Consider the following 117,274-nt stretch of genomic DNA (forward strand, 5'->3'; position numbering starts at 1 on the left):
CACAGCCCCAGAGACTAAACTTACCTGATGTTTCCACAGGACTAGGCTCCTGGTCACATGCTTCTCTTCAGACATACACTGTAGGATCACATCCCTCCAAACATGTTGACCAGGACCATGCTCTGCAAGGCCCACTCCTGTCTGCGGAGGACATACCCCTACCAGTGTTGCCACGCATCTGGCCAGGCTCCACTGCCCATGTTCTGCTGGCTGCTGAACAGAGCAGAACAGAGTACCTGCCAGGGCAAGTGAGTTGGCCTGGTGCAGTGTCACTCCTGGCTGAGCAGAAGTAAGGGACTGACAATCGGGGGGACAGACCACGTACTTGAGCCAGTGTGTATGACTTAAAAGCAGCACAGAATCTTCAGCAATATAACAGTAGAAATATACGTGCACAAACATCATTACAGTTCTTTCAACAAGACACTGCTATGTTCTGTAGCCAGCAAACGCAGTGTACCTTTCTTTATCCTTAGGATATCTTCAACATGGGGATTTCTTCTCACTGCGAGAGCAGTATCTTCACTGCATAACTTCATCCCAGACACAACCGCACAGCATTTACACTGCACTCCTTTTTTTCCACTCTCAATACACCACTGTAAGCTGCTCTGCCATTCTCTCTCCTGGCAGGATAAGCAATATACAGTACCAGTGTATAAGATGACATAGGAACATGGTGCAACCTAGTTCAGATTCTCTTATAAACAAGGATGCTTGTGCTAGAATCAATGATGGACAGAAGAAGCAGAAACAAAAGTATCCCAGCAGTGCAAAATGCAAGAGCTCTGTGAACTTCAATCCTACTATGCTCAAAACCACTGTTGTCATTTGGTACCACACAAATTTAGAACTGCAATATTAAGTGTCTTGTTTGCTGGCTTGGACTGTCAGTGTTGGCACTTCCTCACTAGGCGGCACTGTTTGCAATACATAACTTTTTTTTAAAAAAAGAGAACAAGTGTTTGAAAGTGCCACCTGCTGGTATTTTAATTACTTACAGGTAGCGAATGCAGGGTAACAAATACTGCAGGCATCTGCACAATTGTCTGGTAAGAACAGTTAATAGATCACAATAAGAGATTGATGGGTGCAACCAGGAGCACCGAAGGAAAACCGCTAGCAAAGACTCTTAGGAAAAGCTGTTGCTACACTAATAGGATCTGACGACTGTTTATATTGCAACCTGTGTAAGGTTCCTTATGCTCAAATTCTCTAAGAGCTGCCCTTCTGCTTTCTTCTAGTGGAAAAAGATGCTCTGTGGATTAACAGCTCTGCCTCTTTCATTTCTAAAACACTGAAGCAAAAGGCCACATTACTAAGAACTTGACTGAAAATTTATGAACTTGAGGGTTTTGGTTTTTGGACATGTTGGCCATTCTGATTAAGAGACAGAAAGAAAAAGCTTAACTCATATTGCCTTGTCAGCTGCCAACAGAGGTAAAGCAGCTTTTCAACTCACCACTTTCTTGTTACTCGTGAAATAAGAGCATGTATTTTGACAGCTCACAGAAGCTGGTAATCTCAGATCCAGGTAGATACAGAGTTCAGTCAGAGTGCAGAGCTTTTCTTTAGAACTGTCTTAATCCCAAATGCTGTATTTAGCATCATGATCAGGGCAAAGGAAATGTCTTTCTGCAAAATTGGATACAGAAAGTACCAGTTTAATCATTATGATTTAGCAGGCAGCTGCTACAACTTACAAAAATGTAGGTCTAATTTAGTCTAATTTATATTTACTTAAGTGCTTTTTAATATGGCAAAGACAAGTAGTGCACCAAGATTTAGAAGCAACAACTACAACAGTTCATTAAAACCTCCACTTACAGCTTCATCCTAGAAGAGGCAAAAGCTGTCAGCCTACTCTCTACATTTCAGCAGAAAGATGACTCTTCTGGTCACAGCTATTTAGAATTTGGAGGCACAGCTTTAGTAATGTGACTGCACAACAGCCGCTGCCCTTTGGGTTTAGGTGAACTACCTCAGTGAAGACTTAACACTGAGGAACACTAAATCGTTCTATTTACACAAACCTCAATGATGATCCCTAAAATTACCTACAAGTGACAGCAACAGTTACTCAGACCATCCTCTCAGTTACGAGAAGTACAACTACAGAGACCTGAAATGGTCTGCATAGGTCCTCCACAAGAGGAATGGATCCACATTAACCTACAATGATCCATACACCTCTCCAGTTCTGGTTCCCTTCTCCCTCCCCTCTTCTCTTGCCAAATCCTTTCCTCACCACCTTTTCTAAGTTTCCAATTCTTCCTCCTAGACTTGTTTTCTTGCAGGACATACACAAGCATAGCCCCATATTTACTAAATAAACACACTGAATGACTACATCACTCTTCTAAAATTGAGGCTATGTGACTAAAAATCAAGCTTAAGCAGACAAACCACACAAGTGATATAGAACAGTGAGAGTCACTGCCCAGATCTGCAACGACAGGACAGCAATATGGAAGACACTGCCACACTCATGGTCCAGTCTGAGAGCTGTCCATTTACAGGCAGCTTCCTGAAAAGGGCAAATGTTTGTAAGACACCAACCACTTAGAGACAACACAAACAAAGTTAATCAAAATTTATTCTTTTTCAGTAAGTCATAGTCAGCTCTTATGCGACCAGGGCAGAAGCTGTCGATGATTCACTAAAAACAGAGAGAAAAGAGAGAAACATTAATTGCAGGGGCGGTTTTTACAAGCTAATTCCCAGAAACACCACTTCAGATCTAAGCACCATCAGCCCTGAGCTTAATCACAACCTCTATACAATTCTGTATGAGACAAAGAAAGATTTAATTCTTCCTTTTAGAACAGAAATATGATAACAGAACTAAACTATTTTTAAAAACCTGGCTAGCTGCACTTGAGCCTTTTCAGAAAGAGAAGCTTCCTACACTCCAACTGGAGCATTCTCCAATGCTGGCTAGTTTTTCCTAAAGAAGGGACAGCTACTAATGACTACTTTTTCAAGAGCCACTTGAAAAAAAGTATTTTCAAAATATTCAACATTTCAACATTTCTCAAAACATTTTTTACACAGCTGTTAGTTCAACAGGTTTATCAGTTCATATTTATGAAAGTAACTGTTCTTTGCTGCCTGGTTCACCTATATATCTGATCATAATGCGCTCCTGATGCTCTTGCTAACAAGGCCAGGCACAGCATTTGCCAGCCCTACAACACCTCAGTAAAACAGCAACATCAAACAGAAGACTTACTACTTCCAGTTGGGTGGCAGTACTCTCTTGGTTTTGTAGTAGCGAGCCAGCCTATGGATTCTGCTTTCAATCAGAATCAAACGGAACTTGGCATCTTTATCCTTTAAAAGAAAGTTGTAGTACAGTCAGGCACTGCTTTTGTTTCTAGATGACATACATCTCACACGAGCATTGGTGAAGTCAAATATCCAACACTACTGCTACAAACCCACATCCCCACCACCAAACTGTGATGAGGTTGGCACCTTCAGAGCAGGACAAGAAATACGTGGCTTAAGCAATGCTTTTAATCTCCTTCACACAAGGATTACAAAGTCCTTCATTAAAATACGTCCCCAAACTATTAAATTCACTCAGAGGAGGCAGTGAACAGGAGTACAATTAACTTTTTGGTTTGTCAGGAGTGGCTCCTCACACTCCTCTTTTCCCCAGCTACAAAACAGACCACCAACAAATTCCTCTATAAAATGGAGACCTTCAATTAAATGGCACCATAACCCTCTACCCAGCATTACACCACAAGATCACAAAATATTTAAGCTGAAAGTGATCTCACACAAGGCAGATAAAATACATTTAAAGGGCGGTGGAGGAGCGCTCCCCAGATGCCTAGGATCAGCTGCAAAAAGTTTCAGAATTTAATATAAGAAGTTATAAAGAAGCTACTGTATTATTTGTGAAAACAAAGTGGAATTTCCACTTAAGATCAGCACTCACCTTCCTGTTCCTCTCAAGATGTTTGCGAACAGCAACAGCCTTCTTGATCAAGTGATAAAGATCCTCTGGCAGGTCTGGGGCCAGACCCTTTGATTTAAGGATTCTCAAAATTTTGTTGCCTGTTACAAAGCGAACCTGGGCAACACCATGAGAATCCCTCAGGATGACACCTGAAACAAACATTCACACCTTCATCAAACCTTACATAAATACATTTTGCTATTTTATCCAACAAAGGTTCTCTCTAAATATTGGTTAAACTTTTCCAGTAGGAACTGTTAATAGCAGCAGATGATAAGAAAAATTCAACTAGCAGAAGCAGAAAGCATGTAACAGACAACTGACCCACACACCACATATGTGAAGACAGCACAATAAGTGCTACAATACTGTTTGGAAGTTTGCAGCACGACTTAATCAAGCCAAATACTCAATCATTCTTTCTTCTGTGGGTAGCAAAGATTTCATGGATTACTGAGGAGTTAAATCTCTGAAAGCCAGTAAGCATGCATGCTTACCAAATCTTAATACAATAATACATCGTTCTTAAAAGTTCCTTAATAAAATAGAAAATAAAAAATAGCCCAAACAGTTCTTACATCATAAACATCATTAATACTCTCAAGACTATCATTAAAAAAAACATACAATAATTCACATAACACATCATTGCACTGCAGAACTTATGACCAAAGCTGCAGCACATGCACCTGTAAGCAGAGCTTTAGAGGGAGCCCCAGTACTGAGCAATGTTCTACCAGGCAGATACAGCATCTCCTTAACATAGGGTTGCTGCTACTTGAGGAATGCATAGGTACAGCACAAAGTCTGTGTTTTTCTGACATGTTATTTAACACAGGTTGAGTGGAAAATTATATTATCACAGTCAGAAAAAGGTGTTTCACTTCCATTTAGGTGTTATTTATAAACCTTACCTATTTGTGAGGGAGTCAGGCCTTTCTTAGCAAGCTTGTAGATCTGTTCCTTTACATCATCAGAAGTAAGTTTCAGCCACTGAAGAAAAACAGAACAAATGTACTTAATACAGAAGTACAGGCTACCTATGAAAGTCTTCTATACACGATACAAACAGCTGCTTTGTATTGCTTAAGAAAACAACTGAGAAACCATACTTCTACTGATACAGAAACATACTTAAGTCCTATAAACCAAACCCATCGTCCTTGTGAAAATAGTGGGGGCAGGCAGAAGTGAGGGAAAAAAGACCTTATTTAATTGAATGCACACAGCCTCCAAACCGCTGCTTTACCATTATTTTATTTTAACTCCCAGACTTGGCACGTGAATGCAAATTTAGAGAAAAAAATCACTACTGCTGAGCCTTGGTGAGAAACCCAAAGCTGAGAACCATCTGGCCTTACAAAAAATCTTGCAAAAATCTGACCTCAAGTACACAAAGTAATTTTAAATACACAAATTGATCCTTACTCTGATAGCACTGTGCTTTTTCTGTCCTACTGTACTTTAAGCCGTTGCTAGAACCATTGTTTCTGTGCTTATTATGGGATAAACAATACCAACAAGCTCAGTAATCCAGCTCTCTCTACAAGCTACAAAAGCTCCAGAGCTTTTCCCACCTCTCACCTCCCTTTTAATACAATCAAATCGTGAAATAGAAACACACAGTAAAGCACACATTTGGAAATGCTGCGTACATTATAATTCAGAACAGCAACACCTAAAAACAAATGCAAAGCATGCTCAAAACAAGCATAACATTTGAGCATCCCAATCATTGAGATGATGAAAACGTAATTAGTGCTTCAAGTAGCTCTACGTTACATTTGTTTCATCTTTAAGCCTTAATTCCATCTTCCTGTTTTACCCCTTGTTCAGTATGCACAGCCCCACGCATGCTCATCACAAATTACTCTTTTTTCACGCAGATCCTCCAAGCCACAGCCTGACAAATCAAGCTAAATGAAGCAGCCACCGGCTTAGCTCACTGGCAAACGTTAAGTTTAAGTTAAGAGGACCCTGAACAAACTAAAGGTACGCTGGGATTACTTGAAGTTATTGCCCCGATTACAGTGGTATACACGCTGAAAATAAACCAGCAGCACCTCAATCATTTGAGCTGCACGGCGGAACCATTTTTTTGCCCTAAGAATCAGCTGGCCAGCAAAGGATCCTCGTTTTCGGAGTACCCCAAAGGCCGCAGATACGACATTTTGTCACCGTACAGCCTAACAGCGCGTTCCGGGGCAGCTACTCACCGTGGGCACGCTGCGGCGGTAGGGCAGTGCGGACTGGGACAGGCCCTTCCTGCGGGGAGAAAGGCGGCACGCTGAGCGAGGCGGGCCCGGCTGCGCTCCCCCAGCTCCCGGACACCCCGCTACGAACCCCGCGGCCCGTCGTCCCGCCGACAGGAGCCCGGCGCTCCCCGCACGGCGCCATCGCGGAGCCCATGCGCCTCAGCGCCAGCCCCGACCGCTCCCTCCTTCCCGCCACGTTCCCCTCTACCGTCCCGCTCCGTCCCCGTGCGCCGCACCGCGCTGCCCGGCAGCTTCCCCGTCCCCCCCCCCCCGGCACCCCGGCAATCCCCCGCCGGGTCCCCCCGCCGCTCACCCAGGAGCGTGCATGCGACCCATGATGGCGGCGGTGGAAAAGAAGGAGCGGCGCGAGGGAGAGGCCCTTCTTCCGCCGGAAAGGACGTGAGCGCCGCCAGCCCCGCCCCCCGTCCGCACTCCAGCCAATCATGGGCGACGAGACAGCGCTCTGCATGTCAGCCAATCAGGGGCGGCGAGACAGAAATACTTTTTTTCCCCCAGAGCCCAGACAAACCGTTAAAACTGCAAAATAACTTTAAACGATTCTGGTTTATTCGTATTCTGTGCTGTAAGACACTGTGCTTTAATAGCAAACTGCAAATAAGGCAGTACGTATTGCTTTCCTTTTATTTCACAATGGAACGTTTCACAAAAACAGTAGACTACTTTCCTGTGTTTAAGTGACTTGTGATTCTAATGATGGAATGGAGTAAGTCTCAAAAGCATCAAGTGAGCAGGAAACACAGAGTTAGTTACACGGAACGTTATGTACAGGCTCTACGCTAAGTGAAAAATATGCAGAAGGTACTCATGAAAACTGGGGTTTGGGACTCGTTAGCGCCCATCAGCATCAACCCAGTTTCTAACATTCACGACATTCTTAGCTTTTTAATTGCAATAATTCCTACGAGGTTGGACCATTGAATATTTTAGGCACCAGGAGATTCAAGTTTACTTCTCGCTTCTGTGTCGAAGGGAGATTGGTCAGCAGTGGGGGAAGGAAAACCAGATTCGGAAAAAGCTTTTTAGTGTTGGGCAGGCAGAAGGCTCTCCCGCATTGTGTCTTCATTCACCACCACATGTTTTGCATTAAAAATCCATTCTCATCATAACCAGTGCTGATAATCGCTGACCCTTTCTCAAAATATGCATCAATATTTTACTACTGAAGTGTGCAACTTAACTCTATTGCTTTGTCTAGGCAAAATACGACCACTCCACACTGAGTAAAGGTGAACAAGGATTCTATACCTCCAGTGCCTACTTAAGTAACCCAGGGTATTAACAGGAGACAATATCTGTACCCCGCTATCACAATATATTTCAATGCTGCTTGGAATGAAGTTTGTTTTGTTTCTAAAGCAGAATTAGAATTTAGAATCAGTGCTGCTGTCAACTAAAGAAAGAAAAGTGCAATGAAATTCATCTTTCAAAAAGTTCTGTTAATGCAGCTGGTCTGCAATTTATCCAGCAATTGTGCTTTTTTCCTAGTGGCCACCGTTATCCTGGAGGTACAGGTAAGTAAATTAGGGGTAAGTGCCACTTTAATTTACTGTCTGAATCTGTTCTACATTTAATCCACTGCACTGCTGTCATTCTAGAAATTTGACAGTGTTTCAAAACACTGAAAAGCTGGATGCATTTCTTATGGTATCACATTTAGCCGGTCTTAATTCACCTTCTGGAGATCGTGGATAGAAGAGGAGTTACAAGTATTTATGATAAGTTGCACTGATTATGAAGATCAGCATAAGCAATGTCATTTGTAATGCGCACATCTCAGAAGAAGCCTCCCAGTAGGACCTGCAGGTTATCAAATATGAGAACGTTTTCCTTCTTTGAGGAGCAGAAAGTTAACACGTATACATATTTAAATACCAGAAGTGAGGTAAAGAGAAGCATTTGAATTAAGGCACCATTATTTACAAATTCCATTATTGGCACTCACTCCAGTAAGTCACAGAGATGCACTCATCTGGGAGTAAATGCAATGCTAAGGATTTTTTCCAGCCCTTCAACCTTCATTTCTACAGGCGTGTGTAAAGCCACCAAAACTTTTACCCATCACAGCCTCTGTGATATCTAGTATCTGGATACTAGCGTGAGAGTAGTCCTAAAAATATGTAGTTTCTTTAATATCCTCCAGCATCACGCCATGGATGACATAAAGCAAAAATTATAAAGCAAAAATGTGTTATATCCACAGGCCTAATGATTAAGTTATGGTTTAAGCAACCAGTATAGTCAAACTGTTCATCTTATTGTCATGGATGGTTTTAAATCCCCTTCCTTTACCTGCAGCTCTTAAGAAAGGTTCAAAATAATGCTTTGATAACATTGCATAAGAATAATCCAGCGATTTTTTCTAGAAATCCTCCAAAATTAGGCTACACGAAGGTTGGTCCAATTTATCTGTTGAAATGCAGAGTCTCTTATTTTTAAGATGCACAAGTTATTTTCAAGTCAGAAGATGCGCAAAGCACAAGTGAATGCAACTGTTCCATTCTTACTCAGGTGTAGAAATGAGTTCATAGATAGGGTACAGCAGTTAGTCGATACCAATTAACAGTCTCCTTGCTCAAGTTGAAGTCCTTCAGAGAGAGTGTAATTCCACCCAGGAAGAAGTTCTCACGTAATGATTCCGCACTGAGCACACTCAACTGAAGTTCTCTCTGTTTCAGAGTTTCCACGCTATATCCACTGTACACAAGCTGGAAGGTAAGAAGTCAGGAATTTTGGTTATTCAAATGAAGTGACACAGATGGTTCCTTTTTCTGACTGCCTCGTCACTGACGTTTGAATTGCAGATCGTGACCATTCCATACGTCTGCTTTTCTGAGGCTAGGCTGAGACACATGCATATTTTATTACGTGCTCTTAACTGTTGAAAAGAACCAATGTTTTTAGATGAAAGTACTGTTTACCTGCAGTAAGTATGTTCTGAATTTATTCTTTCCCACATTCTGAATCAACGAATAGAGGGAAGAATCTTTAGTTTTTAAGACTCCTTCACTTCTCACCATCACTCCTCAAAGTCAGTCTAAGAATTTTCTGCTTATTTGTAACAATACATTTACATACTCCCATTTTATTATTATTTTTTTTAATAGGGCACAAAGTTTTGGAAACAAGTTAGTTTTGAATTTATATATATATTTGCAGGGTGTTTTTAGACAAGATTTCTGCTTATTGTTACTTAGAATCAAAGATGATAGCAAACTATACAGAGTTGCTACAAAAAATTTAACTTGCCATTTCATTGAAAGTTGGATTTCTTGTCTTCCGGGAGATTTTGGTTTTGCGTTTGGATGTTTTGTGCGTGTCTGGCAATAAGTATGTTTTTACATAGGGATTTGGATCTGCACCATCTTCTGTAACCTGGAATCCAAAACCAACACATGTTAGAAGATGAGTCGGAAAACTAGTTATGGCATGCCTACATGACAATTTTCAAATTGCTAATCTTAACCATCAAGCAGATCAAAACTAGCAGTTGAGGTAAGTTCTCAGTGGGAGAGTTTGGAGGAAGAGAGGTATATCCCATCATTCCTACATAGATTGCAAGTCAAGAAGGCAACTGACAAAGTAGTTTTTGGCAGGGAGCTTCTCTCTTCTCTTACTTACCAGATCTTTGATGTGCATCACCATGATAAACAGAGTGCTATTTCTATAAGATATGGATAGCTTCACTTCTCCACCCACTTTGCCTGAGGTAGGACTTGATGGACTTGCATCTGAAAAAATACACAATTATTTCCTCTGTGAATATTTGTACGTTTTCATCAGTACTGTACTGACTTATTATATACAGGTTAAAAAAAAAGCAAGGTTTAGACTAAGTTCAGTTTCTGATTTACATTTTTAATTCCCCAATAAGATGGCAAGGCCATAGGTTTTAAAGATTTTTGCATTCTCTTGTTAAGATAATTGGAAAATCAGAGCCAAAACTTGAATAATTTACTTAAGCCATAAACAAGCCCAGTGATCACATATTTTGTTGTAATTCTTGGCATGTTTTTTACTTCCTTTGGACTGTACACAACCACATTTGGAAAGGAAGATGTGCACACTACCCAAAGAGGAAAACTTCCAGTTAATTTCAAAAGATTATTTATAAATCACATTTTAAAAGTGCCATACTACAGCCACCCAGTTTATAAATACTCCACTCCTGCCCCACAGACACGACTAACCTGTAGACCTGGCTATTCCATCTATTCCTTCCACTTTGTCATCACGAAGCAATGGATGGAAAAACGTATAGACAAGATCACACTAAATTTGGAAGAAATTTCATATATTAGATGAAATGTTAATGAGCACTAAGATCCAAAAGCCTTCCCTGGATTTGCTCAAGTTACTTAAACTCACTTCTGCCACCTCTGGAGAACTGTTCATCAGACTCTGTATGTAGCTGTTCAGCTCCACTTTTCTTTTAGCAGCTACGTCTTTTATGTGTGTTCTTCCCAAAACCATCTTATTAGGAAAGCTATAAGAGGAGAACAAGATGAAGTTTTTAGTTAATTTTTCTGTAGTACAGTTAAATTTCATTCTAATTTCCATCCTGAAGTGCTGACATCTATTTATGACATCAATCATAAATGGAGACACAGGCATCCTAATATATAATGATATTAGAGAAAGGCAAGGAAACTTTTATGGGTGATAGTTACAAATGATAAATCACAAATTGAAGACAGAGTAGCTCCTCTAGTTCTCCTCCTTCAAAATTAAAGATCATATTTTTCTTCCTTAATTGCCACCTTTGAGGTCTAATTCACTGCTCAGCAGTTTTGTCTCAGCTATCTTTAACTCCACCCTAACTAGGATCATTCTTTACTGAATTCACTATAATAGTGATGAATGAGTGAGAAACGTACCCTGGTAATTTCCAAAGTGGAAAAAGAATGCCAAGTTTGTTGTGGAGCTCCTGGAACTCATCAAACGTTCGGAAAACAAAAGTTGGCTCAGCTTGTCCTTCTCTCAAAACTCTCACCACATATATCTGCCATAAATGCACATAAGAAAGATAGAAAGTAGTAGCAATGTCACAGAACTGACTTAAATACTGTTCTTTTCTAACATTCAACTTTTTCTACCGTGGTAATCTTTCTCCCACATAAATTTCCCAGTGTTTGCATTTTATATTGAAGTTTGAATTATGAATCGCCCTACTGAAATGTTGCTGCAAAGTAACATTTTGTGATTTTCCCATAAAGCAGATCTACATCTGACAGTGTGATAAAAGTAGCTAAGGCTGAGATGTCTGCATTCTCCATTTTAAACCTCATTATAAAGTTCATACTCTGCATCAGGTGTACAGAATTGTAATACATCTAGACACAGCAGGAACTACTGTGAAAATGCACAGGTCCAGACTCTTAAAGGAACATTTTGCAAGACAAATGTAGATACACTGCATTATATAAAAGGAAATTTTTCAAATGCTTGAGATACATCTCCAGGACTCAGTTATTAAGAAAGGAAAAATGAAAACTGAGAAACTGCACAGAAAATTAAGTTCAGTGAACTAATAAATGAGTCAAATGTGTATTTTAATAAAGTGTGCAACTAAACAGAAGGACGTTACATTACCTCAACAGTTTTCTGGAAGATCAAACACTGCTTTGGCTTAGAACTGGACTACTCAAATACATTCATATAATGCAGTGATTCAATATAAAGCTTTTTTTCAGTTCTGTAAGCTTTATCTTACCTAAGCGGTGTCTGCCAGTTTAAGTCACTTGCAGCAAATACAGATTGGAGTTAGATATACATTAGCTCACTTTTTAAGGCAACTTGAGGAAAATTTAGCTTGGGCTGACCAGTCCAAAACAACAAACAGCAACAGAAAAAAAAAAAAGGGACAGAATATAGTTGCACAGAGTGGAAACAGACTCCACATACTTACATAATGCTTATCTGGATTATATCTCTTCTGATATGTAAATACAGACACTTGTTTGATGCGGCCATCTTGTTTAAGAGAATATGTTTTAGCAGAAAATGAGAGGATGGGTTCATCATTAGAAGGCAGTCCTGAAAAACGCAGCTGAGCCAAATTATGAATAAAGAAGTTAAACTTCGTGGCAACACTTCCCAGACTGGATTCAATCAACCTAGAGTAGAAAAAATAACTTCAAATTCTAGAACAAATAAAACCCTCATCACTCCACTCCAGCCCCACATAAAGCAGGATAGAATAGTACAGTTTGTAACACACAGCAACAAGTCACTTACACTGTACGCACACGCAGATTTGCTCTTATTGGAAGTGGCATCCCTCCCTCCCCAGTGGGCAAAAGCATTTTTGGGAAAGCTTCTTTATATTGTGTGCATTTCAAGGATATCAACACATACACCACTATTAAGCAATCTGGGATGCATTCAAAAATGCAACTCTCAAACAGCAGAACAGAATTACTCTATTTTCAAGAAATTCTTTTGCGCAAGTTAATTCTTAAAGGCAAAATATTTTAGCACAGGTATTAATCATACATGAAACTGATCTTATCTTTGCAGTTCACTGGTTATGTGATGGTATTTTTTGGTTGCATAACCTAACTACTCAACTTCTACAGCCACCTTTGCAACATCTTCAGCATGTTCATCCAAAGCAGAGAGCTTCCACTAAAAGGATGATGCTGGAGGATGTTTTTGCTCCCTCACTTAGCCAGTACCTTGTAAAGAAAATGGTAGCTTCTGCATCTGTTGTTTGAGGCTGGAGAGCATCCTGGACATACTTCAAGTCCTGCACCCCACTTAGTTCTGGTAACCCAGAAGAAAGCATCTGCACAAAAATTAATTTGCAGTTTTAACAAATAAAATGTGATTTTACATTGAAATAATTAAACTCTTACATATTCAAAGTCATTTGAAGCTGCGATAAATTGCTTAATGCTAACAGAGGTAGTCAACAATTACTTTCAATCAGCAGCTATTCCCTTGTGTATTTCTGCTGAGTTAAAAGCAGCTAACAAAGCTTTCATAGAATCACAGAATTGCTCAGGTTGGAAAAGAATTTAAAGATCATCAAGTCCAACTGCAACCTGACCATATTACCCTAACAAACCCTCCACTAAATCATGTCCCGTATGCAGAGTAATTTATAGTATCTTCTTAATTTTAAACTCTCAGGAGGTAGTAAAAAGAAAAAAGAAAAGAAAAGAAGCCTAAAAAAATCACCATACAAAACCTTCCTAAAAACATACATCTGATATTTCTGGCTTTTAAAGGAATACATCTAGAGTTCCTGCAGCATAAAGAACTTAGGATTTAATAACAAGCCTGCATTACAAATAAAGTTTCAACTAACTTTAATAAAAATGCTTACCAGGGAAAGTAGGTTAAGGAAAAGGTTTGCATGTTTCCTTATCAAATTGTAAGCTTGACAACAGAGATCCACAAACAACTGAAAGCGAATAGTGGGTTTTTCACCACCATTAATGACATAAGCCATATCGGATGTCAGCACAAAAGGAGCCCGATCCCTGTTCAAAAAGCACATAATTCATATGTGACTTATAAGCTCTATTCACTTTGTCATGTTCTTCCCTCCATTCCCATTCCCATCCCCAGGTACTGATATCAAACAACCTGTTAATACCACTTTACTTTTCTAGGTTGGGTTCAGCTGCTCAGGTTTCCTGCACATTCACATGGACCTACTTCAGAATCTCCTGGAGCAACACTTGGAGGGCAGGTTAAATTACAATGCCTTTCATCCCTCATTTCTAGAAGCCATAACACACAAACGCAAGATGTCTGGCTTTCATAAGTGTTTTAAGAAAATCGCCACTAAGATTTAAGCATGTTTAGTACAGAAATTTTTAAAGAATTAGTGCAGTTTTGAAAAGTGTAAGTTAAATATTGATCCTTACTTCAACCTAGCAGAGGCTAGGACACTAACTTTATTTAAAAGCTATGCCTAGGTGCTTTGAATTAAAAAAAAATTCTAGAGAATCAGATTCTGAACACAGAAAACTGGAAACTTCCCAGAATTAATTCTATACAAGATTGAGAGCATTCTGCAAACTCAGTGATTAGATTGGAAGATATTAGCTTCATACTAAAAACAGCACGTAACAGGAATTTAAATGCTAATGCTTTTTAAAATACACCAAAAAAAAAAAAAATCACTTCATTCTCTGCTTAGCAATGGAAAATACCTTTTAAAGCTACCAAACATTTGCGCGTGACCCAAAAACTTTCCAAAGTCAATGTGAAACATATGCCCTGTGTTTCGAAGCATTATGTTATCATTGTGACGGTCACAAATTCCCAGTACGTAGGTCGCGACACAGCATCCTGCACAAGAATAAATGAAGTTTTCTGAAGCCTGGGAAGGAAAGAAAAAAAAGAAAGTGAATTGAGAATAAACATCCATGAAGAAACAGCATTCATACATTCAACAGGGGTAAAAATTGAAACCAGACAAAACAGGTCCTAAGATTTACCTTTCTCTGCACAGTGTTCTCTGGATAGCTTTGCAAAAATCTTTAGAAATCATAACCTCCAGGAAAAAACATGCTTCGTTTTTTCTTTTACATAAATGCAAGATAAAGGAGGATTTGAAGGCAAATGACAAAGTGTAAGTAGCGTGTGGGAAGGGAGGGGTACATGAGATTTATTCTCTAGTGCATATTAATAGCACTGTAATGAGTAGGAAAAATTTTATTCTTGGCATCCTATGTCCCACGAGACCACTGCTCCTAAAACACAATGAAGAGCAGCTATCATTCCTTCTTCCTATCTTCAACAGAATGTAGTGGAATATTGGCAGGAAGGTTCAACCTCTACTGCCATACCACCAACATCTGCCTCTGAGCCAACATAACACAGCAGAAGGCATTACTTTTGGAGCAGACCTCATAAGGGATTTCATTATCTCTTCCTGAAGAATAGGAAAAAAATTAAGTTTCCTAAAGATTTAAAACAAGAATTTCAATGTAAGACTGGGAACAAGAATTGCTCTCTCAAGAGCAATCCTTATTTATCCCATTTTAAAGGGCCTTCAAAAGAAGAATACTGACTTACCTTTTCGTATTCCTCCTCTGTAGGATTATACTTTCGCAACCATTCTGCCAGAGGCTTGTCTTTAAAAGAACCTGTCACTCCATATTCCACTTGAATTTTCCTAAGCGTTTCCGAAGCAGGAACAAGTTCTACCATACCTTTACATAAAACATAACAAAATATCATCTCCATAAGTTATATTGCATTTTCACTATTTGGTATAAAGTTTATTGACAGTGATTGATTTCATAATTTAAGATTATCTTATTTCAAAATTCAGCTAGATGTAAAAAATACTGTTAATCTAGTAAGCATTTCCACAGACTACATTCTAATGCTTTGCCATGAAGCACATAGAGATTCAATTTAGGTTTACTTTATTACAATTAGTTATGGTTGACAAAATACACATATATATCATGCTTTTATTCACAGCATTACTGCTAATTACTCTCTAGTACATAAACTAGCATTGGTCTATAACCAATAACTGTAAAATGTTTTGATAGTGTCATTTCTCAAAGACACTGCCTAGCAGCCTAGTAACTTTTAATGGTCGGTGAGCATTGAAATAGACCAGCCTGCCTTCATAAGTAAGGCAAAGTGGGATTTACATGTGGCCTTATTTTGGAGACATCATTTACTAGAAATATTTGTAGAGCCAGATCATAAAAATAAAACACTTTATTAAAAGAGCTTGAATTCTATCTTGGCAAGAGCTACTATGAGAAAACCTGCTATTTACATCTATTTTTACTTTTCACTTTAATCCTTCAAGTACTTTAGGGATACTAATACTAGTATCAACAAAAAATGCAACATGCTATGCAGTCAAGTCATCGCTCCAAGTAGGAAAAAAATGTCATTTGCTTCTTTAAGAAGCAAAAGCTTTCCATAAATTGAAGCTTTTGGTATAGTTTCACCAACACGAATTTTCAACTCCTTCATGTATATTTGGGAGTTTTCATCACGCTGTTCTGACTGAAGAGATAAGTTTCTGTTGACCCTCTTTAAAGATCCCGTGTTTCCTACTGGCTATCTGTAGAGAATTAGTGACTTGCATAAAGCACATCCAAGGTGTGAGGCAGTATTTACACTCAGAGTTGTGTAACGTTGAAGTTTCTAACTTAAAAACCTCATAATCCGAAGGAATTCTGAGTAGCACAAGACAGTAATTCTGTGAGGGGTGTGGGAAAGGGATTAAGGTTAGTTTTCCTTCTTTTTGCACATTTCTATGCTCCCTGACTCAACTGCAGCAGATTCTAAATATGGAATTTCAGTTTTGACATGAATGTTTTCTTACTCCATAAATAACTTTCATAATCAAAACTGCTCTTGTACCACTGATTTCCTGTGTTGCAGTAATGATACCAGGAAAAATCTTATACTTTTATTGTGACATTTGTGCCACTATTCGGCTATGGTAGAATGCATAAGAATCTCAGGACTCAAGAAAAAACATTTAAATGCAACTCTGCCATGTGAAAATTCCAAACAGTTCAACTTGCTAGACTTCTGAGTACTGAAGTTCCTTGTAAGGAAGACTTTGTCCTTCCAGTGTTTCCTGAGCCTGCCTTTGAGTAGAAATTTCCTCTGTGAGCGTGATAAAAATTTGGGCAGTATGAAAGACAAGCACAAAAATTATAGGCAGCATCTGGTGTTGCACCTCGATCCTTTCCAGTTGAGAGACACTTGAAGATAACCATCCGTAGATCCAGTCCCTCCTGCAGCCAGATCTTATCCATGATCTTAATCATCTGTAAAGCCAACATATCTTGTCGCAGATCTTCTCCAACCTTAATGGAAATACAGAAGTTAAATAGAAACATGATATGCTTTCAGCAGAACTGCACTGGAGATCTTAACTGCTTTACATTTTAAGGGATACATTACCCTGCTTATTTCCTTACAGCTACACACATAGATGGAGAGACTACAAGCTAAGGTTTCACATGCAGTATGCTGACTTTCACATTTTACAACCTGTTCAGATGTTAGTTAGTTTCTGAAATTGTAATGTTTAAAGATATCTTATGAAAATGCTACATCTCTTCTTATCCCTTTTTATAATTAAAGCCTTATGACTTCACTCTGAGAAGATACGAGAGTACAATTTTCCCTGGAATATCTGTCCTTAAAAGAGAGCAGCAGTAACTCCTACCACTACCAGTCCTCCTACACAGCTTTAAAGAAGTATTAAGCAGTTATGATAGATGCATCATGTGTAAGATATATTATTTCCCACCCAAAAAGGAAATTCTGTGGATACTTTCAAGATTCTGAAAAGTTCATTTTACGTGGTATCATGCCAGCACTAAGGTGGAAGTTTCTTGTACAGTTATGAAATTGAGCTCCTTACTGAAAAACCTAGCCATTTTCAGATCTCTCTTCCTAATTGTGGAACTGATGAGATGGTTTTAGATATACAAGAGCAAGCTTACGAAGTATCTAAGCTTACTGATCTATGCTGAAGTTAATCGTTCTTTCATTGGTATCAACTACCATTTAACATTTTTCCAATACACGTGTAAGGCCTACCTTAAACATCACATTAATTTCTTCTCCCAGAGGGTCTGCATTTATCAGTGCAATTTTCAGAGGTACTGCATTGGAGCTGAAGAAGGAACACGCCTACAAGTAGATTTAGTGTTACTATTCAAAAAGGACTACTACAGCCAGTTCAGGAAACATGACATTCTGACAACAAGCACTTATGACACAATGTGCATATTCAGACTAAAAACATTGTAATTGTGGCAAATGTGTTTCCTTTGAACAAAGGGCCCTTTGGCTGGTATTTGTTCAATTCCTGTACAAAAGCCAACAGTTCAGCACAGTAACGTTTTGTACTAAATAGAAGAATGAGTAAAACATGGATAAATATTTTACCAGCAATTTTTTAAAACTTAAGACTATAAAAACTGGATATTTGTGCCTTTCACTATGTTCTCATTTATCTGTTTTCAAGTACGTATTCATGATTTAATTAACACTTATAATAGAGAAGGAAAGCAAAAGGAATTCTGTATCTACACTGGATTAAATCCCATGCTCATGGACCTTTAGGTTCTCAGTTATGCACAATGATATAATCAAGACTGTCAAAGAAAACAGTTAAACTTTGCAGAGTTCAGCAAAAAATAATTTATCAACTTCTACAATATCATTCGTTGGATTTTTATAATGAAATAAAGCTACTGTCTGCTTCCCTGCCACAAGCAGTAAAAGGCACATTCACTGATTTCCACAGTATTTACTCATTGTTTTATCTTTATAGCATTATTCACTTTTCTCTTTTGATTACTCTGAAAACAAGACCTTCTCACACACTTTTGAGTATTCCTCTCCTACAGCCACAATTACTGGTCTCAAAGCAGAAAAAGTCAGAAGAAATGATCACTTTTTAATTATTTACTAACAGTACCTTTCCTTGGTATAAGTATTTATATATTTTTTCTTAATTAATTTTACTCCCTCTTTCAATCAGAATTTTTTTTAATTAAAACTCTCCAACTAGTGTAAAGACCTTTCAAGAAAGTAAATGAATTTTGCTATTTGTAAAAGCTTTGCCTACGTGTAACTTTGACAAAAAAACCCTATACCTTAATATTTAGTTCTTTTGCCACAAGACTGGGATTGAGAGGCAAACGGCATTTGTTCTTCAAGAAGAACGACTGCACACGTTCCATTCCACTTTGTAAGGCAGTCTGCAAACAAAAAAATTCAGCTGATAATTCCTAACTGGAACATCTATGAGAAACTTCTGGGCAAAGTTATCCTGAAACGCATCACAGTCAATATTTTAGCTTCTCAGCATCAAAGGAATCAAAAGATGTTACAACTGCTATTTTACCTATTAAAGTAACTGTATAAGTAACTTACTGTATAAACTTAGCAATACAATACTAATACCACACTTTTTTTCTTTAACTAAAACAAATCCACTCTATCAAAATGTTAAATTGTTATTAGCATGTAAGTAGGTATTCCATTCTTTCACATAACTGGATCATTCTTCAGCAGTAATAGCTTTAAATCTAAATCCAGCTTATACACAGAAATCGTCCTTCTTTCTTACCCCATCACCTCACACAATCTTATGTTTCAATTGACAAGAAATTTGACAGTCATTGACTTATTTAACCCATTAGCTTGCTAAAAGGCAGAGTGACAGACTCACAGATCTTCCTACATATTTTATATATATAATTTTATCAAATTTAGACTAAAAAGCTAATTAAGTGAATTTGAGAGTATAATCAGTTTTATCTTCTTCAACAATACTAAAACTTATTATACATACCTGTCGACCTGATACACTTGTTTGCTTTACTTTTTCTGCTACCATTCCAAAAAGCAGCACTAGCCTGGTCTGCTTCTCCAGCTCTTCTCTCAGCCCTTTCCCACAGACTGAAAGAAAGGCTCCAAGAATTTGCTCATATCTTATGCCAAACTTTGGATCATATAATGTATCCTTAAGAAGCCTAAAATAAAAGATTTGAATTAAATTTTCACATAGAAGATATTGTGAACAATGCAGTACTAAAACAGTAATTTATTTTAATGAATATGTATTATATGCATACAAATATATGATATAAAAGTTAAGAAGTTTGTACCGTGTAGGGGCACAGCCTGTTTCTTCACAAAAAAAACCAACCAGGATCTGTATTTTCTCTACTTTCCATTTGATGTAACGTGCATTATTATGAACCTTCATATTAAGACAGTATTTTTTTCTGAAAATACTATTTGAAAATACTATTCTTAAAACAAACATTACACATAATGGAACAGAGAATATCTTACCAGTAAAGGTAGTGTGCTATGCGAATATTTCCCAATGCCCGAGCCAAAAGAAATTTGACAAGAGCACTGTCCAGGTAGGTTTCATACTTCAATGCCTATATGTAAAGAAAATGAAATAAATTGGGTCTAAATTTAATTCCAGATGAAAACAGATTTTATGACTAGGGCATTGATAGAACCATAATGAATTGAGGGGACAGTCATAGAGCAGCCATCTACTTACACTGTTTTCCACCCAGTGCATTAGTTAAGGTTATTGAGTATAGTGTTATGCAATTGCACTTCCATGACTAGTAGCTAGGGACTCCTTTGGATTTTCAAGAGCAAAAAATTACAACTATGGTGTCAACAGTAAATCTTACCTGCACAAACTGAGGGAGGAAATCTGTCAATTCGTCATCACTTAATGTTTCTATCCAGTTCACAGCTGTATTTCGCACCTCCTGATCAGCAAACCTAGAAAGTCACCACAAATCCACATTAAGTTATTGTGTTTGTGTGACACATAAACAAAACTTTACTCTGTTTTCTTACTTTGAATCAAGTAGTTCCAGTGCAGCTAAGGGTGATAAAGGAGGCCACTGCTGAAGTAATGAATATATTTCTGGAAGACTTGCCCAGTCCCAGTGTGGGGCACTAGCCAGTATTTTTGGTAAGCAATTAGTATGACTATGACAATAATGTCTCCTCTCCCACAAAAATTCTTTATCTTCTTTTGATAGCCTGCAAACAAAAGTATTTCAGTTTTAGTGCAAGTTAAAGAACATCACACACATAACCCCCAATGCATCACTGTGTACAATTTTACACACTAAATTACATGACTGGTAAAATGGCGACTTCCTCTAAAGTCTAAAGAGGAGCCAAAGCAAATCTTAAACATCACAGAAACAGTTGTTCAAAGCTGTGATTTGCACGAAGCCAGAATAGATTTTAGTGAAGTCAGAAAAAAAAAAAAACAGCAGGCAGTTAACATTAGGTTGGTGTAGATGACTAGGAAAACTTGTTAGAAATGTTTTCATGGACTATGAACAGCCTCCACTGAAACCGCCAACTCTTCTTATAACTGAAGAAATACCAAGTGGGAACAGGTGTAAACAACAGGCAGTCAGAGTAGTAGGAGAATATTACAGCACTAGCTGCAGAAAATACAAATAAATTTATGAAGTCAGCAGCATTATTTTACAGGTTTTGTTCAATCTCTTGATTAAATCTCCACAGATCTTCAAAAATATAATGTAAGCATAATAAAGAATCTCAAGAATAAATGAGCATTCTACACTCTAGCTGCACACTGTCACTGTGCAGACAGACCAGAGCTACATACCCAATAGTGTTATCCCTTGAGAGAATGGCAAGGAGACGGTCTCTCAGTGGTTTTTCTAATGCTTCTATGGAATGATGCACAGTAGTCTTTGCAGCTTGAGGAATTTTATATTCAATATCAAAAGCATGGGATGGAAAATCAACCTAAAAAAAAAAAAAACCCAACAACCTCCTAAGAAAAGTGCAGAGAGCTTCCCCTTCCAGCAGCATCAGGTTTTTGGGAATCTCAGCTCCTTAGTTCTGTGCATATAATAGTTTTCAGGTATGGTTACTGATTTTTTTTTCCCCAGTCTTAATTCTCCTACATAACTACTGTCCATAACTGTATGACAACTGCATTGTTTTACAATCTAATACTTGGAGTTGAGATTAATCTAAGAACTACTAAAAAAAACCCCACACCAAGTGGTTTTAATCTAACCATCACCTCTAATGACATGTTGGGATTGTGAAGCCAGGCCTAAAAAGGTACCTTCTCTTAGGGAAATTTGGACACTGAATTGAGGATGAGAGGTACTTGCATTCTGTAAAGAAACTGGAATTGCTACCATTTGTCCCAAGAAATTCCTCTTTCACACACATCTCTATGGACTGTGTTTCAAAAGATATTTTCTGTCAGTACTGATAAATAGATATCTAAGACCACGGCACTTCCAATTTTTTTCAACTTCAACAGAGTGATTGTAAATGCATACGTCTACATATACATACAACAGCAGCTTTCCATTCTTTGTCCTTAAAGTTTAATAACTGCTATTCTATGCTGGCAAACAAATATGACTTAATATTTACACTTTCCCCAAAACAACAGATCTATTACCATTCCTGTAAAAATTAGTCACAATATTCACAAAAATGCAGTCAGGACAAATCAGAATCATATATAACCTGCAGTACTATTCTTCCCATATTTTCTTTCTTACTGGCCGTCCCTGAAGCATGACTCGGATGTAATGAGGTCCAGAGTTGCAGGAGCTTTGTCCCACAAGATAGCAATCTGAGAGAAAAAGCATATACAGGTATTATGTCACAATCTGTTTGCTTCAACAGAGTACTAGTTATTAAAATACCATCTGACAAAGCCCAGTGGTTGCTTTGAGGAAAACAAGTCGGACATATTAAAGCCTATCTATGACTTTTTATTCTTCCCATGGTTTAGTTAGCTACAGTTTTTAGCTCCTGCCTACTAGCAACACTACCTCCAACTGCAACTAGAATATTTGCCTCATATCTTTAATTACACAAATCTGGATTTAATTTCTGCAGACTGTAAGTATATTAAACTCTAGCAACTCCATAGCTGCCCTATACAGGCCATTCAGCATTCTCTTGTGCAACACACCCTGCACAGTCTACATAAACAGAAATTACAGTTCTCTCCCCAAGCTAACTATTATGACAATATGGTGCAGCATGAAGTACGACTAATTCTGCAATTTAAACTAGAATAAAAATGATGTATGTAATCACATACTATGAAATGTGGCATTTAGGAGACCAAAGTGCAATATTTAGATTGAAGACTGAAATAAAGGTCATTTGTGAAAATAGATTGAGTTCTCAGTGGAGACAGAAAGCAACTGCAAGCTATCTTTGCAGTGCAGGAAAGCCTAAACTGCTACCATAGCTGCAGCCTTTTGGAATGATCAGCATACAAAAGCAGAAATAGAACAAGCAGAGCTCTGTGTAAAGCAAAAGAGATGCAAAACACATGGAAAGTCATAAGCAATACAGAGCAGGAGACCGAGAAAGATCAGGGGTCTTCACTGACAATTAGATAATATGAGCTTCTAGTAGGATCTGGAACTCAGAATCACTTACAAAAATGAAATTCCAAGCATAATTCCCAAAGCTATTTTGCAATGATGTGATCTTTTCTGTCACATTATGCCTAATAAATAAGCTTTGAACCATGGATACCAAAATTAAAGTTTCATACACCAGCTACCAGAACAATTAGCATTTTGGAATAAACCCAGTAATGGAAGTTTCAAAAAGAAGGAAAAATCCAGGAACATTTAATTGAGGAAAATTATAGAAAACTTTCCATTTTAAGTGATAAAAGAACACAAGAGGATCTGCAACTGCACTTGAAAAAAGACCAGAGAGATCTCTGTTACTTATACAGGTTAATAGCAGGAATGGTTCATTTTGCCTATTTGTGAAAGTGCATATATATTTTAAAATATACGTATGTTCTAAAATACACATATATTTTAAAATTTTGAAATACAGTATTTTGATTTTCTTTCTTGCTGGATTATATAGTACCATTCTATTATCAGACTAGAAAAATTAATCTTTCCAAAAGGTAAGATATATTTAATCAAACTTAATCCTTTGGTAGTTTGGTTCCTACATATATAAACTTACTGAAACATACAGCATCAAATATTTTACAGCCAAGATAAAGATGCAGCTAAAAAAAAATAGTACTTATAAATACTGCAGACCTTAGATTAGAAGTATTTTATCTATAGAAGTTTGAGCCATCGCCATATCTAGAGCTACAAACAGAAGTGAGTGAAGAAGAGTTAATTTTCGTATCTCGGAACGGTTTCTGGCAGACTTCTTATCCAGTGACAGGGAAGGAAAGTACATTTACCTGCTGTCAGGATTCTGCTCTGTTTTGTATTGCACTCAACACTATTCCTACTGAATCCATTGCTTGCTGTAAGCACTTTCTTTTGCATTCTCTATCCATGTACTGGCTGTCTGTACTTTATCTGCTAAAATATATACGAATAGCAACTGAACTGTCTCTGGCCAATATAACATACTTTTAAAACTCATGAAATGCCACACTCATCAAGACTATACTATTTCAATGAAGAAAGAAAGCTATCAATTCAGCAGGCAGTGATGTCCATTGATACTTAAACCACAGATGATTTAGAAGGAACAGATCGTGATCCGAATGTAAGTGGATTCCTTGAAGGACTGTTCATGTTGTGATTACATCTTCAGCATGCTTACAAACTTGGTGCTAAGATGACCTCTTTTGGTCTACGTTATCTTGGGTCAGCAGTAGTAATACTAAAATTTTAATTCAAACATTCAACATACCCTTGAAGGTAAGTTTTTCACCAATTAAAAGAAAATACCATAACATATTTAACTGATGGTGTTATTTCTATATGAATACAGTTTAAGATTGCTACCTTTGTCACTTTCTAATACATTCAGCAGAAAAGAAACAGTTTCTATAATTACGGGAGCAGATTAAACTTTATACAAGATAAATCATATTAATAAGCTTACCCATATTTTGGATACCTACCGTCTAAAATCAAAAAGAGGTAGAGAAACCTGACCCAACATTTCAGGGCCCTTTCTCTGCTTATTTGAATCAGGAGAACTTCCACTACTTTGATTTAGGATTCCAAACAAAGTCAGACATAAGACTGATTCCAAAGGCAGTTGTGAAATCTGGATGGGGAAAATTATTCTATAAAATAAAAGCATTGAAATAAATCAGTCGTAGAAGGAAAACCAATTATTAGTAAATTACAGGCTTGTTATTCATATAATCTGTCAATGCCTTTTGCTTTCAAATTACTGAAGGACAAATGCTAAACTTCTGTGCAATTACATTGCACTCCAGTATCTTCTGCACCAATAGTTCATGAAATCTGCTACATTTTGATTCTGTATGGTAGCTAGATTTAGAACAACCCTTTTTAATAGGTAGTAGAACAAGCCTCTTTAATCTTCTATCATATTGCTTGCACAGAGCTGCACAGTCTAGCATAACCTGTCTTCCTCATACAATTCTGTGTTAGCCACCTCCTCAACTCTCAGATCTGACTGGAGAGTCAGCTGACAACAGTTTCCCATCTCAGTGAAACAATCCCTTAAGAACTACTGTAAGCTAAATTCACCAAACAGTACAAAGCTGGCAACCATAAAGGTTGCAGCTGAGGAGTATACATTTCACTGCACAATTCCAACCCAGAGTTTTGTTGACACTTCTCATTGCTTGAAGTGTTCTTTCTTTAATTTTCTGTAACTTACAGACTGATTTTTTGGTATGTACTCACAGCATATTACTAAACCAGTTAGACTAAAACACCCAAACTATATTAAGCAGCTTACAAGCAATCTGTCCAACATCTTTCACTGCAACACACTATCACTTGTCAGCAAAAGACCTGGCAAGTAATTCATTGCATCATCAAAAAAAAGGTAGTCCAAGCAGTCCAAGGTGGCAGGTATTTCAGAACCTGAAGCTTTCATTTCTGGTCTACAATAATTTGTCCCTGCAGGCTTTTAGAGTATTCTTCAGAGTCCATCTCTGAGCTTTAAAAATTGTGAGGAAACAAGGTATAAGGCAACATGGAACTCACCTGACTCTTGACAGGTGCCTGATACTACAAAGTCAAAAAGAGTAAGTTGTTTGTATAATGAAAAATATTTTCCCCTCTCAGATATCAACTGTCGTTCTCTCTGTTTCTTCTCTGCATGCCCTTCCTTCTACCTTTCTACTCTCTTTCCCTGCTCCAAAAAGAGAAATCCAGCTTATGTAGCTCAAAACATTCTCATATGTTATAGACAGATTAAGCACTTACGCATCTGATCTCTTTTTAGAAATACTTTAAATTAGATTATAAATTAGATACAAAATTGCTGTGATATATTTGGAACAAAAAACTATTCAACATCAACGTCAATAGAAGTCAGCTTCTTTTCTTCCCTATTTAGAAATCTGAGAACTGCTTAAAAAACAAGCTTTAATCATCATTCCTTTAAGCAGTGCAAGCCACTCCCATTACAAGGAATCCTACAATCTTCCCAATTCATCATAGTTGTACTCTATAAATACATTGGCACAGGGCAATTGTCCAGCATTTCTATTCCCACTTTTAAAATGAGAGGTCAAATACCATTCAGAATAATATTTCTGATTTTGGTCACAAGCCTCACATGCTGTTCTTTCAACACTTTGGGTAGAAGTAGGAGCAAGAGTTGACTGAATGAGTGCATTCAGCAGTTAGGTAGGCATAGCTAAGAAAACCAACCTATTTTGCAGGGGCAGTTAGTATTCTAAAGTCACTTACAGTTCATCCCATTTAATCAAGTAGAAGAAGTTCTTGTATGCGCCAGCCTTCTTGGACTGAACAGGTTTGAAGAGATCTTTTCCATTATGGGTCAAAGAACAAATCAAGTAGTATTTTTCAAAACTGGACAAAGAACAAAATAAAGTAAACAAAAAAGAACTCCATAAAGGGATGATTTTCTACAACTGGAAAAGTACTTACTTGGATACCCAATCAGGAAAAATTCTATGTGCAGCAAATATTGTGAATTGGAGATGTTCTGTGGCAGTCCATGCTTCCTTTGTAGTCTTATCATTTGGAGAAACTGCTGCAGAACTGCTGCTACATGAATTCATGTGTAGTCGCAGAAGGGCCTCAACTGCTCTTGTCAGCAGGTCTATACTCACTTTCAGAGGACTTTCAGGCTGCAGCGAGCCTAAATTGTAAGTGATCTTTAATGCATATCTTCCTTAAAATAGCCACCTTGAAGTCACTTTTAATAAAACTGAAGAACTCTACTCACCAGACGAGCTCTTGCTAGAATCATCGCCACATTTCAGGGATACCTACACAGTAAGTCAGAGTAAATTTCAATACCAAGAAACCTATACTCATTTTCCATTGCCCTTAAGAATCAACTTGATCAGAAGTCATTAAACATCTGAATTAGGATCATGTTTGTGATCATTTAATACATCTTTTTATTCAATTGAAGTTCCTCATGATAACTGATAGCGTGACAAGTTCTACGTCATGCAGAAATTATTCACCAAGTTCAAAACCTTTTGTCAAGTCACAACTATCTTGACATATCTTACAACGCTCAGTACATTGGAATATTGCTCAGAGTACTCAAGCTTCTCTCCATAGAGAGAAAACTCGGGGCTGTTAGAGATGAGAGCAGAAGCTAGTAGCTTAATTATCTATCAATTTAAGCTCAAATAGCTGTTTTGGAAAGGCATCTTTTTGTAGGAATAGTTAAGATAACAAAAAGCCAAACTGAGGAAGCTGAGTGATAGGTATTGCCAATATCTGTTGTTTTTTGCTCCTTGGTCTGCTAAAATGGGAGTCTAAACATGATACAGTATTACTGCAATGTCTGGTCTCATCAAGGACGCTGCTGAAGTCTGCAGGCGTCAAACTAATCATGGGAATTTACTCCCTTCAAGTAAGGAAGGACTGCATGCCAAATTCAACTTCTGATAAAAACTAAAACTTCTAATGAAAACTGAATTGGTAATTAAAAAGCAAAACTTTTTGAATTCCTAAAAGTTGAGAAAAGTGCTAAGACATCTGTCACAACTGCAGAAGAACGAAAACTCTACCCACATCTTTCATGCATTAACTGAACATCTTGTCAACATAAAGTTATGTCAAAAACTTAAAACTCTCATTTTTAAAAGAAAAAAAAAGGCAGAAACTTTATATATCTTGAATTTCCCTAATCTTTTACATTAATGTTCTGCATTTCTCTGCAAGAGAACAGTTGGTAACAGCCTGTATTTATTCCGTCTATGATTTTGCAAGATTTCAGCTTAGTGTTACAAATACATAACTAAAATGTAGACAACAACAAAAAAGCAAAAAAAAAAAAAAAAAAAAACAAAGAAAACAGCACAGGAATCACAATTCCATCTAATACGGCCTGAAATAGCATTATAGGACTATTTAGCTGTTTTCCCTTTAATGACTTTTTGAGTAAGTGGTATGAGACCAGCTGTGCTCAAGTTAACTGTTCACTGTAAGCCAATTCTGTCATCAAAATCTGCACTGCTGGTAAGATTTTATTTTTGTCCATATGCTCAGAAATCCAGGAATGGGACTGATAGTGTTTTAACACGATACTGCTTTTTACATAAGTACTGCAACAACAAAAAAAAAAACATTATGTTAATTCTTCATCTAAGCATTACTGCACTGACTTTAGAGGACAACTGGATTTCCTTTGGTAATACTGAACAGCAGTTGCTGTGACCCAGATCTGTAGTTACAAAACTAGAAAGAGTATTTTAAAAATACCTTCAAGTTAGATTCCAAGTGATCAATACATTAACAGCAAATGACTGTTATTAAAAAACACTGAAATCAGGTAAAATAACAATAAATATTAAAAAAAGAAAGAAAAAATATAATTCTAAATTGTTGCTAGCATTTGCAACTACTAAGGACTATGAAATGTTATCCTTTGGTTTTAAAAAGCACACCTCAGAATGCAATTTATAGTGTGCAAGTTCACCTCTGTGTCTTTAATCCTTGGAAGATTAACAGCTCTCCGCAGCTTCTTTACAGATTCTGTTATTGCAGGAGTTTCTACACCATCCAATGTTGAACAGATTTTTCTGACAGTCTTAATCAAGTGATCCACTGCTTTATGTTGGTTCTAATAAGAAATGTAAGAAAGAACAGATTGAGATGGTCACTACTGCAAAACACAACGTTGCTTTTTTTTATTTTAAGAAAGAATTGCCAAGAAGATTTTATGATAGTGTGCATATCTCAATTACTATTACCTGTAGTTCAACAATGTGATTAAACAAAAAGCTGCCACATTGAAAACTTCCTTATAGCTCAGTTAGCAATGTCTTAAAAACAGGGCTAGTACAGAGTGCAGCATGGTGCCCTAAGAAATACTAAGAGATTTCCAATCATTTGTTCCTTTAGCTCAAGGCAGATATTGTCTAATGAGATATTAAGCTCAAATTGCCATGTGATTTTTTTCAAAAAGCAGATTTAAAAAAAGGATATTCAAGGAGTGTGAGGAAAGAATCACACTAAAGAAAACGCTTTTCAATTTCAGTTCGTTTAAACACACAGATTCAAACTACATTTACACTACCTTATAGTTTCTGTAACAGAACACATTTATCTTTTTGATTTCACTTCAACCTACTGTTGAAAAACATTGCTTGCAACTGTTTGCTGTGCATACTATTCAACCTAAATGGTTATTCGAGATCAAACAACTGCAAACTGCCATCCTCAGGGTAAAAAGGAAGAGGAATTGTACACTTAAACAAAACCTCCCAATATTCTCTTCAGATTGAAATAAAAAAACAACCCTTCATTTAAATTCAAAGAATTATAGATTTTCTCTTAATATTAGCAGTCTTCATCTAAAATACATACAAATAATAAAAATATTTGCTTCAAAATCATGTCTCTGTTTATTTTCTGAAGGCTTAAAGTATAGCTTCTGTTCACCATCGCTTATGACCACTTAGAATAGGAGGAACTGGTGTAATATTCTTTTGCTAAGATATAAAGCGATTCCCTTCACACGTACACGCTCTCATGTGACCTTCATGCAAATGGATAACAAAGCAGCCATTTGAATAATAAAGTTTTTGAATTGGGAGTTACCTGGCAACAATTAACTTTGCACTGGTAAGAAAATAACCCTAGAAATTGGAAGACACTGTAAATGTTTAAGCCTGCTTTCCAAGCTAACGACTTAAAGACAACAGCTGTTTGGCATATGAAAAGCAAAATCTCCACTGCTATTTTCCTCATCAAATTATTACAAGGACACTAGCTTACATTTTAATGTGTCCACAGATGCAAATTCAAAGGCTACATATGAGTTATTAACTGAAGACCTCACCCTGCTTTGCTTTGATTAACGAACTTCAGCTACTGAATGTATACTGAAAGTCACTTCAGGAAGTAAAAAAAATTAAACGCAGTAACTGTTGATATTGAACTTAGCTGTCACCTCTCTCTCATCTTAAAAAAAACTCTGTGGACAGAGCAGAACATAAGTCTGAAGTGCAACGTCTTATATTTCTCACCTCAACATGTGAAATCACAGTTAAATAAGCAATCTGAGGCAGCTGCAAGAGCAAAGCAACAAAAACATCATCATATTAAGGGGCAGTTAGCATCTCACTCTTCTCTAATATTGCCTTTGAAACTATCCTTGAGAATGTGGTTAAACATCAAGAGAACTGAAAAATCTTACGAACTAATGGTATTAAGGGAATATGTAAATAGTGGAGAGCAGCTTGTTGAGACTCGCATTCCTACAAATAAAACAGACTTAATTATAATACTTTTTATTTCCACCAAGTCTTTCATTTCAGGACTGCTCCTTATAGAAACTTTAAGAAACGTCCTTCTTAAAGAAGCTATTTGAGGTTTTAGTCTCCAAGTTAAATTACCATCAGGAGTTAACCTAAGCTGGTTACTGTGGTTTAACCTGGCAGGCAGCTCAGCATCACACTCCCATCACTCAGAGCATCAGTGTGCTATTAACACTGTTTCAGGGGAAACCAGGACACTAGTCCTTTTAAAAAGGAGCAAAGTAGGTTATCTTCAGCTAGACTTTTGCGTTTGGGAAATTACTTTATTTTACATAAAGCTGTTTCAAGTTAGAAATTATTTTGACTGTGTTTTTTAAAAATTAATCCAGTAGTGCAGAGTGAGATGTTATTATACTTTCTGTACAACTAATTTTTGTGTTCCAAACATGCAAATTCCACTATACATGTTACTGCTTAATTGTATCTGTTGGCAATGTATCACGAATAACAACAACTGACATAGTCAAGATACAGACCTTTTCCCCTAAATTCACCTCTTCCAGCATTTTTGAGGAAAAGAATATTTTGCACTTGGAAGGCACACTGCTATTGTAATGATTAGGTAATTATAAAATCACAGTAAAAGCAAAAAAAAAAAAATCTTAAAAAGCAATCTAAAAACCAATTATTCCAAATTCCCGTTTGACTTCTTGTTCAGATCTTAGTTTTCCCAAGAACACCTGCATTTTTTTTTTCCCTCCAACTACCTTATCAGTAAACATTCCCATGATACTTTTGATTCAGTAATAATTTGCAATGACCTTACCTCATTTTTCAGTGCTGTTTCAGTTTGCTTATGATAGATATCAAGAAGCTCTTCAATAGAAGACCTGCAAGATACAGTAATTTTTAAGCATATTTGCAAGAGCATAACAATCTTGGTCAGAAATTCAGTATTGACTTGATAATGAAAAAACCTACACAATATTACCTTATATTAGGTTCTCTGAAAGGCTTTTCTACTTTGTAAAGGTGTTTGGTTAGGTCTATGGGTGTTCTGTCATCTTCTTCCTGCAATAAAATATTATATATTTAGTTCCCAACTTCCTATCATCTATAATAATGTCATTTTAGACATCTCATTGCTAATGGAATAAAAGTGGAAAGATATGAAATTATTATTATTTCTTCAAAACTGAAAAGAAATAACTGATAGCCTCCAAAAAACACTCACATTGAGACACTGGAAAAGAAGAGAAACAGCTACTGAGTCCAACTCTGTTCCTCCCTCCCTTTCTCTTCAGTTGTCAGATATATATCTAATTAAACTCAAAAACAGTCCTCAGTTTATCTTCAACTCTGAAATCTGCTGCTTCTCTTTAAGGCCTTAAGTTTAGATAAAAAACTTGTGCACTTTTTCCAGCTGCAGTAATTGGTCTTACAACACGTTATCCATGTTTCACATGCTCTTAGGAGAGGAGAACACAATTCCCAACATCATACAGATTTACTGATTTGTTAATTACAAAAGATTTCACCTCAGATCCATTATCTCTGATGCAAACTCTCAAACTCTTTAAGATTAAATTGCTACTGCGGTTTAGGAGGTACTTACTGTTCGTGCCAGACCTCTGCAAATTTCAGTATGGGTCACAAGCTGCAGTTTAATTTCTGTATCCCATTTCCGACAGTTCTGAATGTATTCATGGCTTCCTACGCAGTGCTTACTGTTAAACAAATGAAAGCTATAGTTATTTACACCAAAAACATTCAGTGCTTTTCAGAGAACTCGTGGAATATTTAAAGCAACCTACTGAGCTCAAAATAAGGAAGTGGTAAATCAGTCTCCACATCATACTGCTCAATCGGGTTTTTACTTCAGTGGAAGTTTTAGCATACTACTACAGGTACCAACATTTTTGCTAAAGTTCTTAACTGCTATGGTTAACATTGAAAACAAACATTCTAACCCAGAAAACAAATGGGGATTTGCCAGTCATTCACTTTAGAAAAAAATCAGATTATTAGAAGTTATCAGTAGATTTTTTCCTGGTTATTGACATTTAAAGGACCTGAAAACTAAACCATCCATCTACAGAAATGCTTTAGAAGTCTGCATCTGAAAAAATTGTGTTCCACACAACAGATGGCAGTTTAGAACAGATTTCTAGGAAGCTGTTGAGAATCTGCTGTATCCCACAAGAGCTCTAAAGACTTCTGATCTTTGTGCAAAACGTGCATCTACATTTTGAAGATTTCTACTTTCACGCATTTAATCATTAAAAATACATTTGCCAGTAACTGTGCCATTAAAAAGTATGAAGTTAAACATCAACGAAAAAGACTTTGCTTACTTCTGTAAAACTTCTTCTTGGCCACAGACTTTCAGGAAATAGCTGCCAATGTCCACTTCATTCAAGTCGTCGTGCACCCAACAAAGTGCCTGCATTATTATAAGCTCAACAGGAGAACTCACTGTTTAAAGAAATGACATCTAGAAGTTAAATATAGGTGTATTGCAAATGATACTAAACATATTTAGGGTACAGTGTAGCCACTTGACAAGAACAAAAAACCACTTAACTCGCTATATATTTTGCAGGAGTTTCTACACAAGAAAAGCATTTTAATTTATTTTTTAATAACATTGTCTTAAACAGCAAAGATGACAAATGATTAAATGACTCTAGAGCATTCTGAAGTTTGAAAGCCATTATCTTAAAAGTTGATGACAGAACTTCTGTATTTGTGCTGCTTTTGAGGAAATTAAAAGCAGCTGTTACAGAGAGAAATTGTACTGGAAATCTTTTCCCTTTTAATTTATCTACAGCAGCTTTCACATTGTGTAGATCAGATCTTAGTAAGCATCACCAAGCTTTTGCAAAACACAACTCTTAACTACCTAAGCTTTTTTACCAGGTCTCAAATGTTTTGAAAGTAGATTTTCCTTTCTAACCAGCAAACACACAGCAAAAGAAATAACCCCAGTCAAGCCTCACATTCACTCTCCTACAGGCACCAGCTGTTGCTGCAGAGAGAGAAGACTGATGCTTTAACACAAAGTTTATTAAAAATATATTCCTTATGCCTCCCTACCTACTTTCTGATCACCTTTGAATCATCTGCCGATGATGTCAAAGTTTCTCAAAGTTCCCTAAAAAGCACTACACAGAAGCATTTATTTTTTTTCCAGCAGTACCCTCAGCCTTTTCTTTTTTTCCCATTGACCTAATCTTCTTAATTTTCTTACTCATAATATAAGAGATGCTACTACTATGGTGGATACACAGGTAAATCCAAACCATATTTTCTGTAAGAACACAAGTGCTTCATCTCATTAACAGATGACTTACTATAAGCACAGTGGTATTTGGTGACCCATGAAGAATGAGTATAACTTAACAAGTAACAGTTAGTACAAACTCAGAACAGCAGAAAATATGGTGGATGATGGAACAAAAAGGTGCAGCAACAGCTTACATGCTGTAGTCATAGCACGTTTAAGGTCTCTGCTTAAGGTCTGTCAGTCTTGTGAAGCATTACAAACTAACATGGAGACGTTACCACCTTTTCACCCCCTCTGTCTTACTGAAAGAGGCTCATTTCTTTCTGACATGTGACTGCTTAAGTAGACTTGTACTTCCCTGTAAAGTGTAATAAACAGAACCAATAGGTATATCCAAATGAACTCTGAAGTTGACCTGTTTCTCTCCCTCTACACACTGAGCCATAAGAACAGTGAAAAGCTACAGTTCCATCTGAGTGGGACTTAACGCCACAAATGAAGCTGCTCCAGCATTAGGAAGCTAAAATATGCAAGAATTTACCAAGAAAAGATGGACTTAAAGGAAGAGGGCAACCGTAAACACACCTATGTCTAATTGCAATATATGCTACAGGTGCTTGTAGACGTACGTCCACAAACGCTAGGGATGAAAGATCCAAAATTTAATGGTGATGTCTCAGCATGAGAAAAAAGGATGTGAGCAGACAGTACAAAGAATGAAGCATGTGTGAGGCTAGGAACAATCCACATTCCAAGGTTTCACGTGGTTTCTAGAAACAAAGGGCCAAAGCTATAACATCTCTTTACATTACTAAAACCTTGGTAGGAAAGGATTAAGCCTGTAATATTAGAGAAGTGCAAACTTACAGATAAACAGCATAAGCCCTTCCTAGACTACACTTAACAGAGGAGCGTTAAATCAAAGCAGAATAATTGTAAGGTTCAGCAGATTAACATTAAATGCAAATATTTATGTGTTAGGAGCTTGTTTTCCAGTAGAGCTTCTAGGTCAAGGGAATAGCAGAGCAATTTCATATATTCTGAGAACAACCAGTTCTAAGGGGTCTACGCTTCCAGAGAGAGGTGACTGATAAGAAGGGCTGCAGCACAGACCTACTGCCAGGTGACCTGGCCTGGGAATGGGAGCTCTCACCAAGCCTAAGAGATTACAGCAATGTACAGACTAAGCTGTAAGCTGTTCCTGAGGTAATTTATTATCAGCAGCAGTTATTTAATCACCAAGAACTGACATAAGTTGATGGCATCCAAAGTTACAGCCTTAATACAGACAGGCTGTGCAGTGTTGACTGCACAGAGAATATGTATTTATGTCCAAGGACAAGATAAGCCTGTAAATTCCATCCCAAACTAATACGCTTCACTACCCACGAACTAGCCTGGCTAGCTGAAGTACAGCAAGCCAGCATCATTTTGATACATGTAGACAAGCATACATTGATCTCATGATAGCTAGAATAATTCCAGCATTTACTCTTATTTCCCAACAGCAATTTATCTGAATTTTCAGGTAATCTGAAATAGCTTTAAGTATTCTAGCAAAAGTTTGAATAAAAAACTGATGAAAGTTCAGAATCTGTTTCCCCTCCCTTCTCTCCCAAATTATCATAAAGTAGGTCAAACTCTTGAAAAGTTGTATGAACATTCCCAGCAGTGGATATAACAGTGTTTCTAGTTTGTTTGGTTTTCTTTTTTGAAAACTGTTCCAATTTGTCAGCTTATAAGTATTTTCTGATGGAGTTAGTGACCCACATCTAGGTTCTTCCTTCAAGTACCTTTCCCACATCCCCTGCAAGCAATCCCTGTAACCGAAAGCCAGGGATTACAAGACCTTAAAAAGCCACTGGCCTAGACCAAGTATGCAGTCTCAATCCACCATTCTAAGCCTTACAAGCAAATTCCAGTTTAAAAAGTAGAAACATACCATCACATGTAAAAGTTACTGGCTGCTGGAATCCTTTGATTTCTATAGAAACCTTGATACTGGCACTCTCCCCTGTTATATTTCTTTGCAGCATGATTGGACTCAGCACAAAGCCTGGATTTGATTGCTGATTGGTGTAAGGAAACTTGGTCCTCAATCTGTAAACAGAAAAAGTTTATGAAGCATTGCAATGGATAAGTTTATGACTGAAGCAAAAGAGCACAGTAATAACCACAAGCCAGAGCAGTAAAAAACACTTATTGCTCTTACCTAAATCATGTATACAAAAGCATTCTATTTTTTCTACTCTCAACAGAACACTGCCCACAATAATTATACAATAGTAGTTAGAAGGGGGAAAAGAACTAGATTATAGTTATACACATTTTCCATGTAGCTTACAGGATAAAAGCTAATCCACAACATTTGCCTACAACTGAGTTAGAACACAAAGCAAATTCTTTCATGTACAACAGACTACCAAACTCCTCGCGCGTTTGAACTTGTGGATGTCTAATCTGAACTTCTGAGCAGCATCTAAACTCTGGAAGTTGAGAGAGGCTTGAATTAAGGTAAAGCTTTTCTTTAGGACATAAACATTATTAAACACGTTCACCTAGTAAGAAATACAGTCCTCTGATACCTGCTTTTTACTTTCTACTACTTAATCTGGACAAAAGAATTTAACTATCCATTAATGTTAAAGCAGCATTATAGGAGATTATGAGCAGAAGTCATCTACAACAATCATCTATTTCATTATCTTGTCTCCTGACAAGGGTATGAGTGAGGGGGAAAAAAAGGATCCCTTTATTTATGCAGACATAATTTTAGAAGCATTTTAAGTGCTGGGTCTTGAGAGAAAGGGGAGCAATTAAATGTAACTAGAAACCGTTCTAATAAGCCTATTTTATTTTGAAAGATTTGTCAATGTTGTCAGCAAATTGTATGTGACTTCTCATTGGTTTTATGGAGTTTGCATTTCACTTCATAAACTCCTGTTCTACAGAGTAGTTATTAACCAACAGATTCAAAGACCTTTAATTTCCCTTTTTTTTTAAATTGGATTTTGAATGGGTGAAGCCAGACTCCTGGTTTGTCTTTCTCTAGGAAGAAAACAGAGATGTGACTCGTTAAATTGCAGCAGTAAGTAAAAATAACAAGGAACATCAGGTTATCAAGTTCCATCTCCTTTGGTTCCATGTATAAGAAATTTCACCACCCGATCAAAGCAGGAAAAACATAGGGGATTTTGTTTGTTCTTGTAAGCTTTTTTCTACAGAGTTCCAGTGGTAGAAGTGATATGAAAGAGCATTTAAGATTTAGAAAGATACATAAGTGATGGAATTTGCCAAAGCCTATCAGTAAAGAAAAAGACTGAGTTACTTCAAAAGAATTTGTACTGAAAAACAGAAGGAGATAAAGATATAATGAAGATACAGAAAATACTGTAAGGTTAAAAATAAAAAGCTTTACAAAATCAGGGAAAAAACAGTGAGAGGAAAGTGACTAAGGAAAGTCACAGGATCAGAAGAATAAAAAGGAGACTTCATACTAAGGAACACCCTCAGCATTTTGTTGCATTTTTGAAAATCATGATAAAAACAAGTAAAACTGGGATAACCAAAGGGAAAAGAATACATACAAAAAGTCTACTTCATCAAGTAAAAAAAAACAAACTAGCAGTAGTCCTGACTATATACGTTTCCAATATAAAAGCTGTAATGAGTTTTTAGCTTTTTTTCTTCTTCTGAATGCTACTTTCAGTAATTTCTTACTTTGTAACTGCTTGAGAAAAAGCTGACAGTTCTCGATTCTGCCCTTCAATTTCTTGGAGAAGCACATTTTCTGTCAGCGTGCCAGTGGTCCCATTGTCTTTCTGCAACTCAAAGATAATACAGTATTTAAATAGCTGCAAACACATTCCTGGAGCTAAAAAGCCACATGCAGTACACAGAATTTCAGACAACTGAGTTTTATTATCAGTTTTATGTCTATTTATATGAGGGAAAACATGTGCATCACTACTGAGTTGAAAAATAAAGATTCACTGAACCAAAGACTTCTTTAAAGAAAGTAATTTATTTATCTGACAGTATCAGTGTTAGTTAAGAATAAGCTACAAGTATAACAGCTCCTGGGCTCTCAGCAGTGAGCAATGACATTGGGCATTTGGCCAGATTCTGCTGAACGTGATGAGAACAAATTCTCCTCCACTTCTGCCATTCAACCTTCAGTATGGAGCCCCACAAAGAACCATCACACATCAAATCTAACCATGACTACCTTTCACCTACAAAGCAGGACAAGATAAACTGTTCGCTTAAAGCAGCATTCAGAATGCAAGCTCAGAAGTATTCTCACAGTAACAAATTTGTGCTGCTTTGATCTCTTCTGTCCCCAGAACTCCCCACACACCCACTAATGCAAACCACTTTCCCTTAAAGTATCCAGCCTAAAAACAATTGCTAAAAGTGTTCTGCATTTTGAGAAAAATAAACCCTGTAGCAAACAGAGCTTTCTGGTTGTTTTTACAAGTGCAATAGTTTTGAATACAACCTTGTTTCTGATCCAATTCACATACATACAACACACAAAATAGCCATACAGATGTCAGTGTGAGCTGGAACAGGCTGCAGGGTTGAGGTAGAGCTAACCACTCACAGCCCAGCAGTCAGCAGCAGCTTGAAGCACTCGTGGAACTCCAGGCAACTGCTCCACTGAATAAGCTGATCCCTGAGGAACCCGGCCTAGGAGCATGGCACATTTAGAGGATGATGCCTTCCAACCAATTCTTCTGCACGCAGAGCTTTTGCAACGCTTACAGGAACATTACAGAAATCCAACCAGAAGTCCAGAAAGAAAGCAGATCATGCTATTGTTTTTCTGAAAATCGTCGTAATCGTTTCTTCATAAAGATGAAAGAAATAGAGAAGAACTGCTTAACCAGTATGTGGGTTGTTTGTTATGAGCTGACAAAATGAGCTGAGCATCCCATTTCATTAGACTGTGTCAGGTACAACCTGACAACGTGGGCAAATCAGACTCCTTTGAAGGAGTCAAATGCGAAACAAACACAGAGTTAAGATCTTTTTTCTTTCAGAGCTCATTTTAATTAAATGAGAATGATTAAGTATTATAGCATTAACTTTGAAGGGAAAATATATACACACCCAGTGTTTGTAATCTGAACTGCATCTAAATCTACTTATTGCAGCTAAAATGTCAGTTTTATGAACACTGATCAGTTCAAAGGGATAAATCCTTTGCAGCTGGGGATTACGGGGATTAGCCAAAGGAAGCTGGGAAGCAACAAGACCCAGAAAGAGATTCATGAACAGGTATGATACCTTAAGTTCAGAAAGCTTCATTCTAACCTCTCAGACAAGCTCTAGCACACAAAAACACTTCTGACCAATTGCAGAAAACCTGCTGCGTTATTGTTCCTACAGCATGAATTCTTTAAACAGTTACACAATAGCAACAAGGAAAGGGGAAGCTAACAAACAAAGCCAAAGGTAAACACCTTGGATAAGGAGTCAACCAACTGCTGGTCAGAACTCAGCACAAAACTCCCTTGTTACACTGTGTGACAAGTTACAAATAACAAGATTTGCAGGTTAGTTGGCTGTTGAACTCAGACAAGTATAGGGAACTACAAGCCAGTTGTTCACCCTGGCTAAGCTTGCCTATGTACAATGTGTTCTAACACAACCAGCCAAGAAAAAAAGGTTTATTTGGTTATCCATAGTTGATCTGAGAGTCACATTTGAATGAGAAGAAAAATTGGAGGCTATTACAGCTTTGTTTTGCTGGGAATTACCTCCTAGCATGACATCAAGAATATGAAATACCTACTTGTTTTTTTAGTTAAATTTCAGTACTTGGATTTGATCATTTTTCAGAAGATAATTTCAAGAGGACAAGCTCTGATGAACTAAGAATTTGTTTAACACACACTGGACTAATTAGGTGATCGACTAGATCCTTAGGCTACAAGTGAGATTTGAATTTCTTTACCTTCTAGATGAGCCAATTTAAGAGGTGTAAGAACTTGCTGTCACAGGAAATAACTTGTAAGGAAGGGCACTTCAGGCCAAAACAAATAAACAGCTGTCTGAGAAAAATGCCTCATATTCAACACAGCCTACAAAAATAGAAGTGGCCTGCAAATACAACCTCTACCAACATTTGATCAGTGCACTACCAAAAGTCAAACTGAATTGGACCCCACAAGAATATAAAGTGAAAAGATTTCAACTTCCAGAGAAGACAGCATCTAAAATAGGACATAATGATGATTTTGCCTCCATCTTTAGAAAGGAGAGATGAACACTGAAGCATTTAAAGGGGATGCATGGATACTTTACTGAATATGAAACAGAGCTCAAATCCTTCTATTGATTCAAGGGATTAAAAATAACATTACAGAATCAAAATCATCACTGGAAACTCTTACTAATAGTTTTGGCTGAAGGACTAGTGAACTATGAGGTGATTCAGAAAAAAAAGTGATTCATACTAGTAAGGTGCAAGACTTCAGGAAATACTCTGAAGGAAATGTATTGCTGGAGGTCATTGGGATAAAGTACAAGAAAATCACCAAAAGTAAGGGCAAAATAGCTCAGATTCGTACTATACATGCTGAAATGTTATTTATACAAGAAAAAGTAAGTATGCACAGGACAAGAAAAAGCAACATGTTAAGTGGAAGTATATCAATCTGAGAGATTTGTGCTTAGACAAGCAGAAACATCCCAGCTTTGGAACATCAGGTAACCTTATAATAGAGGCTAGAACTGGAATATTAGACCAAAAGCAGGAACACAGGTAGGAAGGAAATCACAAGCTTGCAGTTGGGCATCCACTGCCATAAACCAAGAACCTGTCTGAAAAAGATGGTGAAAAAGATTCAAATACATTAACTGATCACAGGATCAACATTTGCTGACGTGATGTCATCATGAATAAAGCAAATACAATAAAGATAGATGAAGCAAAACGCCTCTCCTTGTCAGGAGTTTATTCTCGTCCCTGCATAAGGCATGTGGTATACATGCTCTCATACACAGAATTAAAATTTTCATAAGTCATCTTCAGCATCAAAATCATTCTTATTCTTTAATAGCTGCTGTTTCAGCCTGTTAAGAAAACTGGCCAAGAACTGGTTAGGAATGCACTTCCAGTGAAAATCAGATGACTAACAACGACAGCAAGGGGCTGGAATAGTGTTTAAATAGGAGGTAGCAAGAGTTAAAAAATAAAGCACTGAAGGCAGAGTCTGAGCATTTTATGAGCTGGGTAAAGTTTTCTGCAAATAGCATGGGAATGGACCTATCAGCAAGAAAGACCCTTCTAAATTCTGATTCTTGAGAGAATCCTGGAATTCATAGAAAAAAGAGATTGCAGTCAGCAACAATGAGTCTCCACACACAGTACATCAGAAGCACCAACCAGTACAAACTGTCAGTAGTAACACTGCAACCAACTAAATGTCACTGGAAGACAGACAATGCACACCACTGGATAAAATGACAAAGTGAAGAAGCAAACTGCTGAAGAGCCCAAATTTACCTGCCTCTCCAGACAAACACTAGCGAATAACTGAGCTCAGATTTCACAGCTTAACACTGGAAAGAGGAACAGGAAAAAAAAGAAGTTAGATCCAAGATCTTCACATACTATTTTAAAAATAATGATGCAGAAGAAAAAAAGTAAAGGATTTTTTTTTTCCCTCTAAGGTTTTTTTTTGTTTGTTTCTTCTTCCTAGGCCTTGGAGTAGATGTGTGCCAGAACACTGACAACTAGCCTAGAAAAACAGGAAATACTCCAAATTAGTGGCCAGAAATTCTACCTTAATGGAAATTCAGACAAAGAATCAGCCTCACACATATTCCTTTTCTTGGGGGGTGGGGATGAAATGGCCCAATTTAGGGTAAGGGCTGAGGAATTAAGGAGCAATTTGGAAAGCACCCTTGACAGGTAACAGTTTTATAGCTTGTTCCTTTTCTGTTAAAAACACCTAGAAAGACAATACATCAGATTTGAAACAGCCACTATTCTAAGTCTCTAAGGTGAACAAATCTTTTAATCCCTGCCTCCAGGCAGTCTCTACAAATGAGATTTTCCTGTCACCACCATCCTCGCCAGGGTGTAGATCTTTCCACTGAAAACTCCTCCAGTCTCTGTCTACTAAAAAAAAAAATTTTTTTAATTCTTCATATTTACTTCATAGTGAAGTGACTGATGTTTTATAAAGATACACCTTTAAGGAATATCATGAAAAGAGAAATTTAAAAATATAGGAAAAGCAAAATAATCAACACTCACTCCCCAGATTTCTACTGGGCAAGGGCAAGGTGTAGTTCTGGAGGCATAACTACCCAGACGATACAGCCAATAAAGTCATGATCACATGCTGTACAGTTTAGTTTCCATAGAAACTGCATATGCTTTGTGTCCAAAAGGATGAGCATCATAACTTAAGGGTCCGTTGATACTTTTGTCTTGAACTTTTATTGAAAGAGATCATGGTCCTAGAGCAGAGATGAGCCTTTTGCACTGCACCTGAGGCAACTAACATCCCACAAATATGGTTTTCTAGCACACAAATACAGAGTTTCTGACCTAACAACATCCACAAAGAATCCCACCTTCAAGAACTGCATGTTTATCTACAAGTTTTGGTTACCGTATTTTTAGCATTCCTCCATTAAACAGGGGTGGAGGAATGGTCTATAAAAGAGAATTAACAGTGATCCTGTGAAAGACTGCAAGTCAGAGCAGAAAATAGTTTTGACTGCAGCACCTTTTTTTCCTTTAAGATAAATAAAAGGCAGACAGGTTGAAATATAAGGTGAAAGCACCACTTTTCAGAGTCTGAGATAGAGCCTGCTCAAGATGAAAGCTGTCAACATCTACCTCACCACCTTTACTTTGCAGCCTTGTTTGATTTTCTCAGGAGTTTAACTATTTATCAATATGGTTTAAATACTTCATTGCTGTAAAGGTTATTTTCATTTCTCTTCTGTAACGTGTAGGAAAACTGCAGTTTCCTTGGTAAATTTGGAAAGACAACAGAGTAGCATTTACCTTTGGATTTCATTTAGTACTAATGTTCAAGTTTTTAAAACGTCACTGAAGCATGCATATGTCAGTAACATCACATTGTCTGGACAAGTCAGGTAGTATTTCACAAATAGATGTTAAAGCGCCCTTAAATACTGTGACTAATCATTATCCTTATTGCACTACTTAAAAATATTGATTTACACACCTGTGATGTTTGGCCTTGTAACTTCCCAAGCTGAGCTGTGCGCATGTTTAAGGACTGGCTCCTCGTAACAGTTGCTCCAGAAGATTTCCCATTTATTTTTCTTTCCAGATGACAAGTTACTAACAGCTTCTCTTCTAACAGCACAGCATCCCACGGATCTTCAGCTGTTATACCTGATGCCAGCTCTCCGTGATCCTCTGCCTTATACAAAGTCTCCACACTATCCACTTTTGGTTTACTGAGGGGATCCAAATCTAACCAGTCAAATTTACTGATGTCTCTGCATTTTTCTGAGGCTGGTAGGCTGGAAACTGCAGACTTTATAGCAGTCATCTCTAAGTCTGTGCTTGACTTCCCATTTCTCAGAAATTCTGAGGTGCTTGCAATTTTGTCAAATACTTTTGCCAATTCTGGTGTAAGTACTGGAGGACATATAGGTAGGCTTCCTTGTGGATGGAAAGGTGTAGTAGCTGCCAGTGGATATGAAATGTATTGCGACTGCCTTGGAAGACCAAAATAAATAGGTTCTCTAGAGTGATAAGAGGACATACTTGGATGGAATCCATTCTGAAATACACCAGTCTGTTTTATATAAGAAGCTGAGGGGTAAATAGGAGGTAAAGTGCATGTCACAGGTGCTGGTATCCCAGGTGTCCACTGTCCTCTCTGACCAGAAGGCCCAATATAAAATTGTGAAGACGGAGATGGGCTCAAAATAGGAGTTACTGGTAACGCAGGTACTTTACTAGATTCAAAACTGTCATCCAGCAGCAGTTTCTCCAGTTCAGCATGAGTAAGCTTCTCTATGTCAATGGTACTTAGTTTATCTTCCATTCTCTTGGCATCAGACTCAGGAAACACCATGAGATCATGGTCCTGTTTGCTATGTGTCTGTGTTTTTTGCCCAGTGCTGCTTGAAGAATGAGAAGTTTGTTTATTACCAGCTATACCTCTTTCTTTCTGCATCTTAGCTAACGCCTCAGCTTCCATCTGCAATGCCTCCTCTTTGTCCACGTCTTTTGACCTTGCAGTTGCCAAAGAAGGTGATGAGCGCTGTTTAAATCCATCGCTACTGGATAACTGGGCCATACCGCGAGGGCAAACGTCTGTTTAACGAAGCAACAAGCCCCTCGTACTGCTAGGTTACCCTTGGCTTCAGAATTGGTTCAGCAGCTCTGGAAAGGAAATGAAACATTAGAAAAAGCATAAAAGAAATCATATACAGAGAAGTACTAAGCCGCATACCACCAAATTACAAGGTTGCACACATCCTTCAGAAACTTAGAGCATAAATGTTTAAAGACATCACATTTTTTTTTTTTTAACACAACTTAAGAGAAGCCACAGAATTACATTCACAGGCTAAGCATTCCACAAGACCCATTTACTTTTCTTATTGGTACTTACAGGTAGTTAGAGTAAGTTCTTTTTTTTACTTTTGTGCCTCTAAACCTCAGACTGAAAAAGATGCATTGGGTACCTAATGAACTTCAGATTTGAAGCAATTCCGCACACTTAACCAGTTTCAATTTCAGGGGAAAAAAAAAAAAAAAAGATGTTCTGATTTTTTTTTTCCTGAATATTGTAAATTCCAGCATTGGTAAAGCACACGATCTAGAGGCCTTTCTGTTTACTTCAACATATTTTAGAGAAATGACAGGCCTAGCAAATTGACAACGATAACGACAGCCATAAAGAAAAGAATAAAAAAAGAAGGAATGGCTGAAGAACCTCACTTCCTTTGGATTTTACTTTACCCACCTAAGCACAAAATTAGCACTTAGGAAATGTTATTTTTTGGACGAGCAAGACCGATTATTCAAGTACAGCTGTCATTATTTCTTTTAACAGCTCCTTAAAAGAAGTGTCATTCACTTATGTAAAGGAAGAAACTCTGGAAGGTTACTTTTGCACAAGGCCATTGCCAAGAAAATGACATCTTGCATTCCTTCAATTCCAATCTTGCGCTTGGTACTATTATGCTGCTTCCTGCATTCACCACAATATCTATGCCTCTGTATTAAGATAATTTTCCAACAGGTCACCAGAAGAACCATGCTGGTTTTCTATTATTTCTACAGCTTTTAAACGCAGTTGGGATAGAGTTGACTCCAGAAGATAAGCTGTCTTCCAGCAACAGCTAGCTGCATATCAAGTAGCAAGATAAAAATCGTGAATAATGAGTTTCTGCTAGGAGGGTTATATAAACAGCAATCCTCATTTAAACACTGAACTAAATGTGCCCTTTGGAGGTAAATCGTCATGGGTTTAAGTCATGCAATAATCTACAAATAACAAAAAAGTATCTGCATGAAATAATATATAATAAATGTTATAATTATTAGATATATAGATATTGTCTTCTATTCACACCAATTAGACATTCTTTTCCTCCTTGAATCAGACCAGAGATATGTGGCTTCAGACAAACTGACTGTACTTCTGTCGACTGGCCACAGACAGCAAAATTCTTAACAGATTTCTAACAGATTCTTTAAATTCCTGAAGTCTCTGGCCAACTTTTTGTTTGATCTACTTCATTTCAATGTCTATACTATGAAGGATAGACATCTTTATAAAAGATTCTATATTTCAGCTAAGACTGAAAACAAATTCAGGTCAAATCACTCAAAAATCAAGATTAAACCAGAACTGATGTTGTAGGTACCGAAAGACTTCAAGGAAAATTAGCTCTTTTTTTTCTTTTTTTTTTCTACCATATCTTCCCCCTTCTTCAAATTTAAGCAAAGCCTGTTTCAGTTAGAAGTCAAACAATTTTTATAACATCTCAACCTGTATCAAAAAATAGACTAACAAACAAAATGGCATTTATATCTGTAATGTCTACAACATGCCCCTACGTCAAGAAAAGTGATTTCCCTTAGGAAATAGGAAATTTTAGTGCAAAGCACTGAAAGGCATACCTCAAACTGAACAGATGACCTGGCAGCTCAAGAATACAATGTTTTTCTGACCTTAACTGGACTAAATCCCAAAGTACTATCAGACAACTCAGTTGCTTATCATCTACTTAATTAAAAGCTACCATAATCCTTCCACATCAATGCGTTATACCCCTTAGATATAAGCTAGGGGAGGAAAAGTTGATTCTAGCTTTAAAAAGAACCCTCCACTGTTTTAAACAAGAGAATTCCTAAACACAGAGCTACCGTCTAGTTTAAGAAAAAAAGAAAACCAAAACAAAGCAGCATGCAAGTTAGCTAAAGAATTAAATTTACTTAGATCACGAATGCTTTTCAAGTTTCTGCTCTCTTTTGTACATTTCAAAAAGGTGCTGATTAACAAAGACTGAAACAGTGACAGACCAACATAGTTAAGAAAAAAACAAAAACTGAAAACCACTCAACTGAAGTCCTGGATAATAAAATCTTGAAGAGGAGTTTTGGTGGTGACTCATACGAATCCACTCCACGAAACAGAATTAATTCCTTGCAAGTGCAGGGGAAATCTATGGTAAAAAGCAGACACCAAATCCATTCCCTCACTAAATTAGGCTGCACAGTTAAAATCATAGAATGGCCTGGGTTGCAAAGGACCACAATGATCAACAAGTTTCAACCCCCCTGCTATGTGCAGGGTCACCAACCTCCAGACCAGGCTGCCCAGAGCAACATGCAGCCGACTCATCACAGCCAGGACTATTGCCTCTAAAAAGAAGTCTTGTCCCACCTGCTGCCCATTGGTACATGAATGAACCAGGGAACTCATGAGGAACACAGTGCTGCTGAGCTACTCTACCATAAGGGCATCTCCCAGCCCATATTACAGCACAGCTGCAGCCTTCAGCAACGTTCATTTAGTTACTATCCTCCTGCTAACACAAGTCTCTCTTCTCCTCAAGATGTATTTTGTAGATGGTCTAAGCCCACTAGCCACAGACAACATTCTAATGAGAAGCCTAACATGCTTTGCACCAGCTACGCAGACTGCCCGGATACCTAAGCAGGATTTAATCTCTTCATTAGCTTCCAGCTGGTTAAGATTCCTATGTCAAATTTTCAGAAGCAAGAACCCTGTTCTTCCCAGTTTATGAAGTTCCCTCAGTAATTCCTACCTGGCTTTTCCAAGGAGCAGCAGCACGGAGTGCCTAAGGATTCTCTAATAGCAGCTGGATCCTTTCCCTCAATTTTATTCAAACAAATGGAAATAGGATCACACTCGCTAAGACAGCTGAGAACTATTTGGACAACAACTTTGAAGGTTATCAGTGCATTCTGGTGCTAGCTGATAACAACAGCAGTGAGAACAAGTGATTTTTCTGAAGGAGAAGAGACATAGAGATTATGTGGCCTTCAAAGTAACCATATATAAACCAAAGAACAATAACTTGGGCTCCTTAAGAACCAGGAAACCTTGTTTTTCTACTGAAATGAACAGCTTTGATCTCTGTGCTCACCAAGTAGCCTCCCCCTCTCAAGAAGCTTCTGTTTCAGCGAGCCATGCCCACAGGTAAAGGTTCACTGCTCTGTGTTCAAACATGGTTTGTATTTAAGTCCTGTCCTCCAACACTTCTAAAACATGTACAAATTTGCCTGCAGTTTTTCCAACAGTTGAAAATTAAAAACATCTGATAACTTTACAATAGCTTTCGCAAAACCTCATCCTGCATGGCAGTTTCAAACAGTACGTTCACATGAGAAAGGATCAGAAGCTCCCTAGACATAAAGATCATTAAAGAAAAGGCAAGCCTGCCTTCTAATGTTAACTACATTGCAGCAGCCAACATTTTCACTTAAAAAGACAAGCTCCACTTTGAACTTTTGAAGTTGCAGCCACCTAAGCTCAAAGGCAGACTGCTAACAAAATTTAAACTTCTTCACCACCTACGAAGAGAAGGGACAAAGTAAGGAACTACCCAAGCACTCAGAAGGTTTCAGTTCTAACCACGGATGCAGGAAAGAGCAACCAGAACCATTAGGGGCCATACCTCGGGAAATCAGCAGACCTCTGCAACAGCTGAAGGCATATACAGAACTAAAAGGAATATCTTGAAGTCAAGATCATTCTCTTTATCTACCACGCACTAATCTAAGCAACAACTCAAAAACAAACTTTTCAGCAGTTGATCTGATCACCTTCAAAGGCTCATTTCTCTTTCCAATACGTAAAGAATCAGACAAACACTTGAAATACAATATTTTCTGAGAGTATTTGATCGGATGCGGTAGGGCAGAAACCCACAGACCTCTTCCTCTGACTCCAGTCATGCAGTTTCCATAAGCGAAGCATTTCCTTGGTGGTGTTTTAGAACACACACGTTTAAATGTATTCAAATGCATTCAGACGTTTAGAGTGTGAAGTTCACTTACTCGGTCAAGTATCTGTGTATTGCCATGTCGTTTTATTTAATAGAGCAATGCTCATTACTCAGAATTTCAAAGGAGCCAAGTGCTCCTTTTAAGAGATAGGCGGGAAGATGTCTGGCAATCTCCTTCAGATCAAAGCCTCTACACAGGATTGAAATTAATTTCAAGAACATCTTCATTTTCAGAGGCTTACATAAAAACGAAATGTATCTACATATGCACTGCTCCAGCATTCGTACAAAACTGAACCATGAAGCTGTTTTTCCTAACGAGAAATGTACAGACTTTTGCTAAGAACAAACACACAGGACATTGCATCTCTGCCATGACAGAGACTAATCTCAATAGGTTTCCTATCTAAATGAACAGGGAATGTCTTTATCAGAAAGAAATCCCGCCACCTCAAGCAGAGGTAATCTCACCATCAGCTCATGGACACGTTACTCCTCCACTTAAGCTGACCTGCACAAGCATTTTCTTCTCCAAAAAGCAAAAGCACAACAATAAGGCTTTTAGCATTCTATTTATAGTTTGTTCTAGTGCTAACCAAGCACAGAGTTCATACTATTTGTACTCCATTCTTCAGAAACACGTTACAGCTATTGCACATGGGTGCACAAATTCCTTGGAGTTCCAGCACTAAATACAGAAGCAATGATAACATGTCAGACCGCTTCCTGCCTTCCTTATAAAGCCTTCAAGCAGAGCTTCCTCAAAACAAGAGCAGTATCCACAAAAACTCCCTGTGGCTATTTTGCCATTAACTAAAACAGATTTAAAGCATCTTTCTGCCACTGAATGTCAGCAAACTTAAGAATTAGCAGAGTAGCAGAAACAGCAGCAGTTCTACAGAATAGCAGGAAAAACTTCAGCAAAATAAGAAGGCAGTAATATACTACGGAAAGTACTAATCGCCTGGAAAGGAATTCATAGCAACACATTTGCCACAGCAGGAAAACTCCTTACCAAAAAAAAACACAGGAACTTTGATGTTCAAAAGCCCTCTATTCTAGCCAGATGCATTCACAGATTGCTAGGAAGTGAGAAAACGGAACAGATATTTCATCAAATTAAGTAAATCAGATGAGTTTCTTACAGACTTGTAGTGTGGGCAATTTGGAAGGGGTGGGGGAAGGACTGGGAAGGAAGTATGACAAAATGTTAACTGAGAAGAGATTCTGACAGTATGATCACTATGCTTGAAGTGGCTGAAAACAGAAGATACAGCAAAAAGCAGAGAAACCAGCCCAGCAATGCTTGAGAGAACACAGGCTTTATTCTGCTTCATGTACACACAGCAGCTAACATACCAGATATTTTAATTCTTGAATATGCATTAAGCTGGGTTTCCAATGCTTATCCCTCCCATGCATCTAATAGCATAACGGTCACCAGGAACATTAAAAATTAGGGAAAAAAAACAGATTCTTTACTTGTGTGACAGGCTGCACATCAAGCATGCCTTTGGTATTAAGTGGTTTTCCATGCTTCTCCTCAGATTGAACTATTCCCTTTTCCATGGTCATTCTCCACAAAGTATGTGAACTGTTTATTTGTTAGAAAGACTTTCAAAGTCAAATAAACAGCCTAAACAATAAGTATAAAATTAGATTGATAGCTTTGTCTCTTAAAAAAAATCAACAACCGACAAGAAAAAAGCCACCTCTTTCTACTGCTTTAATTTGGAAGAACTTATGTGCTGCAGATACACCTGATACAAAATGTAAATTATTGGAAATAAACTGTAAAGAAACATTCTTTAATTTACGGACAAATGTGCAAGTTCTGGAACAAACAAGATGTCCACCTTCTAAAAATACCATTAGTTCCCAGTGTTTCAATAAAGGTGTACATAAGTAGCCTGAAAGATCAATGTTTGCACCACAGTTCTACAGTGTTGTACCTCCACCAAAAGTCAGCAGCTCCTTGAAGTAACTCATTGTAGCAAAACTGGAAGATTCCTCCTTGGAGATGAGGTTAACCGTTGGCTGAAAAGGTTGAATCCATTTCACCTCAGATCCTGTCCAGAGAATCTTCAAAGATAGTTTCAGCAATTTAAACAAGGGTGAGATTTTTAATTGGGCACAAAGTTTGGATCAGTGTTCCCTTCTGTTTTGCTCCAGTCATTCAGCCTCTAAATACCCAAACAGCTGTAATGAGACCAACAACTACACCTCTTCATTTAGATTTTAAAAATTCACTTCCATCCAGAAAGTACAATTTCATCACAAAACTTCTGATTTTAACAGCTAAGTAAGAATAGGGTGTTTCTAATACCAGAAGAGGAAGCCTCCAGGAATGCTTTGAAGTCTTTCAACATTGGCAACAAATCTCGGAAAACAAACAAAAAACAGCATCAGCTGTTTCAGTGCATATGAGAACGCTTCGGAACTCGCTTACTTTGGTCAGCTATCATCCATAGCATTATGCAGAAGATTCTAGACATGGCATCCTTTGTCAGATTGTTCAATCAGGATTTTTGACCAATGTTCCCAGACAACATTTCCAAGAAAGCACCCACCACAGTGTTCCAGCCAAATGCCAACATAGGCGGCTGTAGCTACCTACAGATGTTTTTGATGGCTACAACACATTCTTCCCCTTCCTGAACCAGCAGCTCGCACCCTCAGCCACTGCAAGCCACTCCAGCAGTGGATGTAGATACACACTGATTAGGTACAGCAAGCCTGTGAGCTTCTTTGGCATATCTGTGCTGTTACACTCCCCCTTCCAAATTCTGGACCCAATTACCATTTCAGTTGTCTGCTAAAGAGATAGAGATCTTAATTAAATTCCACTAGGCTGTGTAAAATCAAGCAATTGAAGGCAGCCAATAGCAGACTGAAAAAAAAACAGTAGCATGAGCTTACATTATTGGACATTGCAGATTTATTATTGGAAGAATCTTTATAAATACTTGAATCATTCCATGATGTCCTTAAGGCTGAGGACACAGATCAACAGGAAACTTAATATCAATTCTGTCAGCTGTAAAACTACTCACTGACATTTATATCTCTGTATTTCACTCCATTTTGTCACTCTCTGACACTACACCTGCAATTCTGTTCCTGCACAGTACTTCATGGATGCAGATACAAGAAAAAGCAATCACGAAACTGATGGCATCTCAGGCTGTTTCACTCCACTGCACTCAGTCAAGACTTTTTCCATCCCTTACAGCCAAGCCTATTACCAGCATTGTTAGACAAAGGCAAAGAATTTTGGTTCTGTTGCAATGTCTCTTCTTACAGAATAATGTTTTCATATCCACTCCTGTTTATTTTAAGAACTTTTAAATGGTTTCTTCTGCTTTTCAACCACTTCTGAAGTTGTGCATTTCTCCAGATCAGCCATACGATTCATGCACTTTTCCCATCAATCTCTCCTTTCAAATGCACTTGAAAACCCACGTATGATGAGAAATACACCACACAGAATCAATATTAGCTACTGCTTTAGGGCATGGCTTCTTTTTAAGCAACGTCAATGCCCCAAATAACTCGATTCCCATCTGAATAATTCACTCAGTAATCCACAATATGCAAAATAATTTCTCTTTTAAAATGTCACATATACACAACCACAGAAAACAACAGAATGGACAGGACCTCAGAGGATGTCTAGCTCAACCTCTTGCTCAAAGCAGAGTTAATTCTAATAATTAATTACACATGCACAGCTACAGTAGAAGAATATATTTACTGACGTGCTGCTGTGAAGCCAGTACTTCACATCTGTACCACTTTTAATTTTGTTGTGTTAGTCAAAAAATAAACAAATCCATCCTAGAGTAACTTCTGCACTAACTGTGGGCACTAACTGCAGACATAGAGTTCCTGCACTATTCCAACTCTGAACAGCATGCACAGTAGAACATGGAGAAGACCTTGCCATCAGAGTTCTAGTGTGGGTTTACCTCTGCAGCATCGTATTGGTACCAGGCTACCAGTCTAACTAAATGCAGCTCTGCTGCAGGAGCCAAATTACTTCTGCCACTTGCTTCAGCAGACAAGCTTCCCTGCAGGCAGGGAACTTGCACAGTTTCAGTTACAACTGGTTGATGCTTCTCAGTCACCAACCTGGTACGTCTGAAAGTATTAAACAGTTGTTGATTACTGACCAAGCCAAGGCACTGTTTACACAGACCTCTTAGCTGTACATACTAAAATGCTTCTAAGATGTATTATTTTTAAAAACAAACAAAAAAAGCACAAAAACAAAACACTACATTGGTAGATAGAAAGGTGACAGGATGGTTATATCACGTCAGACCACAAGTTTATTTTGTCCTTGTCTCTATGGGTAGCTTCAGAAGTGCACAGGAACAAGACAAGCACTAACCAACTTTTCCTCAAAATACTCTTCCAGTTTCCACTGGAATCCTGAGATAACTTCTCTAATATTTAACACCTGAGTTGGATTTTTCCTCCAGGAATCTGTCAAGTTGTTCACTGGCCTCAGGTAAACCTGGCAGCACCTTGTATTTTGCTGCTGCAATGACAGCCTAAGCAAAGAGTGTATCAATCAGCACTCAGCTGTTCTTGATATGTCTGCTAAAACTACCAACATCAATAGCAACACCGCAGCAACCAGCTACCAACTTGTGCACGCCGAGTTAGTTCATCGAGGTCAGCATGCAGCAATCAGTTTCTAGATCTGAGCTGGCAAAGTCTCAACACAGATAGCTAAAGGTCCATGTGCTACAGACTGCAGGCTTCCCAGCGTTTTCTTTTTTTAAACAGATCGATGTGACATTATAATTTTAATGCTAAGCACCTGAAAAGTACGAGCTACATGAAATGTGCAGACACACTTCCTCTCTCTATTCCAAATTCTCCATGAAAGCATTCCCAAGTGACTACATTTGGAACAAACTGAACTTACTTTGCAGTACATAAGTGCAGATTGCATTTCTGCTAAAAAGTAGAGATAAAAGCAATGTTTCCCATGACTTTTCTTTAATGTGAGCTTTGAGGGAGATATTTTACTCTGAATCACTTATAGAACAAATGAGATTTATATAGCACTGGCATGCTTAGAAACATTTCCTTTGCTGACTTGCCCAGTCTGGAAACAACTTCTGCATTCTTCTGAAGAAACTGACACTGCTGCAGCCTTCCCATGTACAAAGGGGCTGGATGAATGCTGTATGAGATGGATGATTGATGTTATTGGTCACTGCTGATAAAAACTGAACTCTGGTTCTGGTAAGTAATTACACATCCACAGCTACGGTAAAGGAATAATTTACAGATATACTGCTGTGAAGCCAGCGCTTCACATTTGTGCTACTTTCACTCATTTTTAATTTTGTTGTGTTAGTCAAAAAATAAATCCATCCTAGAGTAACTTCTGCACTAACTGAACACTAAGAGGCAATCATTACTCGCAGTCTCAAAAGCAGAATATCTTTATCTCAGTGTCATGACCTCAAAACAACACAGGATATGTTATGCTTACAGCATGCTACCGATCAATGTTACTTCATTGGTTTGTTTTTTTTTTAAAGCTCTCACAGGATAACTTTCAGATTGATCAGGACCAAAAAGACACAATATGCAACCCTTCTCTAATTACATTCAAACTCTTGGTAGCATTAATTTTTTTAACAAGTTCTATACTGGTCTAGTTTTAGTCCCATCCCAAAACCTCACATGACAAAAACTCCTCAACATCACCCCAGCATTTTTGTAAGTAAGCTCTGAATTCAAATTTCTTCAGCTAGAGAGCAGGAACAAATTTATAATAGCAGTATATCATTAAAGAATACCACAGGTTGCAATTTCACTCAGTTTGAGAAGCAAGAAACAGAAGAGCACATATTCAGAAAATAATTATTTACTTGGCATTTTGAAAGGTGTCATTTTCTACTTAAGGCATTCAATTTCCCTTCTTGCTGTACAGAGCTAGTCAAAAAAAAGATAAAAAAACAAAAAAAAACCAACACCAAAACTAAATCACCAGTGTATACTTATGTACACTGGTTAACTGTATGGATGAGCCTTTATGTTTGTGACTGTAACAATATCCCAAAAGAGGAACCTTCAGGAGTACCAGTATGCTGTGATTAAGTAGGTCACGTTTATTTTATGAAACTACCAGGAAAAAAGTAGAGTGTTTTTTTTTTTCCTCTTCTTGAGACTTGTGTATATATATATATATATATATATATTTAAATACTATTGCTCTTATATAAAAGATTTCCAAACACAACACAACATCAAAGAGGGCCAGGCTCTAATTTATTCAGAGGCTGCAACGTCAAACGTTTGTTACTTGGCTTCTTCTCCCTGCACTTTCTCCGGCTGCCTTTACCTTCTATGCAACTTCCTTTTATTGTCCACCTATTCTCGGTAGTTTCGCCACAACTTCTTTCTGACTTCTTTTTACGAACCCGCTGGACGCCGCATCCTCTGCCCCCAGCTGCAGCCCATCAGCCCGTGCCGGGCAGCACAAAGGAAGTTTTCCCAGGCCCGCTGGCAGCGCTGAGGCGCTGGGCCAGGCCCCAGGAGCCCCAAACCCCGCGGGCAGAGCGCTGCTGGCGGTTACTTCACCCCCCCCCCCCTCCCCGCCCGTCTCTTCCCTTCGGGATACTTCGCAGACCATCCATCCCCACCGCCCGCGCACCGCACAGCGAACTCTCACAAACAGCACCGAGCGTCTCTTCCACCCTCCGCTCCGTCCCAAAGCAACACCGCGCAGGCAGCCAACAACGAGAGCTGCTACCTGGGGGCTCCGCACCCGCGCTCCCGGGACCGGCCGCAGCCCCCGACCGCCGCCGCGGGAAGCCCCGCGCTCACGGGAACGCCGGCTGCGCCCGCACCGCTCCGCCGCGCAACCGGAGCGGCGCAGGCCCCTATGGACGGGGCAGCGCCGCCAGCCGCGTTCGGACCCGCCGGGACGGCGGGCGGCGCCGCGTCGTGGCCGAGGGTCGCGGCGCCGCGACCCCCGAGGAGCGAGAAGCGAGAGGACGCCGGCGGGAGGGCGCGGAGCGGAGCCGCGTCCCGCCACCCACCTCGCAGCAGCGCCGCCGCCCCGCGGCCGCGGCCATTCCGCTTCCTGCCCCCGCCGCCAGGCTGCAGGCTGCACGCTCCCCGCTCGTCGCCCCCCTCTCGCCGCGCCGCCGCCACCGCGCGCCCACTTCCGGCCCCGGCCCCCACCGCTGGCGCGCAGCAGGGGCGGGAAGAGGGGCGGGGCTTCGCTGTAAGGAGATGGGCGGGGCGCGTCCCGACACCGCCTCACCTGCGCCCCTCTGGATTGCAGCTGGTGCCACAGCGCTCCGCACGGAACGCTCCTACGTGCCACGCGGTAGCTTCCAGTCAGAGGGTGCTGCCTCAAATAATCCAGTACGGTTACTAAGGGTACTCCATACACTAAGTTCCAGACAATACAAAACACCTGATTAAACACAAAAGTGAAAAGCATCCACTCAGCAGCTACAACATCAATGAATCCATCAGGAAGGAAACGTGCATTAATCTGCTCAGCATGAGTACAAGGCAGCTGTCTTACCTGGCAATTTCAAGCAGACCATGACTATTCGATGGATGAATAACACCAGTTCTTAGCGCACCATAGCATCAGTCAGTGCCTGGCAGTGCCACTGGGGCAAACAGGAACCACAGAAGCAGCAAAAAGGAGGATGTTTGGCCCCTTCTGTTGGCTACAGCAGACTTTCAGACCATCTCCATGCCTGTTTACCAGAGAATCTTCTGAGTGTTCCTTGGAAAATTCTTAGGAATTTTTCCATATGTACTTAGCACGTATTTTAAAACTTCAGCTCACCCTTCTTAGTGATCCTTTTTTCAATATGTTTACATATTCTTAGGGTACTTCTCGTTAAGTAGGCACTAATTTTCTACAGGCAAACTGAATACACCATTCCCTTGCTCACACTCAGCATTGTTGGCCCCGCTTCCATGGCTCCAATGACAGCCACACCACACGCACAGGTGTGCTCCAGAAGCAGCACCAGCCAGCCCTCAGAAACAGCAGTCCTACATCAGATGGCAAGCAGCATTCCCCACAGCTTAGCTTTAGTGATGGGGAGGGAAAACTGTTCTGCTTCCAGAGAGAGAACTGCCCGGCCCTGGGAGCCCGGCTTCTAGGAAGAAGGACGCTACCCCCAGCTGAGTCAATAAAGGGAACAATGGCATAGCCTGCAGACTGCCTTCTCAGTGGGTAATTACAGACTACACACCACCGCATGAGAACACGACGTCAGCTTGAAAGTATTTCTTACACAGGAAGTTACTAATATGCGGCTGTAAACCCAACGCACAAGGTGCACGTCCCAGCAGTCTCACTATCTTGTTACTATATATGTTGTCTGATACACTGTTCCAGTGTCACAGCTGCCCTGGGAGTTTTCAGGAAACACTTAGTGATCATAACATCTCGCACAGAAGAAAGAATAAGGTACTGCAAGTAGACAAGCAGTAAAAAAAATCCATATAATGTTACCGACATTCTTACTAATATTTAAATGATATACTACAGGCAGAATAAACATGAGGGCATTTGTTCAAATGTTTGGAGAAAATAAGTGCTGTGCTTGCTGCCCTTAATACTCAGACCTCACAAAAGAACTCCAACGTAACATATGCAAAAAGCAAATCACTTCGTGTAAATAACCAGACTAATGCTGGGATTAACTGGAAATCTCATAAACTGCAGCTGGCAGATGCCTTTTAAAACAATTTTTAGGATAAAGAAGTTTTATGTATATCCAGATCAAAAGGCCAACTACATGCAATGAAAACATAAACAAATGCATTGGCAGAGACAACATATGGAAGTACAGACATCTTTCAAAAGAAAGTTGCCTTCGTTTTCATCTCAGCCTGAAACACATTTACGTAAGCCTTCCAAATTTAACAGATGAATGCCTCAATATAACTACTGGAATTCCTACTTGCCCTTCATTAATTGGAAGCAATAAAGTCGGTGTCTATTGTTAGAGCATCCTTTCTGAGAATGAGGAATTGTTAGTAGAAACAACGGGAATTTTAAAAGGACAAATGTGCTTCCTCTGCAAATAGGAAGAACATATCCCAACGAAGAAAAAATCTCTTAACAGATTGCATTTTGCATACCAGAACGTGGTGCTTACTTTATGCACATCTATTCCAAGGAAATTCCCAGATGTTCGTTCATCAGGGTGGGAATGCAACATGAAGTTCACCCGCATCCTGTTGCACACTCTCGTTAGCACTGACCACATCACTGCTTCTCACTGCCTCCCAGAGCAGCCTAGAGCAATGGCCCACAGCTGCATTTCAGCCCTACACTTCATCCCAAAGCACTCAGCTTCAACACAACAGTCCCCATGTGAGTCAAGGAAACCCTGGGCACTTGTCACAGGTGGCAAACTGTAGCTTTTCTTGAGTCTGTGGTCATGAAAAGCCTCATGGCTTGTGATTTATATGGACAGAGTAGCTTAGGAACTTAGGTTTGAAAGAAAAAGGCATGTTCATGAAATACCCTAACTCAGACCATGCAGGAATTGAAAATTATTCGTCTAGATTTCTTGAAAAGCAGCCTAACATTAGAGTCATAAAGCTATGGCATCAGGTGACGTGTGAATTAGAAGCTAAACAACTTAATCTTCATTTTAAAATATACTTAAAAACTGTTAGCTTGAACTGCTACAGCAATCTACCAGTCTCCAGTAATCAAGACAGCTAAAGTTCTAACATCACCAAGCTGACTACAGCTCTCAAAGGCAATAATTTTCAACCACTACTTGTGGAATCTTTGGTAGTTTTTAATCAAAATTTTAGCTGTAATTTTTTTTTTTTTTGTCTGTGCACTTATTTCTCTTCTCTAAAACCAGCAGAGGGAGACAGGTTCTTTTCTACTCCTGAAGAAAGGAAAATACATTTTCTGTGAAAACATACCTTCTGAGCATTCAGCATAATTTCCTACATTAGTCTCACAAAGCTTTTTCTTGGCAATTTTGGACTTTGTTATCAAACCTCATTTTGCTTGCTCTGTTTATTCAAACACCTACTGCTTACTGCTGAATTAACACCTGCAGATGTAAGTTACTAATATTTTGTTGTGGAGATATTCCAGTGAGAAACGTGATAACAGTGTTAGTAATGAAAGAAAAAACAACTTTGGCTATAGTTATGTTTTTATTGTTTCACTGTTATGCAACAGTTCCAGGTTTTCACTCTGTAGGTCCACATACAGCTTCCAAAAGTAACAAAATTATTTCAGCTACACATGAGTTACATTTAAGCTCAAGCAATGTTCCCATCTGCAATAAGAAAAAACATGCTAAAAATTTCTAGCAGAAGTACAGTCTTCAGCTAACTTCTTTGGACCCAGGTCTTGTTTCAGTAAGTGAAGATTTAGGTACTAGCAGCCAAAATACTATTGCTATTAACATTATTTTAGAATAGAAAATTGGTTAAGTCCCACACAATTTAAACATCTCTACAGCAGTGGGTCAGGGCAAGCATTTCAAATTCCTAGCAAACAACTTCATGTTTACAGAGTTTTTAAGGAAATTATATCCAGAAGAGCTGCTGGACCAGGGAACTGAAGAACAGAAAATTTCCTAAACTTTACTATCAACTTCAGTGCTAATATTTTGTGATTTTATTTTATTTTACATAGAGAAGAAATTATATGAAATGGTTTTGCATGGGAATGACTGATCAACTGCACATCCACACAACTGCTATCATTTGAAAGCTTTAAATAAAAATAAGCTTCTGAACCTTCTTAAAATGGAGTGCAGGTTACAAAACATATGCATAATCTGTGACAGTGCTGCAACATGCTCTGCAGGTACCATGGGACAGTTTACAGTATACAATGGCAAGGACAATTAATGTAAGCATGACGCCAGAATAACCTGAGGGCAAAACTGTGGACAACAGGATGCATACCTGGGAACAGCTATCACTCCTTGGGTAAAGGTAATAGAGGTAATTGGGAAGACTTGTGGCAAATCATGTCTTTAAAATCCCAATTATAGCAAGTCATGCTTACTCAGATATCCAAAGACAGAAGATGATAAAGCTTCATACCAACTACTTGCTAGAACTGCCCTGTGTCAAAGAATTAAAAGAAAATAAAATCAGCAACAGATGTAGGAATCCTACAGCATGAGATTTCCACAGTGATCTCCGGCAGGTTATCATGAAAAAGGCTACTCTTGTCTTCCTCCAGCTGCCAAAACCCTGACACAAACTAACTGCATGAGGCTCCCTGTAGTAACCCCACATTCATTAGTAACATGACTTCACAGTTCTTTAAGTATTGTAAGTCAATGGAAATATTCTACCCTGAAGAAAGAATGAGCAATTGTTTATGTCATAGACTTGTTCATAACCACACAGTATATAACACTGAAGAAATTATCGTATCAAAGGCATTCAATGAGCTCAGTTTTCATATTTCTGTCCAAGTCTGATTCTGGTATGGGCTTGGCCCTTAATCCTTGTATTCTGGTGTACAATTTTTTTTTTGTAGTTTCCACAGGGGAAGTTAAGTGCACAATGTGCTTCCTGGAGGACATTAGTAAAACTGGTTACCAGGTTAAAGCTCAATGATTCAAACTCAAGATTTTATCTAATGAATGCTGGAAGCAGTGGGTAATTCAAATTGCTTGAAATCATTGCCAAGGTGCTTTAGTTGGTAAATAAGCATCTCATGCTTAGGAATGATGGTTATGTAACAGTAGGGTACTGCATACAAGAGTACACATTATTCAGTACATATACACATTATTACTACTTGCATTTGTTGTTTACATTAATGCACAGAAAGGCACCCACGCATCTGAAGGACGAAACTCAATATTGTTTTAATGAAACTGATCTCTGAGTTCAGTGGAAGACTTTTTAGATAGGACAGCAGTAGTTAGCACCCAGCAGAGAAGTATTAATGCACACTGCAACTCACTTGAACAACTTAAGACAGAGTGTGAGCGTGGGAGAAGAAAAATAAGAAAAATAATGTGTTTATGAATTCACCTGCTCACTGAGAACTTCAAGGACTGCTCATCAGCATACTACACACAGTCTCATTATTAACTCTGTCTTCATAGATGCTCCTCACCTGTCAGAATAATCCTACTAAATCTGTAAGGAATCTTATCAGGACCAGGTTTATCTGGATGAGGAGCTACAAGATATGGTTTAGTAGCTTGTGGTAGCAATGGAAATGGGTGGACAGTTGGAGTAGATGATCCTGTAGGTCCTTTCCAACCTTTTGATTCTATGAACCCAAGCATGGGTGTGCAGAACACATTATGAACAGAACTCACCTTCTAAGAAGTCAGTTGGAGAAGTCACCTGGTCAACAAATCTCAGGATCCATAGTCATTCCTCTGCAATGTGACACGCCAGGTCATTAAAAAAAATACAGCAGTCATCCTAATGAAGAGCAGTACCTGAGCAGTACTGAAGCACTTGCAAACCAGTATTAGCATTAAGAAAACTACTTATTATCTAAATGCAAATATAATGCTAAATTTTAAATAGCAACAGACCTTTGCTTGAGAAACACACTGAAGAGTAGCTAAAGGATATGAATGAGAACACAGATAAGAGTATGGCATTTCAATGTAGTGGCATAGACCAATTCTGACTACAATACCTTACATGCTACAGTGCAGCAAGTATTCAAGTAAATGCTTGTGTTTGGTGAAAGTATGGAGCAGTCCAAGTGGTTTTCCATTAAAACAGGAAATCCTTTTGCTTTAATACAAATACTGCTTCCAATAGAATATTTCCATTAGAGTATCTGCTCCATAGAGTAGAAATTCCTCATCGTGCCAGGAGTGACATTACTGCAACATTAATGCAAAAATCAAGATCATGCTTATGTTTTGCTTTAGTTTCATTTACAGAAGAGCCTAAAAAGAATTAAATTATCTTTGCCTTATTCCTCTAGAATCAACTGGTGAATCTACCTGCAGCAGTTTGGCACCCCCTAAAGGTACCAGGCTGAATCTTTGACCTGTGAGAAACTATTAAGATGCCAACCTAATTAACAGCTAGGTTCTCCAGCTATTTGCCTATACTCTGTTAGTGAAGCCATCCTGTTCTTCCTAGTTTCACATAATTAGGAACAAGTCCAACTACAGTCCTCAAATTATTATTATTATTTTTTTTTTTAAATCTTCTACCTGATATTAGAAGCCTTCCAAAACCTGGAAGGTCTAAGTGACAAAAGTCATTTTTTCCTTTTATAAACAAGTAGCTTTTCTAGATTTGAAATCTAAGTTAAGATTAATATGCCCAGAGAAGCTGAAGGTGCTCTCTCCCTGGAGGTGCCCAAGATCAGGTTGGAGGGGGCCCTGGACAGCCTGATCTAGTGAGTGGCAACCAGCCCATGGCAGTGGAATTAGAACTGGATGGGCTTTAAGGTCCCTCCCAACCAAAGTAATTCTATGATTACAGAACAGCCATGTCATGCAGTGAAATATTATATATTCATTTGCTGCTACTACACTTTCTAAAGCAGCAGAAAATATGCAGTACTGATGATCACTGATCTCTCTCTGGTTAAGAGAAACTTTAATACTTTAGAATAAAGTCAAACAGAAGTGGAATTTTTTCAAGCCTCAAAATACAAAAACCATAGAAGCTATCATCTTCCTAGGCTCCTAAAGAACTCCTGAGATGACTTTGATTGTACATACAGTATGTCCTTGCAGCTTCCACTGAAGTGCTAAGATACAGATTTGAAAGGGTTTTGTTGCTGTCCTGAAATTACTGCTATCACAGAACCCACATTTTGGAATAGTCAGGCTAAAATCCTACTCTCAATTCTATATTTTTCCTTAATATCACAGTTTCATGAGTTCTGTAGTCATCATACAATATTCTAAGGAAAATGGCAGACAGCCTGACAGCTGTAGAGGGCTTACACTGATAGCATTTTAAGAATCCTTCTTTAATCTGGTTTTAATGGAAAATAAGTTTCACACATTTTCTATTTGTACCAAAATGAACACAGTTATCTCACTGCTAACTAAAACTCCCTGGAAGTTTGGAATCAGTTACATGCAATCTCAAAAATCACTGTATTGCTTTCAGAGAAGAGAGGAAAAAAACCAAAGTACCAGAAAAACTGAAACTGTTTCTGTGACAGCACATATCAGAAAGTAGTTTGTTAATATTACACATACATGTGTGCCTAGCACCTCTGCAAATAAAGGACTTGAAAGATAGACACTGCTTGCCTAATGGCAAAAGGCAGACAGATGTGATGACAGAGGTGGAGCTTGTCCTGAAAGCTTTTTTTTTTTTTATTAAATCCATGCTTAAGCTGCATGTCACTCTGTTACCATTAAGCACTGGGAATGAAAGCTTTGGGCTATTGCTATAAATTAGGATTCAAAGATCTAGCATTGGCTTTGAAAACCCTAAGCAATTAAATAACCTGATGGTGGTTAGTACTAACCTTTAGTAATATAAAAGTCAAAACATTTTAATGCACCAAAGACATCAATTCTTGCCTAAAACTTGAGTCTTACAAGGAACTCTATGTTTGTAGTCATCATTCAGAAGGCAGTTTGAAAGAACATCCCTTTCAAAGTATTTGCAGGGGCTGCATGCGTTCTTTTGCACAAGAAGTTTTGAGGAGAGGTTGAGATAAGCTAGAGATGAAAAGGTTTTGTTGCTAGGTAAGCCCACTGGTCTTAAAGTAATGAGGCAACTAAACTTGAACAGTCTCCTAGGTGAAGTTATACAACTGCAGCATGAGATGTGTTATCAAAGGTTTTTTGACAACAGATCCCACTTGCTCAGGCAAACCAGTTTGTCTTGCTAACAAAAGCTTTTACACTGCACATGACATTTTAGTTGGTGGAGGGCACAGCATACGGAAGGACAGTGCTGTGAGAATTAGGCCAGAAAAAGTAACAAAGGAAGTAAACTCCAGAAGAACAGTCACTGAATTCTATTCCATTTCATTGGTCAGCATGTCTCACAAACATTCCTATCAGTTCTACCCTTCACAAATGTAGACATTTCCAGTAGTTGTAACAGTTTCCATTAAGATAGACAGTATTAGCTATCCTTATTCCAACATCAACACCAGAAAAGTAAGCAGCCTTTAGCTGACCTTTCTAGGAAGCTCGTAGGCATTGGGTCACAGTGCAATTCTCTCAATCTTAAACTGTATCCACCAACTTGGAATCAAAGCTTCCTGTTGCTTGTTTCCGTATGTGGTGCTAGGTCCAAAATGCAGAATAACTTCTTTGCTTCACAAGTTACAAAACTCTTGGCTTGACTGTCACCTATCTCACACAATAAATATGAATAGTAACTACTGTAAAATATTTTGTATTTAAACTGTAAGGAGAAATAGCGTCTAAGTCATAACAGCACGATTGCTATTTAGTTGCATAATTGATTTGCTATTGGTCTTCCAACAATTAGTTGGAAGAGTGAGTAGCAACTCTGGTTTTCTATCCATAGAAGGTTTTCCATACCCTTTCCTTCCAAATGGCCATCTGTGACCCAGGTGGGTCACAGAACTTTTCATCCAAATCTGATATATTCAATAAAATGACCAGTTAGATATCAAAGGAGATGTCTGTACAGGCTGTGCCTTCTGAAATAAAGATCAACCTATACAAGGAAATGTTATACTGGTCTGTCCTTTTGCCTGCTCCAGGATATGTAGCTTTTTTTGAGCAAGATCATTATGATTTATTTTCATTTGTCGACAGTAGGTACAAGTCTGCATCTTCATTTTTTAACACACAGCTTGACAGAAAAAAAGAATTACACACCATGCTTTTTCAAATATTCTCACCCAGTCAGATTTTTATGAGTACTTTTTAAGGCAAGGAAAAATATTTGTAGTGCAGTGTTATACGTGTTGAAATTGCCAAAGAATAAAGACTGACAGTTGATGAAGTACAACCTACAACAGATAAAGTGTGAAACTATTTTTAAAATACTTCTGTGCTTAGCTAGAGTTTATGCACACCAATGAAAAACACTCTGCCACACCTTCTGCAAAAATTCATTTTTAAAGTTTTATCAGAGAAAGAAGTTGGATTGATTTCCCTTTCTATAACAAAGTCACTGCTGCCACAGATTATTTACTCCTCTTGCTCATAATACTGCTACTGAAGAGCACGCATTTCATTTCTAATGCAGACAAAACGTTTCCTGATGGATCTGAACCAACGCAGGATGGAGCAAACCATATCCTCCCATTCAAACTTCCTCAGCAAGTTTTTCAGGAACAAGATACTGTAGAGGCCCAGCAAGGACACCAACAATACTTTTTGCTGAAGCGTATTCATTTTTTTCCAGTGTGAGGAAGCATACACTTGCAGTTTAACTCATTGTTATGATGAGAACACTAATTATTTCTTTCAACTTCCAAAGCCACAGAACAGTGCTGACAAACATGCATGTTAAATTCCAGGTTAGCCAGAAGAAACAACAGACAAAAAGGGGTTCGCTTCATGCTATGGAATGTCTGGAAAGATTAAGAAAGCGGCCAGGAGACCACAAATCCTCCTATTATGGTTTCAAGGGAAGATTGAGTCTTCAGCACGTTCCCAATGGAATAACAGCAGATAAAAACAAATAGGCTGCAGACAAACAGAGGACCGGGGAGTGGGAACTGCTTCTGCACAAGCATACAAAAATGAAAGGTGGTAAATTCTGGTTTAAATCCTCAGCTTCCTTACTCACTGAAAAACACTCTTAATACAGACTTCCACCTGCATGCTAGCGCACACTTGTGCATGCTTCCATTCACTGCTCATGAGCATGCACTCACACTGATCCCTCTTTACACTCACACACAGCTCCCATGTGCCTATTTGCAGACACACACTCAGTCCTGTATCATGTGCACATGCCCACATGTACTTACTAATACAACTGCACCTCCTCGCACTCAGATGTGCTTCTCCCTCTGAGATTTTCTTACTAAAGCAAGTTGTCATTCTTCAGCTAAGCATTTTGTATGCTTACCAACAACCTGAAGGTCTGCTAATGGCACTTCTTATTTTGCTTGTACTTAAATACATCAGGATCTAAACACCGTTAAATTTAAAAGCTTAATAGAAAATGAAGACCTTTGGTTTGCATGATTCATAATGTGATGTAATAGCACTTTTCACCTGTACGAATAGAACTGTACTTTGCACAATGCACGTAGGAAAGTGAAGTGTGTGCTGAACTTTAATCTCTCAGATACATCAGACCCTACCACATCTTTCTCAGCAAAGCAGTTAAAAAGCTTATACTTTAACTCTGATTTACCACCCAACCCATAAGACAGGATAACTTCACAGAGCAGACATGTTAAACCAGCAAAATACAGGTAACAGTGCTCACAGCACATATTCTTGAATCTGTCACCCAATTGTTTATCTGATGGCCTCTCTTATATTTGAGGAACTGTTAACATGTCCATGTAACTACAGCATGCCATTCATTATACAGGATCAGACTTGCACGCCTTCTTTCAGATTCTATGACAGGAAAGAAATAGATATAAGGGACAGACTTTTTAAAACTGCATACCATAATCTTGCAAATATCTGGAAGGCATTCAGCTGTTGCTGATCCTCAGGTGCTACTCATCTCTGCTATGCATATATTATATAAACTGCAGATGATTTGAAAATTTAAAAATGCACCAAGAATAAAAAATAGATTTTCCGGTAATGGGAAATTTATACCACTTCTTGTTCAGCATTAGACTGGTATGAGATATGTATTTTGCATATGCTTAACTACAATCAATTTGTTCTATTTTCTAGTGTTTCTGTTAAAGGAAATCAGAAGCCCCAGAAGTGCTGTAAATGACACACTTTCTGCAACCACAGCAGCCTACCTTTTACTTTTGTTTCTATCACTATTCATTATTATCTCATCTCATTTCTAAGCCACCATTGTGAGCAGCAAAATAACTTGTAGTACCTCAGATGTCTTACCTCCTTAAGCAAGATACCATTCCTCTTGTCTTCTCTGCAGCTTTCTCACATCACCATAAGACTAAAGCTATCCTCATGCACTGTACTAGTATTCATGTTTTTTCCACTACTTTCAAAGGAATTAGACTTATTATTTCCCTCCAAACTAAACTTCCTTCCCCAATTTACTCTGTTCTTTTCTTCAGAATACATTATAGGTCTTGCTTCAGTCCTAGCCATAAATATTATGGAGACAAGACTGTAACCATTTCCCTGATCACATCCATTGCACTGCAGTACCATGCATTTTTACCAGGTTTTAATTAATGTGCTTGTAAATAATCTGCCTCTACAATATAATAGCTGTCTCTTTTTAATCAGTATAATGGTAAAACTGAAGGAAGCAATTTTTCTCTTACTCCTAACCCATAAGCCCTGAATCACTGACTTATCTGCTTAGAAATACATCTTCTATAATTCTGATAGAAATGCAAGGAGATACTCAAAAGTAGGCATGGACCTAAACAAACCCTTTCAAGTTTTTCTGTACCAAGGCATGAATGTGTCTGTTCCCAGATAAAGTCATTTGACTGATAAGTTTTTGTGCAAGAGTTGCTGGATTTAAAACAGATGCATCTAATTAAGCATGCTTACCTTTATAAAACACATCCAATTACAACAGTAGCCTCATGAATCAGACTAATATTTTTGTTCTAGAGTAGCCCCATATTAAAATTCAGTAAATAAAATTTTATATCATGAAAACATTTATCCTCCTCCTTTCCAACTCTACATTCACAGAACTTTTCTTTTTCACTTACAATACACAGAAACAGACAAATTCTTACTTTTTTTCATTTTTAACTCAAAAAGTCAGTCTAATAGTGAATATATTGCACAACAAAATCTGCAGCAGAAGGACAACTCAGCACAAGCCCAGGAACGGACAGGCAGAAGATGACATAACACAGGATGGGTTTACAAAGTTTCATAAAGATGTAGCTCTGCCTGAGCTGTTCAGCACCTAAAATAAAGGGGTCCTAGAGTTCCTGCTACTATGAATAAATAGTTTGGTAATAAGGATAACTCTTCTTTGTTGTACCTTTTTTTCTTAGTGTTAGGGGATGGATTTCATCCGTACCTCTTCAAATTAACTAGTCCAACAAAATGCTCCTCAGGAGATGCAATAAATACATTATTGTTACATGTAATTTAATGATAACTAACACCAATACAGGTTGAAGATGTCTCTAATAACTAACCAGAACAACCCACTTAGTAATTTGTTCCAATTTATCACATGACATGACCAGAAGCAGATCCACCAAGACCAAACTGCAGGCACTCCCAGCCACCAGATAGGCACACATCCCATCCCCTGCTGCAGTCACACCACCAGATGGGCCACTGATTACGGGAAGGGACATTAGCACAGCCCCAGATAGCCAAGGATCTACTCCACCCAGAAATTCTCCACCCTTCAGTTAAAAGTCTGAAATGAAGTAGCTGTGCAGAAAACAAAGTTAGAGTACTTACCAGCTTGTCAGAGCACGAAAACAATCCTAAAGTAGTCAAATCAGTGATGGAAGCCTTCTCCATACCAAGCAGCAGCAAGGCTTACAACAGCATAGGACCTGAGAGAAGACAGATAACAACTTTCAGCCATTGGTTATTTGTTTCTAGAACTACAAGACCTTGTTGCTTGCTTTTTTCTACTACTGAGAGCAGAGATCTCAAGCTGTGTTCAGAACAGTTGTCATGATGGAAGAGCTTTTCTTAAAAGGCAACAAGTTAGAAATACTCCTTCAACCCAGGCTGGAAGATTTCCTTAAAAGTGACAGCAATTTTCAATTCTAAATTGCTGCTTTTGAGTCACCTTATCCAAAGTCTTATGTTCTACATTTTATTTGGCTTGTAGTAGCCAAAATTAATACACAAAGCTACTGCAGTTCTACAATAGAAAGATTTGTCAGTAAATTCATCTCAGTTGTATTGTAAATAATAAATCAGATCCACATACTATCTACTAGAGCGAGAACATCTACATACGATGCAACAACAAAAGATCTGGCACATTTTGAGGCAAATATTCCTCCCCGCCTAAGGGAAAGACAGACTAAGAAATTATATATAAAACACAGTCATTTTGATTTGTGAAGCACTGGTTACAGCCTGAAGCTCACTGAGTTTTCACTTAGGAATCCTGCTAAAGTAAGGCATACATTTTACTGAAGAAATTTGTACCATGGCTTAAACATAAGGAAGCAATTTTGTTGAAAGTCTAACTTGTTACAACAGAAGCCAACACCCACCAGAATATATAACTCTTGTACAGAACAGTGTCCAGAAAGTCAGAATATGACCCTAACTGACAAATTAGTGAAGATAAAGCATTTCCAACTATTTACATACACAGATAAACCTGCACAGTATTTATCAGGGAGGATGTGAGCTGTACTTATTCAAACTGGGGAAAAATTCCAGGCCTAAGTACAAAAGAAAAAGAAAACATTTTGTCCATATGCTAAGCTAACAGAAGCCTCACACGACTTCTCTGAAATCAGTGCCTCCTCAAGCAAATAAGAGGCACAGCAGAGTCTCAGCAGTGGATTAATTGCATTCTTGCCTGCCATTTTCATATGAAATCCACAGCCTCCCTGCACTGGACAAATTAGGCACTTAACCACAACATTCTTAAGTTTACCATTACTCTTTCATTTCCATGTCAGGTCTGTGGTTATACGTATTGATTCATTGCTGTTGAGAAACAGAAAATTACCTCAGCAGCCTCACTTCAGTGGCTAGCAGGTACTTGTACACATCACAGGAAACCACATGCTGTGCTAGCTAAGCATGACTTTTTCAATAACATCATTACTGTGGTCAAAGAAGCACAGAGAATAAGCTTATTTTCTCCCCTTCATTTCTAGCAGTGTTTTCCTACCTCAAAGGAAAAAGCATTCTCTGGCTATAACATGGCTACTGTCACTACCGTTGCTTCCAGTGGACAGACTGTGTGGTGAAATAAAGTGGTATCAACACTTACTCAAGACAGCCTTGGTATTACCAGCTGGCTAATGAGTTGGCCTTTCTATCCACCTTGAAGAAATAATATTTGCCACTGTTAATGGCAAAAGAAGCATCACAGAGCAGAGACATAGCAGAGGAAGTCTTAGGAGTGAGGACTTAAGGCTCTCGCATCAGAGACATTTGATTACCTAATTCTCTGCTCTGTTGATGCAAGTCTAAATATCAATAACCTTCTATTAAATAAAATTATAAATAAGCACACTAGTATCCAGGAGCCCTCATCATATTCCACCCGTTTACTTTAACATAACGGATAAACATGGCAGAGTAGGAAGACTTGTAGGCTACCATTGCTATGTTGCATTTAAGAAAATGTTTCTCAATATCAGATTAAATTAACTGCCTGCTTTGCAATACTGAAATCCTAAGCAGTTCTCAAACCTCGCAACTTCCTGCATGTTGAAACTGAAATAACAGTTAAGAATCTAAAAAGCATATCCTAAACCAAATAGCTTCAGAAGCTAAGGGGGCAAAGTCAGCAGAGAACTGAACTAAAGGGACCCAAAAATCCCCCACAGAAATACAGGAATTAAGCATGGGGAGAAAAGCAATAGCTGGAAAAAGAAGAATCTATTGTAACGTGTATCACCATCTTGTAACTCATAATAGAAGAAAGCAGGAAATAGAAATAAAGCAGGAACACACAATATAACATGCTTGGACAATGCACTGAAGTGAGCATATTTTAATCTCTCAGCATACACCAAGATGCATTTGCCTGTATTCCAGGGCATCTCACACACCGATCAGGTCAATAGTGATAGGAACGCTGCCCGAGCACCCTGACGGTTTAAAGGCTGTTTGTGTAAGTTGCCCACAGATATTTTAATCTCAAGAACACCAGATCAGCTCAGCATAGAGCATCACAAGAGAAAATCGCGTTGGATGTCCTCTACTACCATCAGATCAAGGGCACGCTTCTGCAAAGCTTCACCTTTGATGCCAATATTGGTTTCATCTCTCTCCCTTAATTTTCTTCTTTCCTGCTCCCAGCAGAGACAGAAGAAAAAAAAAAGCAGCATATGTTTTAAATACTCAGCAACAAACTGATTAATCTTGCAGTCTTGCAAACATCTATTCAAACACAAAACAGTGTGGCAGAGCATTGTGAGGTTGGCTGGAGGGAAACTTGGTGGGAGCTCCTTAAACTGGCACACTTACTGGGAAAAAGATGCACAGACTTCTTTCTTTCAGTCTTCATAGCAAGCAGAGGGGTAAACTGCACTCATGTAGCCACATCACTGAAAGCCTAGCTGTGCTCTAACATTAAACCAGGCTGCAAAGGCAAGGCTAACTGCATTCCCAGCAGGCCAAAGTCACTTGTAGTGAAACGTGAGCCAGAACACCAGCCCTTTCCTGTGTGAGCTTACAGCAGGTACTGCTCCTGACAGCATGTAGGTGCTGGCACGGGGTCCCAGCCACGCAGTCAGGACGAGTCCCCCTGCCAAGAACCAGTCATATTTGAAGAGCTTGTGACAAGTCCAAAGGAGCGATCCCAACCAACTCTCCTTGTGCAACGTTGTGGTTAACCCACAGAGAACACAGAGCTGCAAGCTTGCAGGTTCTTCTTGCGCATATTTTTGGTGTGCTTTCAACTAAAAGTATCACTGCATGCTTGCTTCAGCTGCTCCAGCAATGAGGCTACTCAGAATATTACAATAAGCCGCTTGCCATCGCTGAGTGCTCACGTGAATCCAGCACTTCCACGTCTCGAAAGTCATCTACAAGCTAACAAAGAATGCTGACTGACCACAGACCTGTTTCTTAAGCGAAAAATGCTGTGGAAAAAGACTGGATAGGAACGAACAGCATTTCCTTGGGAGAGGGAAGGCCTGAGCAGCACCAGCCCGACTGCTTTAACAGCTATCTGCTACCACAGATGTCATCATTACAGTTTATTTCCCATTTTTCTCCCACACGCTCAAACCAGAAGCTATGATTTCCAAAACCACTCTGGAATTTCAATGCCCACTGTAAGCAAGCACTGAAAACCTGGTGGCAGCACAAGTACCTCACTGGGACCACACAAATCCCAGTCATTTCTCTCATCTGCATGAAGTGCTGCAACAGATTCTCCAGAAGCGACTTTCAGACACCGAGTCCTCCAAGAATTTGTATGCAATACTTCTGCTCAAAAACCAGCTGCAGGCTCAGAGAAGTAAAAAAAAAAAAAAAAAACACGGTAGACGCAGCCAGAATCAAGGTTTATTCCAGAAATTACACCCACTGTCTAACTACTCTCTAAAAATAATTTTTCCTACGCACGCTCCGCCCGCGGCTGAACGGCACAGCGCTACCTCACAGAGCGCCCACCCGCCACAGCCACCTCCCGCCACCCCTTTCCCGCTCCCACACGGCGCACGCACCCCCAGCCCCAACAGCTACAGCACGCCCGCCTCCCGCTGACGCCAGGAGCGCGCGGCCCCGCCTCACGGCGACCGCCACGTACCTCAGCGCTCAGAGGGTGGCGCGCCACCTCTCGCGCTATCACGCCGCCGCGCGCAGCGTCGCCCAATCAGAGCCCTCCGCGACGCCCGGGAGGGGGTCAGGGCTGGCCAATCGCTGCGCTCCCGGGGGCGGGATCTGTCCCCATGGAAACGAGAACCCGGGCCGCCAGAACGCCACCGGGCTGCCGCATCGTGACGCGCAGGTCCTCGGCGGGACCCCCGGGGGCTGCTCCCGCTCCTCACTTCCGCGCGCGGTTTCCATCGGAGAGGCAGCGGCTCCTCTCACGCCGCCGGGACGCAAGGTAACATCGCCTTCTCGCTGGCGGGCCTGCGGCGGGCGGGAGGCGTGCAGCGGAGGCCGGGCCGCGGGGCAGCTCCTGTCAGGAGAGCCGTTGGCCGCCGCGCGGGGCCGAGCCGGGCCGGGCCAGGGGGGGGCGCCCTCCGCGGCGGGCGCTTAACGGCCGCCACTCCTGTCAGGTTCGAAATAACGGCGGCGCGGCGGAGCGGCGCCCTGAGGCGGGGGCTCTGTGGCGCCTCCGGGGTGAAGCAGCGGCGGAGGGGGGAGGAGGTGTCGGTCCTCAGGAAGTAACGCGCCGGCAGCCCCGCGGGTGGGCGTGCGAGCGGCTCTCTTCAAAGCAGCAGGAGGAGTTGAGGCGCACCTGGCAGCAGCGCGCCTCGATGGGCGGCATTGCGCAACCACGGGGAAACCTCGGCTGCTTTGTCCCAAGGACGGGGATGGTCTCGCTAGAAATGCCTGTTGACGGTGTGCCTGCTATAGTGCTACTGGAGGAACTAAGTAAGATTCTGTAGCGCAAGCTCAAAAAATAATTCAGAAAGCGTGGAATCGTGGTCATAAAGAAGGACACGAGAAATACCATCTGTTGTCTGAGTTGTATTTGCTGTAGAGAAATAAAGCCCGGCATTTCTAAGATTAGACCATCAGCGCACCAAAACTAGGGCAGCGGGAGCGCATCATGGCGCTGAGCTTAGCCTGGAGAGTTGCTGTGTGTTCTTTGGCATCTACTTTTCTCACACACTGAAGAAAAATCCCGTAGGTGACTCAGTATAGAAACACTTCTATCCAGATTCTGCAGTGCCTGTCTCTCTCACCTAACCTGGTGAGCACAGGAAGGCTTTCTACTCCTCGGTCTGGGTAGGAGGTTCTTTACTCAGAGGGCAGTGAGGTCCTGGTACAGCTGCCCAGAGAAGCTGTGGGTGCCCCGTCCTGGAGGTGCTCAGGATGGAGCTGGATGCAGCCCTGGACAGCCTGATCTATTGGTGGGTGGCAACTCTGCTGACAGCAGAGGGTTGGAGCTCAATGATCTTTAAGACCTATTCCAATCTAAGCCTTTTTACGATTCTGTGAAAAGACACTCAAAATTTATTTGAAAGCACCTTTCATTATAACTTTTATAGACCTCTGCTTAAGGTTCAGAAAAGATTTTGAGAAAGGCCCATGTTTGTGTGAATGCTTAAGATCCACTTATATCTCTTACCATCAGTTGCTGCACCCTGATCTCGTAGTCACAGCACAAGATGTGCCATGGACTGAAACTATTAATCTGGTTAAATACAATAACTCCTCAGGTGTGAATTTGCTTCTGGCTTGATGCTGTAATAGAGGTTGGCAACTGATTACTTTGGTGTGAAATAATGTTAAGAAAAAAAACCCTCAAGGAAATACAAACTAAGCAACAACAACAAAAAAGGGTGCCTTCCAACCTCTGTGATTCTGTGAAAAGATTATTGCTGAATAAGAATAAGGGTGACTTGCCATATCTGGGCTGCAAAGCGATAGCAGTATTGCTAAGCCTAAACTTTTGAAGCATATTAAGCCAAGTTAAAAGTTTTATGTCTAAAGCTGCCCCCATGTGATACATACATGATTTAAACTGGATCTGTGAAGGGGAAGAACAGCAGTTCTTAGTGATAATAAAAAATGTAAAATATTTTAGTATTGACTCAAATGTCAGAAGTGTGAAAATATTGACCCATACTTCTAGTGATATACTGACTAAACAAGCATGCTTTACAAAAGAAAGATAAAATCCTTTACTAAGAAGTTGAAAGCCTGTATCAATGTTGCCTTGTTATGAACTCCTGTGCAGCAGTGGTGTTTGTTTAATAAACTCCTTCCCTATTCGTTTGCTCAGCAAGCAGAAGAGATCCTGGAAAGCTCCTGTAAGATACCTAACAGACAGACAGAAATCTTCTGGATAGGGATATTCTTACCTGTAGCTTAAAATACTGCTGAGTACTTAAGACAAATCAAATGAAATTAGGGGCAAAATTCATGTTAATTTTCAACAGGAGTAGTTTTGATTCTTATATGCATGGCTTGACAGTTGGAAAAATGAAAGAAAATGGTTAGAACACTTTTACACTTATAAATATGTCTTCATCATAGGTAATTCAGGAAACGTGTAGTCCATTTTTGTTATTACATTTCTGATGCTTTGTGTTCTTTATAAAACAAGAGCGAGATCTTTTGGCACATTTGGATTCTTAAATGTGTAGAAATCCAAGTGAATTAGAAAATGATGGCAGCTATCATTAAGTGGTTGAATATTTTTACATCCGGCTCCATGTTAGTTCTAATTCCTGTTAGCTATGTACTGTTTTCTGTCCAAAGGGAAAAAGGCTACTGAAGTCCTGATGCAATCAGTGTTTAATTTAATAAGATCATTTCTTGTTGTCTAGAGCAAAACGTGTACTAGTGGGTGATCCCATAGACTTCTTGAAAGGATTTTTTATTTGAGGTGAGAGTAAAAGCAAACTTTTCCAAGCAATATCTGTGTTGCAGGTGGTGACATACTGGAAATTAGATTGGTTTTTATACCAGCAGTAGCAAAATTGCTGCTCTCATTTATACAAAATGGATTTGGATCTGTGAGATTCCAGGTTTGCTGGTGTATTTTGTTCTGTGTATTTTGCTGTAGTACAGGAAGCTGTATTAACAGTAGGTTTATTTTGCTTTGTTTTGGTTTACTTCGCTTTTGAAGTGTGTAAGAATTTTATCACTGAATTCAATGTAAGTTTTTGCTTGCGTATTAGTTTCATAAATCTTTTCTTCTGAGCCAGCTTTCCTGGTAACAAGTGATAAAATCAAGCAGGTTCCTTTTGAAAACAAGACCAATATTTCAGCAGTCTTCAGTTTGCAAGATAGCTGCACAGAAACTGATACTGTTTTTCTAAAACAGTGTTTATGGTTCCTTGGAGGCAAGTATCATATAAACATGTACGTGCATTTGTGTGCACATGGGTTTTGAAATAGTGAACTATTAACATTGCCACAAAAAGGAAAAAACAGTTGTCTTTTCAGGCTTTACTTACAGCGGAGCTGTGCATGTGTAAGAGCAGGCTGTGCATGTTTTGCTTCTCTGCCATCATTATTTCTGGATAGAGGTGCCTTGTAAATAGTATTTGCTTCTTTCAAACTGGAACACTGGTATTTTTATTCCTATATAGCATCTCCTATCGTTTGGGTGACTCATTTAATAAAACAGCTGAACTGGTGAGAAGAAAGGATTCTGCCATCTTTATGTATCTCAGTAATATTAAGTAAAGCTATATTTATGTGCAGTCTTATTAAGTAAACGCTTCAAAAAATGAGAGCATGTTCTTGTGCAGTGCAAACTAAACTCTAGCAAAAGATTAGGAAAGCACTGCAGATTGAAACCTGCTGGGAATTGCTAGTGAACGTCTGAATCAGAGAAAAAATAATGAAAGGAAAACTCTTCTGTCTTGTGTGGGAGGGACATTTACTGAAAGAGGAGTGACAGAAAACAGTGCTTATGTAAAATTATTAAAAGGATTAAATCTCATACAGGAAGAAACCCGTGCAGATGTTCTTGTAATTTGGAAGATAACCTGTAAAGCAAAAAGCAGTGCAGATTTTAGCACCTTGTTTTCTGCATGTCTTTAAGAAATCTAGATCTACAAGTCTGATGTCCTGATAAAAGGAGATTTTCAGTAGAAAGAGAGTTTTAGCATAGCCTTATGAGCTGAAAGGGACTTTTACACTTGTTTCTCCAAATTATTGCCATATTTTAGCTGTGCTAATACCCGTTCAACTTACGGACAGATGCTGTGAAGCAGATGCATTACCTTTAAATTCATTAACTTCTGTCTTTGGTTAAGGTATGATAGCTTACAGTAGTCATGCAGCAAGTCTTCCTGAAAGAACATGAAGGTACTGTTATGTCAGGTGTTTCTGACCAAAAAATGTGGCAGAATAATAATCTGTTTATGTCTATTTCACACATTTTAAGTGTCTTTTTAGTGAATTGGTGAGCTAATCAATATATATCTTTTCAAATAATTTTTAAAGAAGTGGAAAAAATATGTGAAATTGAACACTATTTAAACTGCAAAATTGTAAGGAAAGGTATATTGTTGAGAGAGCTAGCTGAAAGTTCTGAGGGAGTGCTTTACATGGTTCATATATCTATTTGTAACATTCCCATTCTAGTATTGAGTTTAGTATATTCTTAGAAAGATGAGGATCATGAGATCTACTGTATCACCCATTTTGTTTCTGTTTTTTTGGGCAGCATTTCCCATGAAGAATGTTGGCATCTCCCATGTACAGCATTCAAATAGGAAGTCATGGTACAGACATGACTATTGAGAGTATTGCTATCATCCTGCATGTATGCTCTGTTGCTCACATAGGCTTAATTATTTGCATATCAGACAGAACACGAGTACTTCAAATGTGTGAATAGGTTGGCTTATTTTTTTGTTCTGCAGTTGTGTGTTAATGATGACATTATCCATCACAGCACGCATTGGTTTGGCAGGTACACACATGCAGTGTAACAACACTTACAGCTCTGTGCTGTTCTGCTTCGTATCATCTGCAGGCGCTGTACACTGATATCACTGTATGAGTTCACCCATCTCAGCCTTTGAAAATTTGACACGGAGCACTACTTATATAAAAAATAATTGTTGTTTTGCTAGGAAGGTGATGGAGATATCAGCTGAATCTGTGCTGTTCTCTGAACAATAGTTATTAAGTGAATGAGAAGTACGTCTGAAGCTGTGTAAAATAGGTGTGCTAATGCCATACTGAGCTGCTTGTGTTTGTGTTGCAAGCTTTAGAAGCTGCATTTTGTACATATTTTTCAAAGGCCATAGCTCTTTGTAATTCCAGTGCCTGATTCTGTTCCATTGAAGCTGATAGGAATCTCTGATTATGTTTACTGGGATCAAGATCAAGGTTGCTGGCAGACAGCCTATTTCTTTTTTCTTTTCCAATTCTATTTTTCTGTCCAGGCAAGTACATGGGTAGCTCTGTTTTCTGCTACCTCATTCTTGTACTCTCACTAAGAGTTTGTTGTTTTTTTTTTTTTTTAAATACTTTCTGCTCAGAGAAGTTCTGATTTTTTGTTTTCCCCCCAAAATATTAGCTTTGTTTATGAAGTGCAGTGTTTATCACCCTTAGAGGATTACTTTATGAGTAGTTCTCTTTATGAGGTATGAATATTTATCTCCCTAGCATTGTGGTGCTTAGCTAATTTGGAAATTTAAGTTTGCATATTTTTGATAAGAGCAGACTAGAGGTGCACTACCTTTCTATCTGGGTGAACTGTGTGTTTTTCTCTAGAACTGCTTGGTTTCCAGATGAAAATTGTAACATTAGCCTCATTCACATATTGTTTACAAAGTACCCACTGGATTATTGAAGTCAGCTGGGCAAAATTCATGTTTCTATTAAATTATTAAATAGCAGGAAGAGAAATAGTAGTTAATAATAGGCTAGAGCAAGGCACCCCATGGCAGAGCACAAGGATATATACTGTGCATTATGTATCACTCATGACAGTGACCAAATTGACATTGCTTTTCTTCTGCAGCACTGAGACTGTCAATTGTTTTGGTGGCTCCTTGTCCTTACAGAGGAAACTAGATCCTTGTTCTAGTCAGCCTTGTAGAGTCATAGTAAAATGCCTGGGAGGGATGGTCATCTCTAAGTGGGTTTCCCAATGGTCAGAAACTGCTCAAGGTAGCTGATAGCATGCTGAAGATGGGTTAAACTCTTAGTAGTAAAGTTAAGAGGAACAAAAACCAAAACACCCCTTTTCTTCTCGTCACTTCCCTCTAATTGCTGAATTTGCAAATCATGCTGAGTTGTCTGTTGCAGCTGATTAATGTCAGGCTTCACAGTGGGGCTGACTTGTCTCTCCTAATACGTATCAGTGTAGAGCACGTGACTCAGTTGTGACTGTCACTTTGGGCTGTCACTGTGACTGTCTAAAGTCACATCTTAGTCATCTGCTCTTAGAGAGATAGCTTTGATGAATATTGTCTTGGATTACTGGAAAACTAAATACAGTAACTCCATCTGCACTTGGTACTTATTTTTTTCTTTAATAATGTATTTCCAGCTTACTTGTTATAGCACAGGTTGTATAACCAGGTGAGTTCCTCAAAATGCTACTGGAAATCCTGAGTATAACATAATAGTCCGTGAAGTCAGCAGCAACATCTTGTTATCCATTTAGATCTTCTCTGCTTCTGATTCTTTCTAGTACTTCTGGAATATTTTTTGGCCTGTTTTTAATCAAAATGCTGATGATAAAGCCATCCTATGCACAGTCTGAAACAAAACTGTCTCATGGGCACTAGAAAGCCTTTTTTTGTTATTGTTGTTTCCAGAGCAGTGTATCGCATCAAATAGATAATAAAAACATTCTGTGGTATGTCCAGTCTTTCCCATTATGTATAACAGCACGTAATTACAGAGGCTGGTACTTTCAGAGGAGCCTAAATTACCTGTAAGCAGAAATCCCACTGAAAGCCAGAAGATCCAGTGGCAATCAGTTTGATTACAGCTTTTGATAGACAAGCTTTGTGACTACTATGGGGTAGTTGAGGATGATACAGCTCCAGCTGCCCATCTCAGATCCCTTCTCTTGCCTAGATGCCCCATTAATATCCTACAGAATTTCAGCTTTTTGTTTTGCCTGTTTTTTGTTGTTGTTTGTTTGCTTTTTATACTATAATACTTTCCATTTAGAGAAGTTATTGTCCTGGTTATTCATCCAGAAACGTTCAAAGGTTCAGGTTTCTCCTACTTATTTTTCAAATGCACCAGGTTGACAGATACCAACAAAGTGTTTACCTTACTTTTTCATCTGAAAAGACAAGTAAAATGCAAAATTTGACTTACTCATAACTGCACCTCAGTCTGCTTTGGAAATGAACCAACACCTTACAAATAAATAAACATTCAACAGTGTTCAGAGAGTAGCTTTAACACCAGACATGGCAATCTACTTTTGGAGAAAAAGAGGACAAGCTTAGATGACCTTGGCTGTGCTAGACAGGTAACAATAAGTGATGGGAGGTTAATGGTTGTCTGCCTGCTAAAGGAACTGATCTCCTGTGTAACGTATATTAATTTACTAATATTATCCATACTAATGAGCTGTGCCACTAATAGGTACAAACGCAGCAGATAGCTCTAGCACAATTCAGGACGACAGAGTTTAAGGGCTTTTTATTTTTGCTGTTTATAGTTTGGGTTTTGTTTGTTTTAAATAAATGGCAAAGTCGATCTGAGTTTCTAATGGGGAACTGACCAGTAGTGCTGATGTTGAATCTAGTGCTCTCATTGTGACAGCAACAGTAGCTCTTGCCATCCCATCTGGCAATGGTCAGATGTTAGTAATTTCAAAAATAAGAGATGTTTGCTATTACTGAGCAGAATCCACTTAGGTTCTTTTTGCTAAGATTGTATTTAAAAGAGTTTCAGAGAGTCCTTGTAATTCTCAAGCCTTTGATATAAAAGAAAAGAAATGGGTGTATTTTTACCTCCAGCTGTTCCATAGTTCCCCAACAGCAGAATAATACTTCTGCATTTCCCCCCTTTTTTTTTCTCTTAATAAGAGTGCATTCTTTTACATAATACTTATATGAATAAAGGATGTCAACAATACTTTAAATTAAGAAGCTGTCATTATGCATGTTTATTGCCTTAGTAAAGGGGCAACTTAATCCAAGCAAAGGTAGTGCTCCACTGTCGATTACCAGTACGTGTAGTCAGGAAAATGGGCACTGACACCATAATTAAAATTTGTCCCCTAACTTACCACCCCTCAGATAAAATCATCGCCATTGGATCTGGATACTTTTTGCTAGATTTACTTGCATGACTAGTTAAAGCATTTGCACAGGAATTATTCTTGAAGCAGGCATACTTTAGATTTGACTGCATTTTGTGTCTTTCACATATCTGAGCTAAGCATAGACAGCATTTAACTGACAAGTTTCACTAAGCAGGAAATTATCTATATTGCTAACTTAATATTGGAATTTGATGAAGTTTTCTGTAGCATAGCCAAAGACTCCGCACTTTCACAGTACTGGATGAATTGTCTTCAGAGAAATACTTACAGTTAGATGCTGGATTACCACATTTACTTTTCTTCCTGAACTCACACTGTTAAAGTATTCTATCTTAATAGATTTTGAATGAATGAATGTGTTTTTAATCAAATGCTTCTTTTGGGAGTCTCAGTCAACATGAAACAGACAATATGGCTTATAAAATATTTTGTCTTGCAAATAAAATTTGGAGAGGATCTTGGCTCCAGATTAAGAACTTGCTTCACTGCTGAAGCATAAGGACTGTAAGCATTACTACTCTAGGATCTGATTCAGTGCCGTGATTATCTTTAAGAATTTGCCAATTACTTCAGCAAACACGAATCAGAGTAGGAACTCTGGTATTATTTATCCAAGACTTGGCCATCCTAAGCAAGTACATGAACACCTCTTCCTGTCTTCAATGCAACACTGCTGTGTGCACAATGGTCAGCTATCTGCTTGTGTCATAAAAGCCTTTAAAATTAACGCTATATTTAATTCCTTGAGTTGTAGTGTTCCCTGAGAATAGCAGAACACATGGAAAGTAGGTTATTCCAAGTGTCTATATAGGAACATCAAATAATTCTAATCAAATAGTATGATAACATCATTCATGTTAATTTTTGTGACTTGATCTCATTTCAGATGAAGTGGCGATCTCTCCTGCCCCAACGATGTATTTTGCTGATACCATGTCTCCTGATGGCTTTGGAAGCTGTACCTATAGACATAGATAAGACAAAAGTCAAAGGAGAAGGTCACGTAGAAGGAGAGAAGATAGAAAATCCAGTAAGTGTAATGAAATAAATCTTCAGTGAAATAAGTAGTTTGTTTTAATTATTAGTAATCCTGCTATAGGAAGCTCCTATCCTGAAATTTAGGTGTCTTTTACCAGAGCTGTATTCAGGAAAGGAATAATATCAGCTAGGGTTATTGAACATGCTATCTGCTGTGGTGGGGTTCCATTTATATTTGTTCTCTTTTCTCTTTCACTTCTTGGAGCTGGTAAAGGTGAGATAGCAAACTGAATTGAATTCCCCAGCATACAATGGAAAGAACTGTTTATTTTTTCACAGGTCTTCTGTGAAGTGACTGAGTGGTGGCTTAGGAAATTCCATTCAGTGTTTTCAGTTCATTGTTTCCAATCGAAAAGGAAAATGTTTGATTAGGAGAATTCAACGACATTTCAGAAACAGAATTTTTTTTCAACAGCAGACATACTGTGTTTGTGAGTGCCACGAGCACGTCATAAAGATGAGTTTGAGATCTCAAATTTCCTGAAGTGCCAACTGTTTTTGTCAAGAAACAAATCTCCAATATCAGCTTTTAATAGCTGAACAGTGATGTTGTGCTGTGAGAGCCAAATAAATTCTTTTATTAAAGCAGACTTTCTTTCTTTCCAGAATGGAATTATTCTGTCTAGCACAGTTGTATTTGCTCTGGATTGGTCTTCTGGAGAGTGTTTCATTTGCACCGCACTACCATAGGAAAAATCAGAGTGTAGCATATGCCAGAGGAACCTTAGCTGATCTAGTAGGCTAAGTCCTGAGTGTAGCTCTGGTTTATCTGTCCTCAGTGCAGTTTCATTAATCTTATATTTGCTTTAAATGTTTCCCAAACAGGCTATCTGCTTCTTTTTTTGAAAGATATGCTGATTAAAGCCAAGTAAAACTTCTGGCTGTTGCTTCTGGCAGACTGGAGGTGGCTGCTTTTAAAGGCGGTTTTCTAGGAAATGCAGCAAATAGTCTCAACATTCTTTTGCATCTGGGAGAAAAGAACAGCAGTATTCTGAACCACTCTTAAATTCTTACAATTAATGAATTGCACTGTTTGAAAAGCCCCACTATGTTAACGTGATAGATGCTTGCATACAACGTGGTTTCCTCAATGCCTTTCTCCTCTTTGTCATCTGTTGCTGAAACAAATTAATTCTAAGTTCCTACAAGACAAAGATGCAGTTCACAAAAGTAGAAGATATATAAAAGAGCTGTAATACTTGTATTGCTGAGAATTGGATTTCAGTTATATGATAGTATTTACATGAAATGTATTGTTTGACAGTATATTCTATTCTAAAGTTAACATTCTTTTTTGAAGGATACAGGGCTCTATTACGATGAATATCTCAGGCAAGTAATTGACGTTTTGGAAACAGATAAGCATTTCAGGGAGAAACTCCAGACTGCTGACATAGAAGAAATAAAGGTGAGTATATTGTATATTAATTGAGGCTAATTAAGTCTGTCATAATGAACCCTGCAAGATGGACGTTTGTATATAGTTAAAGTCTTCATATTTTGTGAGACATTTTCTGTTTACCTAGGTATTCATCTCTTTATAGAGCTTTGTCTTTAGTAAAGGAACAGCAAGTTTTCTGTTAGTTAAAGAATATCCCATAGAATAATATAAGTACTCAAGTGCATGGTTTCTGCCTTCTGCCCATCTATTTAAAAAGCTGTTTCAGATTCAGCACAGATAGATACATCACAGATAGATGTACCACAAGAAAGCTGCAAGCCTAGTTCTCACTCAGTTTTTCCTGCTGGGTGATTTGGAACACTATTTCAAACAGAGGTTTATATGCCTTCTGAAGTGAAGATGGTGTATCATTTGTTGATGTGAAGACATGGAAGAGAATTACAAGAAAGTCACGTTTTCTATTCTGAGGAAATTGAGAAGCTGTGCTAGCAGCAATGTCAGCGTGCTGAAGTCAGGTATAAGATAGACTTCTGGCATTCTCCTCTGCTGTCCTTTCTTGAGTACCAGTCCAAATAGCACACGCTCCCAAAACCTCATTGTGTTTTTGTCTTTTGCACTCCAGTGGCTCTGTATGGTAGCTGTTCCATGTTCTCCTTTTATGAGCTAGAAATTTTGCACGAGACAGACAGGAAACAGCCTAAAGCAACAGAGAGGAAATCCTGCCTTTCGCATTTCTTTTAATCCCTCATGTTGCCATCGGCAGCTTTTGATTCCACTTTCTTCTGTGCTATAAGTGGGGTTACTCTTGAAGATTACTATGAATTACCAGAGCCCGATAAGTATGCTTGCAGTACACATTAAAGGCTGTTGCTGTGCTTGTATCGTCTCCCAACTGTTTCAGCTGTCATCAAGTGGCTGAAGAAAAAGCACTGTGCATTCATCTTGCAGCTCTTTTGAATTAGTTTGAGAATGTTTGATCAAGAAATTTATTATTTCTGAACCTCACAAGGTATTTCTGCTGCAAGGTCAAGCTTATGCTCTTTAAAAGGAACAAATGTTTCTGAAGGGAATTTCTAAACCTTTCTGGATTCTGCTCTGTGTCTATAGCCATGGGCCTAAAATTTTTTTAATATGCTCACTGAAAGACTTTTGAGATTCTTGTATGTATGGGCTACATTATGAGAAAAACTACGACTGGTCTGCTGTCTTGCAGCTCATATATAATGGGAATAGTAAAGGCTGCTTTCTTTTATGTTTTTATAGATCAGTTTTGTTTTTTGACAGAGTGGAAAACTAAGCAGAGAGCTTGACTTAGTAAGCCACCATGTGAGAACACGACTGGATGAACTCAAGCGACAAGAGGTGGCAAGATTAAGAATGTTAATTAAAGCCAAGATGGATTCTGTTCAAGGTAAGAATACAAAAACTAAGAAGGTGAACTGGGCACCTGTCCAATGCAAGCTAGACAAAATCTAAGTTACACTGTCCTTGATGTCAATAATAATAATTGTTTTCTGAAAGTAAGAGCGTCCTTTTTGATCTAGCCTATGGACAACAAATATATATCTTTATAGGAAATTGAGGAGAAAATAAAAGCCATCTGTATTTTATAAATAGCTAAACTTGATTCGGGCAGTGGATTTTTCAGATGCATCTAATCCTTTCTCAGCTTTTTTGGGTATTTTTGTAGTGCATCAACTTACAAATAACTCACTGAGAAATAGCCACGTTTTGATTATTTTAGAATACAAGACTGTTTCATGTATTTCAGGTAGTTTTTTTTTTAATTAATAGCCACTTAACATTATGTTTTCATTGTTTCTTTTTAAGTTCTTACTGGTGGAAAGGGGGCCGTTTTACAGATTTATGTCAAATGTTAAACATTTCAGTTCAGAAGATGATTTTTCTTATTTTTGAGGCAATTTGAAGGTCCTGAGTAAAGAGGAACATTTAAGGTGCAGAAACTTATCCATAGCATTTTTTAATTAATAATTAAATTGTTCAAACTTACATAGTTTGTTAAAATAAACTAAGTATACATATTCCTAAATAATCTGTTTGGTGCATAGTGAACTGGGAAATAACACTTACTATCTCTTTTTATTTATTACTGAAGAAGTTTTAAGGTTTTTACTTAGAGTGAGATCTGTAAGTTTCTTATTAGGTATCACTTTTTGAAGCAAATTAGTTTCTCAGAGATAAAGATTGTAACAGTGGACTGCATGTTCTTGATTTCAAAATGGCGTTTTTCACAAATATGATATAAGTACTGAATTTGCTTGAGCAGATTGTTTTCTTGCTCATTAAAAACATTATCAAGTTGCAGGGAGGATCACACTAACTGGATTAGGTAGTGTATCAATTTGAAGTAGACCAAGAAGAAGGATCCTAACCCCATTAAGCCAGACTTAGAGGTGGCAGGTAGGCCAAAGAAGTGGGTATATGCAGATGTGTCTAGGGGCTATTACTGGAGTTAGGAAAAAAATCAGATTAATTTGTGAAAGGAGGTATTTTTAGTATAGTTCCTTTCCAGTGAACACTTTCAATACTATCATAATATAGTGTATGAAGAATATAGAGTTTGCTGAGAACTTCAATATAACCGTGTAGAATCAATGAAATTTATATCAAGGAATATTATATAATCAAATAATATTAAGATGTTATAATAATGAAATAAGCAAGAGAGTTAGGCACAGCGAGACAAAGAGAATAAATAGGATGCTTACCCGTGTTGTGGGCTCGCTCAGGAAACTCCAGCGGAACGGATCTTCCAAAGAAAGAGAAAGAGAGATCCTTCCCTACTGGTAGTCAGCTCTTAAATTGGTCTAGGAGAGGTGGAGCCAGGCTCCACCCCTTCCTGCAGCACAGGTGAATTGCTTTCACCTTTGCTCCCATGGCTGACTCATTGCTCACCTCAGGTGATTAATCAGAGGTTCAGGCCGTGACTCAGCAGTTCCCATACAAACCTTTTTATTCTTTGCTTTCTTTTTCTGAAAGTTGTAATTCAGAGAGTACAGTCCCCCAGTAGCTGGGCAGTGCATACCAGACCTCCACAGGAAGTCAGTGCATTGCCTCACATACCTGTCAGACCTTGTGGTTCTTTTTTCTTAAGTGGCTTTTTAGTTGCAAAGAGCCTAATCTCATGCCTATATTGCAACAAGCACTCCAGCAGCTGCAACAGATCAAGCATGTTTACACATTCTGTCACTGTGTAAGTGTGATATTATATTTGGAAAGAACTGGAGCAGATTATACCTTTTCAAAATATTCAGATGACTATTAATGTGAACCAGTGCAATTCAGAAAAATTTTGTAAAGTTGATAGTGAGCCCTGCCACTGAATATTTCACATCACATGTAATTGTATGGTCAGGTTATCTACAAAGTACAGCTGCATCTATATGCTTATGCAGCACCTTGGGACACGAACAAAAATGCATTCTGTAGTAACAGCAGGTAGAGCTGTTTGATTTTCCTTGTATTTGATCTTTTAATATTTTCCATATGGTACAACTTAATATCTTGGTCCTTTATCTGATTAAGACCTGCTTTATTTGCACTCAGATGGATCAGGTCCAACAGACTTGTACATATGTTTTTCATATATTCAGTCTTGATCCAGATGTGTTTTTAAACATTTGTACCAAGATCCTGCTAGACTGACTAATACAGGACAAGAATGTTAGGAGTTGGATGATTGTCTCCAGGGTCAACTTTCAGATAATACAATAATGTGACAAGTAAATACTGTCAAATTGAATGAACTGTTTCTCCATAAATAGATTTGGGGGATTTTATTGTTTTGTTTGTTTTTTAAATATTCTAATACAACACTTCCAAAAAACATTCCATAAACAGACTAAGGCGTGTATATTTCAGTAAAAACTATGATCTCATCAGTGATAAATGTGCCCTAGACAATGTTTGCTGCTTTGTGATAATATGAATACAACACTGAGTGTAATAGTTTACCACAGGATAACAAGTTCGGAGTTATGTTTTCCTTTAATTTATTTTTTTAAGATGAATCAAGTATTTTTTACCAGCTCATTTAGTAAAAGGTGTTCAGAATTGTTACCCATAACATACCAAAGCACAAGCTGCTTAAGATAACATTATTATTTAGCATTAACAGTCAGAAAACAAAGCAGCTAGAAAAGCTTGTAATTGTAGAAATGTATTTTACTGTTAATGCATTGTATACTGATATTATTGGGTACAGCCCCTGTCTTAAGAAAGGAGAAACATTTGCAGCTTTTAGAGAAAGGACTTGGCTCTCTGCTGTCCTATGTTTCTTGTTTTGCACAAATGAAATTTGAATTTCTGGTTATCAGATTTGATTTTCAACCATGTATCTTGCCATATCCATCTATCTAGATACATACATACACACACACACAGTGAATGTTTCATTCACAAAATACATTGGGCAAGTTAGAAGAGTTAGAATTCTCAGATACAAGTTGTTAGCTGTAATAGCTGAAGTTATATCTCATTTATATAAAAAAAAGAAGAAGAAAATGTTTTGGTTTGTAGAGCTCAACTGATTGTACATTTTCTTGCTGAAAAGCAAACCTCAGTATATTAAATTATTGTGTGCAGTGCAACACCTGGCACATTAAAAGGAATACAGTGCAAATTGCTATCAAGTGTGCTGATCTCCTTCAGGTAAATCTGCTTTATAAGTGTTAACATAAATAAGACACTCAAGGCACAAACACCTTGTGAAAGGACTGAAATTCCTGATCTTTCTTGCTTTCAAACTTATTTTAATGTTTTATGTTTGTACCTGTACCTCCTTCTTTCAGATACTGGCATAGACCATCAGGCTCTCCTTAAACAGTTTGAGCACCTGAACCATCAGAATCCTGACACATTTGAGCCTAAGGACTTAGATATGTTGATCAAAGCAGTAAGTGTTAAATGCAAAATGCTGGGGGTTTATTTTATTTGTATTAATTACATTTTTTCATCTGGTAAAGGCAAACACTTTACATGTACTTCTTCTTTCTTTTTTAAAGGAATGACTTGCAGTTCTCTGTTTCAGAGAAAAGTCAGTTATCTGCGTGGCACACTTGAAAGCTTTGTTTCTGAAGAGACCATACATTTTGGCATGGCATCTTAACAGGATTTGCATTCACGTGCCAGTACAGCCAACTTTGGGAATAAAACACAACTTTCTGAAAGCGCTTGAATTAAGCACAGTATTGAGAGAGGCACATCTCTCCCAAACCTATTTCAAAGTGATTTAAGTGTCTGACAGTGACATAAATAGTCATCCCTAAACTAGCCATTTGAATTTGGGGATCTGTTATACATACATCTGAAGGAGAGCAGAATTAAGATACCAATATCAGAAGTTGCATGTATTGAGCATGGAATTTGATGTCCAAATACCATCAACAAGTGACACTTTTTTTTTTTTTAATTCCAGTCAGTGTTTATTAAGACAATACAGTTAAACTAAGCATGGAATAGGTTTTTTCAACTGCTGTGAAAAAATATATTTCCCTGAGGGGAAAAAAGAGAACTTAGTCTCAGCTGTATGACAGCACTCCGTTCATGAGAAGGCATTTTATATTTTCAGAGTAAATGGGAAGACTTTTTAAAAATAAAATCTATTTTAAGCTTTGTTCATTTCTTGTAGATTTTTCTATCCTTGGAAATTTTAATCTCAATTTTTCTGTAAAATTATTCTCTCTATATATATTTACACATATATTGAAGTTTCTTGCTGTTTCTGAGAGCTGCTGAGAAAATTCTAGTTAGTTAGGAGAAGCATATCCTCAGCAGGGCAGTTCTTTCTCTTATGACATCATTTTTCTTCTCTTGTCAGCTGAGATATTGACCTATTGTAATGGGTAATGGGGGGTAGTGGAGGTGTTAGAATCATTTATGAAGAGTTTCAATTGATCAAAAAATTATAAATAGCAGAAAGACTTTATTCAGGTATGAATGTGTTACTTTGAAAAGCACTAGAAGACTATATCTTTTAATAACTTGAACTGAAAATGATACAGCTTTAAATCTTATATATGTCAGAAATTCTCACACTTTTCTCTCCATTTAAGTGGTTTTGTTGATTTAATGTGTAATAAGCTGCTGGATAGTAGCATTGTAATACTGCATTATTAATGGAAAGTTTAAACTAGAAATTCTTACACTATTTGATGCTGTGCTTATTTAGCCCAGAACATACCTTATTGTTAACTAATGAGAAAGAATACCTCAATGCTTTCTTACTAGAAGTTTAGTTGCAAAAGAATTCTAAGCAGTCAAACCTTTGCAAACTTTGTTCTTTGAAGGTAATAGAAGAAATGGGGAAAGATGTTTTTGTATTGCTGTCAAGGAAAGGAGGACCACCAACCAGTTTACTTCATGTTTAAGAGGGGAGTGGCAATATGGACAGCCTTGTCCACATGCCTGGACGATGGTTTTTCACATGATAATGTATGACATGCATTAACATAGTCACGTGGTGTAATCATATGTACATAATATTTATATTTATAGGCTACAAGTGACCTGGAGAATTACGATAAAACCCGCCATGAGGAATTCAAGAAATATGAAATGATGAAAGAACATGAGAGGAGAGAGTATTTAAAAACATTGGATGAAGAAAAGAGGCAGCGCGAAGAATCCAAATTTGAAGAGATGAAAAAGAAACATGGAGATCACCCTAAAGTTCACCATCCTGTAAGGCTACAGTCTATTCTTACGTATTTGGAAGGAGGGTTTCCTTTCCAGTTGATAATGAGAAGGATGTATTATGTTTCTTCTCATGATTTGCCTCTTTTCACTGACATAGAAGCAGAGAACAGGAGTAGTGCTGAGAGCTTTAGAAAACCCACCACATATACTTCCCTTTTTTCTGTATTCTATTTACTGGCAGAATTATTATTTACCAAGTAGCTAAAATTCACAAAAAGAGAAAAGAAGGGTATTTGAAAATGTAGGGGTTCCTGCAGGGAACTGCATCACAGCACAATTTGCTGTAGGAGCAGCAACTGATTGAATTTACTTCAGCTAGATGAGTCTGTGTGGCAATGACTGATAATTACAGGCATTCCTTTCCTGAGAATATACCTTTTTTGCCTTGTCTTTTTCCTTGGGCCTTTCTATCTAGTAAAAGTATGTGACCTGAATTAAAGGAAATTATAATGATTATATTTTGAACATTACTAATTAAAAAAAAAAAAAAAAAAAACCTGTCAGAGAAGCTGGAGAAACTGTAATACAAGTATGCAAAGGAAGGCTGTAAAAGTACCCTTAATCATCTTTTGAATATTTTTCCTTTGTAACCAATTTATAGGGAAGCAAAGATCAATTGAAAGAGGTGTGGGAAGAAGCAGATGGGCTAGATCCAAATGAGTTTGACCCCAAAACATTCTTCAAATTACATGGTAAGAGATTTGGTTTAACATTAATTTAATTAGCAAATGCTGTGACTTTCTTTTATGTCCTCAGCGAAAGATATTTTCAGCAAATTTGCACTATGCTGGGAAAAAGAGTTAGAACTCAAGCAAGTTGAGTGAATCCAAAAGGTATAGACGAGAACATATCTGTTAGTGTCCACATCTACTGTGGAGTCAAATGTGGCCTAAATGTTGAAAATGGAATTTTGTTTAAATGCTCAAAAAATGAAACAGCAAGTAACCAGAAGTAGTTGCTCAGTGAAGTAAGAGTATTTACAGGTCTGTCCACAGCCGTAACTTTGCTCACACACTGTACACCAAAGATAAGTCCTCAGGGGTGTGTTGAGGAAAACCTGCTTTCTTCACATCTTCGCAGAGAAGTACCAGACACTCCTTATGTTTGAAGTGGTCTTGAAACTTCTGAAATTGCTTGACACTTCTAATACTGCCTTAAAAAAAAAACCAAGTCCAAAGTGCTTCTCAACACTTCCTGTACATTTCTGAGCAGTCTGTGATTAGAAACAGTGAAATAGTAGCTGAGACAAGGATGCATCTCAGTAGGCATTTTGCTTTAAATAAGATTATTTAAACATGTAGCTAATGTTGATCAGTGCTTCATAATCGGGTATCCTTAAGCAGAACCTATCTGTCATTGGACTATTAAGGGTTAGATAGTACAAAAAATTTGACTAATGCCAATGACGACAATTTAATTAAAGCGTTATAGATAAAGTCTAGCCTTTTATTTTGGTTTATAAATATATAGAAAGAAAGCCTTATTTCTTCTTTGTAGGAAGAGATCTTGAAACATAATTATCTGAAAATTTTTAGTACTTATTTTATGCATGTCATTCCAAAACGGCAGTAGCCAAAATAACCTTTTCCCTGGGAGCTTCTGCATCGAAAACTTTGAATTAAACAAAAAATACTGCATAATAACTCATTTAAAGTAGCCATTCCCTTTCTATTTCAGAGGTTTTATAACATTATTCAGAATTGGATGTAGCATGCAAAGTATACCAAGTATTCTCTTATTTACATTGGTCATCAAGACTAATTTTATACTGCTGTTTTTTTAAGCATTGCATATTTACGTACATTTTTACAAAATTCTGTTGTTATTTTGGAATTGTACTGTTGGCTAACAATATTTTTCTGTTCACTTCTGTTATTCTTGGGTCTGTTTACAGATTTAGTTGTTAAATTGGGACAAATTGTTCTCAGCTATGTTTTTTGGCAATTGCACTGGGTGCAGTCTTGTGACCTAATTCAGCTTGCTGAGAACGAGGGGCAATACTTCACACTTATCCAATCACTTGTTAACAGCCAGGTAGTGAAAAATGATGATACAGATCAGCTGATTCTTGATAAAAGCCAGAACAGAAAAGTTGGCCTATGAAACCAGAATCTCCTTAAACTATATTTTTAATCTGTGTGGGATGTATGCACTGATGCTTAATTCATGGAGATTTTCTGTCCATAATTAACATATATTTTCAACACTTTTTATTTTAGATGTCAATAATGATCGTTTCTTGGATGAGCAAGAATTGGAAGCTCTATTTACAAAAGAGGTAAAAAAAAAAAATAAAAATCTGAAGGTTCACTTGTTTAAAAAAAATATTTGAAGGAATGCCTGTTTTTTCTTCAAATGCATATGGAGGTTTTGGACTACAAATAAAACAATTTATTTTGATATTTAAGCACCCTTAATATTTATACACAACTGTAAAAATATACAAAAGCTGGGAAAATAAAGTATTTCAAACTTAGGACTCAGATAATAGACATGTATTTATTGATGATATACTCTTCTGCCAGAAGTTCAATTGAGATTTCATTATTAATCCTCTGGACAGTATACCTGTACAATTTGCGGTGTAGAGCTGCAAATCTGCTTTGACTCAATGCAGTCCAGTAGGTTTTGAAGTTGAGTAGCTGTGCACACTCAGTGCCAGTCATAAACCTTATAGAGAGAAAAAGGGTCACAGTCACTGGAGAATACTTAGGTTGTATTTCTTCACAAAGAATCAGAATGAATTCATTTGCCTCATCAGTTCTAAGTGCTATATGATGAAGGACAACACGCTGTAGAAGTGGCAGCAGGGATTTCACATTATTGGCATCTAGCTAGTTTGGATCACAGGTAGATTTGGTAAGGCAGGCAACCCCTTAGTTTCTGTAAGCTGCACTTAAAAAGCAGAAATATTAGTACTTTTTTGCCTCCCAGAGTGGCAGCAAGATACTGATACTTCAGAAACAGTGAGTAAACAGAAGGCCTTGGCCTTTGTGTTTTTTTGGTAGGTTCTGTCTTCTTGTAACAAAGAAAAGCTTCCCATGCAAAGATCCAGTATTATAGCTGGCACTAATGAGCTTTAGAATTTGTTAGAATTCCTTTTCGATTTCATGAATCAGGGAGTAAATGTGCTTTATGTTACATATGCAAGACTATAAATCTGAACTACTGTAGAAGTGAAATTTTCGAAGTACTAATTTTTAACGGTATGGTTGTTGTAATCCCTTTATGTGCTACAAAAATGTACAGCAGTCTTTTTTGACAAGTATGTCCCAGCATTTCACAGTGTTGTGATTTAAAAATTAATAATCTGGGGCCTTTTCATCTATGACAAAGAAAGCTAAGCTAAATTGCTTAGAAAACAAAAGAGAAGCAAAAAAATGCATGAACTCACCAGAAAGACACTGTTTAAGAAAAGAAGTGGACAATTAAGCTTAGCACTCAGTTTATCTTTTGATATCCTGAATGCTTATGCTGTGGACAGCATGCTCAGATAAAAAAAGAATTGCTCTTTCCTATTCAAGAAACTCTGGAAACTCAGTTTGCTTTGAATCAAACATGAATGCAGACTGCATGCTGAGGTCGATGTCTAAAGCATTGAATTTCAGTAGAGCACATGAATTAACTGAGAACTTCTTCCTTAGCAGCGATGACATGTTCGCTTGTTACTTAAATACTATGGTAAAAAATAAGTGTAAATCTCTTATACATGCTTGGAAAAATGCTGAACTCACGTTTTCAGCTGTCTCAAGCTACTACTCCAAATTCATCATTTGAATTAGCAGTCGTTTCTACAAAATAACATTTGCTAAATTTGAATTTCAGCTAGAAAAAGTTTATGATCCAAAAAATGAAGAAGATGACATGGTTGAAATGGAAGAAGAGAGGCTGAGAATGAGAGAACACGTAATGAATGAGGTATAGACTGATGTTTAATAAAGCTGATGTTTTCCTACTACATTAAAAAAAAAATAGTCCTAATACTAAGGATTGTTTAAGTACAGCAGACGGGCTCAACATTGTTATTAGTGCTGAGATCAGAAAGCCACAGTTTTCAGCTCCTATCTTAGGTCAGTGTAAATGTCTGCAGACTAGATCTGTTTTTATTTAAAGAAATTCCAGAGGAGGACTTGTACTATAGCCTCACTTTGAAAATACTCAGATTTAATACAAATTCCCAGTGAATTTTGTTAAGCAGGGAAGACTGTGAATGTCCTCTTACACTTGGCAGTAGGGTAATATTCTGTGGAAAGACAAAGGAAAGCACTATCTTCTGTTTTTTGTCCTTTCAAAAGAGACGTGAGCTCAAGGCATTATTTATGACAATGAGTTCTCATTAGTTTTTTGTTCAGGAGGCAGAGGAAAGGAAGATGATGTTTTGAATCACTCTCTTTTCGCATGCATTTTTTCTCTCTTCAACTTTATTTCTTAAGCGTGAGGATTGGAGCAAGCCTGGACTTTCATGAAGGAAGGAATTTCTTCTCTTCCCCTTAAAGGTTTCTGACACAGTTTCAGCTTTGTTTTGAAATCTCCCTATCCAACAGTAGAGATTGCTCTGACTCAGAATTACACTGTTATTATCAAAAAGCTACATTTTTTTTTTTTCTCAAAAACATCAGGCATGCTACTATAAAGCAATGGAGCTGCAGCCACACGTTTTTCTGATTAATTCCAAGTGAAATGTGAGGATTTACTTTTTATTTCCATTTTTATTAAACTATATGAGCTTATAAGAAACATTTTTAGAAGATGTTGCAGGCATTCATTTGAAAATGGGATATTTTAAAAATAAAATGGTTGTATTTGAAGATATTGACGTAACAAAACTAAATGTTCAAATGTTTTCTCTACCAGAACCCATCCTGAGTTTATTTTTTTGCTTCAAACAGGTTGACATCAACAAGGACAGATTAGTAACTTTGGAAGAGTTCCTGCGAGCTACAGAAAAAAAAGAATTTTTGGAGCCAGATAGCTGGGAGGTAATGAGAATGTATTCCAAGTGCAACATACTGTACTATTACCATCACTCTAACCAGGAAACCAAATGGCATGTGTCTGACCTTTGCCTTTTTTCAATCCTGTTTTGGTATGTGTGTGGTTAAACGCCCTAGCTAAATGCAATGTACAAAATGTAACAGACTAATACTGTACAGATGTAATCCTTGTGGTCCACACACAGACAGAAGTGGTCTTGCACTGCCACCACGTGGATCCTAGAAGATCTTTATCCACATGCTTTTCAAACATAAAATGCACATTTCATTTATGAATCACTTTAAAGGGGAGATACAAGCTCAGTTGGAAGCAAGAGGTTTTTTTTTTCCTCTTACCTCTAAATCTGTAGTAGAATCTTGCTGAGAAAATAGCTGAGAAATAGCTATTGTACTGTTTAAGTAAACATACCAACTCTTTATATAATCATTTAGTGACATCTAGTGAACTGTACAATTCAGCTAATAATTATTTCAGTGGAAATATGATCAAAATAGATATGCATTCCTACCCAAGTATTCATGTTTGTGTTTTCTTGCAGACATTAGATCAACAGCAGCTCTTCACTGAGGATGAACTGAAGGAATTTGAAAGTCATATTTCTCAGCAGGAAGATGAACTCAGAAAGAAGGCAGAAGAACTTCAGAAACAGAAGGAGGAGCTACAGAGGCAGCATGACCAGCTTCAGGCTCAGAAACAAGAGCTTCAGCAGGTACACTTGTGACAACAGAATTTTTTCTCTCTCTTCTGTGTTCTTATACATGTAAAGGCTTATGACAGTCCCCAGCTCTGCAGCGTCTTTCATCTTGATTTCTCTTAGGAATCTCAGTTGAATTTTAAACAACAGCATTATTGCAGCATGTCATAATCCATTACTTCAGAGCAAACAGTGAAAGCATCTCAACTCAGTAGTTTTCCCGCTAACCAAGACTCAACGTAATGATGTGCACATATTTCCTGTGTGTATTCACTTATATCAGAGAAAGTTGACAGTGAAGTTTTTCAACTGTGTTACTTTGTTTTTCACCAGGTTGTAAAACAGATGGAACAAAAGAAACTACAACAAGCAAATCCGCCTGCAGGACCAGCTGGAGAACTGAAATTCCAACCCCGTATGTATCTTTCTGTAAAGTTTGTGTACTTTAAGATCTCCGGCACTACAGTCATTAAAAATACATTTTCTGTTCAAACTCTTAATATGATGTGGTTTTAATGATCTCTGTAGGGAGGCTCACTAAACTGTCTTTAAGTATGGAAGCCTTTTAAAACGCTACTGAAATCTCAGCAATTTTATATTTGTAGGGGGGAAAAAAAGAGTTCTAACTTACAGCACCAGATGGACAGAGAAAAGATTGCAGTTTGTTGGAGTGTTTTGCATGTCAGTCTAAAAATAGAGATCTAGGATAAGTCTGATATTCAGAGAAGAGTAGGGGCATACAAATGACCACACCTATCTAATGTCCTGTGGCTGCATTACCAGAGATAGGTGCATTAAATGTAGTTTGCCTTGCGCAAACATGTTGTAATATACCTCAATTGAATAGCAAGAATGTGAAATTACAGTCATTTAAGCTTCATTGCTTGTTGTACAACCATGCTCCTGATCCCAAGATGTCTGCACAAGCACTAATGTTGGCGCACCTATCATTTAATGGCTATCAGTAGTTAGGCAGCTAGATGAAAGCTGTCTCTTGGCTATTACTCTCTTAGCTGTATCCTGGAATTCCAGATTGTAATCCAGAATTGTGGTCCCAGTCTCTGGCTGGGGAACAAATCAAAACATTGAAATGCTTTCAACATGTCTGTTCTCTCTGCATTTAGCATAACATGATGTGACAAGTTTAAGACAACACGAGCAACCAATTGCTTCAACATGCACAGACAATAAAGTCACAATAAATCATTCCATATGATTATTGGTAACAAAAAAGAGGCCAGGTATATTTTAGCACTTCTTACCTCTGTTCTTCCATACATCCAAACATTTTCCTCCCCACTAATATGGCTTTATTGGCTTCCATGTTTATGTGCTAACATTGTCAGTACAGCTCAAGGAATTTTTAACATCTTGAACATAAAGCTTTGGGCTGTATCCAGTCAGCCTTTTGAATATTGGAAGGACTTAACAGCACCTGTGGGGCCAACAGTGAGGTTTCAAACCTGAAATGCCATTTTCAGTGATTACAGCTCACTTTGCTGAGTATCTTGGAATTATATCCTCAAGCTACTCAGTTTTATGTGCAAAGCAAGAAACAATGGAATTTGAACAGCAGTTTCATTTTGTCTTTCATTTGCTTCAAAACTGCTTGGGGCTAATATCAAATTATAATCCTTAGTTACAATAGTTTGTCTTCCCTTCAGTAAAAACACAGTTTGTAATAGCAGATTTCTTGGACTTGGTTTTTAGTGATATATTTTTTAACAGTGGCTTGGCCCCAGCCAGAGACTGGGACCACAATTCTGGATTACAATCTGGAATTCCAGGATACAGTTAAGAGAGTAATAGCCAAGTAACTGATAGTGTTCTTAAAACTTGTATTATTTTTATGTAAAAAGTTTTTGTAAGTTATTAGACAAGTATCCTAAGCTTTCATTTTATTAGCCAAAACTATTCACTATTCAATGTCTGAGTTAAGGAAGTCCCAACTATGAAAGCTAGCATTCTGAGGGAGGCAAAGGGAGGAAGTTGTAAAGATTGTCAGCGCAGTAAGGATTAAAATACAGAAGCAAGTTGTTCATTTTTTTTTTTTTTCAAGCTTGCTATGTTATGATTAAAGGTTTCATAAACATGTAGTATGTTTTAGAAAGATTAGTATCCAAAAAGATTATATAAATAAAAACATTTTTACTGAAAACAGAAGCAACTAGTAATCTAAGAAATTCTGAATATTATCATTTTGCAGCCTGTTGGGTAAACTCAATCTGATTTCATTTTTAGTCACATAAATTCCAGCTTCCAATTACAAAATAAAAACAGGTGGTTCAGTTTGATTGTCTGTACACTAGAAACATTACTTTAGAGACTTCTCACATGTGGAATTCATTTAATTGAGAAATTTTAAGCAGTTTTATTTCTGTTTTACAGCTGGCGAGCACAAAATTGAAGAAGCACCAAAACATCCTGCAGGAGGTGATCAGCCTTTACCACCAGGACATATCCAAGAACCAGCTGCTAGAACTGATCAAGTTCACCCTTAACCACTCGTGCCTCAACTTTATAGCATCTTTATTATTTTGGGGGGAGGGTAAAAAAGGAAAGGGAGAGGGACAAAAAAAAAAAAAAAAAAAGGTAATGAACTCTCCACTTTCTTTTCCAGATTGTAAAATCACCAGGAATGTTAGAGATTAAATATCAATCAGACTTGAATCATAAATTAATTTTCTCTCCAGTACATCAGTAAGAAAGGCAGTGGGGATCATTTAACAGCTGTAATGGAGGAAAAAAATAAGGAAACTTATTATTAAAGGTTTTTACGGCCAAGGGACTCAGCTCTTGGACCATTCTGTTATAAAAAGAGGGAGGAGATGTATGCCATTGTGTGTTTAGGCATGAATTGCTACCTTTTCTGAGAAGCAGCAGCAAACTGAACTGAATATCAAGTTAGGTCTTGTTTTATGTAGAAACTCTTTCCAGAAATGTTGAGAAGCAAAGTACAGGGAAACAGATCATAGACAAAGGCCTACCATTTCCAGCACTACCAACCACTTTCTTCTTTTGAGACCAAATAAAAATGAAAATTCTTATGCTTAACTTTTAGAAAATTTGCACTTTCTAAAATTTAACCACCACAAACAATTGCATGTAACAGTGAATACTTTTCATGTTTACAGAAGTCTAAGAATTTCACTGTAAGCCTTTCAAAAGGAATACTGTACTTCTAGTGGATTGGTCGGAACTGTCCTTATTAAGATTAACTCTCTGTAGCAGTTGGCTCACTCATTTGGCTCTGGGGATAGTTCTTTTGTCCCTGTTTCTTTCATCAGGTGCCAAGTGATCTCAAAATTTTGCATGCTATTAAATAAGCTTTTTATGTTGATGGAAATATTGTACAAAACAGAACAAGACTCACTGTCTTTTTCTGCACGGATTTTCCTACCTCTTGTGGTAGTACCAGATATTTCAAAATGCACCATGTGCTTCTAAAAGCTCTTCTCAGACATGAATCTTTGACTTGTTAAGAGTCTCACTGTTAATATGTATTTGTCTTTCAGCAGTTAGTTGATGTAGGTTTATGAAATGTCTAAAACAAGGGTGCTACTTGATTGTATTATTTTGGTATAGAACCAGGATAGCTCCCTCATATTGTAAGCCAAGATTTTTCAAAAACCACAAAAAACCAACAACAAAACAAAAACTCAGCAGCAAAAGTTGTCTTTCCTGTGGGTTTTGCTATAACGTCGAAAAGCTGTGTGATTGTCCTTCCTTGTCATCCACTTCAGACTGAGTGTAAAGCCTCCTTCTTTTTGTAGCTTTGTGTTTGTTTGTTGTTGTTAAGAAAAAAATATGGATTGTTCTGATTGTATAACGTTGGCTCTGAACTGATATACACACACCTTGGCAAGCATCCTTTGTATTTTCTTCCACTTCTGTGGCTAATTGCTTACACTGTCATTCAAAGAGATCATTTGGGTTTTGAGCAAAGAAACAGGCATCTCCTAAGAAAAGATGTTCCTTTCAGAGCAATACTCAGATATTTTAGGCAAACTCAAAGACAGGTGGCAGTTACTAATGTTTTGTATTGATATTTAAGTTTCTCACTAAAGACTTCTGATTGATAGAGGCTAGTCATATTCCTTACATGCTTAATGCTTCTTTCAGCAGAATTGAGCAGATTCATGTTCTTTACACAACATAACGAAACTCATCGCTGGAATAGATTAGGTTTCTTTATCTGTTTCATCTTGTTAATTATGACATCACATTTCATTCATTTATGCCGATCCAGCAATTAGATTTACTTTGTTGTTGTTTTCTCTGCAAGTTGTTAGTATTATCTTAATTTGTTTCTAATTTTAGTTTCAAAAGCCACTGTTTGTTACTTCCATGTAATTCTAACATCAGTTTATATCTTTGTCAGGAGACTGAAGTATGTTTCTACAACTTTTTGAAAGAACTAGACATAGTTACAGCTACAACCAGTGTAACATCATTTCCCAGTGCAGAGTCTCGGCTATAGGGCTGTAAGCATGATAATCAGGAGCAGAGCAAGGAAAGAGGAGAACAAAGGGTGAGTTATTCTAACACCACAGAAAAAGGAGGGGACATTTTTCCTTCTCCTTGTACCACATGAAATTTTACAAAGAAAGAATGATATAGCAGGAGATATTTTCAGAGAATCAAGGACTGAAACTTTTAATTTGAATGCATTTCTACCATACAAATCATTCTTCCTTTATGTTATATCTGCCTCATCACAAATGTTATTATAGATAATGCAGTATATGCTCTCAAGTGCTTACCACAGTTCAAGCTTTGTTTTCACTGCAGCGTTACATTTCAGTTTTAAGAATCTCACTCTCCCTGAAACGGAAGAAAAACATTTTATCCCCTTTACATTATTTACTTTTAAATACATGGAGAATTTTATAAAGAACTGTCGTAACATGGGTGCTGAACTCATCTTATGCTAGCCACAGGGTAGTGTCAGTTGTGTCTGAAGCAGATGCCTAGGAGAAGCCAGGGTTTTCATTTATTATTTCATCACAAGTTAACAAGAGTTCCAGTTTTACATTTCAACCAACCACTGAGCTGCATTCAGCATAAAATAATGCATATCTTTCCTTCAGTTGCTGTCTGATACCTAAATGTCCTTGTCAGCGTTAATTTTAGTGATAGGCTTGCATTTTAACAATATACTTAGGTTCATTTTTTAGAAGTAAAAACCGGCAGTTTTCTAAACTTTAGAATTATTGATCGGATTTATCTCTAACAATGATCAAAGCTGTAGTCCAGCTGTCAAATGTTTGTGCTAAATTGTGAGGAAGTCACAGTAAGTTAACTCCTACTGAGCAGACCCTACATTTGCTGCCTAAACATTTTTGAGATGAGAGTCCAAATTACAGATTCATACTTGTTTGTCCAATTCATAATCTGATATGAATCATTATCTGTTCCACATGTCTGCATAGATAGCGAAGACTGAGTGTGTATTTTCCCAGAAGAGGTCAGTCAGGTCCAGTCTGTCAGCAAACAAGCCTGACCTGATACTGCCCATCTTGTTGTCCTCTGGGGAAAGGACATTATTCTTCAGACCCAAGCTAATGAGGTCTCAATCTGAACATAATCAAATCACATTATTTTTGAGGATTAATTCTGAGATAAACTTTATCTCACTGTAAGGAACATCTGATTTAGAAGTTATTCAACGTGCTGAAGTCACACCTACACATGGAACACGTAACTGATTTGACCTTTAACATGGCTTGTTTTCAACAATGACATCTTTCATTAGGTTCTCTCATCCACAAAGAGACTGAAAGTATTACATTATCCACTTACAGCATGTTTTCTTCTATGGTATGGATTTCTCAGGAGCTTTTTAAGAGATTAAAAAAACTTCACTTGCAGCTATATCAGGAAGTAGAATGCTATAATCACAGATAAACAAGGGACTGGAATATCATGGGCACCAGTGCTTTGACCTGTACTCTGCTTTTCCTTTAGGAGCTGATTTACAGGAAAATTGAATGTAATCTCATAGAGGCATCAGTTCCAAGACAAAGACGCAGATATTTTGTTCTGTACTTGGCTGGGATTTCAGTATGAGGAGTAAGGGGTAAGAATTGGTCAGTGGTGTATAAATTTTTATCTTCCAGTGCAATATATGTAAGAAAAAAAGCCCCAGTCCATAGTTTGTATTGATTAGTTTTTAACTGGATTAAACTGAATCTCAGTGCAGCCACAGACTTACAGTGTTTTATTTTAAGTGGGTGAGAATGAGGCAACTGCTGCCTGCAGGCAGTACCAGGGCCAAGGAGCATTCCCTTCTGCTTCCTCCTGTCAGCCCACTGGCTTGGGGGCCAGAGGCATGAACCAGTGCAGCCCCAAATCTGCTCCCAAGGGAGAACAGGTGATGTTTCGAATGCTGACACTGCATTGTTTTTGGGTTTGCATAGGGGGTGAGCATATACAGCCAGGTATGGCTGGGGAGGCTTTGGGCTGTGCACAAGCATACAACATCTTTTGTGGCTTAAGTCTTGTGGATAAGCTCATTTTTGCCTTCCTATTTGTTGCTTGCTTTCTGGAAAGAAGTAAAAATATTTCATAAACAAATTGATATCTTTTATTCCTGACATTGGCTGCATCACCACAAAGCTATTCACTCACTGAGTAAGTATTTGAATGCTACATGTTCTGTATTCATAAAAAAAACAAACTAATGAAACTGCACCACCATGAGAAACTAGATATTAACACCACATACTTTACTGACATGTTGCAGTTCAAAAGAGAAATCCCTGAAAAGTAGAAATACCCACGAATTATAGTAGCAGTTTGCTACAGGTTGCTTTGTTTTTATTTACAGATTTTGCCTTCAAAGCCAGGTATCAGCCATTTCAGGATATCAGAATTGCTGTGACAGTGTGTATTTTGGGGAGATGCATGGGACATGATGGCTCATGGAAATTCCATTGTGTGCAATATGTAAGCATAGTGTTGGTAAGCACACACTGAATAAGAAAAACAATGTATGATGACGTTCTTCAAGGAAATGAAGCTCTGAGGTGTATGGAGTGTCCTTTTGTAATGTAAGCAAAGTAAGTAGCAAATGCCAGGAGCTGTCATTAACGTTTACCCTAGAAGTCCTTTCTTGTTTGCATCTTCAAATATCTGCTGCTAAAATTAAGAGGTGGTTGTGTCATAGCACTTAAAGTTGAGTCCCACCTGGAATAGCAGCACTTATCAGACCTAGGTTACATTTCTATAAGGTACCTTATTTTTTTTGCTACTTAGCAGGAAATAGAGAACTAGCTTGAGTCCTGTAATTTACACAATTGCAGATAGCAAGTACCAAAACAATTTACTAATGCCCTAATGTTTTTATGTTTTTAATGCTTTAAAAGCTACACTTAAATGATGTGTTAAACAGCCTGAGTACTTGCTTATACAGTAAAACAAAATATCATGATGGAAAGGTTTTCTTTTTTAATTGTTTGTTTTTCCCCAGATATACCCAAGTTTCTAAACTTGATACATTTATCATTGACAAATACAGAGATAGAGCAGCACTACAATGCTGATCTCTCCACATATTGCACTTTTTCCATCATATCAAGAGACTCTCAGTCTGAATGATTGCATCGGGACTGCTGTTCAGCTGCCATTTTAAACAGCTTATGTTCATTCAGACTTGCATTACTTTAACACATAATAGTTCACTAGAGCGACCTTCTAGTCAACTGCACATAGAGCCATTTCTGTGTTATAGATGGAGAAAGTGTCCAGTTTCCCTTCTAATACATCATTTTACACTTTCCCACTAGCCTATAATTACTATCAACTATCAGCATATTAAGAGGGCATCAGTTTCTATGTTACCTACAACAGGTGACACTAGAGAAAGCAGGATGGAGGCACAGGCAGCCCTCCACCATCTGCATCATACCAAGCTACCCTGCTTAATGAATTCAGAGCCCACGTAGTAGGAGAGGAAGTATTATTCAGCCATGACTTTGATGTTCTATGCAAACTTGTATGCATGGAAATTTCACAAAAAGACTCCATATACTTTAGCAGCAATGAGTGAAATTCCTGAGCCTGCATCTATACTAGAGTCTATTCAGACTTTGCCAGTGCATTTAGTACCACGGGGAAGTGACACAGCATGTGTTACAAAAATCAAGTGATTTCTAATCATGTATAGTCACATACCATTTTTTTCCACTAGAGGGAGTTTGAGATTAGGATAACTGAGCCCTCTCAAAAGCGTGTTAAAAAGCAGTCTGGTGGCATAATAAAATAGGAGGGTGAGAACTGAATGATCCCTCAGGAGCCAAATTAAAGCTGCTATGTTTTAAAAGGGTTCTTTCCACCCTTTCTCTAAGAATACATTTCTTAAAATATGCTGTTCCCTTTCTGAAGAGACTCTGAAAGTAAGAACTAAACAAACAATGTTTTTCCTGAACACAGACATCTCCACACTGTACTTGATCTCCAAGTGCAACCCACCACATCTGGATATCAACACCATGTGAATCACCTCATATTTTAAAAAGCCCAAGATAAGAATCAGGAAAGGATACTGTTCGTGTTTACAGATGAAAGCCCTTGTCTTTCTAGCATAGGATCCTTCTCATCAAACAGCAAAATAATAAAAGGTAGTGCTGCACAATTTCTGTCAAAAATACAGCTAGGAAATGCACATACCAAGTCATGTCATTCCCAGTGCTGCTTAAGGACCAGCTTCTTCAGCAGTACTTGGTAAGCTGTTTCATATTGGCATTCTGGGGGGAAATTCTAATGGTAAGAACTGCATATATCAGAGCCAGCTTAGGAAGGCTAGTTTGTTCAGTCTTCAAAAGCTTGCATGGAAGAACAGTTACCGATAGTCAAATGAACTGATAAAATCATGATGTCATGAGAACCAGGATAAAGGGATAGAGTGTTGTGGTCAAAACATGCCTTAGTTTTTGATAACATTTCCCTGTTTCTCTAGTTTAATTGTCTATGGTCAGTGTTATACTACTTAACCATAAGGCCACAGCTCATTTTCTCCTACAATAGCTTTACATTTCTTTATCTAAATACAGTCTTTCTATCCATTTTACTTCTTTAGTGAGAAAGAATGAAAATCTATGCTGTAAGTATTCACTTCTTCACCGAATATTACAAGTTTATCAAGAATTTAATATTCACATATGCTATTCATGGTCTAAGTACTTTTGCTACATTCTTACCTACAAGAAAGTGTTAAATGTAACAACTCATGTCTTCATTGCACTTATCTAAGATTCAGCTCATACGTGTACACATGCAAAAACAGCATGCTTGCAGAGAAACAGCTTCGCTAACACTTATTTCCAGGCTATTCAGCCATTGCAATGGAGTCACAATAGAAAGCAATATGACAACCTTTGTATGCCAAGTCAGAAAAGGCTATCTGCATTCACCTGACATCAAGTTGATTAAGATTTCCAAGAAGAATCTGGTTACTACTGTGACTGTTATCTGCCAACAGGCCTCTCAACAAGTTAAGGGTTCAACTGTCTTTGCAAACAACAGCAGTGTTTATTAGATGTTGTGAGTCACAGATCACTAACAGATAACATACTTCTGGGTGCTACCTTGAAAGTCACATGTATTTGGACTCTCAATTGCTACCATCCACGATTTATGTTCCTTCAGGTTGTACCCCCAACACACGATTTAAGTGCTGTCATATGTTGGCCTGGATATCTTTTTCCAGGCAGATAGAGAACATTCAGGTTTTGTTGGGTGGGGTCTGTGTTTTGTGCTTGCTTTATTTATTTTAAGGATGGTAGATGTAAGAAAAAAATCACAGTGATCAAATAGAGAATTTTCGGGAAGGTTCTACTTGTTTTGCCTCAACATGCAGCAAGTCTGCTTCCTCTGCTCATAACCGCCCTGTTTTCATGGCATTTGTGGCGACTGTGTTCTCCAATAAGGCACCTTTTTGCAGAAAATAGCTATGTTGTAGACAGCCAGCATCCACAGATGCATCAGGATGATGCTGAAGTGGATCAGAAAGTGCTCCTCCTGGTAACATTTCACAGGCTTTCTCACAAATTACCTTAATTAAGCATTATATAAATATATGATAGTATAATGGTGTGTGTACATACATATGTACGCGCACACACCATCCCACCCAGATCTGATTCACATTCTTCCCCAATGTAAAACACCTACACAGCACTTGCAAACTAAAACATGCAAAATAATAATAATATACCAGATACAGATTTAAATTTAACTTGAAATCTAGGTTCAGCTTCAAAGTTAGCTTGAGAATTTCAGTGTCCACATCGTCTGTATTCCTACATCTAGACATCTGGGAACCACGTTCCTTGAGCAGACTTGAAAGGTTTTAGGGTTTTTAAGAAATGCTTCCATAAATAAATAAATAAATAAATGCATAGTTATTTGAGTTTTTGAAGTATATTTTTGAAGACATGTGAAGGTACTTTTGAGTACTATGACACTGCTGCTTTACCAGAAACGAAGTAGATTGTTTCTTCTGCAGCAGGAAAAGTGCTTATACTTCATAACTCACCACCTTTTAAATTGTGCTGGTGCAGCTGTTTTGTGGGCTGTGAGAAGCATTAGTAAAGCAACTTCGTGAGTCAGATTAATTTCCAAGGAAAACGTAGCATGTAGTTATGTATTTTGTTACAGAAGTCCTGCACCTGAACAATTATTGCACCATTATGTGTTCATTTTCTTATATAAAGAACAAGAAGTATGTTGCATTTAGGCAACATGATGCCTCATGCTTACTGCACTTCTGAGTAAGATTGAGCAAGACTTTCTTGCTTCCTGTATAAATACCCAAATATATAAACACCAAGGCTGTGAAGAGCTCTATATAATTGAGTTTCTTTGACCTCCTTTTCACATTCTTACCTGCTTATCTGGCATTAGAAAATACTGTATCATCTGGGCCTTTTGTTTACATAAGTTTACTAAAAGCCACAGATACTGTTCTTGGTCTGCGAGCCAGAGTACAGAACATGCCTATCTCTGAAGTGATTCAAACCCAGTGGTTTCTGAAGACAGGCATAGTCGAGGATAATGTCAGCCAGGAGTTTCTGGGTAACTGAAATGATTGTTTCCACATAAAAGCTGTGCTTCAGATAATTCCTACAGCTTTCATGATTGTCAAAAAAGAATTTGCTTCCAAAGTAATGCAGAAGGCCCTGGGAAAACTCATCACAAAAATCTATATTTTTAAGACTTACAGGAATGTATAGTACATTTTTGGGTCTTTTCCATGTAAAGGAATTATAGCACGCTATTGAATTTCACTTGAAGGGAAATAATTTTATTTCAGATGTACAGAACCATTTGGGACAGGAAGGTGTAACTTTGGAGTCACTGAGCAAGTATGACTGGGCCCCAGTTTGCTACTAAATCAGCACAGTGTGCTCAAGCTGATATATTCTCTTGGCATGTGATTTTGCCACTGAGACTTTGCAGAAGTTCCACCAAACCAGTATAAACAAAGGTTGAAATGGATTTACCTGAATAGTTTTATTTCAAATGAGAGAAAAATGTTTTACTCCCTACTACAGAATTTGTGTAAAATTGTTGTTTAAAAGTTAGAGAGCTCCAAATTGACGCTGTTATCTTTAATTCAGCCACTCTAGCACTAGTTTGCTTTCTGAGGCATACCCCAAGCAATTTCACTTTCTCCCCTCAAGCTGAAGATCTGAATTCATACTGTAATATTCTAGTATTGAGATTTTAGATTTTGTACTTAAGAAGCAAACTCAGGACAAGGGTACAGTGGTAAGGCTTCTTAACTAGTTTAATGTCAAACTACAGTGCTTTCTCTTCACTCTTATTTTTAATAAAGTAACAGGATATTTTGATTGGTAGAAGCGATGATGAATGGGCTGGAAATAGCCTGCTTAAGGTAAGTGCTTACATTGATACATAATTCCTACCTTCAGTCTTATTCCTGCTGCCGAGATGATGGAGGAATACATATATACCATAGAAGAAACAACCATCCTTTAACAAAGAGCAAAATTTCCCTATTCTTACTATATGCAGTAATGACCGTGCTGAGAAGGGTTATTGAGGACTCCAAGACTAGCAGGCGAATCCTAACACTCTTAACTTGATGTCTCAGGGGTATCTGATTCCAGCAGCTTTCTAATGGAGCCTTTTCTCTCTTATTTCAGCAGTCCCCTGTTGTCTCAGAGATGAAATTCTTATACAAAGTACTGCTAGTAAGACAGTCTTGAAGTTTGCATATACTAGGATCAGAGGATATTAATCCAACAGCACACCAATGTGCAAAAAAAGCCTTTCAACTCAAATTTGCAGGTAAAAATGTTTTAATATTTATTTTTCAGAGGGAAGTTTAAATCTGACTTCTATTTTGCAAGTAATTAAATCTATTTTAAAGCAGTTGGATGAGAGAATGAGACATTCAGAGTTATTAAAGATATTGGAGCCTTAACTAAAAGAGATTACCTTTTTATGTATTTCTGTATGTTATACTAATGTGGAAATCACTAACCTTTCCATCCTGCAGTTATGCACTGAATAGCCACTTCTTACACTTGAAACATGAACACTACTTGTCCATATAACTCCTAAAGAATCAAATCAAACCTGTCAACTGATGCTGATCAGTGGTAACTTTATTTAAACACTTTCAGAAAATGAATTAAATGTGTGTTCCAGCAGATCATTTTAATCAGACATTCTATGAACTGTTTCCATGTTTTTTAGAATCAGTAAAAAGGCATCTGCTGAATTTAGAATGTTTTGGAGTAGTTTTTCTGTGAACTGATGTGAAAACCAGCGATCACTGAATATAGGGGAATGAGAATAAACTATTACCTATATTCTATTATTTCAGACTGATGTTAATTTGGCAGTACTTGCTAATCCAGCACTATGGATTTATCTATAGATACACTCATTTTGTTTATGACAAGTCAGTAAAAAGTTATTGCTATTTTAAATCATTGTAATTCTTCCTACTTGGTAGGAGAACCCAGCAGGTTCTTAACGAGCTTCTAAAAAAGCCATCTCTGGCTGCAAATTAGAGCCACACAGTACCATCTGAAAATTATTTGTTTTAAAGCAGGATAGCATTATTTAAAATTTTCTTAAAAAAAAAAAAAAAAGTAATTCTGGTTCTTCTAGTGAACAAGAAGCTACTCCTTAGAAAATAAAGTATTTTCCAACATACAAAGAAGTAGAAACGGAAACCAGACTATCCTTGTAGTCATTTCCTACATAACAACAGAAAAGCTGGGCAAAAAATATAGGATCACATACAACGTTACTACTAAAGAACAAACTTTCGATGAAATCTACATTTTAAAGCTTCATTGAGTTCCACTTAATAAAGGAATCACTCTTTTCAGTGAAGGCAGGTGCACATAACTACAGTTGCCTTCACTTGCACCTTGCAATGGTGAGATTGTAAGAGCTCTGACTGCAAATCACAGGCCAATTACAAAACAGTTATTTTACATTTTTCCTTAAACAGATACTGTCCAAGAACACAAAAACTTTTAGGTTCTATACAGCAGTAAACCAAATAAACAGAAAAATCAATTACAGGAATAACAACTTAGCAGGAATAAAAAAGAACGATATTACAAACTGAATGATCACATTCACAAAAGTTTGTAGAGCTATATAAACAATTCATTTAAGAATGCATTACACACAGATTCTGAGTCTAAATATTTCAACCTAGGATGTCCAGACAACATTGAGTAGATGAGAATCTGTAAAAAGATAGCAACTACTTCTTACAAGACATTTCTAAGGTACAAACAGTCTTTGGAAAAATATCTGCTTACTGCCTATAGTTCTAGATGAATGCTCAACAAGTATGAGTTATCCTCATATCCTCATTCACTAATCCTTGATGAAGCCAACCATTAGGCCCTCCAAATCAAATCACCATTATGCATTCAGCAATCAGCATGCCTACAGAGTGCTTGCCGTCCTACAGAATCATCATTAGAACTGGCTAGAGAAGACAATTTCTTTATTTCTTTAGCTTCTTCAAGATCTAAATTTACCGTGATGTTCTGTAAGGAAGCTGTTCTTAGGCACATCTTGCTCTTACAATACCCATACATTTATTAGAGAAACATACTAATCTTCCTACTTGCTTCCCAGTCCTTGTTTCCCCCAGCACTCTGAAACACATATTATTTCACCAGGAGTTTTCTCTTAAGTTTAAAGCTAGAGTGCAGCTACCAACGCTTGAAAATTGCATCTGGGGAAGAGGCAGGATATTGAGAATACTGGTACACTCCCTCCGAGATGGCAAAAGCTCAAACAACAGATCTCAAGCCAAGTCATGAACATTCAAATCATTCAAGTTCCTCAATCAATAGGCATATACAAAATGCACAATAGCCATAATCCCCCATATCAGAGAAAAAATGGTAATACTTTTACTTACAAGACAGAGTAAAAAGCTCCTTTAGGCTGCTAGGGAAGAAAGACTTTCAACGTAAAGTACAGAGAACAGCATGTTTTGATAAAAGCACCATCAGAAACTATTTGCATCAGCTGCCCACTCCCATTAGCTTAATAGCAGTCACCCTAAGAGAAAAATCCTGGTGCTAACGAACCTGGTAAACTCTCTTGGATTTAAAGGCCTAGAATTTAACATGTGGGCCTGATTTGAAACTTGTTGAAGTTAAGGACTCCTACTGCCACCCCTGATATGTAGTGATATTTTCTTGTGCCTCAGCTTTGCTCAGGAATAACTATCATAGCTAATAATAATAATAGTGCTGTTTACACATTTTGTCTACCATGTCCTGGATAGAGGAAACAAATGCCACTTAAATGGCAGACATACAAAGAATATCCAGGGAATGAAAAGGGTGACTTCACGGCCACCACTGCGTGGCATTGGGATGAGTCAGGATACTCAATGCCTCCAGCCAGGGTAAACTCCAGCAAAGAGGGGGCATCCCTCTGTGAGGCCACCACCATAACACCTTTGACTCTACACCAGTTCACGTAGGGTTGCTGACTTAGAGCTGCTCAGCTTGAGGTAGCCTCCTGTGGATATGCCATCTGCATTTAAACTCAGTAAGCCAGGTACAAAAGCGGAAAGTGGCAAGTGGCAAAGAGGGGCTGCACAGTTTTAATATTCTTTTGAAGAATTTTTTTTTTTAATGAGTCATTTCCCTGCAATGATTCTTTAAAGTTGCATTATGCATCAAAATAGCAAGTGTAAGCAAAAAAAAACAAAACATGCAGTATGCTGTGCTGTCTTCCATAGGCACCTAGCAGTGCTACAAGCAAGACTGAGGCAGTGGTATCTATAGCCTCTCAAGAATGTCTTCAGCACTTTTAATAGTTCTACTTGGGTGGGGGAGAGGGGGAGGTGGAGGTTTGTATCACATATCTTTCTCCCGTTGCTGAATCAAAAATAGTAGGCTGAGTCATTTGTCATAGGCAGCTAGACAGTCACCAGCCACACTGAGCACGCGTCCCAGGTCTGGATTCCCCACAGCCTCCTTCCCGTAAGGATCTTCCCACCTCAAACAGCTGCTTTTCTTGAGTGACATCTGTAGCGCTGATTGAATCCATTAGAATGTTGCAGCACAGGCTTTCAGCAGATCCTTTGATACAAAAATGCATTCAAATAGGTGGGAATTCTTTTACTGCCTTCTGGGTCAGAGCTGTTGTGTTCGAGGTATCCACCTTGGGATGGAGCATCTGCCCTTGGATGAATGCAGGGCATTGCAGGAACATGAACTACAAATAACATTGATCCTTTCCATTTTTAGTGGCAACACCTGTATGACTTTGAATATAGGAAGAGAGAAAGGTATGTCAATAATAACCAGGAAACCTAAAATGCAGCATTTCTGAACCTTCTTCTCTTTTCCCTCAACCAATACCTGAAGAACTAAATCACTTTTCCTTCTGCAGCAACCTGTAAAATGAACAGGAAATAATCTTTGGTGAATTTTCTTCCACACTTTGTACAAGAAATAACTGTGACAGTTGCAAGCTTGGCAATTTCACAGATTATTCTCTAATATCAACTTTATTTTTATATTTTATTTCTCTAAGCACTTTTTCCTTATCCCACACTGAAAGTAAGATGTGCCATCTGGCCTGAAATAATTATCTAGTGGGGGCGACTGACATACAAAGAAAGAGTGAGAGGAAGGAAAACACGAGGAAACCAATTCAGCTTTCAGAGGACTATTAATTTTTCATTAGTTTGATATTATTAATTATTAATAAGTAACCAGCCACAAGAATCGGTCACCACAAATGCTGCCTCTAGAAGGGCTCTTTTGTGACTGGTACCTTGCCCAGCACACAGCAGTATTTACCCACTGGCCAGACTGAGCAATGAGGATCATGGCTGGCCTGCACTCACCTTACAGGGCAGACTGAATTTTGACACTGGTCCTTCTGCTAATCTATCCTAATATGTAAGCACTTCTCTAGTTAAACACTTTTATGTGAAGCTCTCACATCTACTTTAACATCTCTGCTCTCTCATTTCAACATCTTCACCCCTTTGCTGGTATGAATCGCTTCAAATGAAAACAGTTTATTGCTTCTTGACATCTTCCCATCACATCGCTGGTAGATTTAAAATCTGTGTCTCTGACCCTCCTTTTCCCTAATATCCAGCTTGTTGAGTTCACCTCTGGTTTTTATCTGTTTCACAGGGAGGTTTTCCTGCTGAAATTCACTGCCATAATACTATATTTATTGTGTGCCTTGGGGGATAAAGAGAGCAAATCAAACCTTGTTGTCCTCTAATTTCTTACACGTATGCCTCTTGATTTCATTAGGAAACGCAACATAAAACAGATATGCCCCATGGCTATGCTGTCACTGCAAGTATTTTAGAATGATGACAAATAAGTGTTCTTCAGCCTATGTTTCTTATTAATAAACCCCACAATTCTTTTGTCCATCTTATCAGTCTCTAAACTAAGTGCACTAAACAGTGTGAACTGTGTGTATAAGCTGGTAATGGTCTCTAGATTCCATAGCACGTGAAAAGCAATTTGTATGGACACAGCTGGCTTCACCACACCCTTAAGGAAGGGAGGAGTGGGTCGCTACAAAACTCAGAGCTTCCCATTGTCTCTGTCCATGTTGTCTCCCAGTCAGGGCAACCCCCAAGCACGTCATCTGCAGCTTCCCTCCCACTGGTTTCTGTGCAGAGGAAGTGTGGAGGGAGCAGCAGTAGGAACTGCAGCACACCGCCTCAAGCTGCTCCCTCAGTAGGACCCCAGGATGCCACCTACCAGAAAAAATAGTAGCAAGTTCAAAAGCTTGCTCACGTTGAACCTGAGCTACAGAAAATGCAGCATTTGCTCATTGCTGAAAATGAGGACATTTCTACCTCAAAAGACAGCACTGATGTATTCTTCAGAATGCATCATACAGAGGATGTGGGTGGTCAGCATAAGTGCAACTTCATGAAAATCCTCAGAAATTTCTGTTCTCAAGTACTTAGTACATGGCAAAATGAAAGAGCTCTCCAAAATAAGCAGTGCCCCTTTTTCTCCCTTGCTTTGCCCCTGCATGTTGAAAGTGAGGAAAGAATAAAGAAAGATTTCTGAGATTCAAAGCCACCAACAAATGGACTGAAATAATTAGCTAGTTATTTTAATAGAACAAACCCTGTCTTCCTCTTAATATTATAGTGCCTTTTTTGTCCTAACTTCAGAAAATTGAGCAGCTTCTTGTAAAAGGAGTGACATGAGAGCTAGTTCTGAAAGCAGCCCAACAGAGGCAAGTTTCTTCCTTCCACCCATCCCCTCCCCATCTCACAAAGAGAATTTTCTACCTCTCTGTAGTACAGTTCTCCCTGAGGGAAAAGGAGGCCTGCATCAGGGCCTGAAAATAGTTGCTGAGATTGCTTCACATTTAGGTCAAATACTTCTCCATCTGAAGAGGTTTTGTGACAACACTGAATGTATCTTACATGTTAATGCAAGGCACTCTAGAAACGGAGGAGAATCCAATGGTTTAAGTCCATGGAAAGCTAATGCTAAAATTATATCTGTGAGCATTGTAAAAACAGAACAGGGATAAAGAACAATAAACTTTCAAAGGAACAGAGGTGTTGAGGAAAAGCAACTGGCTTTGCTGCAAGTGCCTCCCTGATGAGTGATGGAACTGGTGCAGAAAGAGGGAAAACTGGAACATAATGTGTCAATTGGACTCAGAGAATAAATGTAATAAACAAAGGCACTGCATCATTCCCTATTTGATAAAATAAAATAAAAAAAAAAGATATATATTTTTTTACTATTACAAATGAAAATTATGCCTTTTCCTGTTTTCTTTACTAACTAGTTGCTAATGCTAGTTTCACTGCCTTTTCATTGTGAAACAGAACAGTGTTGGTGTCTGGGGCATTTGGAAATTGAATGGATACTTATTCACCTAACTGCAGTCTGATAACACTGAGACAGATATTCAGGATCTGAAATTGAAAAGTATTGAAAATATAGATACGATTTTATCATTTTAAATCAATTTTACCTGAACACAATTTCATTTTCTTATAGATTCCCAAAGGTGTTCTATAGTCAGAAGGGAAGTTCTGTGATTCTTTGGAACGTTTGTCCCATTGTTACACTACTGACCAGCTGTCAAAAATGTGGCTGTGTTATTGCTCAGATGGATCACCAAGCACACATGGATCTGATCAGGGAACTCCTTCAATCAATGCCCATCAGAGGGGATTTGCTGCCATCTCTGTGAAAACAACTATAGTCAGGCATCAGGTCAGTTCCATAAAGCTTATTTAGGATTTGTTTACAGAACGTTATATTTTTTAATTGAGTGGCAGTTCGTCCTGTTAATAGCATAGTGCAGTTAATGCTACTGCTATCCCCTAATAACGCAGGAATAAAGCTGCTGCTGTTGCTGCCATCCCCACACAGAGGAGCATGCAGAGGGGAACCACTCCTGCTGTCACGGTGGGGCTGACAGGGTGAACATGGCTCCTCTGCTCCTGAGTTCAGCTAAACCCTCAGCAGGCACTGGCTGTGCAGAGGTTGGGATGTGAATGGAAAGGAAATCATTTCCTCAGCAGTAGTATTTGTGATCTGGCATCCCAGGAGAGACCGTGCCGTCCTGCACAGCCCTCCTTCCTGATGCACAAACCTCTGCTTCTTTTACAAAAGGGAAAAGAGTAAAAGCTTTTGTCTGCCGCATGCAGATACGTTCCAGGATTCAGCACTGACCTCCCATTCAAAATACTGGATTCTATTTATAGCCCCTCATTCTCTAACAGAGTTCACTCCAACCTAAAGCAGAGATTCATTTCTTCTGGGTGTCCCTACTGCTGTGTGAGAGGGGGATGTTGCTTCTCATTTAGACAATAAGAATGCAGAATGTTTCCTATTTATGATTAGCCTCAGTTGCACGTTTTCTGCTGTTCTTTTTAGAAGAAAGCAATGTTTACTATCAAAAACACACAGCCCAAAAGATACACTTGACTATTTTATTTTGGAAGTGTAAAGGGTTTTAAAATAAACAAAAGGAAATGTTCAAATACATTTCATACTGCATGTGGTAGGAGTGGCTCCATACAATACAATATGGATGCAGCAAACCCAGCCGTTTATTTAAGACATTGAGTATAATAGCACAGACAGTCCCAGATCTGCTCTTGTGTCGCACTACGCTGCCTGACCTTGTTGTTACTGCTTAAATTCAGCCTGCTTCATTAATTATTAATACTTTATTTCTCGATATTGATTGTTCAAGTTAGAAAAGAGCAGTTAAAAACTACTGACTTTAAGACAGACACTGCAAGACCCCCAGAACTGCAATCTCTGAGGATATAGAAACATTTGTTTTTTAAGAAAATACATAGTTACCTAGAGATTAATCAATGCAGAATGATCGTGCAACTCAGCATGACAGTCGGAACTGAAATTTAAAGCTGCAGATCGGGATTTTCCTACTCCCAGTGCTGCCTGAAATCTTGCACCTTTAAAAAAATATAATTAGCTTTACATTTATCCCGCAATAAATAACAGCAGAACATACCTTGTGCTACCAACCTGAATTTTTAAAAAAAGTAATAGAGGCCACCTCAGTGTTTTGAGTTTATGAGATCTTTCAGACACAAAGCCCTAACACAGTTTCCCAGTCAAAAGGCATCAGGAAGGCTCATCAGATATGGTGAACTTGGGCTTTAACTTGATAGATCTTTTCCTTATGGTACTTCTAGGGGAAAATGGTACTGTGTCCATAATGCTCTTGTCCTCCTCCAGCTGCCTGGCGGTGCACGAAGGGGTGGGCACTTTCACTGTGTTACCAAATTTAGAGTAGTCCACAGAGTATTGCCCATCTTCCTCGGCCACGATGGGCACAAACCTCTGGCCCCAGAGGATTTCATCCGCCAGGTAGGAGGTTCTGGCTTGAGTGGTGATGCCGGTCGTCTCCACCACCCCTTCTAAGATGACTATGATCTCCAGGTCCTCGTGGTGGTGAAGGTTAGTGGGGGAGATGTCGTAGAGGGGGCTGTTCTTGTCTATCACGTGGTAGATGATGAGTGGGGAGACAAGGAAGATGCTGTTGCCCCCCACGGGGTTCTCCATCTGGATGTCGATCTGGTTGAGGGGCACCACTTCCCCCTCCAGACTGGAGGTCTTCTTCACCACCTGCATGCGGATGGTGGCACTGATGATCATGCTCTTCCGGAGGTCGCCCACCCGCAGCATGAAGCACAGCTTGCCATCCCGCAGGGCGATGACCGCATGCTTGCTAAAGATGAGGGTCTCAGCACGGCGGTGGGCTTGCGAGGTCTTCATGAAGATGCAGCCCAGCATGATGGCGTTGATCACCAGCCCCACGATGTTCTGCACAATCAGCACCAGGATGGCGGCCGGGCACTCCTCCGTCACCATGCGTCCTCCAAAGCCGATCGTCACCTGCACCTCGATGGAGAAGAGGAAGGCGGAGGTGAAGGAGTGGATGCTGGTCACGCAGGGCACAAAGCTGTCCGGGACCTCCGTGGGCGGGGTGCGCTGCAACCGGGTGCCGTGGTCCAGGTCTCCGTGGGCGAAGGCGATGAGCCACCAGACCATGCCAAAGAGCAGCCAGCTGCAGAGGAAGGACATGGTGAAGATGAGCAGCGTGTGGGGCCACTTGAGGTCCACCAAGGTGGTGAAGACGTCCTGGAGGAACCGGCCCTGCTCCCGGATGTTTTTGTGGGCCACGTTGCAGGCTCCGTTCTTGCCCACGAAGCGTGCCCGCCGCTCCCGGGCGCGGTACCGGGCGTGATCCGGCACATCCTCGGCCAGCCGGGTTAGCACGTACTCCTCGGGAATGATCCCCTTCCTCGACAGCATGGCTCCCCGCCGCCGCTCCGCCGCTCAGCGCCGCCCCATGTCCGCTGCCGGCCGGGGGCGGGGGCGGCGGCCGCGCCACGGGGCCGAGCGGGCGAACGGCGCCGCCGCAGCCCCCGCCGCAGCCGGACCCGGCAGAGCGGCAGCGGGGACGTGACGGGCCGGGCTGCGGCCACCAGGGGGAGCCGAGGAGGCCGAGAGCCGGAATGCGTGGCTGGGCTCGAGCGGTCGCGCCCTCGGTAAGGCGGCCCCAGGGTCGGTCCCGGCCCCAGGCGTAGTGGTTAACCAGAGATCTGGAAACGTGCGGTTCTCCGCCTGAGGGCAGCTCGCAGCGGCTTCCAGCATTTTAAAGTGACCGTAAAGAGGTTCTGCTCCATCACTCAGTACTCAGCGGTGACGATTTGCGCTCTCATACAGTGATGGAAATAGTTACACAAGAGGCAGCTGTGCCTTTGGTGCCTTTTTTCCCTTCTCTTTTCTCATCGTCTTATTCTGTACCTCATCCTCCAGAGGGCGGCAACTACATGAATATAGAATAAAAACAAAATGTGTCTGGGGGAGAGGTTTGAAGAACACGGTTGTTAGGAAGAAGCTTTTTACAGTAAGGGTGGTGAGGCACTGGCACAGGTTGCCTAGAGAAGTGGTGAGTGTCCTATCCCTGGAGACACTCAAAGTCCAACTGGATGGGGCTCGGAGCACCTGATCTAATGTAGGTGTCCCTGCTCACTGCAGGGGAATTGGAGCAGGCGGCCTTTAAAGGTCCCTTCCAACTCAAACGATTCTGTGGTTCTAACATGTTACAGAATGGGGAACCGCTTCACAGTCTGGTGCTAGGGATGACCCACGCAGCCCAGTGCAACAGGGAGTGCTGTGTGAACACACCACGCTGCGTTTAGGAATCCCAAACTCTACAGAGCTAGAAGGGCGTTTCCTTGTTTCCACTTCTGTTCTTTATTGAGATTGTCATTTTCCACTTACCTCCTCTTCCCTTCACCTCTTGTTGGCTGAGATAGGACAGTAAAGCAAGTGGCTTCTGGTGGAGAATTTCTAGAGCAGAATGAAAGAAGCCCTGTCTTTGTGGATCAAGTGACAGATACTTAAAAGAGAAAAGTGGCAGATCTTCAGTGTGAGCCAACATATTTGTGTTAAGTACTGCAGGGCAAATTGGGCTCATGGGAAAAATCTCATACTTGAAGGCTGTGTACAGAATCATGAGGGGTAGTCATGAGGG

General features: G+C 38.6%; 4 protein-coding genes across 8 annotated transcripts; 1 reads left to right on the forward strand and 3 right to left on the reverse strand.

The window, feature by feature from the left end:
• Positions 1-2,578: 2,578 nt before the first annotated feature.
• Positions 2,579-6,660, reverse strand: RPS13 (ribosomal protein S13). Its single transcript, XM_031613884.2, has 6 exons — positions 6,539-6,660; positions 6,187-6,235; positions 4,885-4,963; positions 3,950-4,119; positions 3,233-3,333; positions 2,579-2,659 (listed from the first exon to the last, which is right to left on the reverse strand). Exons 1-6 carry the CDS (start codon positions 6,559-6,561, stop codon positions 2,626-2,628), a joined length of 456 nt encoding a protein of 151 aa, XP_031469744.1. The 5' UTR covers positions 6,562-6,660; the 3' UTR covers positions 2,579-2,625.
• Positions 6,661-6,745: 85 nt separating this feature from the next.
• On the reverse strand, positions 6,746-71,821 carry PIK3C2A (phosphatidylinositol-4-phosphate 3-kinase catalytic subunit type 2 alpha). 5 transcript variants are annotated; one of them, XM_031613879.2, is made up of 34 exons: positions 71,733-71,821; positions 67,730-67,827; positions 42,950-44,124; positions 37,452-37,552; positions 35,674-35,831; positions 32,800-32,920; positions 32,061-32,172; positions 31,437-31,516; positions 31,272-31,335; positions 28,663-28,806; positions 26,950-26,992; positions 26,649-26,862; positions 26,448-26,570; positions 24,671-24,838; positions 22,279-22,387; positions 21,392-21,534; positions 20,599-20,787; positions 20,427-20,520; positions 20,065-20,159; positions 19,559-19,739; positions 18,858-18,962; positions 17,794-17,886; positions 16,922-17,051; positions 15,277-15,413; positions 14,409-14,578; positions 13,574-13,730; positions 12,921-13,030; positions 12,152-12,359; positions 11,121-11,245; positions 10,612-10,729; positions 10,434-10,515; positions 9,865-9,974; positions 9,493-9,618; positions 6,746-8,951 (listed from the first exon to the last, which is right to left on the reverse strand). In XM_031613879.2, the coding sequence occupies exons 3-34, from the start codon at positions 44,036-44,038 to the stop codon at positions 8,769-8,771; spliced, it is 5,082 nt and encodes a 1,693-aa protein (XP_031469739.2). In that variant the 5' UTR covers positions 44,039-44,124; positions 67,730-67,827; positions 71,733-71,821; the 3' UTR covers positions 6,746-8,768. The 5 variants fall into 5 exon arrangements, with proteins under 5 accessions (XP_031469739.2, XP_031469740.2, XP_031469738.2 ...); XM_031613880.2 differs by lacking the exon at positions 71,733-71,821 and adding an exon at positions 71,650-71,720; XM_031613878.2 differs by lacking the exons at positions 67,730-67,827; positions 71,733-71,821 and adding an exon at positions 55,295-55,441.
• A 56-nt stretch (positions 71,822-71,877) lies between these two features.
• NUCB2 (nucleobindin 2) lies at positions 71,878-98,540 on the forward strand. The gene is made up of 13 exons (XM_031613881.2): positions 71,878-72,032; positions 80,752-80,895; positions 82,204-82,311; positions 83,590-83,716; positions 87,117-87,220; positions 88,822-89,007; positions 89,624-89,714; positions 91,242-91,300; positions 92,848-92,940; positions 93,912-94,001; positions 94,556-94,726; positions 95,045-95,126; positions 97,100-98,540. Exons 2-13 carry the CDS (start codon positions 80,752-80,754, stop codon positions 97,210-97,212), a joined length of 1,368 nt encoding a protein of 455 aa, XP_031469741.2. The 5' UTR covers positions 71,878-72,032; the 3' UTR covers positions 97,213-98,540.
• Positions 98,541-113,496: 14,956 nt separating this feature from the next.
• KCNJ11 (potassium inwardly rectifying channel subfamily J member 11) lies at positions 113,497-116,146 on the reverse strand. Its single transcript, XM_031613883.2, has one exon. It carries the CDS (start codon positions 116,044-116,046, stop codon positions 114,853-114,855), a length of 1,194 nt encoding a protein of 397 aa, XP_031469743.1. The 5' UTR covers positions 116,047-116,146; the 3' UTR covers positions 113,497-114,852.
• Positions 116,147-117,274: the final 1,128 nt, after the last annotated feature.

Source organism: Phasianus colchicus, chromosome 5 (genome assembly GCF_987193195.1).
Source record: "Phasianus colchicus chromosome 5, bPhaCol1.hap1.1, whole genome shotgun sequence".
Classification (NCBI taxonomy): domain Eukaryota; kingdom Metazoa; phylum Chordata; class Aves; order Galliformes; family Phasianidae; genus Phasianus; species Phasianus colchicus.

Coding starts and splice junctions, on each gene's coding strand:
- PIK3C2A (XM_031613879.2), bottom strand. CDS start 44,038: ATGGCCCAGTTATCCAGTAGCGATGGATTTAAACAGCGCTCATCACCT. Junction 31,517..32,060: donor GCAGAGGTCTGGCACGAACA/GTAAGTACCTCC, acceptor ATTTTATTGCAG/GAAGAAGATGACAGAACACC. Junction 19,740..20,064: donor ATAGCACACTACCTTTACTG/GTAAGATATTCT, acceptor CTTTTATTTTAG/GCTTCTTAAGGATACATTAT.
- RPS13 (XM_031613884.2), bottom strand. CDS start 6,561: ATGGGTCGCATGCACGCTCCTGG. Junction 6,236..6,538: donor GGTCGCATGCACGCTCCTGG/GTGAGCGGCGGG, acceptor TTCTCCCCGCAG/GAAGGGCCTGTCCCAGTCCG. Junction 4,964..6,186: donor ACCGCCGCAGCGTGCCCACG/GTGAGTAGCTGC, acceptor GTTTTTCTTCAG/TGGCTGAAACTTACTTCTGA.
- KCNJ11 (XM_031613883.2), bottom strand. CDS start 116,046: ATGCTGTCGAGGAAGGGGATCATTCCCGAGGAGTACGTGCTAACCCGG.
- NUCB2 (XM_031613881.2), top strand. CDS start 80,752: ATGAAGTGGCGATCTCTCCTGCCCCAACGATGTATTTTGCTGATACCA. Junction 83,717..87,116: donor CAAGATGGATTCTGTTCAAG/GTAAGAATACAA, acceptor TCCTTCTTTCAG/ATACTGGCATAGACCATCAG. Junction 95,127..97,099: donor AGAACTGAAATTCCAACCCC/GTATGTATCTTT, acceptor TCTGTTTTACAG/CTGGCGAGCACAAAATTGAA.